Genomic DNA, 109,932 nt, shown 5'->3' on the forward strand with positions numbered 1-109,932 from the left:
GAGCTGCAGAATCCAATCTCTGATGCTATCATTGCAAGGCACAGTGACAAAGAGAAAAAGGGTAAGAAAGGTACCGGAGCTTCCTCATCGCACCAACCTCAAGCTCCAACATCAGCTGATGATTTCTCACACATGGACCCAGCTCAGAGGCAGTGTTTTACTTACACTTGGGACTACCTGGATGCAAACAAGCGGGCTATGACATCATTGCATGACTCTATGTACCGGATGCAGCTACATGCCGGTTACCCACAGGTGGCAGACCATCAGGTTCCTTTCCCAGAGGCTTTTCAGGCTTATTGTGCTTGGCCTGGGGACAGGCCATTTGTCTATGGAGGGGGTGGTTCTTCAGATATGCATATTGATGATCCAGCTGATGATGATCAGGGTGGGGCAGATTTACATGATCCGGATGCGGTGGTGAGTGCAACAAATTCTAGTGAAGACACTCAGAGTTACGAAGAGGAGGAGTTTTAGGGAGCAGAACTTGAAAGCACATCTGAATTGAGAACATTTGAAGATGCTTTCAGTCAATTCCTTATTTCTAGAACTCATCTTTTATTGCTTTTTGTTAATTACTCTTTGAACTATTTGCTTCTGTTGATGTTTACTTTGTTATGTATGACTTTAGTAGTGATGTTTTGAATTATGTATTGTTCCGTACTATGGGATGTTGTTTTGTGATGTGTGTCAAGACAATGTGTTTTAATTACGGGTTATTAGTATTGTTTTAGTAACGTATTGTGTTATTTTATTTTTGTGGATGTACTTCATTTTGAGCTATTTTTAAAAATTTGTGGAAGTTTATTTTGGTTATTACTATTGCTTGTTTGAAAGAAATTGAAAAAATGCTCAAAACTTCAAATTGCAATGTGCTTGAAAGATAGCCAAAGTGAGCATATCTCAGATGATTGATAATGATTCATTGTTGTGATTAAAGCGCATAGCCAAGGTACAAGTTTCCGGTTTTTCTAGATTTTTACTCGAATATGGAACGAGTACTTTGCGTAAATTTCATTTCATTTAGTTCTTTACAATAATTTATTTGTTTGTGAACCACGTAGTACTAGCCTAAAGTGAGGAAACCTCAAATGTTTGTACATATGCAAGGAGACCGGATTCATTGTTTAACTCAATTGTGTTATTTTAAATCCGATATTTGTTTTAAAATTGTGTGAAGGCATGGAAGTGATCAAGGCATATTTTTGTTATTGAGTGAAACATACTTGACCACAAATAGCCTACCTTGTGAGAAGAGCGAGTATTTGCTAACCCACTTGAGCCAAATGAATCGGAGTCCTCAATTATAAACTGTCAATTCATAAGCACAATGCTTGATGAATTTGCCTTTAAAACTTTTCAATATCCAGTTCATTTTTGACGCACTTTAAGACTCTGATATGTTTTTAATTGTTGAACCCTAAAATTTCATTGTTTTATTGTCCCTTTTGCCTTAGAGTAAAGGAACATTCAAATAGGGTATATTGATTCAAGTTGGGGAGAGAAGGTAGATGTAAATCTTATGTCAAGTATAATGGTGTAATTTTATCTTTGATCAAGACAACATGTTGTTGTAAATACAAAAAGAAAAGAAAACAATGTGTACATGAAAAGAAAAATAGAAAAAGAGAAAAAGAAAGAAAAATCCAAAAATAGAATAAGTTGTCAAGATCAAAGTGTATCTCATTTAAACACCAAGGGTTTGTAATAATTGGTAGGGAAGGTTGTGAATTTTAATGGTTGATACAAGGAATGTTCCTCTTTGATAGGCTTTTTGATTTCAATTGCCCCACATATGACATTTCTTTTGTAGCCAAGCCAAGTTATAACCCTCAAAGACCTTTTGATCCATGTTTTTATGCCTTTTGAAACGATTTTTGGATGGACACATAACTTGATTGGAATGTTAACTTGATTGCCGGATGTGTGTTCATAATCCTCATTCATTTGATTTCAATTGTTTATCTACTTTCATAGAAGTGTGTTAGGTGTGGTTCGTAAATAAATATATTATTGTTTTGAACTATTTGACATGTGCTTTGTGTTTAGAACTCATTTCACATTTGCAGTGGATTGCCAGATAAGTCGGAAGCTTCAGACTTGCCCGCGCATATTTGTCAAATCATTCATCTGTAAAAGCTTTCAAAGTCTTTCTTACTTGTGTCTTGGCGTAGCTTGTTATGTTTTTGATATTTTGTTTGAGGACAAACAAAGAGTTAAGTTGGGGAGAGTTTGATAAGTGCCAGGAAGTAGTACTTTTAATGTTTATTTATGGCACGTTTGTTACTTGTTTCACAAGTTATCCAGGGAAAAGCCGAGAGAAAAGTGAAATTTTGACCTTTTACGCTTTAGTCATCTTACTCTACCCATTTGTGCAGGAATTGAGTGTCCAAACATCAAGCAAGTGTAAAAACAACAAATTTGGGCAAAGGCCAGCTCGCCATGGCGAGCTAAATGGCGAGGACTTCCAGAGAGCACCAGGCCACTTCGCCACTGATATGGCCATGGCGAGAAATTTCGCCAGGCGAAGTTCTGGCGAGGCAAAAGGCGAAGAAAGGCGGTTTGATCTGATTTTTGGTGACGTGGCAGAATCCCATTGGTGAAGAAAACTGAGCTCGCCATGGCGAGCAATATTCTGCCAGGCGAAATTGACTTTTGCAGATTTGTATAAAAGCTCATTTTCTCTCATTTCTAGATATTAAGTTAGTTCTTATCTTAGTTTTTCTCATAGTTTTCATAGGTAGATATTTCTTAGGGAGAAATAAGGTAGATCATATAGAGTGAGAGTGATTTTGGAAGTTGGATCTTTATTTCTTTGTTGAGACATCACAAGGGTAATGAATCCTTCCTTTTCAATCCATCCTTGCAAGGCTTCCATGATGATGTGTAGCTAAATACCCTTTGTTGGGATGTGAGGTACTTGATCCTTGCAAACATGTAATCTTTTGATCTTGCAATATATGGTTCTATCAATTTATATTCAATATTGTTGTTGTTCTTGTTCTTAATGCTTTCAATGAGATTCAAGATGCTTTGGACACAAACTCTTGAATCTAGAGCTAGAGTAGCAATCTATCTTAGGTTATATCATTCTTGACAAGTTTGTTAATCTTTGATAATCACCATAATCAAGAGTTTAATGCTTTCGGATGCTTAATCAGGCTGGACACGGTCGATTAAGTTATCCGATCGACTTTGTTATCGTTTAAGGGATTTGGACACGAATGTTTAAACGATAACTTAGAAATAATTATATCACTTTGGACACGAAGGGTAGTTTAGAATTGATTGTGATAATGTTGTTTATAAAGCTAGAATTCGTATGGATCATTAGGTTACATGTGACGCTTGGTTAAGGAACGCTACTCCTAACAAGTTTCAATCCTTATTTATCTCAACTTTTACTTTTTGCAATTAGTTTAGTTAGTTACAATTCAATTCAAACAAACAAGTACTCTTAATACTTGGAATGATAGTCGATGTTAAACTGTCATTGATAACGCACTATTCCTTGTGGAGACGATACAAAAATACTTATCTTGTTTGATGCAAAATATACATTCATCAGATGGCTTGACAGTGGCGACATCAGTTATGGACGTGGGAGGATGGGTTGTTAGGAGAGTGCAAGAGTTTACTTTATGATATTTCTTTGCAGTCTAACATTTCAGATCAGTGGTTGTGTAGGCATGACCTTTGTGGTGGTTACTCTGTGAGGGGTGCGTATAATTTGCTCACTATTCAGGACTTTCATGGTGTGGAAGCTACTTCAGACTTATTTTGGCACAAACAGGTCCCCTTGAAGGTCTCTGTTTTAGCATGGAGGCTCTTTCACAATAGGTTACCGACTAAGGACAATTTGGTGACGCGTAGCATCATTTCTCATGACTCTTAATTTTGTGTGACTAGATGCGGTGGATTGAAAACAACTCATCACTTGTTCCTTTCTTGCCCCGTTTTCGCCCATCTGGTGTATAGTTAGATCTTAGATTCGAATATCTTTAGCTGATCTGGATGTGCTACAGAATCATCTTGTTCAGTTTATTCATTCTTCTGGAGGATTGCGAGTTCACCGTTCTTTCTTGCAGCTTATTTGGTTATGTTGTATTCGGGTTATGTAGAACGAACGGAACAACATAATTTTCAAGGCTAAAGAAAATACAATTCACCATATGTTAGATAGAGTCAAATTATATTCGTTTTGGTGGTTGAAAGCTTATAATGTCAATCTTGGTTTAAACTCTTATATGTGGTGGTCGAACCCTTTTGTTTGCATGGGCATCGATTGAGTCCTTTTGTTTCTTCTGTTTTGGTTATGTGCAGACTATAAACTTGTAAGGTTCTTTATGGTACACCTTGTGTTATTAAGGACTCTTCGTTGGTGTTAATATAATTCATTTTTGTTAGTTAAGAAAAAAGACATTAAAAATCTGAATAATCTAACTTATATGTTAGTCAACATTAATTTTTCCATTCAATGCACACTCCTAATCATGCTAGAAACACACACTTGCATGCAATTTTTTACTTTTATTTAATTTTTCTCATAGTTCCCCATAATTCCAACGTCAACACATTCAAATTATATTTCATAAATTTTTAAAATGCATTGTTAGTTTTTGTATACCTAAGAAAAACACCGATATATCTACGCCTCATATTTTCATGTGTGTCAACTGCTCTCTTCTTCTCTTAAAAAAAAACTGCTATCTTCTTCCTGTCTCTCTGTTTATCTTTCTTCTACGCGAACGTTTGATGATACAAAGACAACACAACATAAAACAAAATTTCAACGTATGTGACAAATAATTTAGAAACATACTGAGTTTTTTTTTTTTAAGGTAGAAACATCGTGAGTTTTTTAGAAACATCATGAGTTTACCGTACTATAAGCACTGAGCTCATGCGAGGATATAGATTGGATAATTTTTAAGTTTCTTGTCTTTAATTTTGTTCAGCTAATCAATAATGTGACATTGGTGAACTTAGCAGTTTTAACTACATTGGTTTTTTCTTCAAAAAAAAAAAAACTACATTGGTTTTAATTGATACTTTTCTTCGTTATTTTCAAAAAAAAAAAAAATATACTTTTCTTCGTTTGACATTGAACAAAAGATAATCTATGTCCAATAAATAATGATGTCATGAGTGCAAAAATGAATTGATATGTTAAACTTAAATAACCTTATATTCTACGTTTATATATAGAATTTTTATTAAATACATAGAAAAGTCTTAAATTAATATTAATCCCTAAACAACAATAATATTATTTTATTGAAATATAATGAGTTTTATTAAAATAATATTGTTTCTAGATAAGGGTAAAAATGGTAAAAGAAAGTTATAATTCATTTCATCCTGTCGATTTATCAAGTAATAGAGTGGAAATTTTACTCTATTCCATTCTAAAATATAAATATAAGGGCAAATTTATATCATTCTATCCCGTTTCATTCCATTCTGCCCTGCACAGTTATATTCCAACAATCCAAACAGAACCTAATAATGTTAGATGCATACGTGTCCAAGAAACGTTTTCACGAAAAACCACAGCACCCAAAACACTTCTCCATACTAAAATAACAAACACGGTTAGTACACACATCAAATGGCGCAGATTTGAGTTCCCAAGGACACCAACACGTGCCATTTATTCATGGTACACTTATATGACAACTGTAATTAACTCTCTTTTCCCTACAGCTCCTCCTTCCACCTGAAATCTTCCCATACTACGTCCCCACACAAACCCAGTGGCCAGTACCAACAAAACTAAAAAAGGATTAATAGTGATTTTGGTACCAACAAAAGTAAAAAAAATAAATTAATAATCATTTTGGTTCTTGCAATGAGTAACCACGTTGGTTTTTAAATGTATTAAAATTTTAAAATAATCTATGATTAAGCATTTCCTTAATTAAAATAGTCTCTCGTATTAAAATATTTCATTAATACTATAATATCAGTCATTCAATATACTTACTTTTTTTGAATGATTAATATACTTACTTATTATCCTATCAATCCATATAAGTATTTACTTATTGTCATATCAAAAGAGTTATCGTCAACATTGAAGGACTATTTAAATATCATAGACTGCTTTAACTAACAGAGTGTACAATCAAAAACTATTTTAAAATTTTGAAACAACATAGTGACTACTTCTTTCACATTAAAGGATTAAAATGACTATTACTTCCTCCGTTTCAAAATGAATGCGTTTTAGCAAAAAAAATTGTTTCAAAATGAATGTCATTTTACATTTCCAATACAACTTTAATTTTTTTCTTCCAACTTTACCCTTAATAAATACTCCAACTTTTTCTCACACAATTTTCAATGCAACTTTAAATTTGTCCTTTTCATATAAAACAAGGGCAGTTTAGTAAAAGTGTTATGTCTAATGATTATTTCATTCCATTCCTTAATCTATATGCAATTGGCTAAAACGACACTCATTTTGAAAAGAATGAAGTATTAAGTAAAAAAACTAAAACAAGGACACTTCAGTCATTTCCTTAACGTAAATCAAACTTCACAAAAGTCGAACAAAACGACGCCGCTTTAATCAGACGTTGACAACCCGACGATCCTTTCACCCTCCAACACATCTCTGACCGTCGATTCTGTCTCCACAAAATGGTCCCACCTTATCAGTGATTATATCAATGCCATTACTCACAGCAAAAACCAGCCTTTAATTTCATTTCATTTCATTTCACATAAATCACATAAAATTAAATCAAATAATAATAATACAAAAACAGTTGTACTATTCTTCTTCTTCTTCTTCTCTTCTTCAACCACACTCACTTTTTCTCACTATGAAATGAAAACTTCAATCATAATCATAATACAAATTTAGAAACCCTAATCTCAAATTCGTTACAGTGGAACCTTCACCTTCAACAATGGTTTCTCTAGAAGATTCTCGTTCCAATTCAAATCGTTTTCCATTACCAAAAACCTATCAATATCATTCATCTATTTCTTCAAAATCACAGCGAAACATAGGAAGATCCATGCGAACAAGAAGATCCAGTATCTTCGATGAAGATAACAGTAGCTGCACTTTCACCGAAAGATCCACCTGTGTATCGGAAAATCTCACCGATTCTATCGTCGACCTCCGTCTCGGAGAACTCGCTTCCAAGAATCACAAATCCGGAAAATCATCAACTTCCGAACAAGACCTTCTAGATCTTTCTCAAGCTTTTAGTGAATATGCTTATTCAGCTTGTAGTAGTGATATCTCCGGTGAGCTTCAACGGTTGGCGACGCTTCCGTCGCCGGAGTGTGACGGTGGAGTTGGTGGTGGAGGTGATGGTGTGGTTGAAGTTGTTGAACCTGAGCCTTGCATGGGGTTTTTGCAAAGAGAGAATTTCTCGACGGAGATTATTGAGAGTATTTCGCCGGAGGATCTTCAACCGACGGTGAAGCTTTGTGTGGATGGTTTACAGTCTTCTTCAGTGGCTGTGAAACGGTCTGCAGCGGCGAAATTGAGGTTGCTTGCGAAGAATCGAGCTGATAATCGTGTTTTGATTGGTGAATCAGGTGCTGTGCCTTTGCTTGTTCCTTTGCTTCGGTGTAGTGATCCATGGACACAAGAGCACGCGGTGACGGCGTTGTTGAATCTTTCTCTTCATGAAGATAACAAGAAACTGATATTTAATGCTGGAGCTGTGAAATCGTTGATTTATGTATTGAAAACAGGGACAGAGACTTCTAAGCAGAACGCGGCTTGTGCTCTTTTGAGTTTAGCGTTGGTGGAAGAGAATAAAAGCTCAATTGGAGCTTCAGGGGCGATTCCACCGTTGGTTTCGCTTCTGTTGAATGGTTCTAACAGAGGGAAGAAAGATGCATTAACGACGTTGTACAAGCTTTGTTCTGTTAAGCAGAACAAAGAGAGAGCGGTGAGTGCTGGTGTGGTGAAGCCGTTGGTGGAGCTGGTGGCTGAGCAAGGGAATGGGATGATGGAGAAAGCAATGGTGGTGTTGAATAGCTTAGCTGGAATTGACGAAGGGAAGGAAGCGATTGTGGAAGAAGGTGGAATCGCGGCGCTTGTGGAAGCCATTGAAGATGGGTCTGTGAAAGGAAAGGAATTTGCTGTTTTAACACTTTTGCAGCTTTGTGCTGAAAGTGTTACAAACAGAGGATTGCTTGTTAGAGAAGGTGGGATTCCTCCTCTTGTCGCTCTTTCGCAGAATGGAACTCCTCGAGCTAAGCATAAGGTAAATTTCAATCTCTGCATTTTGCTTCATACCATAGGATTCAAAAGGTTTATTCATATGTATATTTGTTTAGTAATTTTATGACCACCTGGTTATTTAAGATATCTTGACTTTGAGTGTTTGGCCCTTTATTCTAATCATGAAATGTCTTGACTATGTCCTGTTTTTCCTGAAAACTTTTGACTATGTTCTGTTTTTCCTATTGTGTATATATATTATACACTTTGTAGTGTTTAATAAACCTCGACAAGAAAAGGGTCTTCTTTTATTAGACAATGCTTGAATGTTAACTTGTTTGCAGACAATGTTTGAATGTTGACATGTTTGCTTAGATAACTTAACTGTCAGTCAACATCTGGGATCCTATTATTATAAAGATTAATCTTCTCTAAAACAATTTTGACTGAATAAAGTATTCTAATTGATGTGGCTGAATGAGGATTTGAAGTCATTAATCCTTGAATTTTTCTTTAGGCATTATTATGAATGTGATGAAATTAAATTTCAATGATGCACATTGTTAATTTCTTTTCTCTCTATCATTGCTCTTGGCTATTTTTTGTGGAAGAATAGATCTGGATCTGCATTTTCTTTTTTCCTGTTAATTCATTAAGTTCTCTGTTTTGTTTTGCAGGCTGAGACGCTTCTTCGATATTTGCGAGAATCAAGACAAGAAGCATCAACTTCAACTTCGTAGAGAAGTAATTGCGTATTTTGGTTATTAGTTAGGAAGGTAATTATACAATGTAATTGATTATTGTGTATATAGCGGCTTTGCTGGTTTGTACAGTGTGCCAAACATTCTTGGAAGGATGTTTATTGAAGTTAGAAGAAGTTAGCAATCTAAAAGACTATAGACTGACCTTTAGATGCATGAATATAGCTAGGTTTGGCATTTTGCTTTCCCTTGTTCCAATTTGTTGTGTTTCCAGGAGTTACATGGCGTGTGTTTGGATTTCACCGAATCCACCGTGTCACTAGCTCACTGCGTGGTAGCTTCAAAGCTTCATATTCATGCTTCAACTACATCCACGGTGAATGCTTACCGACGCAGGACCAAACACAAGCATGGTTGTCTTTGAGCCTTTGGTTGATTAGGTTTTTAAATTTCTTTGGTACAGATGACCCTAGTTTTGGGAAAAGGGTTTCTGATTATCATTGTATGTTTTACCTTCCCACTTGTTGTGAAAGTGCGGAGCTAGTAGCCTAGTACTTCACTGCTATCTGGATTATGTCTGTGTCCATAGCTCCTTTTGGTTAAATTGGAGCTTGAGTTTTTGTGTATTTTATATACTGATGATTGCATGCATAACTGTAAGCCAGTTACTCAGCTTCATCTGTTTGCACTGAAAGTATGTAACTCTCAACTGAAGTGTGCTGTTTTTGACATTCAACTGTTGCTCAGCAAACATACACATATTTTCATGGCCAGAATACCATATCTGATACTCTGTCACGAAATATCAGTGTGAATGGATATGTGAATGTTTAGAATAAAATATGGAATATACTTCTATATGTGTTCTTGACAAAAGCAGGTAACCAGAAACTTGTAATATTTTGGCATTTTTCCACACAACTGGAAATTGTCAGAACTCTAAAATAGACAAGAATCTTTAGAAAACTTTTCTAATAGTGATATTCTCAAAAGAGTAAAGCGCGAGTCTGTAAATTCAGTCAGGCCTTGATATTTCAGTGTTCACCAAGCTATTGAAAGATCAGATATTGCATGTGTTTTAGTGGAGGAAGGTCCCGGAGTATGTTTTGTATCATAGCGGATATCTCAAATTACAACGACTTACCGTGATTTTGTAGAAACTACGAAGTGTAGCTTTTGGAAAATCAAGGTGGATCGTCGTAATTCTGATATGCCCATTGATACCAAACATAGGCTTAATTCAAATGGAGATTGGGAAGTTTTTTATTTGAATGAATGTATAAATATAAATAGAAGGATGATGATGCAGTGGGTCCTTTGAGATGCATGCCCTTCTTGAGAAGCGGTTCACCCGCTGCATGCTACCAAACGAGGGTTTAAGCTGTTGCATCTGTATGGCAAATCAGAACCCCACCTTGGCCTTGTTTTTAATTGAACCACACATTGTATCATTATTTATGTATCTTACATTTTGATGATCTATATTTTCTTTTCCCCTTTCATATCTTCTTGTCGCTTATAATAATCATCACTTAGCTGGCAGAGCAGGTGTGTTTTTGTCCTGCTGTTTGTTTGGATGGTTGCACTTTCATATCCTAAGTTTTGAATTGAATTAACCAGGTGTCGGTGGTCTCTCCTCCTTAATATTTTATTTATTTATTTTAATATCTTTATACTATTATAGGTTGATTGCTTGCATCATCAAAAGGCCAATCTGTTTGGTGAGATAGCAATGGCCTTTTCTTAAAGCTATGTATGAAGCATCTTGAGATATATAATATAACTTAATGAAGGATGTTGTATTCTCACGTCTTCTTCATTATACTCTTGCCTTTTTAGTATTTTGCTGAACTTTTACTCCATGTTGCTTTCAAACTACTATTTGAGTTCTGTTTGTTATATGGTTTTTCACTTTGAGATTTTTTTTTCTTCCTTCACTTGAGATATAACTACGATTCTATCCCAATTAAATAACCTTTGCAAATTATTTAAAATCTCTTTTGATAATTTAGTACATGCAATGCAAGTATTCCTTTTCTTACAATACAAGCAAAATATCTATGAAATAATTTATGCCACCGTAAAATTTATTTTAAACTTTATTAATATACACTATTCACTGAATTATCTCCAGTTAGGTTATTTTTCAACTAGGTGATGTGATGCACACCAGTAAGTAGTAGTTACTTGAGTTATTCCATTAATTTCCAGTTAGATGTTCCTTTTCTTGATGAATGTCATTCTTGAATTATCTCCAAGTTTCACAGTTTCTTTAAAACTTATCAAAATAGAAGAACCATTCAGGCATTCATTGTTTACACAAATTTGTTGCCGCAACCTGAGTCAAGGAACCGTACCCTTTCTTTTGTGGTGTTTTTGACTTCTGTGTCTCACATGAACATCTCCGCCTCTCTGTAATACACCCTTCTCCAATAGGACATTCAGATTGGTAATACCTCAATTGACATGATAACATCATTGTTTGACTCCTCGACAAGACATTCAACATAATCAAATCTTCCAGTCATAGATCATAGCATTTTTTTTCTCTCCATGAATCTTCATCTTGTTCAAAATGGCAAAAATTCTTGCCCAATATTCACCAACGGTTTTACCTTCTTTCATCATAAAAATTTTATATTTCCTCCACCGAACTTGTTATTGAGCTCCCTTTAACATTTCTAGACCCTAGATTTTTTTTTTTTTTTTTGAAAGAAGACCCTAGATATTTTGGCCGGATAAATTCCATTTTTGGTCCTTTAAAGGTATTTTTAGATTCAGATTTGATCCTCAAGTTTTTTTCGTTTCATTTTAGTTTTTTCTCATTTCATTCTGATCACTTAACTTGGGATTATTAGATAGTTTGGTCTCATAAGTTGCAAACTTCATCATTCTTTTCATAGAGCAAATGTATTAATATTTTTCCAAAGGACTAAAATGTCTAACGTTCATAGCTTAAAGGGCCAAGATGAAACGAAAAAAAAACGTAAGCGACCAAAGTGAAATCTAAATAGATCAAAAGTGTAATTTAGCCTATTTTAGCCTCATAGTTTCTCATGTCTTTCGACTTGCCTTTGCTGAGGATTGTCTCCATAATACTACTATCTTGGAATAGATATTTCCCCATCTTCAAATCTTGCCATTTACTTTCTTCTACAATCTTCACATGTTCCACAGTTTGTTGTGTTAAAGGAGAGTCGAATTCTAGTTTCCACCAGGTCCCAATACTTCTTTATCCATAAAGATTCCCAATGGTCATAGTGACCACCGAAGCTTGGGAGCACAAGTTGAACAAAATCGACTGAATAACAAACTAACAAGCTTTAGCTAACTAATCTACATAAAGGGTTAACTACTAACTGCAAAATATATTTCACACATGTATAAAAGATTATGTGTTTTTAACGAGTTTCAAAACACATAAATTATTGCACTCATTAAAGGATGTGTTGGACTTCCTCCTTTCCTTTGTTTTCATCCTTTTTCTTGTTAAATGGGAAAGGTCTAAAGCCTTTCTGAAGCAATTTCTCAACCTCCTCGAACTGAAGACCTTTGGTTTCAGGCACCAACAAATAAATGGCTACAAATCCAATCAAAGAGAACCCTGCAAAGGTGAGGAATGTTCCAGTAGTTCCTAGAGTCTTTATCATGCTCAAGAATGATTCACTCATAATTAAATTAGCACACCAGTTGCAAACTGCTGCTATACCTCCACCTATTCCTCTGAACCGCAATGGATAAATCTCAGAGTTTAGAACCCAAGGCACTGTTCCAATTCCAGGAGCATATGATATGATGTATAGTCCAAGGATTACAACTGCAAGGATTCCAATTCTGCTTGGACAACCTTGGGAAAACCATACACGTTTTTGTGCACGACACATGCCTCGGATATTCTTTTCTGCTGCCAAGCATGCTCCCGGAAGAAACTGTAAGTTACAAAGAGAATGAGATTACTAACTCTTGCTTAGTAATTATGTGTATTTATTGATAAGAACCAAGATTTTACATATTCATGAGAAATAATGAGAAATTTATGAGGTGTGTAAGATATACAATTCATATCATACTTATAGGATAGTTGGTTTATGACAAAAGCTAGTTAGCGCTCTCTGAGTTTTGAGGTCTGCCCCGACTCAGTGAGCGTCATGGGCCAACTCACTTGATATTCTTTTCTTATAAAAAAAAAAAAGGAAACATGTTGAAGATATAGTAAAACTTACTTCATTCTGGGTATTGGCACAAAATGCACAATCTTCATGCAAACATTGCATACAATTCCAGGACAAGTGATTCGGGGCCGTTGTATAAGCCTTGCATGTAGAGTTCCCACCAAAGCTAAGTGAATCTTGTATACTGAGTGAAGGTGCATGGTGAGCTGCCTGGTTGAATGTAACACTTAATGTTACAAGTGAAACAAAGATACCAATCAAGGAGATTAGCATCAACTTTCTTCTTCCAAATCTATCAATGAGTACCATGCTCGCTATAGTTCCAACAGCATTAAGACCAGAAGTAACTAATGAAAGTGCTAGTGCTGTGGAGTTGGAGGCAATTCCAGCAAACTGAACTATGGTTGGGCTGTAATACATGATTGTATTAATACCGACGATTTGTTGAACAACTTGGACAGTGATGCCTGCGTAGAGTCCTCTTCGAACTACATCATTAGACCAGGCACCCTTTAGCTTTTGTGCAAGACTATGACCGATCAAGCCTTCCTCGGCCTTCTCGGATTCAATGGATTCATGCATGGCTTTCATCTCCTCTTCAACTTCACCTGGTCGATAGATTTTCGACAGAATTTGCTTTGCTTCCTCTTCCTTGCTCTGCAGGAAAAGAAAATTATTATGTTGTTATTATATTGATCCTTCACAGTTTAGACATCAAGTTAAGCTCATTGTAATCTTAACTCCATTGTAAATAGTTTAAGAATTATGTTTCAATATATACACAAATTTCAACTAAATACATGGCATACACCAGAACATTATAATTACAGATGACTGAGATGAGGAATACAAGAATAGTTGACTGAAACAATTGAAGAGTATCACTGTAATTAAGCAAAAGGCTAACATCAAGTCATAGTTCACTTCATTAAAAACAACAATCACACTGAAGCAATGATCTTGCACATTGAAGCAATTCTTCAATGGCATGCTTGATAAACAGTCTTCTCATTTGCAGAAAATAGTAGATTGTTCAAATTCTGCAATGCAGCATTGCAATAATGCCCCTATTTAACTACATTTTCTACTATATTGCAGAACAATAGCGACTTGTTCAACTTTCGTTATGCTATAGTCCTGCGATAGCCGCTATTTAATTTAGAAAATTTTACGCATCACATGATGACAGTAAGGATTACCTGCCGGTAGAGCCATCTAGGTGACTCGGGTAGGGAAAGCATTAATACAAATTGTATGAGAGCAGGAATCGCTGCCACCCCAAGCATCCAACGCCACGTCCCGGGTGCCTAAAACAAATCAAATTGATGACATAAAAACAAAAATCTCATTCAAGTGTTATGTTATGAATGAACTTCAATAACTACATTGCTTCAAATTTCAAATTAACATACCTTAGTAAATGCCAAATTGATGAGGTAAGAGAGAAATTGACCTCCTGTTATAAGTAAACCATTGGTGCAAACCAATGCTCCTCTAATCTTAGCAGGGGAAGCTTCTGAGATATATAAAGGCGCAGTCATGGATGCAACACCAACTCCTAAACCAACTAAAAGTCTTCCAATAATGATTACCCAAGGAGCAGGAGCAGCAGCCATAACCAATGCACCTGCAATGAACACCACATCAGCCATTAAAATAGTTTTCTTCCTCCCCATCTTGTCATTCATATATCCTCCAAATGCCGCACCAATTATAGCTCCTCCAGATGCCATACTAACAATGGTTTCCTGCAAAATAAAACATTTAAGTCAACCATCTTGAAATTGGACTTAGATTCTATGCGGTGAGGAGAATCACGAAATCACAAAGTCAAGAGATGTCAGTCGTTCGATAAAGATCTCTAGGCTGGCATTATGGCTTCATCGAGTTTGTTTTAAAATATAACTCGATGTATAGGTCGTTGGATCTTCATCTAATGACTAAGATGTGTAATTGTGTTTATGGAAAATTGCATTTAGAATTGATTCTAACTCCTAGAACTTATAGTTTCTGTCTTTACCATTGATTTTTATCCTCAAATTTATTGTTTAGCTTTAGGGCATGTTTGTTAACCCAATGTAACTAATAACTCTTGTGTCCCAAGGCATCTCAACCATGATTTTTGCGAAGCAGGAAATCAGAGAGTTGGGAAACACACAAACAAATACTTTTGTAGTCAGAATTAATTTTTTATTACCAGTTCATTCAAAATATATTTTTTGTCATCGCCTAATGTGTGTTTAGTTCTACTATCATGCAGATTGATTTTGAATGAATTGATTTTAAAATGATTTATGTATAGTTAAAAATTTAAAATGATTGAAATTAAAAATCAATTCTCAATACAAAAACTCCAAATTTCAACATCAAATGCACTAAAACAATTTTATGTCAGGAGTCAATTTTGTCTCTTTCAAAAATAAATTTTTTAAAACAAACATACACATGGATTTTTCTTCAATCACATTAGAGAATTAACATTTAAAATTCTATTAGTAAAGTCAAATATGAACTTTCTGATCTCATCCATTGACTTTTGCTTGGTTTATGTGACCTCAAAATTTGGGTCTCACAAAATCTAGTAAGAAACAAAAAAAGTCACCTGAAGCCATGGTTTCTTGTCAACTTGTTCAAACTCATCACGGATATATAACGAAGCACCAGAAATCACACCTACACGTGAAAAAATTTATACACCAAAAAAATGTGAATTATGACATGCAACATCAACAACAAGAACAACATTTGTATCAAAAAGTATATATTAATTGAAGAACATTAGTCCAAACCTGTGTCGTAACCAAATAAAAGACCACCAATGCCAGCAGACAAAGCAAGACGCATGAGGTAAGGAGATTCAGTTGTTCTTCGCCAACATTCTGTGAACTCTGTCTTGTCTGCTAATTGATGACTACCCTCAGCCATTTTTTTTTCTACCTTCAATCAAAATACACACAATTTGATAGATAGTTAGATAAATTTTACTTCTTATTTTTTGCTAGTCAACTTTTTTTTTTTAATTATTAGATAACTTTGAATATTTTTTTACAAAATCACATAACATTAATGTTTCTTTGACTTGGATAATAAATCAATTTTAACATACCATTTATTACTATTTTTTCATTCCTTTAATTTATCTTTTCCATTTTTCTTTCTAACAAATATATTTCATATTATTATATTATTGACGAATGATAATTTTATAAAATATTAATTTGTAGTATCTCTTTTTCAAACAAAATTAACTATTTTTCTTAATTTGTGTGAAATTGTCTAAGTGGGTTATAATTTGAGACAAACGTACTAATATAATTTAGTTAAAAAGGAACCAAGTTCAAATTCTTGTTAGAATAATTGATTGTCATATTTTTTTTTGAGAGAATCGATTGTCATATTTTATTTACGGTCTGAGTGAATTTTAGATTACTATGACCCATTTTTTCAGTAAATCAAATGGTTAAGACTAAAGGTAATTAGCCTTTCATCTCTTTAAAAATAAGTCATCCAATCCATTAGCAACGGGTGATAGTCTAGTTGCTAAGAAGTTGACTCATATACGACAAGAGCATAGACTCAACTCCCTTTCCCAATATAAAGATGTTGTTGGTAGATCCTTTCCCAATATAAAGATGTTGTTGGTAGATAATATGTAAGTATTTTAGTCAGCACTCTCTGAATATTAAGACCTATTTAAAAAAAATTAGATATTCAATTCATTATAAATATTTTTTCAATAGATGGGTATCCAATTTATCCATTTGACAGTTTTAAAAAAGTTATCGATATTTTCAATTTCTTCTAAATAATTTAGATATTCTCTTTAATTTTGACACTCTATCAGCACCATCTCCGGTGTTGTTGGAGCTCCGTTATCCATTGTGGCTGCTGCTTCGATTGCCACCCTAAACTTCCATTGTTTTTCTTTTTCAAAAACTACTTTCCTTTAAAGGCTTGATTGTGCTTTTATTTATCTAATGAATTTTATCATATTTTTAAAGTCGTCGAGTGTATTTAGACAAAAAATGATGGAATGAATTCAATTTACCACTAGTTTTTGTTATTGTGAAAAATATCCATAAGCTTTTTATTGTTGTAGTGGATGGATTGAATCAATTTAACATAGATGATTAGATATATAGATAACTGATTTTTTTTTCCAATAGATTCCCTCTTTTTAAATAGAATTATAATATGGCAAATCAAAATTCAAATCCGATTAAAAAAATATGGGTCTTGCTAACTAACTAGTGCCCTAAGGGCAATGATTAAGAATTCAAAAGAGGAAATAATTTATGAATTTAATGTAGAAAAGATTTCATTTTTAATTTTCAATATAGTGAAAACACAAGTTCCAATAAAAAGTTTCTACTACTAAACAAGTGCCCCGTTAGCATTTCCCAAAAAATATTTACATAGATCAAGACTCTTCAGTCTCTTAGTTGCAATTTGTTGGCATGCCTGCTCCAAGTTGAGAGTTGGGTCCCAGGGTTCGAGTAAAATCTTGTGTCTCTTGGTTCCTAGACGAGACGGCATTGCGTGACGCTGGTTTCACGGAGTGGTAATACATATGGTTCTTGACATTGGAGATACATGTTATTGCTCTTTCAATCCACTAAATCCAATCCACTAAATCCAGTGAGCTTAGTTTTTGAACCATCATTTTAAAAAAATCTCAAAAAAAATATTAAGGTGTGTTTGATTCTTAAAACAATAAATATTTGATAGTATATTATGCGACAAAACAAAACTATAATAGAGAGATAATATTTTTTGAGCAATGATATTTGAACAACCATTTGGTACAACCTATTTGACAATCTTCCTTTTTTCTCTTTTCATTGGTCAAAAACAATGGAGAGGGAAAAAGGAAGAGGGAGAGAGTAAAAATATAATGTGAGTATGAGAGATAAATTTGTCTAAAAATTGTCACAAAATGAACGTACAAATATCATTTCTCATATTTTTTATAGTCTGTAATATGGATAAAAGGTTGTCTGATGGTTTATTGTGGAACAAGAATTCATGTTTTCGTCAAATATCTTGTTACTTGTTGTGTTTAGTCTCATGACCAAATTCTAAATTACACATTGTTAAAAATAATTGTTCAGTCCAATCATATGTTTTTTTATCAAATCAAATGCTCTCTTATATTCTGATTAGTTGTAAGTATAAAACTAATATAAACAATGTAAAAAAATTATTGTAAAAGATTATATACTAATTATCTTAAAAATATATTCAATTAAAAGACGATAGGTGGGGTTCACTTCACGGTAGCATCTTTCTTTCAGACCGTTGTATCAACTTTAAATGGCTGGCATTAAAATGGCAACCATCTAAAACCATTGGATCCTTCAAAAAAAAAAAAAATCTAAAACCATTGGAAAATGAGAAATTTGCTAAAATGTGTGTCCTTGGCAATTCTTTTTGGCTTAATTAAAGAGCTCAACAATATGCAAATATTACACCTCTCCATTTTTTGGAACCTTTCATAAACAATATGCAAATATTATTATACCTCTACATTTTCTGGAACCTTGCCCATTATGAATTGGACCGAAACCGAATAGGAGTGGACATTATCTGAATGGTCGGTACTCTTTAAAAAGAAAAAGTGTATAGGACTAGTATATATTTATGGTTAAGTCTCTTTTGATTATGTTTTTCTTATTAGGGGAAGTAGAAAACTATGACTATCTCCTTCGAAAAATACAAGTCATATTGAGAATCTTGCACAAATTAAGAAATGTAGATAAGATTATATGAAAAAGATAAATTAGAAAAAGAAAAAGCAATGTCTAGTTGGAAAAGAGCCATCATTGTCAAATTATTGGAAAAAGATAGGGCTTACATTTTCGGAAGGCAATACTTTTGAAGATGTGGACTCCAGTAGGTGAGATAGAATTCATAGATTTGGAGCTTGGCTAATTTTGTAGGAAGTGTGTAATAATATTATTTTCTACCTATTTTTATAGCTTTATTTTGTTTGATAATTGAGTATTTTTATTTGTTTTTAGTATCAATTCACTGCATTTTGTTTTATTTTCATTTAATAGGTCAAGAAGAAGTGAACATGAAAAAAAGTGATGAAAATAGAATTTGAAAACAAGGAATTAAATGAGAATGTTTGAAGGGCAAGTCAATGAGAAAAAGGTTGAAAAGTCAAGATAATGTCATTACGCCTGTAGCCAAAAGCACATCTCCATAGCCAAAAGTCAGAAGAACAAAAGATTGAGTACATAAGATATGAGAGAATTCAATAACGTTATCTTGACACCCTTTTTTTTTTTTTTGGGTAAAATATGCTTTTCGTCCTTGTAATTATAGGCCATTTGAATTTTCGTCTCTGAGCTTACTAATCCTCCCATTTCGTCCCTGTAAAAGTTAATCACTTGAAATTTCGTCCCTCGCCCCTTTTAATCACTGCCACGTCAGCAAATTACCAAAATGGCATGGGAATTGACGAAAATACCCCTGGCTTATTTTTTTTTTGTTTTTTTTCCTTTAAAATTTTTCCCAGCTTTTTCCCGAATTTTTTTTTACGATTTTTTCTCCGAAAAATTTCAGTTTTTTCAGTTTTAATTTTAACATTTTTTTTCCGAAATTTTTTATGATTTTTAATTATTTTTTCAGATTTTTTTAATTTAAAAAAAGAATTTTCAAAATTTTGAAATTTTTTTTAAGGAAAAAAAAATAAGTCAGGGGTATTTTCGTCATTTCCCATGCCATTTTGGTAATTTGCTGACGTGGCAGTGATTAAAAGGGGTGAGGGACAAAATTTCAAGTGATTAACTTTTACAGAGATGAAATGGGAGGATTAGTAAGCTCAGGGACGAAAATTCAAATGACCTATAATTACAGGGACGAAAAGCATATTTTACCCCTTTTTTTTTCTACCCTTATTATACATCTCATGTGAAAGGATATTTTAGTAATTTCACCTCATGTGAAAGAGAATGTTAGGTGGATGTGAAGGTCACGTAGTCACGTGTCACATTTGTGTGTGGTGGTATAGAAGAGATGTGTGCCACCTATGGTGGTCAACGTATCACCACTCGAGAGAATTATGGGTGTCCATAATACTATGTTACGGCCATAACACGACTGACTGCTTGTCTGTGACGCTTTTGTCACTTGAGTGAGTATTGAATGCAACAACTATTAGTGATGATGGAAAAGTGGCTACTAAATGCATGAAAACCAGACTATATTATAACCCTTACGCTTAAGCAATTGGAAGAGTACACCTTAGATTATTAGCTTTACTTTGCAACTTTCATATTCTCAAAGAGAGTTCTGGCTTCACCTTGTTCTAGTACCTTGCTGATTTTTATCTAAGTAAGTTTTTGATATTTTTATATCTTATGTTATTTGATTATGTTGTTTTTTATGATGAGCTCTTGTGAGTAAACACTCTTTGTCTTGGAATTGTGAAAAGAAGTCAACAATGATAGACTTTTCTATAAATTCTAATTCTCTCATTGCTATCATTTTCATTGTATTCTAATTTTATACTATTGTTCCTAAGTAACATTAGTATATTATTATAGAGTTATGATTGTTCAAATCTAAATAACAACCATGGTTTAAATTAAAATGGGAAGTTTTTATTGGCAAATAGAGTCGGACAGATACCACATGAAGAAAAAAAAGATGAATTCTGGTGTCAGACCTATAAGATAAAACAATGCATTCGAAACATGAATCTGGTATAATTTATTTTAGGTGATAAAAGGTAGATAAGCTTAACAGGATTTGCTAACCAATCCACCATGAAAATAGGATGTGTCGTTGCTTCAAAGCACGTTTATGCATCATCCGAAAGGAGACATAGGTTATAATAGCTTCCCTTACTTTTAGAAATTTGATTTTCATGGCAAACAAAGAAAATTGGGATGAAAGCCACAATCCCAATACGCTTTATTATGATTGTTTATTTTCTACGAAAAATCAACTTCTTAAAATCTAATCTTTTTAGCTAATCAATTTAGAAAGAAAAAAAAAAGGAATTGGTAATCAACACTACTCTCATGTGAAATCGATATTTTTGATGACGCGATAGAAACTATACACTTACGGCTTATCAGTGTGTTGGTTTCTCGCATTGAGGGGTTCGTGGCGCCCCTTGTAGGCAGTCAGCTTCCTCATTCACAACATAGTATGTTGGCAACGCCCTCGGCATTCCCACAGACGTGCATACTTGCTCATCACTCATGGCGGTTAGTTGCTCTATAATCATGGAGTGTGAATTTTAAGTCTCGTTGTCTAGTCCTATTGAGTGTGTTGTCTAGTCCCAGTGGCTCTATAAACATGGTCAGCGCGTTGGTTTCTCTCGTTGGATCCTTCTAATCTTTGTTTATGAACCAAGGATTTGAATCGGTTAAAAGTATCAAACACATCACTTTTATATTGATAAAATAGGTATAATCATAGGGCGCGGGGTAGAATAGTTCAAACTCTAAAAACCAACAGGGTATTCAGATTGAAAAATTTCCTGAGAGAATTAAACATTGTGTATTCAAATTTAAACTCTAAAAACTAACAGTGTATTCAAATTCAACATTGTATTTTTATTTTGAGTTTGGTTTATATCCTCAAGATTTCTATTACGGTTAATCCAAACACAGCAAGTATTGTGACAATTGAAATCATTTATACAACATTGTATACAATATGCTTCTATGTATACAATATGCACCTTCTGTGAAAATTGAAATCATTTATACATAGTTGATATTTATTATAACATATTTCTAAGGTTAATCCAAACACAGCAAGTTTTGTGTTGCACAACAAGACATAACAGTCAAGCCATGTCTTGCACTTTCTCCTTCCCTTTGTCATCATCCTTTTTCTTGTTAAATGGGAAAGGTCTAAACCCTTTCTGAAGCAATTTCTCAACCTCCTCAAACTGAAGGCCTTTGGTTTCAGGCACTAACAAATAAATCGCTACAAGGCCAATCAAAGAGAACCCTGCGAAGAGGAAGAATGTTCCGGTAGTTCCTAGAGCCTTTATCATGCTCAAGAATGACTCACTCACAATTAGATTAGCACACCAGTTGAAAACTGCAGCTATACCTCCACCTAGTCCTCTGAACCGCAATGGATAAATCTCCGAGTTTAGAACCCAAGGCACTGTTCCAATTCCAGGAGCATATGCTATGATGTATAGTCCAAGGATTACAACTGCAAGGATTCCAATTCTGCTTGGACAACCTTGGGAAAACCATACACGTTTTTGTGCACGACACATGCCTCGGATATTCTTTCCTGCTGCCAAGCATGCTCCTGGTTGAAACTGTATGACACAAAGACAGGTGATATTATTAACTATTCCTTGATCATGATGCGTAATTTTTTTATAAATCAAGGATTTTACATATTCATGAGAATGGATGAGAAATGTCTAAGGTGCGTAAGTTACAAAATTGATGTCCTTTTATGACAAAAGCTAGTCATCGCTCTCTGACTCTCGAGGTCTGCTTTGACCCTAGTAACAATGCTAAACCTCTTCAACCCAACTTACCTAAATTTCTTATTTTATAAAGAAAAAGAGACATGTAGAGAAGAACATAGTAGAACTTACTTCACTCTGGGTATTAGCACAAAAGGCACAGTCTTCATGCAAACATTGCATACAGTTCCATGATGAGAAATTTGGGGCCGTTGTATAAGCCTTGCATGTAGAGTTCCCACCAAAACTAAGGGAATCATGTTTACTGATTGCAGGTGCATGGTGAGATGCTATGTTGAATGTAACACTTAACATTACAAGTGAAACACAGATACCAATCAAGGAGATTAGCATCAACTTTCTCCTTCCAAATCTATCAATTAAAATCATGCTCAATATAGTGCCAACGGCATTTAAACCAGAAGTAACCAAGGAGAGTGCAAGTGCTGTGGAGTTGGAGGCAATTCCAGCAAACTGAACTATAGTTGGGCTGTAATACATGACTGTATTAATACCGACAAATTGTTGAACAACTTGGACGGTGATGCCTGCATAGAGCCCTCTTCGAACTACGTCATTAGACCAAGCACTCTTTAGTTTTTGTGCAAGACTATGACCGATCAAGCCTTCCTCTGCCTTCTCGGCTTCAATGGATTCATGCATGGCTTTCATCTCGTCTTCAACTTCACCGGGGCGATAGATTTTTGTCAGAATAATCTTTGCTTCCTCTTCCTTGCTCTGCAAGAAAAGAAAATGATTTCTATTGTTATTATATTGATCCTTCACAATTTAGACATTAAGTTAAGCTCAATGTAATCTAAAGACCCTTTTAAATAGCTAAAAATTAAGTTGCAATGTATACACAAATTTCAATGGAATACATGGCATCCATCAGAAGTTAGAACATTATTGTTTGAAATCGAGGAATACAAGAAAAGTTAATAAACTTAAGAGTTTCATTGTAATTAGGTGAACACTTCGGTGGTACCCCGGAGTTTAAGCATAAGACTAACATCAAATCAGAGTCCATTCCATTAAACAACAATCACATTGAAGCAATTCTTCGTTTGCAGGGTTGAGAAAATGTTATGCATGTCATGATCAGTGTTTTTAGATGGTGGTTATAGTGGCGCTATAGCACAGCGGAGTTTGAATAAATTGTTATTATTCTATGATGATACGCTATGTAGTGCAAAATGCTGTCAAATAACAGCGTTATAGCACTGTTGGGTAGCACAATTTGATCAAACCACTATTTTCCACAATTGACAACACCGGTGATGATGACAATTAGTATTACCTGCCTGTAGAGCCATCTAGGTGACTCGGGGAGGGACAACATCAACACGAACTGTACCACAGCGGGGATCGCTGCCACTCCAAGCATCCAACGCCATGTTCCGGGCGCCTAAAACAAAACCAATTGATGACATATAAAAAATACCATCCAAGTGTAATGTTATGAACTTCAATAACTACATGTCTTTCAATACAGCATAGAACATACCTTGACAAATGCCAAATTGATGAGGTAAGAGAGAAATTGACCACCTGTTATGAGTAAACCATTGGTACAAACTAATGCTCCTCTAATCTTAGCAGGGGAAGCTTCTGAGATGTATAGAGGAGCAGTCATGGATGCAACACCAACTCCTAAACCAACTAAAACTCTTCCGATAATGATAACCCAAGGAGCTGGAGCAGCAGCCATAACTAATGCACCTGCAACGAACACCACATCCGCCATTAAAATAGTTTTCTTCCTTCCCATCTTGTCATTCATATATCCTCCAAATGCAGCACCAACTATAGCTCCTGCAACAGCCATACTAACAATGGTTTCCTGCATAATAAAACAATCAAGTTAACCATCTTGAAAATGGACTTATATTTTCTGCAGCGAGGAGATTCACAAAGTCGTGAAGTCAAGTTATGCCTCGTTAGAGGAAAATCTAGAGGCTGGCATTTTGACTTCATCAAGTTTGTTTTAAAATATATATCTCGATATATAGGTCGTTGGATTTTCATCTAATGACTAAGATGTGTAATTTTGTTTGTGCAAAATTGTCTCCAATATTGATTATAAATTGAGGCTAGAATTTGTATTTTTCTGTCTCTACAATTGATATTTAGCATGTGTTTGTATTCGCATTTGCCTCACTGCCACCATGCGTTCAAGAGCACTGCACCCGTGAAAAACTGAAAATGCATAAGCTAAAAACTATAGATTCAAAGCAAACGCATGTTCACTTTTTGGGCACCGCCAAAACAAACAACCACTTGGTCTTAAATTTAGTGTTGAACTCATTTTTAGCATATATTTGGTAACTCGAAACTACTAATCCTCGCAACTGTAAGCACCTCAACCGTGATTTTTGCGCGAGAAATTTGAGAGTTGGGCAGATGCGCGACACAAAAACGTGAAAGCAAACAGTGTTTTAGCTAAAATCAATTTTACAAAATCAAATCATTCAAAATATAAACTCACACATAATCCAATTCCCTTGAAATGCATAAGAATAACAACTTGATATGTGTTTATTTCTACTATTATGCAAAATGATTTTGAATGAATTGATTATGGTTAAAATAAAGTGAATTGAATGTAAAATAATTTATGTTTGGATAATTTTGGTAATAAGTGAATTGAACAAAAATCTTGAGACTAAAAATCCATTCTCAAGGGAAAAATCTCGAAATTTTCAGCTGCAAATTAGAACGATTCTAAACCCAAGATCAATTCTAGTTGAGGACAATTTTGTCTCCTTCAAAAATCACAATTGAAAACAAAAAACATACACACGAGTTCTCTCGAATCATATTAGTGAATCTTAGCCATTAGATGAAGATCGAACAAGTCATATTTCAAGATATATTTAAAATTCTATTTGTAAAGTCAAAATTTGAACTTTCTGTTCTCATCTGCTTGACTTTTGCAGCTTTGCATGGTTTATGTGACCCCCAAAAATTGGGTCCCACCAAAACATGTTCCAATCCAAAAGTAAGAAACAAAAAATAAGTACAATAGTACAAAAAAAAATTCACCTGAAGCCATGTTTTCTTATCAACTTGATCAAACTCATCACGGATATATAACAAAGCACCAGAAATCACACCTACACGTGAAAGAATTTTCACACAAAAAAAAAAACATATCAATTATGATTTATGACATGCAACAACAGGAACAACATCAACAACCTATAAAACACGGACACAACATGACACTGACACGTCAACGTGATAATAATTTGATAAAATTCAACGTGTCGGGGTCGGACACTGGGATATACCTTTGATCAGAAGTATCGATGATACATATGCAACAACAACATTAGTACTAACCTGTGTCGTAACCAAATAAAAGACCACCAATACCAGCAGACAAAGCAAGACGCATGAGATACGGTGATTCGGTTGTTCTTCGCCAACATTCTGTGAACTCCGTTTTGTCTGCTAATTGATGACCACCTTCGGCCATTTTTCTGTACCTTGAATCAAAATACACAAGATTTGAAGAATTTGATGAATCTTAAAACTTGTTTGAAACAGAGTGAAATGGTTGTGTTCATGCAGAGTGTTCGGGGATAATAAGAATATGAATATCGGAGTTTAAGGTTATTGAATTGAGTGAAAACAAGAGTTAATGGTTGTGTCCCCACATGACTCGTGAAGACTCCGCACCATATGCATCGTTCTTATCATCTTAGATGGATTACATAAATTTAACTTTTTTGTTTCTTTTTGACATTAAATTCATTGGTTCATAAATAAAGTTTAGTTAAAAACGAATCCACCAAATTTGGATTAGAATAATTTCATATTACCATGACTCATTTCTTCGAAAATCAGAGGATAAGAAGAAATAGTCTCGGCTATTTAAAAATCATTCAATTCATTTTCAATAAAGATTTATTCGATTGACAAGAAGTTAACTTGTACTCCCTCTGTTCCTTTATATGTGTCGCTTTTGCACATTTTGCTACAACCAAGGCATGACATAATAAGCTCTCTTTTTCCTTTTCTACCCTTGTATCTTTAGTTGAACTTTTCCTTGGTACTCCAAATGCATGGCTCACTTTTTTGACAAGAGCATTGGAAGCCCAAAAGCCAATGCAAGGAGCTCATTAATTTATATTTGAGATTTGCTCTCCACCCAGCAACTTTTACTCGCACCCTGCAGCCATGCCGAAAATGCCTATGCGCTAGTTAACTTGCGCAAGTGTAAGTTACTGCGCAAGTTAACTCACGTGGCGCAAGTTAAGTGGCGCAACGATACTTTTTCAAATTATTTTTATTAACTTATTCAAAATTATTTTGTTTATATTAACTTTATTCAAATTATGTTTTTTTCTTAACTCTATTCAAAATTATTTTATTAACTTTATTTTGAAATTATTTTGTTTACATTAATCTAAATTATTTTCTAAATTTTATTCTAAATTATTAATTCGATATTATTCTTTAAATTAATACAAATATAAATAAAGGTAAATACAATACAAATATAAATAAAGTTAAATACAACAAATATAAAACAAAGGAACAAAATTGAGGCATAAATAATCTCTCATTTTATTAATAAGGGTTAATTATGTTTTCGGTCCCTACAAAATTGCAACATTGTAAGTTTAGTCCTTACTTAATTTTAATAGCATTTTTAATCCCTACAAAAAAAAATTACTTATAATTTTAGTCCCTGCTAAAATAAATTTTGTTTAATTATCCTTAAACTCTTAAATTTTTTAACGATTCTTTTTATACAAATTTAGAACACTATGAACGGTTCATTTACTAAAATCTATAATTTTTTAACATGAAATAAATTAAATATGAATTTTTTAAAACGACAAAAGTTTAAGATATAAGTAACAAAAATATGGACGTAGAAATCAAATTTTTGCGATATTTTTTTCGGAGGACCTTTTAATAACGTTCTTAACATGCCTGTAAAAAATTGTTGAAAAACTTAAGAGTTTAAGTATAAATTAAACAAATTTTGATTGAGTAAGGACTAATATTGAGTGCAGAAATTTTTTGTAGGGATTAAAAATGCTATTAAAATTAAGTAAGGACTAAACTTATAAGGTCGCCATTTTGTAAGGACCAAAAACATAATTAACCCTATTAATAATTCATAAATTACATTACAATAATTCATATGATAAAAAGTAATCTACTTATTCACTAAATCTACTTATTTTTTCCTTGGGGTAAAAAGTAATCAATCTTTGTGGGGTAAAATAGTGAGCAGCCTTCTTGGGGAAAATACATCATCAACCCTTGGGCTAAATTTAAAACTGTTTTTTTTACCACACGAAGTTCTTTTTACCCACGGTAAAAAGTTTCTGCGGTTAAAAAAACAGGTTTAAAATTATCCCAAGGGTCGATCATTTCCCCAAGTCGGCTACTCACTACTTTACCCCGACGAAAATTGATGACCTTTTACCCCAAAAAGAATATTGAAAAGAAAAAAAAAAGAAAGAAGAGAAATAGAGGGAGAGATTGATGAGGGGGAGAAAGTAGTATGGTGTGAGGAATTAGGGAAATATGGAGGGGTATTTATAGGTGGGAATGGTAGTATAGGTGGTAAATACCATTAATGTGGTCAAAAAATGTGTAAAATTTGGTAGAAAACATGTGGATTGAATGTTGAAGCATTGACCACAGACCAAAAAAACGTTTGTTCTTCAGTTCTGACCACCGGCCAACGTGCGAGAGTTAACTCGCGCATAGGCCAGTGGTGCGTGACTTAAGTCACGCATTGCTTACAACTTGCGTGACTTAAGTCGCGCATGGCTTACAGCGTGCGTTAGTTAAGTCACGCTGTGTGACTTAACTAAAACAAGGGTATATTTGGAAGCAGTGCAGGGTGCGAGTAAAAGTTGCTGGGTGGAGAGCAAAATTCTTTATATTTTAGTATCTCACCATTTTATTTTCAATGCAAGGAGCGATTCAAGAAAATATTGAAGTCACATACCATGATTTGGACAATGGTATAGATATGAATTTGGCGTGTATGACTACTGTGACAAATTCTTTAGCTAAAGATATGCATTTAGCTCATTCATTAAAAAAAATTCTTAAGATATGCATTTAGCTCATTCATTAAAAAAAAATTCTTAAGATATGCATTTAGCGTGTATGAGTACTGTGACAAATTCTTTAGCTAAAGATATGCATTTAGCTCATTCATTAAAAAAAAATTCTTAAGATATGCATTTGGCTCATTCATTAAAAAAAAAAAATCTTAAGATATGGATGTAGCTTTGCACCTTTGTTACACTACTAAAGTTTTCTTATTCTTCATTTTTCTTTAACGTGCATACTGTGACAAATTCTTTAGTCATGACTTCTTCCAACTTATTTGTTCATTTATTGTCCTTCTTATTGTTAATTTTAGGATCAATTCAAGAAAATATTGAAACCAAATAGTGAAAGAAATAGACTAAGAGTTTTAAGCAATGAAGAGCGCAAATCTGTTTATCATGAGCTACTGCAGAAAAGTGTTGAACAATGAAGAGTGGGTTTATTGCATTTATTAGCAGAAAGCTTTTTTGTGGCCTCGGTAAAAATGTTTATGATGGAGTAGAGGAATTGGATTAGGCTCAAATAATAATGCAATTAATGTGGCAGATTTAGTAATTGAGAGGTTAAGGGTATAATTGACATATTACACTCTTAAATTCTAACAGTGACACTTATTTAGGAACAAATTTTTTAGCAAATGTGACAGTTAAAAAGGAACGGAGGGAGTATTATAGAACAAGGGTTTTGCTAACCCGTGTCTAAGGGCAATGGTTAAGATGTCAAAAATATAAAATTTTCATTAAAAACAACAATTTTTTAGCTTTCATAAAGTTAAACATTTCATTTTTCACCAATTTCCAATGCATAATTTCTATATTAATCTTCTTAATCATTGCCTTTAGGGCACTAGTTAGCATTTATCATAAAACAATGATGTGAGATCAACTTTCATTATCAACATAAAGACTATGTTAAAATTAAGGAAAATGTTAACCGGTGCCCCCGGCGCACTGGTCAAGGAAGTTAAATTGAGATGTCGGTTTGAGATTTTGGAGTGCATTCCTCTTCAAGGTCTCATATTCGATTATCTTTGGTGACAATTTGAGTGCCCTACTTTAGTTTTTTTTTTTTTTTTTTTAAGGAATCTAGTCGAGAACAATTTTATGTCAAAATCAATTTTACGGTGGTGTTGGTTTGGGAGCTTGAGAAGCAAATGACGCTCATCTTGGGAATTAGTCTTAACAATTAACTCGTTACTGGATCTAGCACAAAACTTGGCAATAGAATCAACACACGTGTTCCCTTCACGCAACGTATCATGAAGTTTAAGACTCCAATCTTTAGCCATGTATTGACAAGTAACAACTATCTATTGTCAAAATGATGTATAGTAACGTTAGCACTTTAAACCATTGAAATGTATACCTCAAATCTGTGTCGCATATGATATTACATAAACCTTCTTCAGAGCACATGTGAACGCCCTACATCAAGGCTACAATCACCACATGTAGGATGTTTGAGCACCAATATTTTCATAATATCCTCAAATAAAGTCTCCCCTGGTATATCCCCCGACATATATAGTTAGATCACCAAATTTGGATATCTCATGGTTCGTTAGAGAGCTCCCATCAACATTAAGGACATTTTGTCTTTCTGAGGTCCTTGTCAAGCAATTATGTGTGTTTGATTCACCTCACTGGATGACCAGATAGTCTCATTTCCCAAAATCTCTTAAATTATATCTCTTCTAAGAGATGTGATAGTATTCATAAGGGTCATAAAAAGGGGTATTTGTATCTTCAAAATTTACTCATTTCGAGCCAACCAAAAGACCCACATTATTATAGGTATCTCAACACTAAATTTTCTCATCGTCAAAGTCAGATATCCATTGAGATGGTGCCCCGACAAATCACAAATGCTATTTATGACCCCCCGAAACCTTTTATTATTATTAAGAAACTCTTTTCTCAATGCTGAGTAGTTTTTTTTTTTTTAATTTACTGAATGATTATTTAGGGAATTATTTGATGAACTTAATTATATATTTTAAGTGGTCCAATGAATTTAGAAAATAAAATAAATGGACCGCATTGGCTAATTATATAATAAAGATAATTTTATTCAAGATGTGTTTGATATAAAATTTAGTGTCGCTCCAAAATAGAATTTAAATCGTTATAAAATGTAATCCTTTCGGTTAGACTCAACTCTATCACTTACTTGTCTTATCTTTTTTTGGTTGTTGAGTGGATGGATTCATTGAATTTAACTTTAATAAATTGATAGGATAGACATGGACATGGCAATTGGATTCATTTGCCGCCTCTAATTTAAATTTGTAGACATGTTTTTCAATTGAAAAAAAAGATAATATTGTGTATATATATTTATAAAAATATTAAGAGGTAAAATAGTGAAATATTACGATGTTATATATAATGGTGAAATAGGATTGAATGTATTGTAAAATAAAATACAGTTAGTATTTGTAATTGTTTTCTTAAACGTTTTATAATTCTAAACTTAAAGTTGTCAAAAGAGAGTATTTGTCAAAAAATAAAGTTTCAATAGAAAATAAATCCATCCATGGTTAGAATTATGATATATTTCAAAAAAAAAAAATAATTATGATATATTTACCAACAAATTGGTTGATCAGAAACATAGTCTCCTTAAGTATGTAGTAGGGATTCGATTTTACCTCATGCGTATAGAAAAAATCTGGTTGAGAAGCGAGAATTTGTCTTATGTGTCCCACATATTTTCTGATGAAATACTGTAAGTCAACGGTGGATATTTCGTACCAATATCATCATAGTAAACGAACAAATACTATGATATTTTTTTAAGGGATTTGAGCAAATTTTCCTTGTGCTAGTGTAATGTTGTTTGTTTTTGGGAATTTGAAATCCATTAAGCTCGATAAATAATTTGATTATTCTTCTGATAATAAAATATTTATAAATTCATTTCGATTTTTTTAACCAAAATCTTATTTCCAATTAAAATGAGACCGTAATTTGGCGTTCACTTCACGGTGTACCACTTTAACATCACCGTATCTTGCTTTCAGACCATTGGATTATTTTTAATGGCTGACATTAAATGGCATCTAAAGTCTAAACTCATTGGAAAATGAGAATTTTGCTTAAAAGTGGTGTTCCTTGGAAATGTTCCTTCAATTCTTTTTGCTTAAAGAGGTCAGCATGATAGAAATATTCTTATTTTGAAGAGAGATGATATTTGTACAATTATTTTATAACAATTTTTTAATAACTTACATATTTATACGATGTTTTTACTCTCTCTCTCTCTCTCTCTCTCCCGTTTGATTAATAAAAAGAGAGAAAAATAAGGTTATCATAAAAATTGTCATCAAATGATTATACAAATATCATTACTCTATTTTCATCAATAATATGGAAATATTATTTCTCTCCAATTTTGGAACCTTTGCCCATTACAAATTGGAGCTAAAGTAAGTAATTCACGGTTGACACATTACCTGAAATTCTGATTTCTATTTTTTTTTTCTTCTTATAAAAACTGTTTCTTTATATTTTATTACTTTTTTAAAATAAAAGTGAAATTCTTATTTCGGTTTTTTTTTCTTCTTATAAAAACTATTTCTTTATATTTTATTACTTTTTTAAAATAAAAGGTGTTCTCGATGCACAACTAATCGAACCCTAAATTAAAATATTCAAATAGTTAAGATACTCAAGTGTATGTCACTTGTATCATATTATGCTACTAACACTCTTTTAGGGGGCGGTTTCAACCAAAACACATGAGAAGTAGGAATATTACTCATTCTCAAATATGCATTCATCAAACTATGAATCTCCTCTACGTGATATATACCACCTCCATCTTTAAATATGAGACCATTTCGAGAAAAACATGAGAATTAAGAAAGTTAAGTATTATATTAAGTTTGTTGACAATTGTTATTGTTTTACAAAGTTTACCCTTTGAGAGAGAATTAATGTTTTCATAGAGTATTTATTTACATATTGTAGAAAATAAATAACTCATTAACTTATAGTTGTCTTGTGTGTGTGAATTTTAGATCCGTGTTTATCATATCATAGTCTAGGGAAAAGAAGGTCAAAAGAAGTGACTATTGATGCTTGGACAAACTCCAATTGTTTAGAATCTAAAAGTCAACCACGTTCTTTAGTGAAAAGAAAGTCAAATAAGTTCTGCAATTTCCATTTATATTTTTTGTAGGGCAGGCATGGCATCTTCAATCGAGTATATTTCACTTGGTATATTTTTAAGCGGGATTACATTAGTAGATAAGTTAGATAATAATTTTGCTCAAAAAAAAAAAAGTTAGATAATAATTCTTGGAAAAATGTAGGTGGTTGAATTTGAAGCATTTGCATTTGATAAAATTATAGTGTAATCTTAGTGGACAGATACTACCCACACCCCAAATAATCCAAGTTACACCCCAAAGTTACTAATATACCCTTTATTCATGTTCACTGCACATTAATTATGTATACGTAAATTCAGTTTACTTAGTGTATGTAAACTCAGTTTACGTAGTGTATGTAAACTCAGTTTACATGAGTTAAGTAAACTGAGTTTACATACACTAAGTTTACATACACTGTGTAAACTGAATTTACATAAGTAAGTTAAGACTGAGTTTTAGTTCATGTAAACTGAGTTTATGTAGTTTATGTAAACTGAGTTTACATACACCACGTAAACTGAGTTTACGTAGTTTATGTAAACTGAGTTTACGTACACCAAGTAAACTGAGTTTAGGTGTATGTTATTCCTTTTTAGAATATGTACGTAAACTAAATTCACGTGAGACCTATATGTAAACTTAAATTACGTTACCTTTCTACGTAAACTTAAATCAAACAAATCGATGTAGATAGACAAACGTGAAATTAACAACAACTATAAACATCCATAAATCATAGAGCAAACGATAAATAGAAACTCGAAGAAATTTATGAAATTCACTTACTTGTATTAATCGAGTACGTATCAATGGAAGATATGTTGATTCAATTGACAATTTTAGTAGGTATTGATTGCATATCGATCCATGGTGGTTTGTGGGTGAAAAAGGGGTGAGGGTTCAGAATGATAGTAAAAGAAGGGTTTTTAGAAATTTAGAAGAAGAGGGTAATTTTGGTATTATTGTAAAAAATTTAATAAATTTGGGTGTAACTATGATTATATGGGGTGAAACTAGAAAGAGTCATCTTAGTGATTTTTTTTTATAGAAGCATAAAATAAGTGATTATATAAATTAATAAGGGTCTTGTTAACCGGTGCCCCCGGGGCACAGGTTAAGGAATCCAAAAGTAGAAAAATTGTTTTGAAAATATAAACTGTTACTTTTGACTAACTAATTATTACACCACTTTTTAATAAAATCTTACCTCTTTTAGTTGCTTAATCAATGTCCCGGAGGCACCGGTTAACATTCTCCTTAAAAAATATAAACTATATATTTGTATGTTTCAAGAGAACATTTATTTTGAATACTTCAATTTAACACTTATCATTATCTATTTTGAAATAAGCTTGTTTTAGAAATGGAACAAGAAGAATTTGATCCGACCCTACCTGTGTTGTATGTGTGACCCCCTCAGACATTCTTCAAGCATCCTCTTGCACTCAATCACTTGCTCCATTGCATTGTCTACTAACATTATAATAAACCGTACAACTATTTTTAATCAAAAATAAATAGGGAAAACACTTGGTCTGTGTGACATTGGTGTTGAAGAAAATTCTTCGACCAAATGCTTCATGCTTATACTTGAGGTACAAAGAAAATTAAATAATGATACATTGAAAATGTCATGTCAATTTATTGGATATAAAGGAACTTGCATTTCTAGAATAACTAGTTACAAACCCGTGCTTCGCACGGGGGTTCAGTAACGTATTTGACAAAATATTATATTGGAAGGATAGATTGTGAAATGACAAATAATTATAAATCATAATACAATATTTAGAGTACTTTTGCTTTACGGATTACAAAATTAAATCTTTAAAATGGTTTGATCACAAGTAACAAATGAAAACGTATTTTGTCAGCGGTAGAAACACTTTTCCAGTAATAATTGATATCTATTTATAAACCAATGAAAACTCTATTACCAAAGCTGCCTGATTTATATCATTTTGACTTTCAGCTTCAACATATATAAATCATTTTACATGATCTACAGCAAAGACAAATATTAACTGCAATTTAGTATCCAGTTCTTTCAGGCGAACAAACTTCTGCATCAGATAGATAGCTGAAAGTCTCTCTACCTAATTTATATCATTTTGTGTTTTAGATTCAACGTATATAAATCTTTTAACATTATCTACAGCAAAGGCAGATATTAACTGCAATTTAGTACCACGTATATAAATCCTTTCACATGATCTACAACAAAGGTAGATAGTAACTGCAATTTAGTATCCATTCCTTTCAGGTGAACAAACTTCTGAATCAGAGAGATAGTTGAATGCCTCTCTACTTGATTTATATCATTTTGCCTTTCAGTTTCAACGTATATAAATCATTTCACATGATCTATAGCAAAGGCAGATATTAACTGCAATTTAGTATCGAGTCCTTTCATGTGAATTATACGCACTTTTAAAAACTTATTTTAAAGGAGAGATGTTCAAATTACGGAATATTACCATTCTTCGTAAATTTGAGAATGAAGTTCGCATAATCCAAATATTTGTGATGCATGGTTTAAGGCATGGGGTTCAGTAACGTATTTTGTAAAAAAATTGTTCTGAAGGAAAAATGAACAAATTAATGAATATTGCACAAAAATTAAAAAACTTTATCAAAATATTTATGAAAGCTTTATCAAGAGCAGGAAAACATCATAAATTACATAATAGTTAAAATTATAAAAGTGAGCGCTACTGTCATAGAGTTACCAAAAAGGGATTAACACCAATATTTACATGACACAAAATGAACGAAAGAAACACAATAAACTCTTTAGCGTCTTGTGTAGGAACTTGGTTATTAATATTTTGACCGTTAAAAAATAAAAAATCTCTTTGACGTCAAAAAAGTAATATCAACTGAGCAATATTCAGTCTCTTCACATATGCTTAGTAATATTCAGTCTGGAAGATTACATTGAAAGGATAGATGGTAAAATGACGGATAATTGTGAATCATTGTAATATGTCAAAATATAAACCTTAAAAACCATGAACCATCAACTTAGTTTTAAATAGTTAAAAATAAAAAATTGTAAAATAGTTAAAAGTTTTTAAAAATATAAAAATTGGAAAATAGTTAAAAAAATTGGTGAGGTAGCACTCAGCCAAGCAACACTAAAAAAATTATATGCATTAGCGTAACAAAAAAAACAGACAGACGGACATAAAATATTACTCTAAACGTTAATGTGTGTATATATTCGCGAGGTTGAAGAAAGGAGATAAAAATATTTGGGATCATTAAATGATAGCGTGAATAAAAATATTTGTGAGATTGTGATGATTAAACGATATTGAAATTAAATATATAAGTGATAAAAAGATAATAAAATTCCTTTGAAAAAAAGGTAATAAAATTAAATGGAATCTCCTTAAAAAATTAATGGAACGGTTAAAAAAAATAAAGTTAAATGGAAGAAAAAAACATATTGAAATATAATATTAAAAAATAAAGAAAAAGTTCCCGGCGTGAGTTGAAAAGAGGTAGTTTTTTAAAGTAACATTCAACAGCTTCTGGTCAAAGCTCATTCCATTCAATTTTATGCGTTCAAAAAAAGTACTTTTTTTAGTAAGTACTTAATTGATATTGTATTCGGCCTAACTTCTCCTTAAAAATGTAGAGAAGTTTGAAAAAAGTCGGGTCAAACGATACCTTAATCTCCCACAACGGCAATGTAGAAGCAATTGAATTTGGGAGGAAAAATTGAAAAATAGTTAAAAATATAAAAATTGGAAAATAATTAAATGTTATTAAAAATATAAAAATAAGAAAATAATTAAAAAAATTGGTTAGGGGCAAAAATGGAAATTCATAGGCCAAACCTTAAAAAAAAAAACCACTTCCAATAATTGAATTACCAAAATGCCCCTCATAGGGGCAAATTGGTAATTTCAACGGACATTTCCTTTCTTATATATATAAGTAGAATAGAAGTGGGATAGGAATTCCCTGTCTGAATACTATATGTAATTTCAAAAATGATGGAATCATTACAATTTTTAAAATTTAAAATATGGGAAATGCTAACCGGTGCCCCCGGGGCACTGGTTAAGGATATGAAAAAGGAAATTATATAGTAGTTAATGCATTGAAATTGTGTAATTAATTTATAATAAAGTCAAAAACAATTTCCTTTTATGGTAATAATTCCCTTTTATGGTATGCTTAACTAGTGCCCCGGGGCACCGGTTAGCAGGACCCTTAAAATATTCAAGTTTTTGTTCTTATAGAAATGGCATCTTTGACCAATTATAAAAGGGAAAGGAATATAATTACACTAATTGCCTTTAAGGCTGGTGCTAGATACATTATTAGCCTTTTCATTTTGAAATGGTGTCTAGAAAGTATGACAAAGTATATGGACGGTTGGAGACTTGAAAATAAATTTTGAGAAATGATATTTTGACAACCACTTTTTGACAACTTTTAGACAATTTTCTCTCTCATACTCACATGATGTTGTTATTCTCTCTCTTCCTTTTTCTCTCTCCATTGTTTTTGACCAATAAGAAGTGAGAAAAACAAGGTTGTCAACAAAGTTGTCATCAAATGGATGTCAAAATATCATTACTCATAAATTTTAGAAGTGTATGACTTTTATCTGAGTAGAAGGAAGATAAGGTATACCAAATGTAATTTTACTAACAAGCAATGCATTACTACTTCCTAGATTAGAGTTGAAAGTTGAAAATCATGTCAAACCAGAAGTTATATGGTTTGAATATTCGGGTCTATAGCATAAAACAGCGGAGAAATATAAGGAGATGTAAATCATCAAATACAAATGAGATTGTTGAAATGGAGGAGGGTGTCATGTTTTTTATGTGATACAAAAGTACCACTCAAGTTAAAGGAAATTGTTTATCATACAACTGTAAGATCGACGGTGTTGTATGGGATAGAGTGTTGGACAATAAAGAGTAACACGAGAATAAAATAAACGTAGCAGAGATGAAATTGTTGTGTTGGATTGTGTGATAAGATTAAACATGATATGATTATAAATGACAACATTAGAGAGTTAGGGTAAAAAGATAGTGGAAACTCGACTTAAATGATTTGAGCATGTACGAAGAAGACAAGTAGACAGTAAGGACTAAGGAGAGTAGATAAGATGAAGAGTGGTCAAATAAGTAAAAGTGGGAGAAGATCTTCAAAAAAAACTATAAAAGGAACTATTAAGTAGATTAACAAGCTTCCGAGCTGCATAGACAACATATATTATAAAATATTATGATGTTGTTTGGTCTTGTAATGGAATAAGGCTTTGTTGTTCGTCAATGTTAAGAAAGTAAGAAGTTCTTTTCCTAAAAAAAGGTAACAGGTTGTGAAGTTGTTGCATCACTTTTTAAGAAAAAAGAAAACAGCGTTAGTCAAGATAATACATGAAATAGAAAAAGTGTGTACAATTTTTTTACAAGTATTTGAGAGGCAATAACCTCACAAAATGTTGATATAATCATACAAAAAGAATGAAGATGGGAATAGTGATATCAATTCCAACCCAGAAGGCAGTTCAGATTCAAGGGCAGGGATCACGCCCTCCATCGAGGGATGCCAATTTGCAACCCAAAAGGCACTTCAGATACGAGGGCAAGGATCATGCCCTCCATTGCGCGGAGCACCCATCCTCGAGTACCTAACTTTTCGTGGCTGAGAACAGTAACAAAGGCAGTATGGAAGAACAAGAGAGTGCTCAATAACTTCGAATTCATTTTTATTGTTTTAACTAAGAATGAGATGAAAGAATGACAATGATATACACACAAACTGTTGGAATGTAAGCAAGAGATGAATCATACATAATTCATAAATGAAGCATATAATAGCACAAGAAAAAATTGTATTGTGTAGAAGATGAATCAGCTAACATTTTAAGGAACCTAGATGAACATTTCAATGATAATATCGTGTATCTTTTACAGATTCTGAGAAATCAAAACACTGAAGAAAAGAAAATTAAAAAATACCAACCAGCCAAGACTAGCAACATGGTCCAACTCTACTTGTCCAAAGAGGAATAACAGTTTGAAAAAAGAAAAAAAAAACAAAAACAAAAGAAAATAAAAGGGAGAAGGTCTTCTTCTTTTGTGTATTACTTTGTCATGAGAGGTGTGCATCATTTTGTGACAAACTCCATCATATAACTTGATTACAAGTCTCAAAATCCCAAAGAAAGAAAACCTATAATTCACACTCAACTCAACCCTTATATAGTAAATCCCTTGTAAGTCTCTGTGTATTTGCAAGTTATTCAACACTGCCAAATCCAATTGGCTCTAACGAAATTTTAGAATCATTCAAACTATCACGAAACGAAGAAGATTTATGCTTTCCACATTCATTCACCTTCGAAACACAAGCTAGCATCATACATGGTATAACCTTCCTAAGCAGCAATTCCTGAAGTAAAACATGGTCAAAAACACATTAATACATGCAAGCTTTGTATCGCCATACTTTCTGATTCAAGTAAAAGAACATATAGTTAAGCATCCAAAATAATCAATCATATGGAAATGGAAAAGCAATTTGAATACTAGACTCGATAATATATTGTCTTTCATTTTCTCCCCTTTTCATAGTAAGGTGTATCTCTCTTAGCATATCACAATGTACATGAAAAGTTCAAGATCATGCAATTTGAATACTACTCGATAATAATTTATATATTGCAATTTGAAGCCTGTGCTCAGACACACTCAAATTATGGTCATAACATGGCTATAATTTATTCATTGGACCAGCATTTTGGAAAAATGATATAATTAAACTACTTAATTCACTAGTAACTCGTTTATCCGCATTTCGCACACACTGGTATTGTTGACAAGACTCTAAGGAACGCAGAAATCAGTATGTGAATATAAAAGAAAAATATGGAACGTTTCTTATAATATTAACATCAAGTTATGAGCCATAATCAAGTATAAAATCTAAATATTAATCAACTTAGCAATGAAGAACTTTTTTATTTTCAAATGATAATAAAAAGAACATATTCTACCTCTGTTTGATTGTCTATTAGCAACAGCATAGGCCCCAATGTGGCCACCACTAGAGCTTTTGCGCATTAAATCTGAAACGGCATTTTCAAGGCCAAAACTAAGAGGACCAGAATCCTCTAATTCTGAAGTTGTTGATCTCCAAGTATGGTCTTGATAAAATGGCCCAGCTTCAAAGGTATTTTTATATGCCTCGCCATAATTGCCATTTGAGAAAGCGGACGATGAATCTGATTCAACATTGCTTTCACTGCTTTTTCCATAACCTACCGCTTTTGACCCTAAAATCACATCTCCAAGCCTATAATTAAGACTGCTTTTACCATAACCAGAGCCAATAGTTCCAGCTTGATTAGTGGTACCAACAGAGGTACTCCAAAGCGATCCAATATTTCCAAATGAACCAATACTTGAATTTTCACTTCCGTAACCTAAGAAAGCATCAGAGCTTGCAGGGTTATTAGCATAATTAAGATTTCCATTACCCCACAAACTCTGATTTGTTGAATTTATGGCTGAACTGTTGCCAACATTTGAACCAGCAGCATATGCCATGGCATTATTGTATCTGCTCGGACTTGCACTGTATGGAGAACTCAATGCACGGCCCATGATAAAGTTAGAAGTGAAGTTTTCATTTTCATTATGGTTCAATGGTGGCTCAAAGTTGAGTCCTGTCCCATAACTAGGACTGAAAAGAGAATATCCACTACGGCCAACATTAGCAGGACTCAATCTACCGTCTAATCTAAGTCCATGTCCTCCAATCAGGCTTGGATTATATCCCTGAGCAAAACCATTAGAAAAACTACCAACTCTACTCATAGTACCGTAACTAAATCCACCTAGCTGACCTCTACTTGGACTTGGAGATAAATCCTTTGGGACAGCCCTCTTAACCTCAACCATTTTACCATTAAGTTCGTGAAAAGTTTTGTGCAGCACTTTTTCAACTGCTTCCTCAGAATCATATGTGATGAATCCAAAACCTCTAGGACGTTGAGTGTTATGATCATACATTACAACAACATCAGTAATTGTTCCGAATTGATCAAAGTAATTCTTAAAATCACTCTCAGTAACTGTGGATGCTAGACCTCCAACAAATATCTTTTTTGTGCGTATAGGAGTAGGAGCAGGCGATCCATGACTGCTGCTGTTGCTTCTGCTAAACACATTCTGATCATCTCTAGGGACAGCTTTTTTTGCTTCAACCTGCATGTTAAATGCATGACAATAAACTTAAATTAACAAATATCATAGACATAATTATAAATAAAAAGGGAATTATAGAAATCAAGGACTCCATGTGAGAGTGAGAGAGAAACACAAATAATGTACTTGGATATTTAATTAACAACTAAGACTAGTAGAGCTTCCTAGCAGATCAGAATTATTTAGAGCACTGGTTTATCATAATTAACAACATAATGTAACAATTATATTCATCAAGTTTTGCATATTGCCTTAACATCTCAAGCATCAATTTGTCGAGCCATTGCTATCATTCATGCCAACTACACTTTACAATTGCTTCAATGATTGAAGATCTTTAAACAAGCATCACAATTCACCATGAACTTGCAATATTAAATCTGATCACATATTTAGTGCTCAATTGTATCTTGCAAGAAACTCAACTTTAAAAAAAAAAAAAATCAAATTTCTTTACAAACCGATATTGTATGTGTATTTTTCAGAACCTCTTGTTCTAAACTGAAGTTGCATCATAGCAAAGCAAAATGCATCTCAATCATTTCCGTGGGGGACAATGAATCATAATTCACTTTGTCACATAAAGAAATTGATATAACAGAGACAATTAAACACAGAGATGAGAAAACTCACAGTTCTACCATCTATGACATGTTTTTCCATAACAACGCGTTCGGCAACAGAAGGATCAGCAAAAACAACAAATCCAAAACCACGAGCACGTCCCGTGGTCCGATCCTTCATTATCACAGCTTCAACTACATCTCCAAAGTTCTGAAAATACTGTCTGAGTCGGTCTTCATTTGTATCCCAGGAAATCCCTCCAATGAATAGCTTCCCCGGGTCCATTTCCACCCTGCACTTTCACATAATCCAATCAAAATTCTACTTCTAACCATAAAAATTCACATCCATAAAATAAAATCTTTAAAAAAAAAAAAATGCATAATTCTTTTCCAACAATCATTGCAACAAACCAATACCAAAAGTAGTAACATCAAAATCAAAACAAAAAACAAAAACATCTGACATCATCGGATCCAAATTCCAATCAGTTACATACATGATACAATCACCAAACAAACACAAAACCTCGTATCTGTGTCCTATAAATCCAAACAACATTAAATTCATCAAAACAACAATCATCAAACACAAAACAACATAATGCTGATTAAACATGCAGCAACAACAGCAAAAAAGACCAAATCTATGTTTTTTCAGACAGCTTTAGCAGAAAACTATGATGTTGTCTAAATTAAAAAAACAAAATTTACTGAATTGGGTTAGTTTGATGGATCAAAACAAGATCAACCAACCCATAATTCAAAATTGAAAAAAGCATCAAACTTTGACAAAAGTCATAGAATTAGGATAGAAAGTTTACCAAATGAAGACAAACCCAGATGAGAAAATTTGAAGAAATCTAAGATCTGAGAGAAAGCATAAGAAGAAAGAGAGAGGGCGAAAGGCCCTCTTTATTTTATCTCTAACAAAGAACAATTACCGTTGATTGAAAGACGATAAATATGTATATATATAATGGATGAATATGAATGAATGAATGAAGGAAAGTTGTGTATCACAATGAATGAGTAAGAGATATATGAATGAGAAAAAGGGAATTTGCATCACCTTATATATAATTTTATTTTTTATTTTTTGTATAATTAGTTTTTTATATATTTTTTATTTAGAGAAAGATGAGAGAGGGAGAGGTTTCTCTTTCTGATCTATATGTCTATCCTCTTGTGCAAGAAATACCAAAGGATTGAAAGATGGTGACTGCCCATTAGCCATTTCTCAAGTTTGATTTTTGTTTTAGAGGCAAAAGAGAATAGAAGAAAATAGGACAATTTGATTTTTATTTTTTCTTTTTATTTCTTTTGTGTTTTTATGAAAAATCAAAATTTATTTTCATAAAAAAATTAAACAAAATGTTATTAAAAATTATATTTAGACATTGTGAGAGAATTTCTCACTCTTGTCTCATTAAATATGTGTAAAGATAAGGTATTTTCGTCGCGCGTCTGATTTTCTATATGTATCGGTCAGAAATCGAACTTCTATCCACGTATTTTAAATAGTAGTTTATTTCTTCCGTTATAAAATATAAATAAGGTATTTTCGTCGCGCGTCCGATTTTCTTTATGTATCGGCCGGAAATCGAACTTCTGCCCGCGTATTTTAAATAGTAGTTTATATTTTCCGTTATAACACTTTGATAGCTTAAAATTTCGACACATCAATTTAATATTAAATAAATTGAGATAAATTTATGCTAAAATATCCTCAATGTCTACTTTTTATTGATAATTATTTTATAAATTTATAGAGTCTTTATTATTAATCTCAAGTATTCTAATCAATCTCTTTGATGATTAGTGTCATTTTAATGGAGTAGTACTCTATAACTATCTAAATCAAATATGATTATGATATTAAGAAGCAGGTATATAGTGAAAAATAATACTACTGTATTAATCTTGATTCTTTTTAAATAATCAAATTTCTTGATCAAAATGTGAATGCTTAAACTAAATAATAAAAAAAAGTCAGCGTTTATAGTCCAATTTTTCATCTGACAAAATGTTGCCATTGGGCAGTAATGGTAGTAACATAACATTGGGTTGGAAACAAATATAGATATTATTAATTTTGTTACCATTGCTTGAGGTCAAAGAAATCAGAAATTAGATGAAATAAAAGATTATGATGATAATGTGATGTAATATATATGATGAACAAGAACAAGTAGATCATGGTAAATTGGACTATTTTGGGAAATGCTATGAATTTTGAGGTGAATCGGCAAAATCAAGCAACAAGTTGGAATGGGCACAAATAATAATATAAAATATGAGTGGTTGCTGTACAACAACACCTTTCCATCAACTTTCAATTAAAAAATTAAATAATTAATTTTAAAAAAGTAGGGTTATGTGCGAATGACAGAAGGGATTGCTTGTGTACCCACTCATCCAAAGAATAAACAGGTATAAGAGGAAAAACAATACATTTGTGCCTAAATTAATGCATGTGCATAATCTTATTGCTTTATTCATTCATATACATTAATGCTTTGCAAAAAATATCATAACTATTCTTTTTTAAAATAGTAATTTATTTATCATGAATCATTTTGCATCAGAAAAAAATCAAATCATCTTTTTTTTTAAGGAAATCATTAACTTCTTTAAAAATTATTATGGTCAGATTTTGTTTTTCACAGCATAAAGTTCAGAAATTTAAATTTTGGGTGATGATCAAAATGGAAAGAAAATATTGGTGTGCATCGGATATCTTTACACACAACTGTATACATTAATTTATTGATCCAAATAAAATTATAATAGACAACAAAACTCTCTAAAAATGGACACATTACTGTGTTTTTCGGATTGAATTCGAATCCAAAACATTTAGTTAAATCAGAGACCCTTAGGCCTTATTGTCCCATCCAAGTGTGTTGAGTTAAGAATGGGTAAATTGCAACATGGGTTGGTATTTAAACCACATTAATTTGTTCTGTACCGGGGACCATGATCGTTTACTGCAACGGTTTTCCTTTAGCTGATTTTCGTTTTTGTGGCAAAGTTTTCTTTAGCTGATGATAATAGTTGTTACATGTATAAAAAATAAAAATTATATAAAATATAATAAAACACATGTTGGAGTCCAGTCCAGGTCTTTAATTTACTTAAGAGTCGTCTGATTTGAACTGTGCTTCATAGTTCATACTTCATAGAACATGTCTAGAGGTGGATCCACCATAAGACATAGTGTGGTTATAACCACATCATATTTTTTTCCAATTTTTTTTTTTTTTTACATGTCAACATCCTCTCCCAAATATATCTATATTTATCTAACAAACTTAATTCATTTATTCATACGGAAGTCTCTCTCTATTTTCTTATATTATTGAAAAAGAAAATTGAGTTATGAGATTGTGTCTGAGTCCAAGACAAAAGAAAAAATTGTTTAAAAAAAACACTTACACACTGCTAAGATTCACCACAACTTATGCTGTTTTCATTCATCAACATATCGATTATATACACATTACAACTCAATAAAACTTCAATTATTAGTGTATAAATTAATTAAGGTAAGGTGGAGTTAGCATGGGAAAGGGAAGTTCTTTCCCATGATGGGAAAGTTCAACCACAACCATAGATTTAATAATTTTTAATTTGAATGGCCAAGATCTTTTACCCGGTAATGACTTTAACTTATTGATGGTATTGTGGAAGAAAAAAAAAGTGACCCCACCTCATGATTAAATAACTATATCCCATTTGTTTGAAGTATTGGTAATTAGTGTTGGGTTTTCCATTAAAGAATAAATCAAAGCCTGATGATATGTACTCCTATAATTTTGTTTTTGGAAGAATCATATATAAATTTGATATTGAAGAATAATTATGAAAGGCATCTAAAAAATAATAATAATTTGATTAAGTTAAATATTAAAAGGATTGTTTTCCAGCATCAGAAGAGGGATGGACAATACCCACCATCAGAAGAAGGGTTGTTTTGGATTACCGATCCTTGCTTTTTACATCTCCTTCGTCAAACTTCTTCAGATTTGTTTATTTTCTTTTCCCTAAATTCATATCTCTCTTGTCACATATCAATCAACCACACTCTTTTTTTAGCATCAACAACAAATAATAATGCATTTCTCTTTTGCTGAAAATCAAACAAGAATGTTGAACACTCCAGATTCATCATCATCAACATCCTTTAAACAAAACCCCAAAATCCAAATCTAAAAAAAAAACAATTTGGAAAAAAAACACCAACCCTAGAAAGGATCCAATGTTGAATAACTTAAATCTAGAAAACCCCTATTATAAATCCAGATTCAACCACGTAGAGACAATGATATACAACTAATTCTATTATGAAATCCATTTTTTCTTATTATGAAAATCCCCAAATTGATTCTATGCCTTTGTTGGATTTTCAATTTTTGGTTTTTTTTTTCTCTGTTGTGTTTTGCCATGAAGAACTTCACCTAACTTAAGCTTTTATGTCTGAGTTAGAAGGCAAACGTGATTTGAAATCTAATACAAAGGAGGGGGGTGTGTTGCGAAATGTAGTTTGTGTTGTCGATAAAAAGAAGAGGTAAATTAGTAACAGAACATATAGCATTAAAATATGAAAGCTGAAGATTTTTTTGTTTGAACTCAACAAGTTGGTAACTGCCAGGTGTCCTTAAAAATCAGACTTTCCCATCATGGGAAATACTGGCCTTTCCCAGGCTAAACGCTACCTTAAGGTAAAAGCCAACAACCCCTAGAAATAAATTGTCGTCGTCTCCTAACATAAAAAGGCCAGGCTTTTGCAAGGGGCAAAAGCCTTCGTATATGAACCCATGGAAAACATCAGACTTTTGCAAGGGACAAAACCTTCGAATACTCCTGAGAAACACGCTTGATTTTCTTTTTGAACAATATGGATTTTCATAAGGCCTTACCCATCGCAAACATTCAACACCCCTCACAAATATATAGGTGGGTAACACAATTTTTTTTTTAAGTTGTATTTCTCTACACGCTCTACCAGACCTTGCACAATCACGTGGGTTTCAACACTTTTGACAAGTGTTTTCGAGGGCCAACCCTCGTAAATTTAGAGAATCTATGTATCAATCAAATCACATGACAAATTTGTTATGAAAGACGTTTTTGAGGGGCTTGTATGTCACAAATTCATGCAAATTTGATCATTCTGACTCAATTTTATGCGCTTGTCTGAGACCAATTATCATTGTTATGACTTTCCCACTTATTTTAATTTGTGAGGGGCTGGCCATCGAAAAACCCCTATAAAATTTCTCTGTTAAATTGTAAACACCTCTTTTTTTCCTCATTCATCGTACTCTTAAAAAAATATCTACTTTCTTCTACACTCAATTTCCTCCATTCTCAATTTTCTCCATCGTTCTCCTTATTTTTCAAATAAAAAAAAAATCCAAAAGCTTCAATATTATGATATAAACTCTCTTCACTTATTAGTACTTTCATTTTACTATTTTCTACTACTTGTATATTTTCATTTTTTTTTTTTGTTACTTTCACGACACTACCAAAGCCAATTTGCCTCCCTTGCCAAAATGAACATAGATAAATGTTTTATAAAAATAATTAACTTTAATTGCCCATTTCAGAAATCAATTTAACGTCAAAAAAAAAAGAAAAAAAAAGAAATCAATTTTATTTTAAGGGTTAATTATGTTTCTAGTCCCTATAAAATAGCGACCTTGTAAGTTTAGTCCTTACTTAATTTTAATAGCATTTTTAGTCCCTAATTTTGTTTTTTTGCCCTGAGTATTAGTCCCTACTCAATTCAAATTTGTTTAATTTATGCTTAAACTCTTAAATTTTTGAACAATTTTTTGCATACATGTTTAGAACATTACTAAAAGTTCCTCCGCAAAAAATTATCGCAAAATTTGATTTCTACATCCAGATTTTATTACTTTTTATCTTTAACTTTTGTCGTTTTAAAAAAATCATATTTAATTCATTTCATGTCTGAAAATTCTAAATTTTAGTAAACGAACTTTCATAGTGTTCTAATCTTGTCTCAAAAAAATCGTTCAAAAATTTAAGAGTTTAAGGATAATTAATCAAACTTTGTTTTAGCAGGGACTAAAATTATAAGTAAATTTTTTTTATAGGGACTAAAAATGCTATTAAAATTAAGTAAGGACTAAACTTACAAGATCGCTATTTTATAGGGACTAGAAACATAATTAACCCCTTATTTCTTTACAACTTACAATGTCACCAATGTATCTTGGGCTGCCGCAAATGAGCATCGAATATGACCACCGTAAAATTTGAAAATCTGCCACAAGTATTTTTTTTAATTAAAAAATGATCATCTTGCATTTGTGTGGGCCTTGGTCGCCGCAAATGCATTCAAGGCTGCCGCAAATTATGCTACAAATAGGGCATTGTTGTAGTGAATGAGGTGGTGATTGGCGATGATTGAGTGGTGGTTGACGATGGTCGTCAAAGTAGTGGTCGCAGATGGATGGAGTGGTGATCGATAGTGGTTGGAGTGATAGTCACAATGGTAGTCGGTGGTTGTCGTATTGTAGATTAGAGATGAATGAAGTTGTGTTCGGAGGTGGACAAAGAGGTTGACGGTGGTCAGAGTGGCTGTCGATGGTGGTTTTTATTGAAGATCACAAATGGCCAGAGTGATGATTAGAATGGTGATACGAGGTGGCCAGAGTAGTGGTTAGTTGTGGTCAAAGTGGTGGCCAATGAAGGTTAAAGTAGCGGTTGTTGATGGCGGTTAGTTTAGTGATTAGAGGTGGATGGAATGGTGTTTAAAATGTGTGTGGAGTTTTAAATGCTTAATTTAGTACCCCAAATGAGTATTGAGAGGATTCCCTAACTTAGGAGAAAATACCTCTCTACAAATACACACTCTGATCCCCATCCTAATCAATATGGAGAATAATATGACAAGTTGTAGAAAAACACGCATCAACACAATCATGTGTACATGTTACTCTCCTGCAACAAATTTTTTGTTTCATGATCTTAAATATAAGCAAATGTCAACTATTTATATCTTACTAGCGTCAAGACGTGCCAGTCTTTTCGCGTTTTTATTGACAAGAAATGATAAAATGTCGAAAAACAATTAAGTGAAGGGTAAAATTAAAGGGAAGAAACCCACTTGGGTTGGCCTGAGTCCTGAGAGTGTACTCCTCATCGAGATCTCAGGTTGATTTTCTCCGGTGTCAATTTAGGTGGACTAATTTAGCTTCTTAAAAAAAAATTAAATGGAAGAAAAAATGTTACACTAGAACAAAAAACTTTTTAAACAAGGTCAAAATAAGGTAATTTTACAGTTTTCAATATTGATTCTTATGTTATGGATTGTTTCTATTTTAATGTGAGTTAACTATTTTTTTTAATTGATAATTTAAATAATATTATAAAAAAGATGAAATAGTTTAAATAAAGGGTAAAAGTGGAAGAAAAATCCACTCCAAAAAATGTCTAATGTGTTTCTCCAATGTGTTTCTTCAATTAGTTTAGATTTTATTTTGCAATAAACCTTTATCATAACGGAACAAGTTTTCAAGAGGGATAATGTAAAAAATACAATTATTGTTGGGGTTAAATAAAAAAATTTCGTCCTTAAAAATATAATGGATTTTGATTTTAGTCCATAAAAAATAAAACAAAATGTTTCCATCCTCATAAAAAAATTCAGTTTGTTTTTGGTCCCAGTGACGTCAATTTATGTTCATATGAATGTCAAGACATGTCCATGTTATGCTCGTTCATTTTACTGTTCATATTATGTTCAAAGAATCTCAAAATTATATCCATTAGGGACCATAAACAAAAAAAGTGTGAGGATGAAAACATCTTATTTTTTTTTTTTAGGGACCAAAATCAAATTTTGATATATTTATAAGAACGAAAAACTTATTTAACCTTTATTTTTTTTATTAATTTAAGAAATTTAAATTACACGATTATTTTTTAGAAGGTTACTAGTGGTAAATAAGTTTTCTAGTCAAAATCAAGTGATATATCATGACGAAGTATCATATCATATACTGCACAAATAGTTGGTAAGGGAAGAGAAAAATTTATTTCTATGTTGTATTTTCATATTATTTATTTTCCTTCTTCAATGTTGTAGGCTTGTAGTGGTTCTGTTCTTCCCAAGTAGAAAACTACTTATTGTGTAATTTGCTTCCACAAAAGCATGGCGGGTATAAAGGATAGTATACTAGTGGCATGAAAGACAAGTAATCCTTTTGCCTAACGTGTTTTGGGTAAAGAGGGTGAGCAAGGTTGGTTTTATATGGTGATTGGTGACCGGTGAAAGATGTAATATGGTTTCCCATAGTTGTTATAATCTTAATTTACACCCTTCATCACATAAGGGGACAAAGGGGTTCCTTTCAAGGCTCGTGTGTGTGTTTTGTGTATGAGTGAAGAATCTAGATTTCCTTCAATCACAAAATCACGTATGCATTTATTACGTCGGCTCAACGACCGTTGGATCAACATCAAACGATATAAATTTAAGACGGGGTTTTATCGTTTTAATTAAGAAAATAAAAAGATCTATTTAAAATTTGTATTGTCCGATTTTGATTGACCAATTATCGATGTTGTGATTGCGTGAATGTTTGATTTTGGCTGACCATAGATAATCTGATTTTCATAATTGGTTTCTTTTTCAGTTTTTCCAGCTAGAGTTTTTTTGTATAATTGAAATTCTCACGTGCTAGGTAATAATAGTAGATAGAGTCAAATGTCTCACATCGATTACAAGCTTTGTGAATTGTGATAAGGTGGGTGCTTAGTCTAGGCATATGAATTTTAGCCAAATTAAATAGTAGTGATAACTAAAATCATAGTTAGATATGAATTATAATATAGGATAAATGATTGGAAACAGCCATAAGCCAACTATGATGACAATGCGTCCCATTATCTCTTATGCTAAAGTTGGATATAACATTGTGCATAGCAAAATGATGCATGTTAAAAGAAAACAAGTCTGATCCGTTTTCATTATCTTGTTTGCAAATTTGTGTCGAATAAAATTATTTTGTTTGCGATTTAGTATCTTTTTCTCTTCATGCCAATTCTATAACTATTAGACAACAATAATAAGCCACTTGCGTCCTAAAATGGTGGTACTCATGCTATACATCTTAGTGTTTGTATACGAGAATTGAATAAAAAGGAAATCGAAATTTTGAATTGGTCAAAGAATACCGAAGTCAACATTTTTACTTTAATTTGGCAAATCGACAATCATGAATTTTCAAATGTGATCTATGAGTTTGTTGACTTCGGGAACCTGGATTGCTTCTTTGTTAAAGTGTTCAATATAATCTTGGAGAGGTTCACTTTTTTCTTGAACAACGCCTCTATGCTCGCCGCTGTCTTTGGTTGATGTCGTGATGCGTGATGCATTGAAGTGAGCAGTGAATTGGTGGCACAATTTTTCCCATGAATCAACAAAACCTCATGGGAGACTTTTGTACGATGTCATCGCTTCCCTTTTGAGCATTAGGGCGAAAAACATGCATTTGATAACGCGTCGATAGTCGAGAATAACTTCTATGTTCTCAAAGTGCTCTTCGGGATCAATGGTTATGTCATAAGGTTCCATGTTGGGTGGTTTTTCCAACACAATTAGGATTCAACAACTCCTAATCTTTCTCTTGGCGCGTTGTTTCAACGTCGCTCAGATTGAAGGACCTACAAAATTGTGGTCGTTGACAACGTGGTAGGTGGCGTGGATGATACCCGAGAGGGGGTCGCAAAGACCTTGATATCTCGGGAGTGTAGGCTATTCTTCTCTTGCACGACTGTCGAGGGGTTGTGTCTTACTGACGGCGTGAACATATTGAGTGTTGGGAGTTCTCTGTAGCGTTTGATCGAGTTGACGAGTCCCGTTGGCTCTCCACATGCTACAAACTGTAGCTTTTGTTCTTGAATTATTTGGTTGTGCATAACCTGAACCAAATTATTTGGTTCTTGAATTATTTGCCAAGTTGGTAAGAGAGAAAGTTGTATCAAGCCGGTGCTTTAGCATTTAGTATATCTATATGTACGTTTTTGTTGCTTTTTGCCGTGGAATCAAGAGGCTCCAATTTGGAGAGTTGGAAAAAAACGTACGTTCAATGCCTTTTTGTCGTGAAAACAAATAGAGGCCAAAAGGTGCTATTAGAGATTGATGGGCGGTCCATTTCAGGCGATGTTCATCCATCTTCTTTATTCTGGTGACCGTTACTAGCCGTAGCCGTTGAGGAGTTACAAAACATGGAGGATCCAAGGTTGATAAGGGTGCAATTTGTTTAGCCCTTTGTGTATTAGGCCTTATATAATGTGGATTGTAGGCTTTTGATCAACCTAGAACAACAAATAAATAAATTTTGAATCCTATTTAGGAATGATGACCATATTTAGTGCCCAATAATGTCTTGAATATAATTCTAAAACTTATGATTAAACCAAAAATAGAAGAACTCAATAATAAATTAATTAAAAATAATCAATAAATTATAACTTTTTATATAACAATTAAATAATTTAAATATAATATGATTTAGTGAAATTATTATATATATCATTTGAACAAGTATAATTTATAAAAAGAAGTGATCGAGCTCAAGTGATTAATAAATTTCATTAAGTGACTCCAAATTCAATTGTTAGATAGAACAATTCTTTACCCGACTATGCATACTTTAGGGTCGAAACCATGAGATTTTTTTTGGTGGTGGCCGAGATTTGAACCCCGAACCTTGCATATATTATGCATTGTCCCTACCAACCGAGGACAAAAACTATGGGATTACTAAAGCCATTTTAATGTCAAACTTATTTATTTTTTTGACAAAAAAAAAAAAAAAGAAGACAAATTTATATCTTCTTACAAATAAAGTGGATATATATAGTTGCAAAACCCTCGTTGATGTTGAACATAAACCCCTCTTCCTCCCCACAACTCCGACAACCCATTTGATTTCTTCTTGCAAAATGAAATCAATAATTCTAAACCCAAAGTTTACATCTTTATCTCCCCATTTCCCCAAACTCTCTTCTTTCTCTCTCTTTTCATTTTCACACCCTCGTCAATTCAATATCCTTTTCCGCAACAGCCCATCTTCATTTTCCAACCCTCTTCGCCTCAATTCAACAAAACCCTTCATTCCCAATTCTCAAAATCGAACCTTTCAACCTTCATCATCTACTTCTGGTGATATTCATGTCATTGTGGGTCCCATGTTCGCCGGGAAAACTTCCTCGCTTATTCGTCGGGTTCAATCGGAGTCCGCCAATGGCAGGTCAACCCCTCTTCTTGGAAGATTTTTTGTTTTGTTTATCATCAAGTGTGCAATTTTATGTGTTTGAATAATTTATTGTTCAATAGTTGTAGTAGGGTAGATTAGTGTATGCAAATTAGATTCTTTTTTTCCTAGTGTAAAACCATGTTTGGATAAACAACTTAATTAAGTGCTTATAGCGTAAATGGTTAAGTATAAGTTATTTTTATAACAAAAGATAAAATAAAGTTAATAGTTCTTGTATAAGTGATAAGTTGTTTTCATAAGCTATCCTGGAGAGGATATGTAAATAAGCTGAAAGGTTATGCTGTTATGGATGTGTGATAAGTTGTTTCCGTAAGTTCTTCCAAATAGTTTCACACGTGTTTATGTTATTAATAGATAGGTTCAAATAAGTCAATCCTAACATGCCCTAGAATAGTGCGTGCAACTTTTTATTTTTGAAAATGATAGTGTGTGTGTGTGTGCGACTTAGAAATTTTTTATAGTGCAAGGCCCTATTTGGATAAACAGCTTAATATAAGGCTTATCATATAAGTGTGTATGTATAAGCTATTTCTATAACAAACGATAAAATAAAGTCAAATTGTTTTCATATCAGTTATAAGCTGTATTTGTAAGCTATCGTGGAGAGTTTATGGAAGTAAGATGAAAACAGCTTATGGACATGTCATGAGTTGTTTGCATAAGCTCTCTCAAACAGTCACACAAGTGCTTATGTTGTTAGATAAGTTCAACTAAGTCAATCTGAATCTGAACAGACTCTAAAACTAAAAGCATTGATATCCCATGTCCCAAATCATTGTGTTTTTGGTAATTTTAGTTATGAATGAAAAACAACTTTTGCTTTGGAATGCTATAGTTAGTTGTAAACTTGCAATCATCAATGGTTAGATATTCTCAGCTTTCAGGTCAAGTCTTGCAGAAAATACTCAGAATTTGGATAAGGTTCTCCAAGGTCTGTGTATATCTGGAAGATTGGAAGAAGCAGTTAGGCTCTTGTACCGCACGGGATTTCCGGTGCACCCGAGAACCTATTCCTTGATGCTGCAGGAATGTATATTCTGGAAAAATTATGCTAGGGGAAGAAGAATTCACGCACACATGATCATTGTTGGATATGTTCCCAATGAATACTTAAAGACCAAATTGTTGATACTATATGCAAAATCAGGTTGTCTAGAAACTGCTAGGTTTCTATTTAATAACTTGGTGGAGAAGGACTTGTTTGCGTGGAATGCAATGATAACTGGCTATGTTCAAAAGGGTCTTGAAGAAGTTGGATTGGAAACTTTTTATGGAATGAGACAGGCTGGTTTGAGACCCGATCAGTATACCTTTGCATCAGTTTTCAGAGCCTGTGCAACTTTGGCGTTGTTAGAACCTGGGAGGCAAGCCCATGGTGTAATGTTGAAATGTCAAATTGGGGACAATGTTGTAGTAAATAGTGCATTAGTAGACATGTATTTTAAATGCAGTTGTATTTGCGATGGACGATTGCTGTTCGATAAGTGTTTGAGTAGAAATACCATAACTTGGACTACTCTGATGTCTGGGTATGGTAAGCACGGACAAGTTGCGGAGGTTTTAGATTCTTTTCATAGAATGATATCTGAATCATTTAGACCGAATTATGTTACTTTTCTCGCAGTTTTGGTTGCTTGTAGCCATGGGGGTTTGATTGATGAAGCATATAAATATTTTCAATCAATGATTACAGACTATAAAATGGTGCCTCATGCTAAACATTATGCTGCAATGGTTGACCTTTTAGGGCGTTCTGGGAAGTTAAAAGAGGCTTATGATTTTGTTCTGAAGTCACCTTATAAAGAGCACTCAGTGATATGGGGTGCCTTGCTTGGGGCTTGTAAGATTCATGGTGACTTAGACTTGTTAAAAATTGCATCTAAGAAATATTTTGAATTTGAATGTGTAAATTCTGGAAAGTATGTTGTCTTGGCAAATGCTTATGCCTCCTCTGGTTTGTGGGACGATGTTGAGGAAGTTAGGGCTTCATTGAGGGAATCAGGGGTGACAAAGGAGCCTGGTTATAGCAGGATTGAGGTTCAAAAGGAGGTTTGTTTCTTCTTTAATGGTGATAAATATCACCGACAAGCTGATGAGATTTATCGGGTAATTAGAGAGATTACCTCTATATTAAAGGATGCAGGCTATATTCCTGATTTAAGTAGAACCTGATAAATGCATACCTTATGCAGTCGAAAACAAGGGATATAAATTTCTGCTGCCTAAAATTTTGGTTGAGCCAATTTGCAATGTCCCTGCTAGTTATACATGATTCTTTAGGGCTTCAAACATGTTCTGATTTACAATGGAAGCTGCTGAATTGTAGTTTGTAAATTTGAAACTGAACGCTGAAACACATGGGACATTGTGCTGTACTATGTACATTCTTCAGGTCCCTGGGAATAATTTTCCTTTGATACTACATAATTTTTTCGTTATTGGGTTAGCCGGATACTTCACGCGTTTCTGCATTTGGCAAGCTATTGGGTGATAGCCAACTAGCACTTTTTTCTCTCAGGGAACCTGTGAAGAGAGTTTACAAAAAGAGCTAGAGTGAGTATACAAGACAGTTAGTTCGATCAATTGCTTTAATTTATTCACGTATGAATCAAATTCCTGGGAATCCTCTCTGTTTTTGGTTATCACCCATTGTGAAGACTCTTAGATTAATTTCTTCATCCTCTTGGAGGATCTCATTAAGATTGTTTTCCTGAAAATCTTGATTTATAAATTAATATTAATGTGATAAGTTACAGGATATGTAGATTCAATGCCAAATCAATTTCCTAGATTCATACATGCATGCATGTCAATGCTTGTTGACTTTCTAGTTGGTGTTTTATTTGCTTTTCCAATTTTATGATGATCTTGTGTTTCATGGTACCATCTTTGCCTGTAGTGGGAAAAGAATTGAACGTGTATGTGAATGTTAGAGATAATTTATATCATTCAAAGTAATTTGCTTTACTTTTGTACTTCCGGTAACATCTAAAACTGTTTTATTTTGACAGTACCTTGTACGAAAATATTGGCTGTTTAAAACAAGGAGTCACGTTACTCACACACATGTCCATGTCAAATAAAATGCTTACATACTTGATAAAAGAAATCCAGTCTACTACTTTAAATAATACACATGAGGTCACACACTTTAAAGTTAGAAATAGTCTTTCCTCGAGTGTTGAAGTGTTGCCTTGGCCCTAGCCATAAGGCCTATGGGTTCCAAACCCCTGCACTTTATGTAATGTGTGTTGGCCACACAGAGCTCAGTTTCAAATTGAGCCATATCTTATGGTTTGAAACAAGTGTTTTTATCTTTTACGCAACTAAGCAGACTTAATGCTGGATGATAATACTTAGAATGATTTCATGATCTATGTGGATGTATTGATATGTTTGTGGAGCTTATGTTGGATATGTAGGAATTCCCTATTGTGGTTTATCTTTTAGGAAAGCCACAATATGGTTCGGCAATAGCCTTATCGTTTAGGTATATGATTAACATTTCATGTTTCTTTGATGCAGAAACGTGGCAATAATTAAATCAAGCAAGGATACAAGATATGGATTAGATTCAGTTGTTACACATGATGGTGCTAAACTACCGTGTTGGGCACTATCAAATTTATCATCATTCAAGCAGAAGTTTGGAGTTGATGCTTATGATCAGGTATCCTGTTTTGAAGTTTTGCAATGTGTTTAACTGCCTATATTATTGGTTTGTGGCTGTTGATTATTTTGCTCTTCCCCCTTCCCCCTCCAAGCCTTCCTATAGTTTACTGCCTTCATTTTGTTTGACTCTCACAACTGATAGATGATGACAGCTGGACGTGATTGGCATTGATGAAGCTCAATTCTTTGACGACCTTTATGATTTCTGTCGTGAAGCTGCTGATCATGATGGAAAAACAGTAATAGTTGCAGGGCTAGATGGCGATTACTTGAGGTATTGTTACTTATGATTGGTGTTTTAATAATTCCCTTTGTTTTTGGGAGGGCTGCATCCCAATGTTTTGAAATGATACTACAAATTGTTCAGTTTGACCGTCTTTATGAGTTATATCAAGCTTCAAACTTGCAAGTTGATTTTCTACATCAATATTTGACAGATGATGCACCAAACCCCCCAAAAAGTCAATTTAATTATTTCCATTCCAAGCCATACAAATTTTCGATTTGATTATGGTTATGGTTACTAGTCACTCTAGGAAAAAAAGTGGACAACATGACATCCATAATTCATTCATGTATTCTGAATTGTGAGTTTTTATTCAATGCAAAACTAGGAATAAAACTGGAAGAACACCATGCATGGGATCAAAAGGAAAATCATGTAGAGTTAGTTGAGCCAATATCTAAGTTTGTGTTGTCAAGTGACGGCTATACGTAGCAAAATTTGAGCAAATCGCTATTACTCTGCGATACATTATTTAGTTCAAAGGGTTGTCAAAATGTGGTGCTATAGCGTTGTAGCTTAGTGGAATTTGAACAAACCACTATGTTTTATGAGGTGCAATTGACGGCATTAAGCCAAGTACTTGTTGGAATGAAAGTGGCCAAGCTATATTGTTCTTGATATAACTTTATTTTTAGCTCTTGTAACATAGGGAGTAGGGTATGCTAACACAAGGGACTTCAAGTTGATTATTGATCTCGAGGTACTTGATAGCCATGCAATCACCAACCCAAGACTTGATTTGAGCCAATTCCATCTTTCCAGTCAAGCATAATCAAGCTCAAGCTTGAGTTGTTTAATAAAAGTTGTATTTGTTTTATTCTCTCAACAAGTCTTATTTTACTAGGGATTTTATCATTAGGTTATGGTTGAATTTGACATTATCAACTGATGGTGTTTCTGTATTTACTGTCAGGAAGAGCTTTGGTTCTGTCCTTGACATAATTCCCCTTGCTGATTCTATAACTAAGTTAAATGCTCAATGTGAAATATGTGGGAAGAATGCTTATTTTACCCTGAGGAAGACACAAGATAAACAAGTTGAGTTGATCGGTGGAGTTGATGTCTACATGCCAGTGTGTCGGCAGCACTATGTCAATGGACAGGTTGCCGTCGAAACAGCACGACATGTGGTGGAATCTAAGAAGGTTGAATGCGGCTCCCATACATGATTACACTTTTCTTAGCAGAAGCATGCCTTCTTTTCTGCCTCCCGTAACTTGGTCTTTATAAATGGTCTGCCAAGTCCTACTAATTAAAAGTAAATCTAGATTAGAATCTTTTTTTAATTGACCATGTCAATGTTGTTTTAATGTTTTATTCTAAATCCAAAGGTGCTATTGATTAAACAAGCTTCATTCATCTGATGGATGTGGATTTCAAAGAGTTCAAATGAGAGAGGTGACCTGCTTTTGGGTTGTGTTAGATTGTGAGGTTGGTGAACTTTTAGAAATGTGGGATTATCAAGCTGATTGTACCAATTATGCATGTATTATAGGTTATGTATGTGTAACTTGGCATGAACATTTTCGTATAGTTTAAGTATTTAATGATGTTTATCAATTCCTTTGCAAGATTCTCTCCCAGGTTTTTTTGTTCTTTATTTTAATTTTAATTCATGAGTCAGAAAATACAGAATGAGCTCTACCACAATATGACGATATGGGTAAAAGTTTTCCTTCATTGACATTTAACCATGACCTTTAAAAATAAAAGGGATAATTTCATAATATATAAAAAAAGAAATAAAAGGGATAATTTCATAATATATAAAAAAAGATATAAAAGGGATAATTTCATAATATAGAAAAAAAGATGATATTGTTTGAATGGTGGAGATTGGTTCAATCAAGAAAACATGAGACATTTTTACCGGAGAGAATTCATTCCCAACTTTATGCTGTAATTTTTTTGCCATTTCTTACAAAATATCTAAAAGATAAGATAAATTCGTTATACTGTGATGTTCATATACTTCATCATACAACAAAAACCATAGAAAAAAACCTGAGCTCAATAATTAACAGAAGTAGTGTAGGACCAAAACGATTTAAAAGACAAAAATAAATGTAGGACCAAAACGATTTAAAAGACAAAAATAAAAGAAATTATGCTTTCATTGAGTAGTGTAGGACCAAAACGATTTAAAAGACAAAAATAAATGTAGGACCAAAACGATTTAAAAGACAAAAATAAAAGAAATATTATGCTTTCATTGAGAGTTGAACTCAAGACCTCCCGCTTACTAAACGGGTGCTCTAACCAACTGAGCTATGAAAGCTGCTTGTGAAGTTTGTTCGACTAATAATTTTAATATTATCCGATAGTAAAATCAAATTACCACGAAATGAAGAAATAATAACGAAAGAATGATATACATAACTGGCATGACTAAATTCTTCAGAACTATGAAATACATTTCCTCTAATCTCACTTATTAGGTTAAGTAAAAACTAGAAAGAAGATAAAAACGCATTTTAAGATCCATCATCTTCTAAGCAGCTAACTAATACAAAACAATGTTTTTCTGAATATATTATATGAGGCACGACTAAATTTATTATGGCTGATAAAAAAATTACTAAAAGATGAGCTCTTCTTGACACCAAATATTGCAAATTATAACTTATCTCAAAAGGTTTTTTTTTGTTTTTTTTCCTTTCTTAGCTTGAATTCCTTCACGATTTATAGGATGGGGAGTTGCCAAAAAATCATTGATTAGTATTTGATGATCATGATTTAAATAGTGGTTGTAGTCGAAGATATATGATGTCACAATTGTGATCAATGTAACGTATTTTGCGGTCATTACCATGTAAATTTACTGTGTTTGTACTTGATATTATAATTTATTTTTATCTTACAAAAATGACATGGACATCTTTTATATTGCCCTAAAATTTCACATAAATCTCATTATAAATTCACTATCATTTTAAAATATGTCTAATCCTTGAAAATATTCTTTAATCCGAAAGATAAACCCGATGTGGCCATTGCATTTGCTATGTTGTGATAGAACATTTTGTGTCTGTAAACTAGACTGCAAATGTAAAATGCTGACTGACTGATATTTGTCACAGCCACAATATTGTTTTCCTCTCTAAAGAAAGGTAACAAATTATTCTTCTATCTTCCTCTAAAATCCTTTAAACCTACCCAATTTGTTCTTGGAATAGTCTAAATTCACAACATGCTCATAAGCCATTTGTTAAGTGGAGAGGAAAAAGTGGTTTGCAGCAGTCTCCATTAGATCATCACTTAAATACCATTCCAAGAAGCCAACCATTTCTGGAGCTAATCAAACACCATGAGTGGAAACTTGACACAAACCAAACTTAAGAACAAAACACAATGCACCAACATATCCACAATCATTAAAGCTTTGGAGGGAGAAAACAATAGAGTATATGACGACTTATAAGGCTTGAATCACCATAACTCCACTATTTTTTTTTAGTGTGTAGCCTACATGCAAGATTTTTCGTTTTTTTTGAGTAGGCATCAAATTCAATATTCTAAAATTTATAACACTCTCGCACAATGCGCATCAACCACGTGCTCTTGACCAGTGGAAGGTTTTGGTTTTTAACGTTGGGACCATTGCTTTTTAAAATAGAGGGATCGTCACATTGGACAAAATATAACCACACAAGAAAGTTTGAACGCCACATCTTCATCCAAAATCTTAAGACATTCGGTATATATTGCGCAACAACAATTATTTTATCAAATGTGGACTTCTAACTCACACTTGACATATCAATATTCTCTTCCTCAAGTATGAGAATCTCCACATCCTTAATCTAAAATCAGGAACCACTTCTACTCACCCTGCAAGCTAAATTTGTCTCTGATACAATTGTTGAGACTTACAAGGAGCATAAAACACCCAGGTGAATAATTATATTTGATTAAAAGCAACACTCGAGAGTTTGAACACGACATCTCTACCCTAAACCTTAAGATATTAGATATATGTGTCTTCCACTTACATATTGTTCAAATTCTAATTTTTCATCTAATGTGAGACTTTTAAACTTAGACTCGACACATCAACTTTTATTTGTTGGCTTCAAAAAATGTTTTCCCTTTTATTTGTTGATTACAAAGTTAACACATATAAATCATTGTAAATAGAAAACAATGGGATAACACTACTGTAGTTTTGTAATGTCAAAAAAAAAAAAAATAAACATTTTCCCAAAATACATGTATGTATCTTTAATTTCTACATGTAATGTATAAAATTAGTCCTTATTTATGCAACTATTCTGTAACGCAGCTTTGAGTGAACCTCTCACTTTCAACTTAACTAGTGGCCATAAAGCTTTGATTATCAAGTAACTGAATCTCTTCTGGTGGCAAATCCTTGTCCTTCTGAATTTCAGTCTCTTTGGGAGGAGGATTCGCTGATCGAGCAATACGCTTCACAGAATTCAAACGCAGGGATTTTTGTGTGCTACCTGAAATTTTGAAGAACATTTGAACTAATTATAATCAAAGATGCCAAATGCTGCCAACTTGTACATTTCTCTATGCCCAACTTACTACGTATTACTCTGTACTCAAATACAAGAAGAAAGAAAATGTAGTCGTATATGGTGACCACTGACCAAAATATAAGCAAAATATAAGCAAAAAGAGAGTAATTTTGAAATGAAATATGTTTTGATTATATAAATAAACTGAAACTGACCACTATTCTTAGGCCTTGTATGGATAAGTAACTTATTTTGTAGCTTATAGCAAAAGTGTTTATCATATAAGCGTTTATGTATAAGCTATTTTAAAAATAAATATAAGATAAAGTCAAACTGTTTTTGTATAAACTATAAGTTGTTTTCATAAGCTAGGGTACTAATGGAAATAAGTTGACATTATGAAAATGTCATAAATTGTTTTCACACATTCTCCCTAACAATTTCACAAATGTTTATGCCAATAGATATATAAGTTCAAATAAGTCACTCCAAATATACCCTTAGCTATGTATATAGTTACTCTAGCATATAATTGAGTCTAAAGGGATTACTAACCAAAATCACAAACTTCCCCATCTCCATTTGTTTTCAACTCAGCTGCAACCTGGTGAATACCAGCAGAATCAACCATCGAACCTACAATGTTCCTTGCAAGGTGTCTGAGCTGAGTTAGACGCACCCTTCTTGGTGGATTATCGAGCTTATAAGCTAGAGATTCCAAGTTCAATGATGACCCTATTGTTTACATTGCAACATTAAAAGAAAATAAATCAACATGTAAAATTTAGTATAATGAAAAAAATTGAAATCATTGATTATAAAAAATTGAATGTAACAATGATCTCACCTTCTTGAGAAACTTGTGTTCCCAAATTCAGTGTTTCTTGACCTTGATTGAGGCCATAATGTGGTATACAAATACCATGGGATATGGCTCTATAATCAAGTAACGTAGATGGATTAACACCTTGAAACTCATCACTGGTACTAGCTTCACCAGCACTTGATTCAAAAGCAAGAGGGTTAGGAGGAAGAGGAATGAATGGAGCATGAACATTATTAGCATTTGCAGCTCTTTGTCTTCGAAGCTGGTAATTTCTGCGGCGTCGTGCAAGGTGTCTTTCTCGTTGTTCTTCAGTCATGGCTTGTCTCCTTTGTCTGTCGCGAATGCGCCTTCTCTCCCTCTCTTGCTCCCTCTGCAGTCTCCTTAGTTCTGCTCTCTCTGGATGTTCTTCCATGCTCACTCACCTTTCTAACCTCTCTTCTATTTGCACCCCCGACTTTTTTATCACCTTTTATGATACACAACAAAAATAAGTGTTTATCCTCAACAAGTTTGATACTTTTCTGATCATTATACTAACACTGAGAGTGAATTATATACTATCATAATAATCCACACAAACAAAAAATAATTTTGAATCAAGATAGATTATATGATATTATGATCTATGGACATTCATTCATATGATGGCAGGCTCAAAATATAAACGCTGCTATAAGTCTATAACAAAATATGGTGAATAACAATCAAGCAAAATGAAGATGATTAAATTAAAACTGGATCTATAAATTACAATCTTCAGATGTGAAATAACAATATGGTTATTTATAAAAATGGAGCATTAGAAAGGATTTTTTTTTTGAAAATTTATTATCATAAACTAAATTTGTTACAAGAAATCGTACCTATCACTGCAGATTGGAGAAGTGAGGAGCCACACATAATCAATTTTCATTTGTATGTAAAAAGGCATCCAAATGAAATGAGGCATGGAATGTAGATGATAAGAATTTTTTTTTTGTTTATTTAATTAATTAATTTGACTAAAAAGAAAATTGGTTAAATTTTTTTGGCTTGAGATCTGCATGACAAGGTTCATGAACTTCCCCTACTTCTGCATCCCAAAATAACCGTTCTGTGAACAGTTTACCAATTCAAGTGATTGACACTTGACGTTTTTGTAATAAATGTGATTATTATTTTGTCTAAAAAAGTTAGTTTGCAAAAGTCAAATTATTTTGTCTAAAAAAGTTAATTAGCAAAAGTCAAGTTAATTTTTCAACAAAAACAATGTCAAATAAATTATATTCATTTTTCCATAGCAAAATAACATATTGTGATAATTGGGATTCGAAGTAATTGAGCTCAAGAGGCTAATTAGCTCCCCTAAACCGAATTGTTTTAGAGAACCCGGATTAGATCCTCGTTGGGGGGAACAATTCTTCGCTAGACTTTACTTACCTCCCGACCGAACTCCGGATTACCAGGGACCATTTCCCCTAGAAACCGGAGAGTTAACACAAAAAAACAAAAGGTAATTGGGATTGTTATTTTGTCTACAAAAATTTAGTAGAAAAAGTCAAATTATTTATATTTTAATTTTCCATTACAATACATGGTATTATAACTATAATAACTGTTATTATTATTGTCCAAAAAGAATTAGTGGCAAAATTCAAATTATTTATATTCATTTTACATAACATGGTATTGTAATAAATGTGATCATTATTTGGTCCAAAAGACTTTAATAGCAAAAGTCAAATTATTTATAGATGACAACAAATTATTTAATATAATTGACTGCCATTAGTTCATTCAACAACAACAACCAAATATTATCCCATTAAGTAGGGTCGGCTACATGAATTAAACGACGTCATATTGATTTAAAAAAATTTAAATAATATTTCAAGAATTAACTAGTTCAAAAAATATGTTTTTCATTAGAATTCCAAAGTTTATAACTTTGGAGTGTAATTTTATTCATGTGTTAAAAAAAAAACATGCAAATAGTCCATGTAAATACGACTCACTTGACTGTGGATTGCACTTGCTGACATGGCTTATAACGTGCCTAGTCATATTAAATAATTATTTTAATGGTATTAACCAATTACTTAAAATTTAAAAATCTAAATCATTTTTTTTCCTGCTAAAATTAGGTCAAAACCCACAATTCAACCAATTCAACCCATTCATCCAATACAGGTTCACACGAACACAAACCCATAAATTTAGTGGTGATGGAATGGGTTGAGTTGGTCGATTATTGTGGTTCTGTCATTTTGGGTGGTTGTGTCATGGGTGTTCGTAATTGCTGACATGATGAAAACACATTTCCTTTTGTTGTTGCTTATGGGGTTGAAGATGAAGATTGTGGGATTGCTTGCATTTTCTGGGTTTTGAATTTATGAATTATTGTGTTTTGAGAGCTAATGGCATTTTTGTCATTTCATAATGAAATTATGAGTCAGCATGTATTAATCACAGGCATCAGTGACACATCATCAAATTTGTGCCACTTCAGCGACAAAATGGACCGAGGGACCAAATTAAAAGTGATTAGAAATTAGTGTCAAATTGAAAGGATTTGGAATTACATGACTAAAATTCAAGTGAACTACTCCCTCCGTTTCAAAATACATGTCCAAGTCAACCACTTCACATATGCCAATGCATAATTTTGACCGTTAATATCTTTAATTATCTAAAGTAAAAAATTATAAAAATTTAATATATTGAAAATATTTGTCGAGACAAATCTAACAACATCTTACATGCTAATATTTGTATTTGTACATTAGCAAAAAAGTATGATCAAAGTAAGTCAAGTGAATAGTGCACATTGCAAAAATTGGACATGTATTTTGAAACGGAGGGAGTATATTGCAAAGACCATTTCCATATTTAACTCATGCATTTAATTAGCAGTGTGTCTCTTAATCATCTTGCAGATAATATTTTGAAGAAAATTAATACATTAATTGTGTATTTACTGTACAAATCATCATACATAGTAAAAATGTTTAATATTAGTGAATTGGTTAAAAGATGTTCCTTTACGAATAAATTAGTCAAAATAAAAATATTTCTTTCATTATTAGTGTGTCTCCTGAAATAAACCACGGGAAATTTGCTTTGAAGTGCCCACCAAAGCCCACACAAAAGTTAAAAAATTCGACCCTGCAACCATACTAGCGACGGTTATGCATCGGGCTGGGACCGTGAGTTAAAAGCTCGCCGCAAAGAATATAATAAACTGTGACATGGATGAATATCATAAAAAAACACAGAGAATAGGCTTACAAGTGAACCTTCAGCTCACTTGAAGTTAACAACTTCAAGCACCACAATTTAGCAAGGACATCTAATTCCTCCCTCAGACAACAAAGTAAGGTTGTTCCTTAGCCTTTTTTACAGATATCTTAACCTACTAACAATCTCATCTTTTACGCCTTTCTTAAAGAATTTAATAAAAAAACGAAGTAGCTTTTCACTAGGCTAGTATATTTCCCTTCCTATAGTTATATTTTGTAAAATTTCGTAGTTTAAATAAGTGATTTTTGTTGTGGTTTTTAAACCCTCGAAATTAAGGCACTCCGTTTTGCTAGTAGGTTACTAATTAGGACATCCTCTCCGCTCTAGACAGTGTGACTTGGTTTGTTTGCTATGTTTTTTCATCCATGATTCAAAAATAGCTCCAACAAAATACCCTCATTAAAATTATTCACACAGCAGTACCTTTTACTAACAAGATGTGCCTTACTGCATGATTATGCAGGCTGAGATCTTACAGAACTTAACTCCCTTTTACTAAACCTTCCAAGCTAGAAAACTGCCATTACTATCTATCCTTCACAAGTTCAATGTCTCCTCCATTTTTTATTACTTTTTAACTGGAAAAAGATATTAGTATATAACTAGTCCAGAACTGGAATAATTTACCGTTGAACAGTTATAGTAGAATAGTGTTTGTATATTAGAAATTTTTACAAGTGCAAGACCTTGTTTGGATAAACAACTTAATTTAGCACTTATCATATTTAAGTACTTATGTATAATATCAAAAGATAAAATAAAGTCAAACTGTTTTCATAAGCTATCCTGGAGAGCTTATGAAAATAAGCTCAAAACTACTTATGCACATGTCATTCATTGTTTTCATAAGCTCTCTGCTCTCCCAAACAGACTAGCACGTGTTTGTGCTAATAGATACAACCACCAGTCCACCACCAAGCCTTATCCCACTAAGTGGGGTCGGCTGCATGGATCAAATTACGCTATAATGTTCTATCATAAATCATATTTCGATCCAACTCATTAATCTCTAGATTTTTCTTAATAGTTTATCTTATAGTTTTTCAAGGTCTTCCTCTGCCACTAGTGATCTGAATGTCCCCCATCCGATATACATGTCTTGTCTCTACATGCCCAAACCACCTAAGCTTATTTCCCATAATCTTTTCTAAGTGTTACCCCAACTACTCTATAATGTTTTCATTTTTAATCATATCCCGTCTAATCTTACCACACATCCAACACAACATCCTCATCTCCACTACGCTTAAATAACAAGAGAACAAACATCATATTCTTCAATTATCATTTCGACTTCTTTCAGCGTCCATGAATATAAAGGTTAAAAGAAAGGAACAACAAGCAACTAATATCTTGTATGAGGTGTAGAAAACCAGACCGAAGAGAGATAAGAGAGAAAGACAAGGCAATATGTACCTTTCTCAGTTAATGTGGTTGAGCGGGAAAATGCAACAAGGCGACTTTTTAGGGTTGGCAGACACGATTGGCCAACCAGCTAAGCTACATGTCCAAAAAAACAAAAGATTAAAATTCAATTGGCCTTATTTTGCCTAGATAATGAATCATACAAAGCTCAAAGGTTAGTTTTTCAACTTACACTGTAAAGACATGAACAACCCCATAACGCCGATTTGTAACATCAGATACAGGACAGAATCAGTAAATTAATTAAAAATATACATACATAATAATACATTAAGGAAAAAAATTCTAAAGAAAAATGGCAAAAGATGAGCAAACATAATTCCTTAGTATAAAATGTACGGAGTGAATTTGACCACATCAGTTTAGATTGTATAATCTTCAAACATACAAATGAAATTTATAAGGTTTAAATATAATTGTAGTCCCTGCAATTATAGGGTTTTTTTGGTTTTATTCCCTGTAAATTATTTTGTTTGGATTCAGTCATGGTTGTTTTTAGTCTCTGACGTCATACGTGACCCGTGATAATCATGCAATGTGATGTGACCCAATAAGACGACCTTAGAGACTAAAAACAACAGTTTTTTTAATTTGCAGCTACTGAACTCAAACAAAAAAACTTACCGAAGACTAAAACCAAATCCCTAAATTTAACCTAAATGTGATAAAATGGTATCTCTATTACAACCTCTTTGACTCATTTTGACCTTCACAATATTCAAGTTCGCCAATTTAGTCCATGACAAAACTAAAACACAAAGTAGTCTTAACATTTTCGTACCAGAGACAAATTATCTAATCCTTGACACAGTATAACAGAGGGACTAATTTGTCAGGACTAGTATGGATTTTAGGCGTGTCGCAGTGTCGGACACATGCATGATACTTGGGGGTGATAATAGTTAAGATAGAAAGCACGAACCGTGTACTGTCATCATCTATCTCCTAGCGTGAATGCTCTGAACGAAGATCTTGGAACCTGGATGCTTGCTTTTGCAATGACAATTTTGAGTTTTCAAAGATGAGATTTTGGATTTTGAGGGAGAAAAATTGAAAAATAAGGGTTTTAGAGAGTTGAAATGGGGATGATTCGATAGAGGGAGAACGGAAACTGAATGAAAGTGTTTTTATTTTGTTTTGGTGAATGGGGAATGTGAAAGTTGAGTTTTTACCTTCGTCCCTACTTTCAACAAAATTTATTGGATGTCAAGCCAAAAAAAATTAAATGTGATTATTGTTTACTCTGTAGTCTCATAATACTTGACATAGTTGACCTTATTACACATGTCTATGCATAACTTTGAGCTTAAATATCTTGAATAATATATTAGAAAAAATTATGGAAATTTGATATTTTGAAAATACTCATTGAGACGAATCTAACGACATCTTATATGATATTATTTATCTTTGTATATTAGTAGAAAAATACAGTCAAAGTAAGTTAGGTCAAAATTACACATTTTCAAATGGATCATGTATTACGGGACTGAGGGAGTATTAAATTGGCCATATTTTAAACAAGATCATTGCATTGACTTTAAGATGAACATAAATAGGGACATTATAGACCAAAAAGGAAATAATTTTTTTTGGAAAAACGGAAATATCTCGTTTTTATTTTTAGGAACTAAAATCAAAACTTGTTATAATTTTAAGGATGAAATACTTATTTAAATTTAAAACAAGTAAGGAAAATAATAATGTGGACGACACAACGATGACGTGGGCACTATTAAATTATGTATGACTTAAAATTGTGGAGCTTTGCATGCCAATGCCATCACCAAACTCCTTTGCTTGCAACACCGTCAGGCAAAGATAAATGACAACCATCAGTTCTGTAGGTTGCAACATTATTCAAGTGATCTCTAACAGCCTCAAGGATTTACGTTGCAAAACCTCTAGAAAGTTAACGCTCCCAGGCTATATAAGCATGACTCCGCGTCATGCTCGAGTACACTTTCATTCAACCATCTTTTGCACACAAACCACCTCTTTCATACACTAACTTGAGTGTTGGAGTGATAACGTGCGCACCATTCTTCTCCTCCAACGAAGTTTGCTCTTTCCTCACCGGAGAACCACCGCGACTGCAGCCACATTTTCCAGAGGTTCACCACCATATATCTCTGATCTTCACCGGATAGGTCACCATTCTTCTTGTTTTTGGTGTATGTTTTCTAAAATAGGGGATCGATTAAACTAATGTTGGAATTGAATTAAATGCTGAAATAGGGGATCAATTTGAATTGATTGTTGGGGTTGGCCGGTGTGTTTACCAATTTTTTTGGTAGTTGTACATTGAGAATCAAAACGGTGAAGACAACTACGACAAGACAACAATGACGATAGAGATAAAGTTGTTTAGATGACTAATCGATTATCACAGAGATGAGGCTATGGTGTTCACAATCGTCGTAAATTGTATAAGTGGCGGTGACGAAACACCCATCAAACCTTATAAACACTATATTTTCTGATTTCCTCTGCAGTCATTTAGATAGATGCATAGCCTTTAAACATTCTCCCTAACATCTATTCACATAATCAACTACCTCAACATTGCAATGTAGCTTGGGTTGAACACTCAATGCACTGTTTAGGTTAGATCTTAACATTTTATGATAAGGGTTATAGTAAGAACACTTGTTAAGGATTTAAAAGAGAGAATGGTTTATAAATTTTATGTACGATTTTTTTTTTTTGAAATATCAATGTGTTGAATAAACAAACAATTGCAAAGAAAAAGTTTCTTCTTTGAACTTGTAAACAAGTGCCCTTGAGTAGAGCTGTAAAAAATTGGCCGGGCTAATAGACCAGCCAATTAGCCTATATTTTGGATCGGACCGACCCATTATCGATATTTCATTTGATTTTTGTTAAAAAAGTTGTATATTTTTTTAAAAAATTATCAACTAATTTAAAATTTATTGATAAAAAAATCTTTAAATAAATAAACTTAATAAATATAAATGAATTTAGCTTAAAGTTTTAAAATTTTAAAGTTTATAAATTATTAGGTTGATTTAATTGAAGGAATAATCTATAGTTTAATTATTATTCAATGCTAATGTAAAAATTATGTAAACTTTAATATTTTAGCAAAAAAAAATAGTGGTGAATAACTAATGCATAAAAAAGAGTGAATAAATTTAAAAAATAAAACATTAACGGGTCGGGGTCTAGAATTTACGGTCCAATTATAAATGGGTTGGCCAGACTGACCCATTTATATAATCGGGCATCTCGGATCGGGCCGGCCCGGTCCATTTGACACCTCTACCCTCAGTGGCCGAGCCAGGATTTTTCTAGAGCCTAGGCAAAATCTTAGTATTACCTCACCTGGGAACCTAAATCCTTGGCAAAATCTGCAGGAAATGTGTTTCCATAGGAAAAGCTCAGGAAAATCTGCAGGAATTAGCCCAAAAATCCGCAGGAAAAGCTCAAAGTTGTAGTAATCTCAGAAAAATCTGCACGAATTAGCCCAAAAATCCGCAGGAAAAGCTCAAAGTTGTAGTAATGGCTGGGCTGGCTACAAAGGAAAGTTGGAGCTGAGCCTGGGCACTAGCCCAGCCTAGCTGGGGGGTGGCTCCGCCCCTGTCTACCCTTAAGGCACTTGTTACTGTTTCACTTATGATATAACTCGAAAAAAGAGTCACACTAATTAAAGGACCGCATAAATAATTTAATATAACTTAACACTTAATGGTGCAAATTGAATACTCTCTCTGTTACTAATTATAAGCAAATTTGACTTTTTAGGTTAATTCAATTAATGATGTATGTGGTCAATATTATGAACTACATACATCATTAATTGAATGAACCTAAAAAGTAAAGTTTGCTTATAATTAGAAATGGAGGGAGTATTACATAAAAGATTAGTTCGAGAGAAAAAAAATCAACATTGGAAATCATGTATCAACATATTGAAACATTAAAAGACAATTTTTTTTTTTTTACTTTTGAATAATTTTTACCTAATGGTTAGAATTCACCTTATAAGGTGAACAAGTGGGATGTCAAGGGTTCGAACTCCGGCCCTTGCAAATAATAATGCATTGTCCTATCAATTGAGCTATGCTCATAAGACTACTTTTGAATCATTAACAAGTGCCATATAAATGGTCAAACCTATATGACTCCATATGTAATTTGCCAAAAAAATATTATATCGAAATAGTTTCACTTCAACTTTGATAATATTTTCAAATAAAATTTTCAAATATTAAATGATTTTTTTTTTTTACAAAAAATATTTAATGATATATTGTCTATCTTAACATAATAACCAACAGAGCACAACTCGTGCCAATGTATAGATATTTTGGTGGCTATTATTTTTTGAGATAATAGTCACTTTGATCCCTGAATGTGTAATGAGTAGTTACAATAATTCATCAATGTATAAAAATTTAAAAATAGTTCATGATTGTGCAATTCATTAGTCAAATTATTCCCTCATGATAAAATGATTCATTAATATTGTCATATTAGTCCTTCAATATACTTACTTATTGTCATATCAGTCCTTATAAGTACTTACTTATTGTCGTTTTAGTCATTATATAAAAATAGTTATTGTAATATCCCGTCTGTCAGCATCGGTATATTACCCGTGATCGTGTCAGAGGAACTAAATTCATGGAAAAGTAAGTTAATGGAAAATATTTTATGAGATGTCAGCTTTTACGGGAAAAGTATCAGTGTCGTTTGAAACACGTTTAAGGCAAGGGCAATTTGGTCATTTCATGCAAAAGAGATATTTAAGCAAGTTGGGACCAAAATATCTCACTTTCTTCTTTCCTTTCTCTCTCTAGATTTTTGGGAAAAACTTCTCTCCTCCTTCTCTCTACCTCCCACGCCCTTTTCTCTCTTCTTCTCCACCAAACTTTCCTAAATCTTCATCTTCTCTTGGTGAGTTTTTAAACTATGTTCCCTTTTGATCTTTTGAACCTAAAGAAGCTTGGATTTTGTTTGATTCCTTCATTTCTTCTCTCAAGGATGGGTTCAAAAGCTAGGGTTTTGGAGATGGAAGTTTGAGTTGGGATATGAAATTCAAGATTTGTTGAACAAACCAAGATCATGGTGTCTTAGAGTTCAAGAAAACAACAAGATTGAATGGGTTAAGCTAAGATTGCAAGAGAATCAAGCTAGGGTTTTGTTGCTTGAGCTTAATGATTGAAGGATTATCAAGCTTATGTTAAGGTGAGTTCCATAGTTAGTTTTCCCACCCTTTGGGATTATGTTTATGCCATGCTAGAATATTATGAAAATTATGAAAAGTCTAGGAATCAAGCAAGATGTTAGTTGCCCTTTTCCTTGCTATGCATGCTAAACATGTTTATACTTGCCAAATGAATGTTTTACAAGTTTCCTATGATCAAATATGTTCCAAAACACTTAGAGACACTTGGTTTGAGGTTTTGGGTCAAAAATACCATTTTTAGGGGTTCTGGACTGTCACAACTCGCCACGGCGAGCTAATGCTCGCCACAGCAAGCAGAAGCAGCAGAACACATGGTCTGCTCGCCTCCTACTCGCCATGGCGAGTAGGTACTCGCCTCCCCAGTAATGTTGCTCGCCATGGCGAGCAAGTGGTGCCTTCTGGTGCTGCTTGCTCGTTATGGCATATTCGGTGTTTTCCGTTCCAGATCTTTTGTGCAGTCTTTTTATATAATTAAACCCCTCAAACCAAGGTCCTAAATGATGATCAAAGAAAGCATGATTCTTATGATGTGAAGCAAGTATTAAGCATGTTAGTAAGGCATAGCATACGAGGGAAATCATGTCATGAAACGGGTAGCAAATTATCCATTAAGCAAGGGGAAAACTAGAGCCTCGACATAGTTGTCGAGAACTAGCTAGTTAGCATGAGTCTTTAGAATGATAAGATGCGAAACATGTTATCTTCGCACATGATTAAGTAAGATATAGCAAGCATGTTAAGATGTGGGTTGATTAGTTAATCACTCCACCATGATTAAGAATGTACAAGCATGAACAAGTAAGACTTTACCATTAATCGTATCGATCAAGGTTCTGAGGTAAACATGTATGCATGATTAGGTTTAACCTAAATTAATGATAAGACCATGACAAGTATAAGTAGGTGGCATGTCTCTTGCTATCCACATCAGGGGGATACAAGGGGTTCTCATTTTGAGAACGATTCAAGCCGTAAGGGACCCGCATGTCACCGAAACCGCAAGACGAAGATTATAACCGCATGGCGGTGTTCGTGTCTCTTGTTTTCTACGCCAGGGGGATACGTGAGGTTCTCGACCTAAGGGGAACGGTTTAAGCCGCAAGGGACCCGCACGACACCGAGGGAGTCCGATGTACGTACATCGGTCATGTATGGGATTGTTCTCGGGGTTACTCCACCCGGGGCTCTCCGTAAAATGAACCAAGATAACTATTTGTTCAATGCTAACATAATAATGAATGAACTTATGTACGCCCATGCATGTTATATTTATGATTAGGTTCATGATGATGCAAGAATGAATCCATACAAGTTTATGTTTAAGAACAAGAGCACTAGATGCTATATGGCAAGTACAAGGCATGGATAGATCAAGTAAAAAACATGATACCGAAGACGATCTTAGGTTTCCCCTATTCGCCCGGTTTAGAATCGTGCCATGATCATGATATGTTTAGGCCTCGATACGTAGAGCGTATTCTTGGCAATGCGGTTTTAGATTCCCCCTCGACCGCCATGACACGTATAGGATGTGAAGCCTATAACAAGTTAAGGTGAGACTATGACGGCCCTAGTATGCACGACCGTCTAGTATGCAAGTCCCCACACACGTATAATCAACCGTCAGGTTGTAATGTAGACACTTGGTGACCGTAGGTTTCCCCTGAGGTTACCTATAGCCTAGGATTTAGGGGAACTCACTGAGACATTATGTCTCATCCCAATCCTTTTTGTTTCAGATAAACAGGTTGGATGTCAAGGTAGTAGCCGGATGGATTTCAGCAAGAGCTCGTTCGTACAAGAAGCATGAAGAATATGGATCTCAAGGATGTACATGTTTTAAATTAGATAAGATATGATGTATTGATAATGTACGAATGCGTTTTGTTGTATATAAATTCATTCGAATTTTTTTTTGTATATTTTAATGTATCCAGTACTAAATTAAACGCACGTGCCAGACTTTCTAGATACGTCTGGTATGGGTGTTACATTTGGTATCAGAGCAGGTCGATTCAGACCGTGCCTTGGGTCATTAAATTACAACTAAGGTAGTGGGACCATTGGGTTCCGGGTAAATGTTCTATTGCTGATGTTAGTTGAGCCTGATCAACTCAATTTTGCATTCAACGATTAGAACGAATGCCTGAGAGCTGAATAGGACCCAGGAGGAACGAAGTATGTAATGAAGAAGTTCGATCATGCCAAAAGGTGGCCGGTGAACTAATCAAGTAGAAGTGTGAATCCTCCGGGAATGTAAGGTATGTTAAGAAGGAACGTTCTGACCATGTCGGGTAAGATGTTAGCAATACTTCATGTACCCGTAATTGAAGAAGTTGGATATATATATATCTAAGCATGACTGAAAGTTTCGGTAAGAGATGTTGGAACGAGTTTGTGATATTCTGGAATGTCAGTACAAGGTTACAAGATAGTTAGGAGTCGACATATGTTGACGGAGTCAGCAGGCTCTCAGGAATAGCAATATGTAAATGAAGTTAAGGACATGTGGGTTTGTCAAGTTGTGTAAGTGGCAACGTAAAGAGGTAAGTTATTCATAGTGGTGGAAGTTAAGAATTCAAGAGAAGGTTTTATGTTATCAGGATTAAGGCATTGATTTTCGACGTGCCAAGAATTGCATCGAATAAGGTTGATGTTGCCATGCATAGGTTATAGAATGATTCATGATGCTAGGAATGAATGATGTGCATTGTTTACTTGAGAATAAAGAATGTTTTCTGAAAAATAGAGTTGGAGAAGCTCACCAATAGCGAACTTGGGACGAAACTTTCCATTTTTATGAAACCTACTAGTTCGTTCCCATGGTTTGCAATAACTATTGGAGAGATGTCTTCACAATAAACTTTTATGTGACGAAAATCTTTTATGACATCAAGTAATGAATGCATATCATATTCTAATATTTTCAAGGAAAAAGACATGGGCAACCATCAATGAAATTGATACGGTTTAAGGTAGCTTTGGAATTTAATGTGTTAAGAGTCAAGAACGAGCCAAGATCAAGAGTATAGAAGTTTCGGTATATAGAAGGAAAGTCACGGATGTTTATGCATATGAAGAAAGAAGTTAAAGCGGTGCAAGTTATGAGAAATCAGAAGGTTCTCAGAATTATGACGTACCTCTCAAATCTATGTTTTGCTTAATAGACTTGCTAAGGCTCGATATGATGTTGAATTATAAAGTTTAAATAATTTTAGAAAGATTTACGCGTATGGGTGATTGAAGTTGACATTTTGAAAATTCGCGAGATTTTCTAGGAACCGGTTTGCTACGACACTTGTAGAGCGAGCTAGACTCATTAGAATCTAGATTTGATGATACATATGTGTTATCAACTCGTTCTATGATTTTAGAGTAACAACTGGGGCCTAAACTCATTATTTGTATATGGTAGAAAAACATCAATGTCAATGACCCATGCGCTATTTTATGAAGTTTTCTTTAAAGAAAAATTAACGAGCAAGCAATGGTATGATTAAGCAAGATATAGTATTCGAGAATGCGAAGGTACAAGATTAGAAGTTTAAGAAAGGTATGTTCAAGTGCTAGACGCGTTTTGTAAAAGAATTCGGGTTTACTCGGAAAACAAGTTCAAGTATGACATGTATACCCCAGCCGGTAAATTCAAATAGCAAGAATGTAAGGTTTACCCCAAGTCAAGTATTATGAGTATAAGATAAGTCATCACGAGTTTTGTTCTTACAAGGCAGTGGTAAGGACAAGTGTAAGGGTGTGCCGTTGGTTGCAACATGGGAAGTCTTGAGAACAGTTCAAGAAGTTAGTATTCAAGTGGTAAGCAAAAGAAATGTGCAGTCTCAATCGCTCTAATGGATTAGAGTAATGGTCTAAGCCAACCGGTGGGAATCAGAGTAGCGCCATGGAAGCTAATCTATTAATCATGAAACATGGAAGTTTAGTATGAAAGAATATTCAGTTGGTAACACAAGTTTAACAAGAATGCATCATAAGACAAGCAAGGATTTCTCGATGTGATAAGTAAGTATGGATGATTATATAGTCGACATTGGCTAAGGTAAAAGTTTTAAGTATGTATCTCCACCAAGGTAAGATGAGAAAGACAAGAGTTGCCATATATGAATTGGTCAAGAATGAATTAATGATGATAGTGGAAAACATGTTAGGTTCAGAAGGTTTCCTCTTGTGATTCAAGTAATGATTGAAGCATATAGTATGATTACCGGTATTCGAAAACGGTAGTGATGTTCAAGTAATACTTGAAGAGATTAATTGAAGATTCAAATTTAGTGTTTCGAAGAAGCATAACGAGTTAATGTCAAGAGGTTCAAGGATTTCTTGCGGATATGTAAGCGGTATTGCAAGTATGTATATTGGTTAAAAAGGGAATAGCTCATCTTCGAAGTCAAGCATGTTATCATGAGAGAGAAGCAACTTTTGAGTAGTGTGTTATGAGATTCGTACCTTTGGATGCAATACTTGTTGAGTGAAAACGATACTTGTTAAGATATGTCAAGCCATGATTTTATAACTTTTAAAGTTAAGACTGATATTAAGGAACTTAGGAACGATTCTTATTTTAAAAACGTGAAAGTGTTCATTGTCGAAACTAAGGAGGTATGTCGTAAGTGATTGAGCTCACTTAAGACTTACAAATTTCAGGACCAACTTGTTGTGAACAAGTTCGGGGTGAGATGTAAAATCTTTTTCAAAATATGGAGACTCGTCATGCGGTTCTGTAATACCCTTATAGTTTCGATTTTGAAATGATAATTCTTTTTAGCCAAGTATCTATTCGTTCCAAGAACCCGTATACCAATATTTAAGAAATTTCTTTAAGCAAGATGCTAGGACACGTATCGTTATCATTTAACAAGTAGTGGCAATTGAAAGTATGCACACGTTATGGAAACAACAACGTTTATATGAAACCAATATCATACAGGATACACGGTAATGTGTTAAGAATGTTTGATATATGTGCAAGTGGTTTTGCTAGAAAGTTTCAAGAGAATGTGAACCACGAAGTTGGTTAATAGATTATTAGATGAAGTAGCAAATTGATTTCGCTTTTTTTCATGTCAAGATATGTAAGTAACCATTATTTTGGGTGCCATAAGATCTCAATGAGATCGGAAGATTTCTTAAGACTCGGAAAGAGATTTGTAGAATCGTTTAAATAAGTAATACATGTAAGAAGCAATGTTTACCCGATAAGATTATGTATGCATGAAAGAATGTTTTAAAGTTGCAAGTAAGCACTGCAGGGCAAACCTGGTATCCGGTAGGATTCCAGTTAAAAGGCAAATCCTGAGTGTTCATGTTTATGATAAGATACCTTTATGAATGGTTTATGTTAAGCGGGTAAGATACGAGTCCGAGACAATACGTCTATGTGTAGCAAGGTAAGTTCCAAATCATGATGTACTAAGATAACTTCAAAGTTTAAGTGATATTAAGATCAATAAAGCTATATGCTCAGGTATGTGAATCAAGAAACAAGACGAAACACAAGCAATGATGAACTTCTTGGGAATGTATGATTAGAATATGTATGGCTTAGACCTTAGATGCTAAGATTTTGTCGTGATGATTGGTAGCCTATCTCTAAATTTCGAGGACGAAATTTTTTTAAGAGGGGTAGGATGTAATATCCCGTCTGTCAGCATCGGTATATTACCCGTGATCGTGTCAGAGGAACTAAATTCATGGAAAAGTAAGTTAATGGAAAATATTTTATGAGATGTCAGCTTTTACGGGAAAAGTATCAGTGTCGTTTGAAACACGTTTAAGGCAAGGGCAATTTGGTCATTTCATGCAAAAGAGATATTTAAGCAAGTTGGGACCAAAATATCTCACTTTCTTCTTTCCTTTCTCTCTCTAGGTTTTTGGGAAAAACTTCTCTCCTCCTTCTCTCTACCTCCCACGCCCTTTTCCCTCTTCTTCTCCACCAAACTTTCCTAAATCTTCATCTTCTCTTGGTGAGTTTTTAAACTATGTTCCCTTTTGATCTTTTGAACCTAAAGAAGCTTGGATTTTGTTTGATTCCTTCATTTCTTCTCTCAAGGATGGGTTCAAAAGCTAGGGTTTTGGAGATGGAAGTTTGAGTTGGGATATGAAATTCAAGATTTGTTGAACAAACCAAGATCATGGTGTCTTAGAGTTCAAGAAAACAACAAGATTGAATGGGTTAAGCTAAGATTGCAAGAGAATCAAGCTAGGGTTTTGTTGCTTGAGCTTAATGATTGAAGGATTATCAAGCTTATGTTAAGGTGAGTTCCATAGTTATTTTTCCCACCCTTTGGGATTATGTTTATGCCATGCTAGAATATTATGAAAATTATGAAAAGTCTAGGAATCAAGCAAGATGTTAGTTGCCCTTTTCCTTGCTATGCATGCTAAACATGTTTATACTTGCCAAATGAATGTTTTACAAGTTTCCTATGATCAAATATGTTCCAAAACACTTAGAGACACTTGGTTTGAGGTTTTGGGTCAAAAATACCATTTTTAGGGGTTCTGGACTGTCACAACTCGCCACGGCGAGCTAATGCTCGCCACAGCAAGCAGAAGCAGCAGAACACATGGTCTGCTCGCCTCCTACTCGCCATGGCGAGTAGGTACTCGCCTCCCCAGTAATGTTGCTCGCCATGGCGAGCAAGTGGTGCCTTCTGGTGCTGCTTGCTCGTTATGGCATATTCGGTGTTTTCCGTTCCAGATCTTTTGTGCAGTCTTTTTATATAATTAAACCCCTCAAACCAAGGTCCTAAATGATGATCAAAGAAAGCATGATTCTTATGATGTGAAGCAAGTATTAAGCATGTTAGTAAGGCATAGCATACGAGGGAAATCATGTCATGAAACGGGTAGCAAATTATCCATTAAGCAAGGGGAAAACTAGAGCCTCGACATAGTTGTCGAGAACTAGCTAGTTAGCATGAGTCTTTAGAATGATAAGATGCGAAACATGTTATCTTCGCACATGATTAAGTAAGATATAGCAAGCATGTTAAGATGTGGGTTGATTAGTTAATCACTCCACCATGATTAAGAATGTACAAGCATGAACAAGTAAGACTTTACCATTAATCGGATCGATCAAGGTTCCGAGGTAAACATGTATGCATGATTAGGTTTAACCTAAATTAATGATAAGACCATGACAAGTATAAGTATGTGGCATGTCTCTTGCTATCCACATCAGGGGATACAAGGGGTTCTCATTTTGAGAACGATTCAAGCCGTAAGGGACCCGCATGTCACCGAAACCGCAAGACTAAGATTATAACCGCATGGTGGTGTTCGTGTCTCTTGTTATCCACACCAGGGGGATACGGGAGGTTCTCGACTTAAGGGGAACGATTCAAGCCGCAAGGGACCCGCACGACACCGAGGGAGTCCGATGTACGTACATCGGTCATGTATGGGATTGTTCTCGGGGTTACTCCACCCGGGGCTCTCCGTAAAATGAACCAAGATAACTGTTTGTTCAACGCTAACATAATAATGAATGAACTTATGTATGCCCATGCATGTTATATTTATGATTAGGTTCATGATGATGCAAGAATGAATCCATACAAGTTTATGTTTAAGAACAAGAGCACTAGATGCTATATGGCAAGTACAAGGCATGGATAGATCAAGTAAAAAACATGATACCGAAGACGATCTTAGGTTTCCCCTATTCGCCCGGTTTAGAATCGTGCCATGATCATGATATGTTTAGGCCTCGATACGTAGAGCGTATTCTTGGCAATGCGGTTTTAGATTCCCCCTCGACCGCCATGACACGTATAGGATGTGAAGCCTATAACAAGTTAAGGTGAGACTATGACGGCCCTAGTATGCACGACCGTCTAGTATGCAAGTCCCCACACACGTATAATCAACCGTCAGGTTGTAATGTAGACACTTGGTGACCGTAGGTTTCCCCTGAGGTTACCTATAGCCTAGGATTTAGGGGAACTCACTGAGACATTATGTCTCATCCCAATCCTTTTTGTTTCAGATAAACAGGTTGGATGTCAAGGTAGTAGCCGGATGGATTTCAGCAAGAGCTCGTTCGTACAAGAAGCATGAAGAATATGGATCTCAAGGATGTACATGTTTTAAATTAGATAAGATATGATGTATTGATAATGTACGAATGCGTTTTGTTGTATATAAATTCATTCGAAGTTTTTTTGTTGTATATTTTAATGTATCCAGTACTAAATTAAACGCACGTGCCAGACTTTCTAGATACGTCTGGTATGGGTGTTACAGTTATTGTGAGCAATGAGAGATTATTTTCGTGTCAGAGACTATTTTGACTAACAAAGTGCAAAATCAGTGACTATTTTGAAATTTTGATAAATTGATGGACTATTGTGACTGCTCATTACACATTCAAGGACTAAAGTGACTATTATCCTTTTTTTTTTTAAAATTATTTTTTGCTGGTTATTATTAGAAATTGATAATATTAATTGTTTAAGAAAATAATAAAAAATAGCACAATACTTTCTTTTAATCAAGTAAGTCTAATAATTAGAAATCTATCTTTTTAGTTGAATAAAAAGAGAATATGGCGTTCAAACTCCAATCCTTGCATATTGCAATATCCCTGTCAATTAAGCTATACTCGCGGGAACAAATTTGCACAATACTTACAGACAACTAAATGTTGTATTTTTTGTTTGTTGAAATGATATTTCGACGTAGTTTGTTGTTTCACAAAGACGGTTTGCAATTTGTAATAGTTAAGAATTGAAACTATTCTTTTATAGGCAAATGTTAGCAATGATAGTAGTTATATTAGCTTATGGGAATTGAATCCAAAAACTCCTCCTTTAAACTCTAATGTTAGTTTCCATTTAATTTGTCTAAGACCATCTACAATGAAAGGTCCTTCCCCTATTTAGCACTATGTTTAATAGGCACGTCATTGTGACATCAATGAGTATGATGCTTATAAAGATTTTGTCAAAAAAAAAAATGGTGCTTATAAAGATTAGTGCTTTTATAGACACATTCTCTCTCATATTACTCATGTGTCCCACATGTACAATTAATTCTATTTTTTCTCTATATTCAATTGTTGTATTATTTTAAGACTAAAAAGTAAATTATATAATAGTTGAATTTGAATTTGCTTGATTGTAGCATACGGCCGTTGGAAATTTTACACAATTAGCATTTGGCAATTGTTGAATTTGGCAACGCTTTGATAGTGATAGTCAACAAGATTAGTTATTATTTAGATTATGTAATTTATCATCATTCATTTTATATTGTTTTTTCAAGTTGTAACTTTTTCTTGAATTATTAATAAAAATAAAAATAAATGATCGTTTTTTTTACAATTTATAATTAAATTACTTCAATATTTTAAAATTATATAATTATGAATGAGTATATAAGTTATTGTTTAAATTTTTTTTTGGTGGTGTCCGGGGTTCGAACCCCAAACCTTGCATATATTATGCATTGTCCTTACCATTCATTTTATATTGTTTTTTCAAGTTGTAACTTTTTCTTGAATTAATAATAAAAATAAAAATAAATGATCGTTTTTTTTTTACAATTTATAATTAAATTACTTCAATATTTTAAAATTATATAATTTAATAAAAATAAAAATAAATGATCGTTTTTTTTACAATTTATAATTAAATTACTTCAATATTTTAAAATTATATAATTATGAATGAGTATATAAGTTATTGTTTAATTTTTTTTTGGTGGTGTCCAAGGTTCGAACCCCAAACCTTGCATATATTATGCATTGTCCTTACCATTCATTTTATATTGTTTTATCAAGTTGTAATTTTTTCTTGAATTATTAATAAAAATAAAAATAAATGATCGTTTTTTTTACAATTTATAATTAAATTACTTCAATATTTTAAAATTATATATTTATGAATGAGTATAATAAATGATCGTTTTTTTACAATTTATAATTAAATTACTTCAATATTTTAAAATTATATCATTATGAATGAGTATATAAGTTATTGTTCAATATTTTAAAATTATATATTTATGAATGAGTATAATAAATGATCGTTTTTTTACAATTTATAATTAAATTACTTCAATATTTTAAAATTATATCATTATGAATGAGTATATAAGTTATTGTTTAATTTTTTTTTTGATGGTGTCCGGGGTTCGAACCCTAGACCTTGCATATATTATGCATTGTCCTTACCAACTGAGCTAAGTTCATAGGTACAATTATTGTTAAAATTTAATGATATAGAGTTATTGTTGTGACCAAATAAATAATTGTTTTGAGATACTTGATTGGAGAAATTGAGTGCTTATTATTAATTATAAAATGAATGACATGTACGGTCGAAACTCGTTTAAACACCTTAATAGGATGCTGCATTGTCGATGACCTAATATCACGTGGAAGTTCCTTAATTATTTAATGAGCAATGCTATTATACTCTATTTTGAGAGGTGGATCCATTACTAGTTTTTCTTTTGTGGCTAAAATAATGGTCTCAAAAATATATCAAATGAAATTAATGCCATGGACCATTTAATAGTTTTAGGCGTTTTTTTTTTGAGTTAGTTTTATTAGCTCAAATTTATTTATAACCTTAACAATTGCTAATTGTACTAAAATAAGCTGCATTTCTCTAACATTTCATTCTTATAAACATTTTTCATTTGTTAAAAAAAGTTGGAAAAAATTTAGCCACACCATGTCATGGCTAATCATGAGAAATTAACCAACTGGAAACTTACTCGTTATATGAAAAAATTCATTAACCAATTTTCGGGCGATTTTTCCCGAAGACTGGAAGAAACTACAGTGTCTCAAGTACAAAGAATTTGCTCAAAAAAAAAAAAAAGTACAAAGAATTATCTACTGGATTCGAAAAATAAAGGAAACAGTTTATCATACACGAACATATTTATGAGGTTAGAAAAGTAACTTTACATCCCATAATTTCATTTGAATTTCTTTTTCGTCATATTTTTTTTTCTCTTCCCTTTCCTTTATCGAATGGGAAATGCTGGAGTGCACGACATAACAGTCGTGTAAATCACACGAGTGATGGCAACAAATTAATGTTTGATTTTTTTTACTTAAAAAAAAAAAGAAAATTATTGTTTGACTTTTTAACATTAAGAAAAAAAAAAGTGTTCTCTTTCTCAGAACCACCGTACTCAACGTTCCCAATCCGAACTTTAATCCACCAAACACTGTGTTTAGGATCGCAACAGATGAAATCTAGAAAAAGAGTTATAATTTTTCTCAATCCAAACTCATCTTTCTCAATTCAAGAATGAAATTGATGAAGGAAAAATTTTAAGGTTTGCTTAAATTCCATTTTTATTCTATTGCAATTACTACATACAAAAATTTGAGTATTGATTTCTTGTTACCTTCCTAGTACTCCATCGGTTTCTCTCTCTTTGATTTTCTATGTATTTTCAGAGTTTTTGCATTTTGTATATTTGATTGTAAACGGTGTTGAATTTGTTGTTGGTTATAGATGTGGCCAAACCTTATTCAAAAATTGGAGGACTTTATGTCATTGAAACTATGTTTCTGGAACTTACATGAACCAGTTAAAGGTCAGGTTACATGAACCGGTTAAAGGTCATATTCTTACCAGTTAAAGGCTTGTAGAATTGGTGGTGAGATCAACCAATTAGTGGCGGTTAAATTGTATTTGGCGCTGCACGTGGGAGTGATTTCAGTTGCTTTTTTTATTTTATACAAAATCAATAAGAATAAAAAATAAAATAAGAGTGTGTGCGTGACTTTTACACTAAGCACGTGAGTCGTGTATTGTCGTGCGTTTTAAATGTCGTGTGAAATAGCAATACTCTTATCGAATATATTTTGTTTTACTATTGTCCCAAAAAGACTATTATTATCTTACACAAAACACAATTGAAAGTACCAAGACCTGGAAAAGTTGGTCCAAATTTTGATCACAACTTCAATGAATGGTACATGCACAACTCATGATATATTAACCAGTTCATGAGACTTGCATATGAGAACCAACGTGTTATTGTTTTCTTTTGAAGAAAATAAAATATTAGAAAGGTTTCTACATGAGTATCTTAATAACAATATGAATTTTGCTATTCACCCTGCACATTTTGCTCGCGCCCTGCAAGCCTTCCAAATATACCGTTGCTTTAGTTAAGTCACGCTGCGTGACTTAACTAACGCACGTTGTATGCAATGCGTGACTTAAGTCACGCACCACTGGCCTATGCGCGAGTTAACTCACGCACGTTGGCCGGTGGTCTGTCCACAAGAACAGACGTTTTTGTGGACGGTGGTCACATTTTCAACCTTCAATTCACACATTTTTAACAAACTTTACACGTTTTTTTTACCACATTTATGGTAGTTACAACCTAGGCTCCCATTTCTACCTATAAATACATCTACATATTTCCCTATTTCCTCATACCATCTCACTTTCTCCCCCTCCTCACTCTCTCCCTCTATTTCTCTTCTTCTTTTTTTCTTTTCAATATTCTCTTTGGGGTAAAAAGTGATCAATTTTCGTCGGGGTAAAGTAGTGAGTAGCCGACTTGGGGAAATGATCGACCCGTGGGATAATTTTAAATCTGTTTTTTTAACCGCAGAAACTTTTTACCGTGGGTAAAAAGAATTTCTTGTGGTAAAAAAAAACCAGATTTAAATTTAGCCCAAGGGTTGATGATGTATTTTCCCCAAGAAGGCTGCTCACTATTTTACCCCCACGAAGATTAATTACTTTTTACCCCAAGGAGAAAATAAGTAGATATAGTGAATAAGTTCAAACTTATTGTATGAATTATTGTAATGTATGAATTATTAATAAAATGAGATATTATTTATGCCTCAATTTTGTTCCTTTATTTTATATTTGCTTTTAGTTTCTAATGTTGTATTTACCTTTATTTATATTTGTATTTATTTAAAGAATAATATCGAATCAATAATTTAGAATAAAGTTAAGAAAATAATTTAGATTAATGTAAACAAAATAATTTCAAAATAAAGTTAATAAAATAATTTAGAATAAAGTTAATAAAGTTAAGAAAATAACATAATTTGAATAAAGTTAATATAAACAAAATAATTTTGAATAAAGTTAATAACATAATTTGAAAATAGTAAATAAATTTAAAAAAAAGTAGCCTTGCGCCACTTAACTTGCGCAGCGTTACTTAACATGCGCATTAATTTACACTTGCGCAAGTTAACCAGCGCAGGGGCATTTTGGGCATGGCTGCAGGGTGCGAGCAAAATGTGCTGGGTGGAGAGCAAAATTCTAACAATATACACTATTCAACTTTGTTCAATATTTGAGCCTGTTCAATGTGTTCATTCATATTATTGTTGTGTTTGGAAATGTGGCATGAACTAGGAAATGCAGCACAAACTTGCCACCACGCGGACGCGATTGCTCAACATTCACAAGTTTATCTTCAAAGTCGTCACATTCTAAGCGGGAATCACGGTTTCCAAACTCAAATTAAAAGGGAATTAAAAGTAAGAAGTAAAAAGGAATCGAAGTAGTTAATGTAAAGAAGGACAAACACTTTCAAAGGTTTGTATTATTTAAAAGCTTAGGACTGCAAAAGTGGGGACTGGGTTTTTTTTTTCCTTTGTACAACAAGTTTAGAGATTCATCTCTATAATAACCTACAAAAGGAAGAGGAACATAGCTAAATCTCAAGTCCTATCCAGAAACTTGGTCGCTAAAGATAAACAAAAAACAAAAAACGAACAACAAAAGTAAATCTATAGACCTATGATAGCGAGTCAAGTCGGCCCAAGCATCAGACAAGTCTTTGCTTTAAGCCGCTCGGTTCACCCTATTTAACTCCTACATAGTCTATTTATTCTACGATTTTACCTACATTTTGGTATCGAACAAAAATTGCACATACGAACGCGCTCTCATGATTTCAGTCATCTAACTTCAAGCCTCATCTTGTCTACAGTCGGCCCTGTCAATAACATCTCCAAGCAGAAGATGTGCACATAACTTTACTCTTCCACGCTAAATTGATAGCAACATCTGTTTCTTCAATCCTATAATCTTTATTGAAATCTTTCAAGAGAGTTCTAACTGAATCAGTCACCGAGGGACTCAATGGTAACGGTACAAAACCCGCCATTGAAAATCTTTTCCTCCACTTTCCAAACAGTTCATGTCTTTCAACTCTCTCATCTCCCTCACAAGCTATGATGTTAACGATATCGCGAGCCACACAGTGTTGTTCTGCATTAATTCTCTTCTTATCATCTCTAGGAAGAGCCACATCAATTGATTCAAACATTGCAGTGTAATAACTTAAAGTCTCAGCAAACCTTGGTAAAAATGGAGAAGTGTTTGTGTTTGACTCTTGCTCCACAAATAACACAACCTTAGGCGACAAAATCTTCACCAGTCTCAAAAGCCTGTCTCTATGATTCTCCATGCTCACGCTCTCGTCCGGTATGTGATGCAAAGCAAAAGGAAAATTCACAGCAAGAACTTCATCATGTTGAACTTCAAAATCTTCCAGTTGAACCTCACATCCATACATTTTAACACTATTAAACTCAAATGGAACTCTACAAGTTTTTGCACAATCTTCTAGCTTTTTTCCTACAATATCAAGTCTTCCACCTCTAGCATGAAACGATTGGGAATCATCGATACCTGTTACACGAACGAATGGAGGTCCGCCAGGTTTATGCTTGAGAGCATGCAAAAGTAACATCCACTGTGATCCTTGTGCAATTTGGAAGTCAATTATATGAATTCTTGATTCATTTTGCATTGCTTCACAAATGACAGCATTGGATGATATGTAAGCAAACTGAAAATATGGGCAAATCTGATACAAAGTGTGCATAGCACTCATCAACTCATTGCTTGTTGGTTCTTCACATTTCAACGCATTATAAATTGCACTCCCTGATGATTCCACCCTTGCTCTTAATCCCTCCAACATGTAAGCACCTAACCTTTGAATTGGAGAACCGCCAACCGATACCATCTTTCCCAACACGTTATTCATGAATCCTATTGCTTTTTGAAAATCACCATCAAATACAAACTGTGCACATCTAATAAGTTCTTCTTTCAAGTCTAGCTTTGGAATCATTTCTACAATTTGAGACCAATCATATTCGGATGTACCTTGGTGGAGGCTACCGTTTAAGTTGGACTGGCAGCTGTCGATGATATCTGAATTGGGACCTAACAATGAAATCTCCGATTCCTTATAGCCTAGCTCTGAAATCATTAATTCATCAATTTGAAATTCATTATCTTGAGATGTACCTTGGTGAAGGCTACCATTTGAGTTGGACAGACAGCTGCCGAATACTTCTATATCGGTACCTACCAATGAAAGCTCAATTTCTTTCATTTGGTGCTTCAATTCAAAGCTACCATCGTCCGCACTAGAGTAAACACCTAACGGTGATACATTTGTGGTGTTGTCAGAGGAGTCATAGTGAGAAAATTGTGGTGAAAAAGGATTCCTGGTGTTGGATGCATTACCACTAGAAGATGAAGGAGAATCAAAAGCTATGAATTCATTGGCTACTTGAGAAGATTCCAAGGTACAAAATTGCTTCTCCCAGTTGCTTGTTTCCAAAGAAACATTGGTTCTTTGACTGATACTACCATTATTTGAATTGATTTGCAACGTTTTGAAACGATTGTTGTTTGAATCAATCTGTCTCAAAGACTGTTGCTGGTAGTATAACGGTATACCGGCTGAACTACGTTTCTTTTGAGAAGTATACATCGAAAATTAAGTTGTTTACTCGGCTAATAATTATTGCCAACCACTAAATTAAGAGTCAAAACCTGCAAGCATAACAAGATAGTAGAAAATCATTAAGCATTATTGGAGCTTCAATGCATAATTAGATGACAATCTATACAAAAATATAGGTCACTGAGTTTTTTCCATCTAAAAGTTTATAGATAGAAATTAAATTCAATAATGTTAGGATCCACCAGCACCAACCCTTATTTAAAGCTGAAATTGAACATTAAAAATGAGAGTAAGTACAAGAAGCAGTCAAGGACTTCATCAATGTGACCTACATAGTAATTTTGGGTTTAAATGCTCTTTTGTCTTATAAAGCTAAAACAAACAACACAAGGATATGTTTGTTTGTCATGAATCATAAACCAAACATAGCAATTACAGTGATAAAAAGCTTTCACTGTACCATAATTACTAGAGGTACAAAAAAATATGAGAAAATTTATTTAGTGTGTGATTGGTTGAGTATTAATGACTAAAAGTGAGCACGATGATAGCCGCAGGCCCGCGGCAGTGCCATAATAGTGTCGTGACAGCTGAAATCAGTTCGTTGTGATATCAGTACTATATATTTTTTGTGTATGTGAGGTGTGCATGTTATTTAGACACACAAAAGTTCGAAGATCGTACCACTGTATAAAATATAACTCGGAAGTTTGTGGTGTCAAAACCGAGGAGAGAAAAAAAAACAATATAAAAAGTGCGATATTGTTGTTGGATTTTGTGTCGGACAAACATTTTCGCTCATAAAATAGGGAAGAAAAAAAAAGGAAAGAAAAGGGCAAACAAATGCACCTAAACTTCAATCAAGATTCTCTCTAATTGGGAAAGATAGTTGGAATGATTATTAAGGGTTAAAAACATTAAATCTCTAGTATGTTACAATAGATTTGAATTAGTAATACCTTCTAAAAATTCATCTACTAGTAATAAAATTTCACATAATTAGAGATAAGAAAAGATAGCAACCGAAAGCACATATTATAAAGAAAGGAACAAAAACAAATCTTTATTCCATATTCCCTAGAAATAACTTTTAAGCAGATTTAGCACACACTTCACTTTACAACAGCTGCAATAGTAACATAATCTCAAGCTAAATAAAGCACAATCACTCTAAAAATTGAAAGCTAACCAGTAAAAGAAAAAGGAGAAAACGTGTGACAAGCATGAACATTTCAGAATAAGGTATGAGTTTACCTCAAAAATAAAATTACAAATGTTGCACAAAAATTGTAAATTCTACAAATTTCAGAAGAGATAAAAAGCTTTTATTTAACATATAACACAAATGAAGAGACAAAATATATTAGTATCAAGAGTACAAAGGATTCTCTACCTTGTTATATCAATGTTTTGAAGTTAAATGTCAAAGAGATATTAATTTCAATAGGTACCTACACTAGTTTGAAAAAAAAATGTTATCAATAAACCACCCAAGACAATGTTCAAATCCCAGCTAACAGAAGAACTCATGTTTAGTGTTCATGATGCTTCAAATGACACCGACTTTATTCGAGGGAATTTGTTAGATAAAAAGAAGCAATGTGAAAGTAATAATTTTCCCACTTAATTTTTTTTCTAGGTTTTTTTTTATTGCTTACAAAACCGTCGAAAAAGTGGTAAAAAAAACATAGGTAACTATGTTTTGATTTAACTAATGTAAATAGTTTTTATATTGTCAATCAATTATAATGATTAAAAATGTTTGAATTTTATCGTAAAAAGTCACACACAGCATTGATGATTGAGATGTATGCAAGTTTTTACACTTTAAAATCATAATATTTTAAAACCAAACATTAAGTTAAATTTATACAGACAAATCCAAAGATAAACTTCCACGAAAAAGTGGTTTGTTTATAGTTTGAATAAAAAACAAAAACAAAAGCTTCCACTACAAAATGAAACAAAAACAATATTCTGAAAACACTACCTTGACACAAAATATTTGAACCTATAACATAAGAATTCAAACATGAACACATGCTATATATTCAGGGCCCACAGACAACAACACAAATTCATGAAACCTTAAACAAACCAAAGTGTTGGAACAGAACATACCTCAGGCTCAGGCTCTGAACACAGGTGAGAGGTTGTTCAGTTACATGTTGTGTTCTGTGGCAGAGATTCCTAAGACACAGAATATTTGTTTTGTTTAGAGAGAGAGAGAGAGAGGGGGGTAAGTAAGCAATTGTATAGGCTGTATCAAGAGTCTGCTAGAAAACGATGGATTGGTGGTAATCTGTGAGCGTTGGTGTGATGATTATATATAATTTACATTTACTTTATTATAATATAAAATATAAGTCATATTCATAGTATCATAAATCATAAACATAATTCCATACATGAATATTAATTTTTAGTTATAGTATAACAGTAAAGAAATGCATATCTTCAAAAAAAAGTTCATGGTATTTAGTCAAAAAATAAAAGTTCATGGTATATATCAATTATCCTGTTAATATATGATAATTACAGTATGACACTGGGTGGGCCCTGCATGCTACAAGGATATTCCTAGTGTATATATATTTTTATAAATAAATAAATTGGAATGTTCTAAAAAGAGTAAAATAATCTTTGTTTCATAAGTAAAAAAAATAAAATGATATTTGATGAATTGGAGTGTAGGTTTAAATCAACAATTTCTCATATTTGAGCATTTGGTGTTGTGAAATCCATATGTATGATGAGTTTCATACATCAACCTTTACAAAATCATGACCGGTGGAGACATCCTCTTCTTTGCACGAGAGTTTTACTGTAACTTTGCTGTTTCTCTTCTGGTTATTATTTTTTAGTCTGTTTTTTGACATTTTGATGATCTGACTTTGTACAAACTTTGAGTGCTTCTCTTTTGCACGCCTTGTACGAGATGAACCTCTTTGATCTATTAATTTCATTTTGGCTTGTTAAAAAAAAACATTTACAAAATCATGTTAGTAAGATGTTGATTACCCAACATTTATTTATGAGAAACTATCTAGCACCTTTTTTATGATAAATTACCTAGCTAGCACTTAAAAATATATTTTTGGACCTTTCAAAAACAAAAATATTTTTGGATCTTATCTCGTCGAGTGTGAGACACTTGTAATATGAGTGATCCGACAACTGGTATCCAAATTTGAGTTGGAACTAGCTCAACTCATATAAAAAATAATGTGAATTAAGTTTTGTCTAAAAAAATAATGTAAACTACATCAACTGGTGTCCGCAATATCAAGTTTTATCTACTTAAATTTATAGTTAATTAAGTAAATGATCTCTATAGATATTGAGAATTTTGTTTTTAAGCATTACAATAAAATTACACCTTGTAGTTCATATAAACTTTTCCGTCAATATTCTTAGTCTAAATAAAATTTTCCGTCAACATTGCCATATGCAAAGTTAAAGTTTGAACTTTGAATTTTCCACTTATTTATTGCAACAAAAACTTGTGATTATTGCTTAGTTTGATATAAAAAAAATGTAAGAGGAAAAAACAATAAAATAAAGTGGAAGATTAAAAATAACAGAAAGTAAATTATTATTTGATTGTTTTTGTTTTTTTGGTACAAGATCATTATTTGATTGTTTATCTACTAAACTAAATATAAAAATACATGTCCGTGCAAATTACCATTTTGCCCTTATTGGGGGCATTTTGGTAAATTAATTAATTGGACTCCCCTGCCTATATATATGTGAAAAGAAAAAAAACAAAAGAAAAGAAAAGGGAGAGAGAAACGGGAACGGGAGAAGAAAGGGAAAACGGCGGTGAAAAACGGGAAAGGGAGGAAAACGGCGAAAAACTGCGTAAGAGAAAGGGAAAGTGACGGTGAAAAACGGCGGCGCCGGTGAGGAAGAGTAGGAGAAAGGGAAAGCGATGGGGGAGGTTGGAGAGAGCGTAACAGAACGACGAAATTGATGGGGAGAAAGGAAACGGTGAAGAGCAAGGGGTCGCGTTTTCTCATCAAAGGTTGGTTTTTTATCCTTCATCTGCTTGCATGTTTAGATTATTGGTATATTTTGCTCTTTTATGGTGTTTGTTTTTGTTTTTTTTTCTCTGCTTCTTCTATTGGCCTGTTTGATTGATTAATTTTTTGATCAATTGAGAGGATTGTTGTTTTCTTCATTCCTTTTTTGGTTAATTGAGGTTGCATGTGTGGAAAATTGGGTTTAGGGTTCTTGATTCATGGCTAAATATATAATGAAACAGTATGTGGCTGCAGTGGGAGGAGAAAGAGCATTGAATTCAGTGGATAGTATGTATGCAATGGGACAAGTGTAAATGGCAACAGAGTTTTCTGCAGGGGAAAAGAGGTGTGAATAGTAATAACAATAATGAGGAGATGGTGAAGGTGAAGATGAAAGGATGAGATGAGTTATGGTGTTTAGAGTTGGTGGTTTCTGGTAACAAGATTAGTGCAGGAAGTGATGGAAAAGTTGCTTGGAGATAAACTCCTTGGCATCATTCTCATGCTTCTGGTGGTCCACCTAGACCTCTTAGACGTTTCTTACAGGTATGCAGAAAATTTTATGACCAAATCATTTGTTTTTTCTTTCTTTAAAAGGTTTGAATTTGATTATTGACCCTGCTTTATTATGATTGTGATAAAATTGATGTTGTTTGATTGTTTGTTTGTATGCAAAACAGTGGAGCATGCTTAATTATAATTAGTATAGTACTATATAGGTGGAGTGAAAAATGAATCATTCTACTTGAGAACTTTTTTGGTAAGTTGTTTTTGCAAGATATTAACTTGAATTGATTTGAGTCTGTTAAATTTTGATGAGTTAATTTATCTAAACCTCATATAACATTTTGCAGGAAAGAAACTAGGAAGTTGTTAGTTATGTGATATTTGAGTAAAATGTTAGTAGCAGCTGAGGTATGTAAGGGGATATGATATACATACATTTGTGAATAGATTCAATAAATGTTTTAGTTTGACATTGCATCCTGTTTTCATTTTCTTGTGTTTTTGTGTATTGACCAACTCGAATGCATTTTAGAATTTGATGGCAGCAGTTGGGATACCTATAGGATATGGATCTCCTTTGACCCTCACAGATACATCAAGCAAGATAAAGAAAGGAACAAAGGGGGATGCCAGCAATTCTTGACCGTGTTCGCGATGGAGTGTTGAGGAAAGTATTTTGATTTGTGACTCATTTGAATACCTTCACATGTATGTCACTAAAAACATGTTCTTTGATGTTTTTGCATGTCTATAAAATTGGTGTTATTGATTTTTAGTATTTTGGTTGTATTCCTCTGAAATGAATTCCGATTTAAGTCCTTTAAGGAGATCCAAGATGGAGATTTCAAAGTGGATGTTTTGTATGGTATAGTTGCGACTCCTAATTGTTTAAATTTGTTGTATTTGGTTTTTTAATTATATAGATGCTAATGAAGGGTATATTTTTTCTTTAAGAAATCATTGGTCTTATTCATGAGATAGTAAAGTCGACGTTATTTGGATCTGGAAAAAAGCCGTGTACCAATCTTGTGCTCAAAGACAAAGCGTAAGATTTTCTGATTTCAGGATGTTGAATTGTATAGTAATTTTTCTGATTGATATGTATCTGACAATGTTGTCGATTATGCAGTGGAAATTTGGTCGATGCAACATTATGGGACAAATATTCTGTGGACTTGATGAAGTTTCTTGCTGAAAAGGAAGGAAACAGGACCTGTTGTGTTGATATTAACTCATGCCCAGTGCAAGATTGCAGGTGAATATTTTGGACATTTACTATTTTGGTAGTTCTTTCCGTTGTTCGTCACTTTGTTTGTGTCATTTTTTTGGTTCTTATTTTTCAGATAACGGTACACCTAATCTTTGCAACAACTGGTCCGGGTCAAAGTTGTTTATCAATTTGAAACATCCGGTGGTTGAGAGGTTTAGGGCTAGGTAAGTTAACTTGGTGCTCTGGATGTTAATTGTTGGGAAAGTGGTATGGAGATTGAATCATTTAATTATATTTATTTTGTTTAATGCTCATAATAAACTATGTATGTTTTAAAGCAAAAATAAAAATTGAAATTGGTGTTAGAACAGTCGACGCAGATTGGTGTATTTACTAATTCATAATTAGTTGCATATGATATGCATCTGTCAGCCATGCAATATGAAACTTGAAGTAGTAGCTCAAATTAAGTTTGGGTAGATTGTTTGCTATGAATGGTGGTTTGTGTTTTCAGGTATCTGGTTTCAAATGCAACAAACTTGGGGGTTTGCTCAACTTTATTTTGGATTTCGCAATTGACATTTCATTGCTTGTGGTATTTATTTTATTACTAGATTTTATTATACACAAATTGGTATAAAAGAAAGTTGCATGTGGTCACTCTTCAAATGAATCTAGAACATATTCCCTGCTGATTGGTTCTGATTCCAATTATTAATATTTTTCATATTTAGCATGTTTTTAGTGCTATGAACTTAATCTTATGAGTTATGTGTGTTATCAGCAAAATTCCATGCATCATCTGTCAAATTGAATTTGATTCGGTAATTTTCTATGATATGCAGTGTCAGGGGCTTCTTTTATGTTTTTTACTTCTATATTTTAAGATCCTTATCTTTTTAGTTGTTTTGTCTAGGTTCTTGACCATGGATGATTCTTTCTTGCTAGAAAATCGGGCAATTTTGAGGGCAATGTATGTCATTGTTTTGTAAATTACTACTATATTATTATATGTTACACTTCTAAATCCTAAAAAGATATTGGTAATTTTCTATAGGGCTGAGTTGGGCTGATTCTGTTTCATTTCTACATATGTGATCGAACCGACTTGTTTGGAGATTCTACGACCAACCTAAGTCATCAGCATTCATCATACCAGAGGAAATTGTGCTTTATTATTCAATTGAAATCCATTGGTTATAGGCGTTTAATATTCTTTCTTTTTTGTGGTAGGTTTCAAACTCAAGTTCATAGCTTTGCTCAGAACCTCAGTCATCAGTTCTAGGTTTCTCGCATGATCCTGCTGTGATTGAGAAAATTAAGGCTCACCTTCATCCTGGTGGAATGGAGCCAGAGGTGATCTTAAGAGGAAGCCATTGAGAATTTAGTTGAACTCATGCTATTTTCAACACAACATTCAAAACATAAAGTATGTTTATTAAAGGCGTTTCACTGTTTCATCATGTTAATATTGCTATCTAAATCATTGCTTACACTGAGTTTCAGGATGTGGTTTCAGAAACTATACATGCATTTCGAGCTCCTGTTGATGATACCCAGGTATTATGTCACCCATTTATTCAGATGCTTTCTTAAAAATATAGATTTTGTTCACCAAGTGCTTTATTTGTCTTTGATTTCTAGGATCTCTTTTCTGATTCTGAAATAAATGATATTAAAGAAGAGGCCCTCAATGGGAAGTTGAATAAGCTTTCCGAATAAGTGTTTGCCCCATCTATGCTTTCAATGAACTTGAAACTTGATTCTGCTCCTGTTGATGGTGATGTGTAAGTTTTTAGATGTCTCTTCCTTTGTTATCTTCAGATTTAGTCACTCACTTGCTGTCCACATAAAGTTTCATTGTCTATTTATTGTCACCATTTGTTTCATGTTGCTGATTCTACTATAAACTATAATCCTTACTTTGGGATGAGCTTAGCTATATGGTTGTTAATTTGGATTTTTACGTTGGAAAATTCTGGTACTGTAATGATGAGAAAGTAAATGATGGACAAATAATGATGACCTGTTTATCTTTTTCCTTTAAAAAACCTTTGCCTTTTAATTCTTCCATAGTGTAGGACTCTTCAATTTGCTTTCCATTGTTCTGGAAGTTAAAAATGACAACCAATCCTTTTCTCCAGGTCTTCCGATGATGAGGACAATGACAAGGAGAACACAGTGCCACACTTACATGGATCAGCTGACTTGTCTTTACCTGCAAGCGGTGACCCTGTCAAGGCTTTTGTCGATGAAGAAGCCGAAGAGGAAGATGACAGTGACAATGACCTACAACGCTTCCAAGATAATGAAGAAGGTGATGATGATGATGATATCAAGGAGCTTAATGATATGATAACAACTGGATATGAAGAAGCGCCAATTGATAGAGAAAAGACCAACTCCATCAGCAATGGCTTGAGCAGCAGGATACAACTGGGATGGATAATCTACTCCAGAAACTTAATTGCGGTTCAAGATTGAAAGAATCTGACGATGAAGTTGAAGAGGAAGACGAGGAAAGCAAAGAAACTGAAAATGAATCTGACGATGAAGTTGAAGACTTCACTGCTCCATCTGATGCTGTGAAGATCAATCTGAAGAAGGCGAAGCAGATGATCCCGCAGATGTTTACGGATAAAGATGATGCATATGTATCATCTGATGAGGAAACTGAGGAGTGGCTAGCCAAACAGTCCCTCTCTTATAGAGTTGTGAGTTCTTGCTTCTCAGCTACTATAGTAAATGTATTGCTGTCACTTTGATTTTGGCAGGAAGTTTATTGCATTTCCATCTTTGCATGCACTAAGGTACTCATGTGATGAAATGATGATTATTTTTGTTTTCATATCAAAATTGTAATATGTAACAGGAGAAGAACGCTCAATTCTTTTCACCGACTGAAGATGAAAGCAGCAGGGGAGTTTTCAATCTCATAAAGAAATTAAATGTTGTTCCTGATACCAAGATAAAAGGAAGAACTCCATGTAAGATCTGTTAATTTTAGTATTTCACGAAATTGGCAAAACCTATGCAATGTACACCAATCAGGCTTCAAGATTATGACAATGCTAACGGTTTGTTCCATTATTGTATGCTGCAGCCATATTTGATATGCCACACATTGGCCAAAACATAACTAAATCATCAAAGATAGGTTACTTTGAGCTGCTAGAACATAGCTATTTTACCTGATGAAGTGCTCCTTTATCCCAGCAAATTTGTTAAATAAAATTGTAGGGGGTCTATATATGTAGATGTTTTTCTGACAACTTCATTATATACCTGAACCACAAAACTGTTTTTATCAGCAATACAGAACTGTGTTTAATGTGATTATTTCTGAGTTATTTTGTTTTAAATATTTCAGTTATCTTTTATCGGTCGAGCTTCAAATCAATTTATGCCTTCTTCTCAAAAGCATGGATCAAGCAAGGTCCGATCATCATATATATTTGGGAGAGATGACAGCAACAGCAGACCTTCAGTGTTGATGTCAGAGGATTCTTCAGATACGGTAATGACTATCAGAAATTCGAAAAACTAGCATGTCATTAATAACTGTAATGCTATACCATTCTTCTATGAATTATGCTAGCAAAACACTCTGACACACTTTTTCAACACTCTTTCATCAGTTGAAATTCATATGGATCCAACTAAATTTATGTTTAGCATGCATGATTTAGTGGAATCTGTGGATAATACTACTAGAACTGTGATGGTAACAAACATGCTTATTCAAATCGACCTCTCCTTTTTTAAATGCTATTTAAACATGCAATGTTGTTTACGTCATTTACATTCTACTGTCATACTCACTCCTGGTTTCTCTGTTCGGTTGTATCTCAGATTATAAGGGAGAGTCAAGCACCCAAAGTTGTTTCTGCCAAATTCCAAAGAAATACACAGAACAAATATGCCACTTCAACTTCTAAATCTCCAGAGTCAAATGTATCACTGATGGAGATATTAAGCAGGTCCTCAAATCTTACAAAGCGTTGTGTCAAGAATGCTGCAGTTCAGCAAAATGAATCTATATTCGAAGCATTTAAGTTAACGAAGAAGTCAATTAAGACAGGGGAAAGAGTTTGATGTATGATGTGAAATGATGGTATTAATCGGTTTTTGGACCTCCATGGGACATCGGTTTTTGGACCTCCATGGGATAAATGTAAAGTCTAATTACGACTATTTTTTTCGAATTATCTGTCAACCAATTATATGCAAACTGAGACATGATCCTTTTGATTTCTTTTTTTTCAGCTCGAGACTTATGGTGTTTTTATGTATGACATTATCAGTTTATTGTATTTTGTTTCCGTTAATGATTGTTTTGGAATTATAAGTTGTGCACAGAAATTTCTCAATCAATTGAATTATGGTTTTGTGTTTTGAAAGACCTGTTATACTTTTCATTTATTTCTATTGCGCATAATGTATATGAAGGCTCATTTATATGTTACTTCCAACTGTGCAAATACAGTAGAAGACTTACAGATTATCAGCACAATCTAAATTCTTAGACAGGTAAGATCCTGATGTAGTATACCTCAAATATGTTTTGTCCATTCAATGTTCCTTGATGCTTCACTAATAGTGACGTATCATTCTAGCAAATAAAATCAATCCCTTGGCAATTGTAGCATAATAATTTGTCATGGCCATGAAACTTATGATTATAAAAACATTGCAATTATGGGATTTGATATTGAGTGATATGATTCCTATTTATATGCAACCCTCTGCTCTGTAACATATGCGGAAAATAAGGGTTTGATACTAATTGATTCAAGTTAATTCTATCTTATTATTTTGCATTATGTAGTATATATTTTGTGGATGATAGGTTTATTCTTGAAAGTTTTGATTAGTGAATCCCTTAAAAAAAAGAGTACTCACTTGCAGGAGTACTCTAAATATTGTGTTATGGTTTATAATTATTTGTCATTTCGCAATCTATTCGTTCGATATAATATTTTGTCAAAAAAATAGCTAACCCCCGTGCGAAGCACGGGTTTGTAACTAGTTATCATAGAAAGCGAAAAGGAAAGAATGATAAAACGTATCTTTCTTTTGACGGGGACGTATCTCTTCCCCCTTTTTTTATTTGTTTTTAGAAAATATATCTTCCCTTATCTGGTTAGATATAAAAAATGGGAGAAAGGAAAAGTATCTGTGAAATAATAAAAATAACCTTAAATAACACATTTTAAAATCTTAATTTTTATTCTTTAAAAAAAAATTAATTTTTATAAGGTAAAAATATACCGAAATAAAGGAGGGGGAATGGGGGACATAACCTGGTCTAGGAAAAAAAATATTATTATTTTTTTAATTTGCTAATTTTTTGCTATTAAAAAAGAGATTCAAATTAAATAATAATATTACCTTTTCTTCAAAAAATATTATTACATTTGAAAAAAGGTAAATTTGCAATTTGGTCAAGACACCTCCCCCGTCGCCACTTTTCTTTATAAGTATTTTTTTTCTAGATTTTTTCATTATAAGTATATTAGCAAAATAAGTAAAAGCATAAATTTTCAAAAATGCCATCACATAGTAAATAGGGTACTTTCTGTCTCTGTAAGGTTAGCTCACTTGATAAGTTCTCTCTCTGTAAGGCTAGCTCACTTGATAAGAGATAATGTATAATATATGCAGGAGTCGGACACCTCACTTATTCACCTTTAAGGTGAATTTCTCTAGCCACTAGGTTACATAAAAAAAATAGGGTACTTTCTTATATTCTTTGTTAAAAAAAAAAAATACTTCATTCTTATTCTTTTAAATACATATAAAAATAATTATCTGACATGTAATTAAAACAAATCAAGATTTATGTTATTTGATAAAAATACTTTTTTTTAGTTAACATGTTATCTGACATGTAATATAGTGTTTTAAAAAATGTATATAGTCGGTAAAAAACCTATTAAATGATAACACTACTCAAATACTACAATGGTGTAAGTAAATTGGTCACTCTTATATATATTCGTAATACAGTAGAAACTCTATAAATTAATAATGTCAGGACCGGAGAAATTTATTAATTTAGAGAGTTATTAATTTATCGATAAATTAATAATTATTAATTTAAAGAGTTTTTAAGTAATTATACTTTACATACCAAACAAAAAGGTAAATTAGTCTATGCCTCTTAGAATTATGTTGCAGCGAACCTTGGGACTCAACGTAAATTAGTAACTACTGTGTTAATATGCATTGGAAATCAATAATGACTTTTGAACTTTAAAGGAAAACAGACAACTATTGAATCTTATTTCAATAGAGTGTAATATATTTTTTTTTCAGTTTCTATGAATTATTAATTTATGATTTTCTTGGGACCGAAAATTATAAAGGGATCTCCCAAAAAATTATTATCTTATTATTTTATCGAGTTTTTCAATTTTTTACATCGGCCCAAGTCGAGACCGGACAAATTTATTATTTTAGAGAGTTTATTAATTTACCGAGTATTAATTTAAAGAGTTTCTACTGTATACGCTTAGTCAGTCTTTGGTTATTTTACATGTATCCCAAGTAAAATTTGAATCATGTCTCTTACGATTACAAAGTCATCAAGTTAACATCTCGTTCAATATTCATATCTGTAGTGCGACCACATTAACCTAAGCATCCAATAAGCCTTCTCTTTTATATAGCAAATTTAAATCAAACAATATTTATAAGTATATGTGGTAAAAAAAAAAAAGATTTATAAGTATATAAATGATAAATCATGTGTAGTGAAAAAGATAAATCATGTGTAAGTTTATAAATGATCAAACAAGATTTATAAGCCTTCTCTTTTAATATTTTTTCATGATAAAAGTTAAATTAAATTCATATTTATGCCTTTTTATCTTGTGATTTAAATTTTGAATATTAAAAATATATGATAAAATTACTTTTCCTTTCTTATTTTTTTTTCATCTTTGACGTAACTTATTTATTAATTAGGAATTTTATCTTACACAGAAATTTGTGTTTTTTACGTAATAATGTATACGATAATAAACTGGTTAATTAGAAATTGTAGATTGATATAATACATGTAGGTCACCCAAAAAAAAAATTACATGCATATGTACATAGGATGTATATTTCAACTAAATCATTTTTTCAACAAAGAAAAGCAATTAGCGTTGGTAAATGTGAGTCGAATCAGTTAGGTTGGCACCACTCACCCAAACAAACAAATCCAAGAAAATATTATTAATAAAAACAAAACAAATATGTATGGAGGGACATAGCCCAAACCCAAAGATAAAGAAAATTATAAGAGATATTGTTCGTCATTTCATTCATTTGATCAATGATATATATACATAAAATAGTCTCTTAACCATCTCCACAATCGAAATTAAAAGTTAAATATCTAAAATCACTATAAAAAGTAGCAACGTAAGTCCCTTTGTGAAGATGTTAGCAAATCGATAACGATAGGGAACATGTAAGACTCACACTTGACCGTGAGAAACTTTTTCACACAAGAAGTGTATATTCATTTCAATGTATTTGGTGTGTTATTGTTGAAGTGAATTGTCGGAAAGATACATTGCGGCGACGTTAATTAACACAATATACCAAAGTAGCTTTTGTAACAGGACAATGTAGTTCTAAAAGTAAGTTTCTAATCAAGCAAGATTTAGACACAACATTAGCTACTCCTCGGTACTCTACACTTAATCGAGGCAAGGCATAATGTATTTTTGCATAATAAGAGATCAAGTTATCACCAATATATACTCAATGATCAGAGGTATATCTTCTTGTGTCGGGACATCCAGCCCAATTTGTGTTTGTATAAGAGAGTAGTTTGTCGAGAGAGGAGAGAGGGATATAGGTTGAGGCTAACTCAATAGTGTCATGAATGTAATGAATAATACTTTCCATACATACATGTGTTGTGTTTTTGGGTTATGTATAAACAAGCACGCTTCTTGAACTTCATAAGAGATATTTGATTTTGTAAATGTCAGGTACTGCAATGCTCAAGCGAGGCTATGATATTATGTTGGATCTTGATAGGGGTTTCCTGAAGAACCACTGAGTTTTGCCTTTGTATCCACATGTGTGGGTGATGACTTGCCAGCAGACATACATGTGTGCTCAATAACTTCCTCTGCATATTTATTTTGAGAAGGAAAAATAACTGGGCGGGCCTCGATCCTTCATGGAAAATTCAAAGTTAAGCTTAGACATAATCAATTCACAAAGAGTCAGAAGAAGCGGCAAGAATAATGTCATCCACATACAAAAGAATATACACGATGTCATTGCCATGTTGATAAATAAATAAAGAGTGCTCAGAAATAATTTGAGAGAATACCATTGTGGCGACATAGTCGGCAAAATGTTGGTACCAAGAGTGGGGTGCTTGTATAAGTCCAAAGAGAGAATTTTTTAGAAGACATACATGGCCAGGGAGTTGAGTATGGTGTAAACCAGGAGGTTGGTGCATATACACAGTTTCATAAAGGTTGTCATGCAAAAAGGCATTTTTGACATATAATTGATGAAGACATCATGATTTAGATAACACAACACTTAGTATCATGTGAATTGTCGACATATTGACTACGAGGTTGAAGGCTTCACCATAATCAATACAAGTTTGTTGATTTTCACCATTACCGACAAGATGAGCTTTGTATCACTCAAAAGATCCATCATAATTCTTCTTATACCTAAAAATCCACAATCTTTGAATAACATTGGCATTTGACAAACGAGGAACCAAGTCCCACATCTTATTTTTAATAAAGCATCATATTCGTATTTCATAGCTACTTTTCAGTTATGATCATTTAATGCATCAATGAGATTTTTGGGTAAGGAATGTATAGAAATTTAAGTTTAGGTATGAAGATTAAAGAGCTTACGAAGTTTAATAGTATCATGTTATGTTCGGGTAGTCATTTGAGGAGAGTAAAGTGGCATTGTGGGCGAAGTTGGTTGGACCGAAGGGGAAATATGTTGATCAATGGATTGGTTTGAGGGAGAGGAAGAAGTAAGTGTGGGTGAAAGGTCTTGTTCCAAGTATTGGGGTTTTGGTCTTATGAAGGTTGCTATGATGAAGTTTTTGTTTGGGGATAGGTGGTGGTTTGAGTTAGCTCATTTGCGAGTTGAATAAAGGTTGGATCGTATGGTGTAGGGGCAGCATAGGTATGTGACTAAAGAGGGAAAAATTATAGCTAGCCGTTATATAAGCATTTAAATTAGAAAAGGGAAAATATTTTCTTCAAAAATAATATGTATAGAAATAAATATTTTACAACTTGATAACTCGTAACACTTATATCTTCTATGATTGGGTGAAAAATCCAATAATACACACGGTGTTAATCAAGCTTAAAACTTATTTCTAGAGCTTGTAACTTATTCTCAACTTGAAGGTGAGAACATGAAGGATCTTTTTGGTAGAGTATTTTGGTGGATGATTGCAGGACAAGCTTTTCATTTGGAAGGATGTTGTGGAGGGAAAGCTTTTGGTGGGTCATTTGTAGTGCATGGTGCAAAAATGATGGGGGTTATAGAGGCATGTGCAAGAAGGGTTTTGATGATGTTATTTATGGTACAAATTTTTCTTTCACCTTTTTACATTTTGCAGGGATGTGTGAGGACAAGAAAATCTCAAGGACGTCTTATTGAGTTCACAAAATTTATTAAAAAGAGAGTTATCATATTATTTTCCATAGTGGCATTGAAAACTTTTAATTGCTCTTTCAAATTGTGTTTTAATGTGAACTAGAAATTAAAGAAAAATAGAATGAACTTAGATTTATTTTGAAGAGGAAAATTCCGTAATTTTTTTTTATCTGAACACACTTGATTTTTTTCTTCTTCTTAAATTTAACTTAGATTTCATTGTAGAATAGCAACTTAAATTAAACATATCTGTTTATTTTTATAGTATTAATTATTATTTTTCTGTTAACCCTACCGTTTATAGAAATAATGACTCTAAAAATCTAAAGTTTTGTTAAAAGGTAGGTAAATTATGACCAAAAATTATTCTATTTAAACTCAAGTTCTTTCGAACGATTTATCCTTTGATGAAACTCATTAACCACTCAATTTGAGACACTTAAATTATTAATATATACACATATTTTTAATGGTGTTGCCATAACTTTAATATTTTTTCTGAGGACCTAAAAAGGTTTCAAATGTGCTGAATAACGAAATATATATTATATATAAAGAGAATACAAGGTCCTGTAAGTTTAGTTTAGTTTGTAGGAAAATTGCATATTATATGCATGAGCTGTGGTTTGAACCCGGACACCCTATTTATCCACATTTATTAAAAATGTGTGAGCTTCAACCACTAAACTACTTAAAAAAAAATAGAGATTGACTTGTAAATCAATGGTCATTTGTTTGTAACCATGTTATTGGTGCTAAGAATTTACCAATGTTGTTGACAAGTAATCTTCGAAAACTAGGTTGACTATCTTTAGTGAATATTCTCTTCCCAACATTTAGAATACTTAGCTTGATAAAATAGACATTGATCATTTATCTATTTCAATTATACAAACCCTTTAACCTACTTGGGTTGGCCTAGTAATATTGGCTTGGGACCTGGGAGTGAACTCTTCTTTAAGATCTCAGGTTCAATTCTCTCTGATGTCAATTTAGGTAGGCTAATTTAGCTTCTTCAAAAAAATTTATACAAACCCTTTATCTCTTATAGCATTAAAGAGAAATTCAACACTTTTTTATAGCAATAAAGAGAAATTCAACACTTTTTTTAACACTCACTCTCCTATAAAGAGAAATTTATGTGGGTCTCACCACCTTATGCGAAACTCATTTTCAAAGAGGGGTACCTACATATATTGCATCTAATAAAAAAGTGATGCTTGAAAAAAATGTTAGAAAGAGGATATCCATAACAATCCTCATCTTGTAAAATATGCTAATGATCAATGTCTATTTTATTTCAAATTGGGAGGAGAGACTTCACTAAAGACAAAAATTCCACAAATGATCAATGTGTATTTCATTACAAGTATTCTAAAAGTTGGGAGGAGCGACTCCACCAAAGATAGCCGGTCAAGTTCCCAGTGCCAGATGAGTGGCAAAACTGGTAAACTCTTAACACCAATAACATGGTTAAAAACAATGTCTATTGCTTTACAAGTATTCCACTGCATGCATTAAACTTTTTTGTTATAAAAAATTTATTGACATATCAAAGCCGTATCTTATCTTGAATAACAAAATTTTGCAAGTCCTTATCACACGATAACTTATCTAAGCATCTTTAGACCCTAATTGCAAATTATTGATGCAGCACCAACAACCAAGACCTCAAAAAAAAAAAAAAAAAATATCTCTCTAACTAAGATTGGCTACATGGATCAAAGTACGCCATAATGTTCTATAATAAACCATATTTGGGTCCAACTCATTAATCTCTAAATCTTTCATAATAGTTTCTCTTATAATTTTTCTAGGTCTTTCTCTGCCTCTAGTGGTCTAGTGGTCTACTATCATTCATCTGATCTACTCAACAAAATTTATAGGTTTTCTCTCTGCATGTCCTAACCTCCCAAGTCTATTTTACATCATCTTTTTTACTATAGGTGTCACCCCAACTCTCTCTATTGTTGTCATTTCTAATTCTATCATATCTAATCTTACCACACATCCAACACAACATCTTTATCTCCTTACGATTATTTCATTCTCGTGACCGCCCAACACTCCTCCAATCTCCAGTTCATTTTGGTATATTAACAAATTGAAACTGTAATAAACTAACAATATGACACATCATTCTTACGAAATGCTAGATTCATGTTAAGCATTACAAAATCCAAAATGCAAGACAATAAACCTTAAGTTCAAACTCTAAGCTAACTTATTGAACAAAACAACTTTGGCGGTTTAATGCCCTGGTAATGACAAATATGAAGATATTGAAGGAAGACAAGTAAACAAAGATAGTCGGTGATTATCCCTGGTTCGGTACACCGATAGAGGGAACACAAGTGCCAAGGAGGGAAAGGGATAAGAAATGGGCCACAACGAACATTTCTAATTTGGCAACATATTTTCATACCATGTCATCACAAATTGGAATGAAAGGTAAGAAGTATGATACAAGAAACTTATGATTTAACACAATCACATAATTCCAGCAAGGACACACAATTTAAGAACTTAGACTAAATGCTTTGGTCAAAAAAAAAAAAAGAACTTACACTAAATTATTTCTGCAATGCGCAGCTCTGATAACAAAAACTAGTAACTCCTAGACTATTTCTGCAATGCGCAGCTCTGATAACAAAAACTAGTAACTCCTAGACTACCATTATACCCATCAGTCTAATTCCATGATATCACCTTGAGTTAAGCTCAAAGCAACAATTGGAAACTTTGGTTTTGATGACTTCACATTGAAAGCTATCCTATTCCTACACATTTCCAACACACCCTAAGTTGACGCAACATTGGTGTTGCTACCATGTGACTACACACTCAAATTGTGGAATTAACCTTTTGCAAATGCAAGGTAAGACTATTTACAATAAATCAGAGATGAAGTCACTTTTCCTTATGACATCTACACATGGTAATCAACTACACAGTAAATGAAGTTCCATTTAGTATTGCAGTATAACACTGCAAAAAACAAAGTGCTTTAAGATTCAACATCTCTAAACTAAGTGACACAACTCAATACCAAGACACCAAAGTTTAATACATAGAGCATATCACAAATTTATTTTTCCTATAAACAAAATGTAGACTTGTATTGTATCCATTTTGAAATAGAATGCAAATAGTAGAGTACTTATATATTAATTCTTCTAATTCTATTTGTTAATAGTAAACAACAAACATGAGGCTGCAACTCATCACAGATATCACAAAGACGTTAAATTGCACATTTTATGCTGTAAGAAATATCAATAATAGATAGTTAAATATCTACACATGTTACTCACACTAGTACTTATAGTAACTCTTCCGAAAACCTCATCACAAAGACGTAAATTCACTTGTTTTCAGCAATAAGAAACCCCGATAATAGATAGCTATTTATCTACAAATGTCACACATCAGTCACTCCACCAAACCAAAAACAACATGGTCCAACTCAAGATTTGTTCCATTACTAATAAGTAGCAAACAACATAGAATTCATGAAGTTGCATTCAAAGGGAGTCATTTATTTAAAAACATAACACATTAACCCTAAAGCTTTACCAGCAAAATGCAAAAGTACACAACAAAACACAGAAATCTACTAACTTGTTAACCAAATTGATACACATAATCCCTCAAAATTCATTCATCACAATAACAACAACATAGGGAAATGAGATTATTCAACAACTCATTAAAAAGAGGGGTTTTTCTTCTTCGTTTTTCTTCTTCATTGAACATGAATAAAAAAAATAATCATTTTTTGTTGTGACGAGCTACCTCAGCATCATTAGGAAAGAAACCCATGATTCTCCCAGCAGAATTCTGATAAGCATACATGAATCCACCCATAACACCAATCAGTCCACCAGTCACCATTGAAGGTCCTCTAATTCCAGGCTTAATCCCTAAAACACAGAATTCCCAATTTCAAAAAGTTACAATTTTTTCAATTTACAATTCAATTTAATTCAATTGAAGAAAGATGGTTACCGGAAAGATAGCCGACGGTGACGGAAATGCCGGCGATGGTGGTGAAACGAAGGTAATCGAGAGTGTTGAAGTTTCCGACGACGGTTGTGAATGGTGGGTTGCGATCAATGACTGGGTATTCTGGTTTTGTTGACGCTGTAATGTCTGTGTTCATCTTTTCGATTTTCTCTGTAGATCGATTCTGCTACAAGAAGAAGAATCAGTGTGTTTGTTTCACTCTCTCTTTCTGATTGATTCGTGTTTTCTTTGGGCTTTCGATTTTTAGTTTTTTTATGGGCTTTGGGTTTGGGCTTCATAATTGAATATGTTTGAGCAATGGAAATGTCTTTGTGATACTATTTACACACTTATTTTTTGCTAATATTTTTAGAGAGTAATATTAATTTGAAAATTTATAAATAGATGATCAAAGGTCTTTGTTGACTATTGTATAGTTCCCATAAAAACTACACAACAGTTTTGAAGATGACATCAATGGTCACTATTGATCATGGTATCATAACCTCTTCTGGTGAAAAGGTAAGAAAGAAAAGAGAAGAATGAAAGCAGAAGGGAAGTGTAATGACAATGGAGAAGAATGCAAAGCTATTTATATCTACAACACAGTTTTAGATCATACCTACATGCAAATGAAACGTGTGAACTGAATCAAACCTGTCAACAATACCTTAAACTCACTGCAAACCATCCAAACATTGCTTGTAACACCATAGTCTAAATTTTGGACCGTTTTGGATTATATAATCCGAACGAATGTTTGGTATCGGTTGGGATTATATAATCCAAAACACAACCAAATTGTGTTAAAATTTGTGATTTGGGGGGCTTGGAAACTATGATCATAACACATAAAATAGAAAATCTACCATTTAATTAGGTTCTACAACAACAACAACAACAACATAAATTAAACTTAACAATGCAAAACAACATAATTAAACCCAAACAAGACCATGGATCGACTAAACTAAATTCTTCATCTAGTCTATCTATGCAAGTCTTGATTTTTTTAGTACGTCATGGATCGAATCAAACTTTCCTTAATATCATGAAAATATCTGACCATAGAAAAATGTAACTTTTGTGTATGAAAGTCATTAGCAATTAACTACTAACAAACATTTTACAATTAATTTTTTTTCCATTTAGGCTCTAGTTGATAAGGCTACACTAGATCATATGATTTATAATATCAGGGATCCTATGGATAATAATCGAAATATCAGTAAATAATTTATAAAGTGTTTTAATGTCTTTGTGATACTATTTACACACTTATTTTTTGCTAATATTTTTAGAGAGTAATATTAATTTGAAAATTTATAAATAGATGATCAAAGGTCTTTGTTGACTATTGTATAATTCCCATAAAAACTACACAACAGTTTTGAAGATGACATCAATGGTCACTATTGATCATGGTATCATAACCTCTTCTGGTGAAAAGGTAAGAAAGAAAAGAGAAGAATGAAAGCATAAGGGAAGTGTAATGACAATGGAGAAGAATGCAAAGCTATTTATATCTACAACACAGTTTAAGATCATACCTACATGCAAATGAAACGTGTGAACTGAATCAAACCTGTCAACAATACCTTAAACTCACTGCAAACCATCCAAACATTGCTTGTAACACCATAGTCTAAATTTTGGACCGTTTTGGATTATATAATCCGAACGAATGTTTGGTATCGGTTGGGATTATATAATCCAAAACACAACCAAATTGTGTTAAAATTTGTGATTTGGGGGGCTTGGAAACTATGATCATAACACATAAAATAGAAAATCTACCATTTAATTAGGTTCTACAACAACAACAACAACATAAATTAAACTTAACAATGCAAAACAACATAATTAAACCCAAACAAGACCATGGATCGACTAAACTAAATTCTTCATCTGGTCTATCTATGCAAGTCTTGATTTTTTTAGTACGTCATGGATCGAATCAAACTTTCCTTAATATCATGAAAATATTTGACCATAGAAAAATGTAACTTTTGTGTATGAAAGTCATTAGCAATTAACTACTAACAAACATTTTACAATTAATTTTTTTTCCATTTAGGCTCTAGTTGATAAGGCTACACTAGATCATATGATTTATAATATCAGGGATCCTATGGATAATAATCGAAATATCAGTAAATAATTTATAAAGTGTTTTAATGTCTAGGAGTAGACTAATATTTAGGATTTTTTAACTTAATTGATTATTTTCAATTGCTTTATATACAAACAAATTCAAGTCCATCCATATCCATATAAGATAAAAGGTACAAGTTAACAAATATAAGTTTATAATTAAATGTTAGATTGATCATGTTGTTGAATGTATCAATCATCATAAATTTTTATCAAAGTTGCAGGTAATTTTTTTGGACAAAAATGCAAGATATTTCACGGTAAGTCTTGATTTAATGTAAAATAAATAAATATCATTAAATATGTTTTTATGAATTTCAAATTTTCATTGTCATTACAATAAAATAAAGATTATTGAAATATCTTGTAATACTTATTGTGACTCTCTACATAGTAATATAAATATGTCTAATTAGAAAACCTCCTTGTTCCTTCTTTCAAATTGTGAATCTCGATGAAGAATTTTGATGGTGGTGTTGTTTTTATCTTTATAAACTTAGGATAAACGAAGAAAATGCATGAATATCCAAGTTATTTATAGTCGAATATAGG

At 33.1% G+C, this 109,932-nt stretch overlaps 8 protein-coding genes, 1 non-coding gene and 1 pseudogene across 17 annotated transcripts; 3 read left to right on the plus strand and 7 right to left on the minus strand.

Annotated features, from left to right (window-relative positions):
- The first annotated feature begins 6,698 nt into the window (after positions 1-6,698).
- On the plus strand, positions 6,699-9,631 carry LOC146944757 (ARM repeat superfamily protein). Its single transcript, XM_085743112.1, has 2 exons — positions 6,699-8,237; positions 8,872-9,631. Exons 1-2 carry the CDS (start codon positions 6,918-6,920, stop codon positions 8,932-8,934), a joined length of 1,383 nt encoding a protein of 460 aa, XP_085599238.1. The 5' UTR covers positions 6,699-6,917; the 3' UTR covers positions 8,935-9,631.
- A 2,635-nt stretch (positions 9,632-12,266) lies between these two features.
- LOC146944758 (inositol transporter 4-like) lies at positions 12,267-16,093 on the minus strand. The gene is made up of 6 exons (XM_085743111.1): positions 15,857-16,093; positions 15,670-15,740; positions 14,480-14,815; positions 14,267-14,374; positions 13,119-13,724; positions 12,267-12,824 (listed from the first exon to the last, which is right to left on the minus strand). The coding sequence occupies exons 1-6, from the start codon at positions 15,990-15,992 to the stop codon at positions 12,333-12,335; spliced, it is 1,749 nt and encodes a 582-aa protein (XP_085599237.1). The 5' UTR covers positions 15,993-16,093; the 3' UTR covers positions 12,267-12,332.
- A 5,610-nt stretch (positions 16,094-21,703) lies between these two features.
- LOC146944759 (inositol transporter 4-like) lies at positions 21,704-26,433 on the minus strand. The gene is made up of 6 exons (XM_085743113.1): positions 25,870-26,433; positions 25,570-25,640; positions 24,032-24,367; positions 23,825-23,932; positions 22,657-23,262; positions 21,704-22,368 (listed from the first exon to the last, which is right to left on the minus strand). Exons 1-6 carry the CDS (start codon positions 26,003-26,005, stop codon positions 21,877-21,879), a joined length of 1,749 nt encoding a protein of 582 aa, XP_085599239.1. The 5' UTR covers positions 26,006-26,433; the 3' UTR covers positions 21,704-21,876.
- A 12,232-nt stretch (positions 26,434-38,665) lies between these two features.
- On the minus strand, positions 38,666-42,743 carry LOC146944760 (uncharacterized). 2 transcript variants are annotated; one of them, XM_085743115.1, is made up of 4 exons: positions 42,649-42,743; positions 41,647-41,869; positions 39,801-41,013; positions 38,666-39,196 (listed from the first exon to the last, which is right to left on the minus strand). In XM_085743115.1, the coding sequence occupies exons 2-4, from the start codon at positions 41,860-41,862 to the stop codon at positions 39,183-39,185; spliced, it is 1,443 nt and encodes a 480-aa protein (XP_085599241.1). In that variant the 5' UTR covers positions 41,863-41,869; positions 42,649-42,743; the 3' UTR covers positions 38,666-39,182. The 2 variants fall into 2 exon arrangements, with proteins under 2 accessions (XP_085599241.1, XP_085599240.1); XM_085743114.1 differs by lacking the exon at positions 42,649-42,743 and adding an exon at positions 42,401-42,625.
- Positions 42,744-52,505: 9,762 nt separating this feature from the next.
- On the plus strand, positions 52,506-58,429 carry LOC146944761 (thymidine kinase a-like). Of its 2 annotated transcripts, XR_015026061.1 has the most exons (5): positions 52,506-52,873; positions 53,785-55,453; positions 56,426-56,570; positions 56,725-56,846; positions 57,772-58,429. XR_015026061.1 is itself a non-coding variant. In XM_085743116.1 (4 exons), exons 1-4 carry the CDS (start codon positions 52,566-52,568, stop codon positions 58,025-58,027), a joined length of 831 nt encoding a protein of 276 aa, XP_085599242.1. In that variant the 5' UTR covers positions 52,506-52,565; the 3' UTR covers positions 58,028-58,429. The 2 variants fall into 2 exon arrangements, 1 of the variants encoding a protein (XP_085599242.1); XM_085743116.1 differs by lacking the exon at positions 53,785-55,453.
- Positions 58,430-59,062: 633 nt separating this feature from the next.
- TRNAT-AGU (transfer RNA threonine (anticodon AGU)) lies at positions 59,063-59,136 on the minus strand. Its single transcript has one exon. It is a non-coding gene; the product is annotated as a tRNA-Thr (tRNA).
- A 1,779-nt stretch (positions 59,137-60,915) lies between these two features.
- LOC146944763 (zinc finger CCCH domain protein) lies at positions 60,916-68,047 on the minus strand. Of its 2 annotated transcripts, XM_085743117.1 has the most exons (5): positions 67,792-68,047; positions 66,861-66,944; positions 62,187-62,631; positions 61,895-62,074; positions 60,916-61,321 (listed from the first exon to the last, which is right to left on the minus strand). In XM_085743117.1, the coding sequence occupies exons 3-5, from the start codon at positions 62,575-62,577 to the stop codon at positions 61,167-61,169; spliced, it is 726 nt and encodes a 241-aa protein (XP_085599243.1). In that variant the 5' UTR covers positions 62,578-62,631; positions 66,861-66,944; positions 67,792-68,047; the 3' UTR covers positions 60,916-61,166. The 2 variants fall into 2 exon arrangements, with proteins under 2 accessions (XP_085599243.1, XP_085599244.1); XM_085743118.1 differs by lacking the exons at positions 66,861-66,944; positions 67,792-68,047 and adding an exon at positions 63,029-63,283.
- Positions 68,048-85,621: 17,574 nt separating this feature from the next.
- Positions 85,622-90,207, minus strand: LOC146944764 (scarecrow-like protein 21). Of its 5 annotated transcripts, XM_085743102.1 has the most exons (4): positions 89,941-90,115; positions 89,213-89,275; positions 87,597-87,908; positions 85,622-87,509 (listed from the first exon to the last, which is right to left on the minus strand). In XM_085743102.1, the coding sequence occupies exons 3-4, from the start codon at positions 87,844-87,846 to the stop codon at positions 86,053-86,055; spliced, it is 1,707 nt and encodes a 568-aa protein (XP_085599228.1). In that variant the 5' UTR covers positions 87,847-87,908; positions 89,213-89,275; positions 89,941-90,115; the 3' UTR covers positions 85,622-86,052. The 5 variants fall into 5 exon arrangements, with proteins under 5 accessions (XP_085599228.1, XP_085599227.1, XP_085599226.1 ...); XM_085743101.1 differs by lacking the exon at positions 89,213-89,275 and having other exon boundaries at positions 89,941-90,118; XM_085743100.1 differs by having other exon boundaries at positions 85,622-87,908; positions 89,941-90,118.
- Positions 90,208-91,593: 1,386 nt separating this feature from the next.
- Positions 91,594-97,961, plus strand: LOC146944765 (uncharacterized; annotated as a pseudogene). Its single transcript, XR_015026062.1, has 15 exons — positions 91,594-91,846; positions 92,100-92,390; positions 92,884-93,216; positions 93,306-93,396; positions 93,481-93,606; positions 93,695-93,785; positions 94,478-94,534; positions 94,619-94,990; positions 95,068-95,121; positions 95,206-95,348; positions 95,706-96,275; positions 96,434-96,548; positions 96,665-96,718; positions 96,932-97,078; positions 97,414-97,961. The product of XR_015026062.1 is annotated as an uncharacterized LOC146944765 (transcript).
- An 8,717-nt stretch (positions 97,962-106,678) lies between these two features.
- Positions 106,679-107,469, minus strand: LOC146944766 (NADH-ubiquinone oxidoreductase). Its single transcript, XM_085743119.1, has 2 exons — positions 107,230-107,469; positions 106,679-107,144 (listed from the first exon to the last, which is right to left on the minus strand). Exons 1-2 carry the CDS (start codon positions 107,381-107,383, stop codon positions 106,993-106,995), a joined length of 306 nt encoding a protein of 101 aa, XP_085599245.1. The 5' UTR covers positions 107,384-107,469; the 3' UTR covers positions 106,679-106,992.
- Between the last annotated feature and the right edge of the window lie 2,463 nt (positions 107,470-109,932).

This window comes from Medicago sativa, chromosome 2 (genome assembly GCF_051527215.1).
Source record: "Medicago sativa cultivar Bolivia chromosome 2, Bolivia_mono, whole genome shotgun sequence".
Lineage (NCBI taxonomy): Eukaryota > Viridiplantae > Streptophyta > Magnoliopsida > Fabales > Fabaceae > Medicago > Medicago sativa.

Bases quoted from the DNA above. Each gene is read 5' to 3' on its own strand.
- LOC146944757 (XM_085743112.1), top strand. From the start codon at position 6,918: ATGGTTTCTCTAGAAGATTCTCGTTCCAATTCAAATCGTTTTCCATTA. The intron at 8,238-8,871 runs GTAAATTTCAAT...TTTGTTTTGCAG, and splicing joins CTCCTCGAGCTAAGCATAAG to GCTGAGACGCTTCTTCGATA.
- LOC146944763 (XM_085743117.1), bottom strand. From the start codon at position 62,577: ATGGAAGAACATCCAGAGAGAGCAGAACTAAGGAGACTGCAGAGGGAG. The intron at 62,075-62,186 runs GTGAGATCATTG...TGTAAACAATAG, and splicing joins AACACAAGTTTCTCAAGAAG to GGTCATCATTGAACTTGGAA. The intron at 61,322-61,894 runs GTTAGTAATCCC...TCAAAATTTCAG, and splicing joins TGGGGAAGTTTGTGATTTTG to GTAGCACACAAAAATCCCTG.
- LOC146944761 (XM_085743116.1), top strand. From the start codon at position 52,566: ATGAAATCAATAATTCTAAACCCAAAGTTTACATCTTTATCTCCCCAT. The intron at 56,571-56,724 runs GTATCCTGTTTT...AGATGATGACAG, and splicing joins GAGTTGATGCTTATGATCAG to CTGGACGTGATTGGCATTGA. The intron at 56,847-57,771 runs GTATTGTTACTT...ATTTACTGTCAG, and splicing joins CTAGATGGCGATTACTTGAG to GAAGAGCTTTGGTTCTGTCC.
- LOC146944758 (XM_085743111.1), bottom strand. From the start codon at position 15,992: ATGGCTGAGGGTAGTCATCAATTAGCAGACAAGACAGAGTTCACAGAA. The intron at 15,741-15,856 runs GTTTGGACTAAT...TTTCACGTGTAG, and splicing joins TTTATTTGGTTACGACACAG to GTGTGATTTCTGGTGCTTCG. The intron at 12,825-13,118 runs GTAAGTTTTACT...TGTAACTTACAG, and splicing joins GTGCCAATACCCAGAATGAA to TTTCTTCCGGGAGCATGCTT.
- LOC146944764 (XM_085743098.1), bottom strand. From the start codon at position 87,846: ATGTATACTTCTCAAAAGAAACGTAGTTCAGCCGGTATACCGTTATAC.
- LOC146944759 (XM_085743113.1), bottom strand. From the start codon at position 26,005: ATGGCCGAAGGTGGTCATCAATTAGCAGACAAAACGGAGTTCACAGAA. The intron at 24,368-25,569 runs GTGAATTTTTTT...TTTATTATGCAG, and splicing joins ATAAGAAAACATGGCTTCAG to GAAACCATTGTTAGTATGGC. The intron at 23,933-24,031 runs GTATGTTCTATG...GTTTTGTTTTAG, and splicing joins TCAATTTGGCATTTGTCAAG to GCGCCCGGAACATGGCGTTG.
- LOC146944760 (XM_085743115.1), bottom strand. From the start codon at position 41,862: ATGGACCCGGGGAAGCTATTCATTGGAGGGATTTCCTGGGATACAAAT. The intron at 41,014-41,646 runs GTGAGTTTTCTC...TTTAACATGCAG, and splicing joins ATGTCATAGATGGTAGAACT to GTTGAAGCAAAAAAAGCTGT.
- LOC146944766 (XM_085743119.1), bottom strand. From the start codon at position 107,383: ATGAACACAGACATTACAGCGTCAACAAAACCAGAATACCCAGTCATT. The intron at 107,145-107,229 runs GTAACCATCTTT...TCTGTGTTTTAG, and splicing joins CACCGTCGGCTATCTTTCCG to GGATTAAGCCTGGAATTAGA.